Below are 118,309 nucleotides of genomic sequence, written 5' to 3' on the forward strand. Positions count from 1 at the left end.
GCCGTCATAGTGGTATGTGTCAGATGGAGTACAGATTGGGCTGTTTTACCCACGGATTGTCCCGTATAAGCCGCTCAAGGAACCCCAGCGTATTCCGCCCAGCCTGTAATCTAGTCCCCGGCAAATTGGTCGGTCATAAATGGTTTATAGATATTACACGGACGATTCTGGTTTGCAGGGAATACACGAATCAAACGTTAGTCCGCTCCACAGAGGCTCAACCGTAGTTATAAGCTTGTAGTAATACGTATTAGGTAAATTAAATATCAACGTCATAATTCCCATCGACAGCAATGGATTTTTGGTAGACAAAAGTCATATTTCCTCACAAGCTGAGGGTATGGTGGTGCTGGGTCACGAATTACATGTAGATCTAGTCCAACTGGTTACAGCGTTTAGCCCGGAGGCCATAACATTTCAAATAATAAGAAACATGGTTGGTGTTCAACCATACATTTAGTTTTGTATTTGTGTGTAATATTTTTCTCACGCCTGTTAATTAGTCGTTATACTCTCCTAATTATTCCTCTTCCTAATTATCTCCTAATATGCGTGTGTGTATTACGCACGGCAGCATGAGCACGGAAACAAATGCGAGAACCGATTTCATAACATAGCCTACTATTAAACATGCGTCTGTCACATAGACCTAGTTGTGAGTCAGGAACTGAATTGTATACACAGCCGCGTATATTCTTCTGAGATGTACAGTACTGTGTATTACTTACTGGAGAATGTCGTGGCTCGGCACACGATCAGCATTCAGACACGGTAACCTTGTGTACATCTGTAGTTATAAGCGTTCTCACTTAGACGGTTTTACCACAGAACACGTTCAACATAATCTTTGACACGGGAACCTTGTACACATCTGCAGTTATAAGAGTCCTCACTAAATTTGTTACATGTTTTCTCAGTGACAAGATACGATAATATATGGTGTCAGTAAAATTCATACTGGGCTCGGATAATATGAGGATTACTGACACCATATATTTCCATATCCTATCCCTGAGTAACCATGTACCGTAACTACTTATGTCCCAGCAGATATGTCACACACAGCTGTGCTTGAATATCTTAATGTTACAACAGACATGTCACACACAAATGTGCTTGGGTATCGTATAGTCAAAACAGGCATGTCACTCACAGTTGAACTGGAATATCTTGATGTCACGCATAATTGTGCTGAGTATCTTCATCTCACAGCAGACATGTCACACACAATTGTGCTTGAATATCTTCATGCCAGAGATATGTCGCACACAACTGACCACATCACGTGACAACCTCACCTGACCCTCTATCCTCCTCTGTTGTAGTGTCCCATTGTGAGGGCGCAGTCCTGGTGCGCGCACCATCTCCCCAGGCGGCCATGGTGGGTAAAGAGCCGATAGTCGTGGAGTGCCTGTACCGATCCACTGGCAAAGAGATCATCTTAGGTGTCAATGTACACCGCCAACGGTCCTACGAGGCCACCTCCACCCTTATAGCTCAAATCCCTAACAAGGATTTTGTTAGTTTACCCCCTACCCTCGTGGACAAGTACCTAATGAACAAGGCTAACGTTAGCATCGAGAGCAAGGGAGACTTCATATCCGTCCAGATGTCCATCTTCCCGGCTGAGTGTGACGATGAGGGCACGTATGAGTGTGAGGTACAGGTGTATGGGGGACTCACCCCAAAGAGGCCAAAGATCAAGGTTCACCTGAATGGTAAGATAGCGTGCCGACGTGTATGAGTGTGAGGTACTGGTGTATGGGGGACTCACCCCAAAGAGGCTAAAGATCAAGGTTCACCTGAACGGTAAGATAGCGTGCCAACGTGTATGAGTGTGAGGTATAGGTGTATGGGGGACTCACCCCAAAGAGGCCAAAGATCAAGGTTCACCTGAACAGTAAGATAGCGTGCCAACGTGTATGAGTGTGAGGTACAGGTGTATGGTGTGGTGTGGAGGGAGGAGGACTCACCCCCATGAGACTTAAGATGAAGGTTCATCTGAATAGTGAGGCAGGTAATTCTTTCATGGAGGGAGCATATTGCTCTTTCTCGCACCAATACCAGTGTATACATTTAAAGGCAGTTAACGGTGGTTTAAGGGAATGGTTTGTTTAAGAGAACTGTTTAGGGGAAGGATTATTTAAGAGAATAGTTGTTTAGCGGAAGGTTTGTTTAAGAGAACGGTTAATTAGGAGACGGTTTGTGTAAGGGAGCGTTTTTTTTTTATTTTTTTTTTTTAGGGAGGTTTGTTTAAGGGAACGGTTTTTTAAGGGGAGGTTTATTTAAGGGAGCTGTTGTTTTGGGGGGGAAGGTTTGTGTAAGGGAACGGTTGTATAGGGGAAGGTTAATTTAAGGGAATTGTTGTTTGGAAAGACTTGTTTGAGGGAACGGTTGTTTAGGGGAAGATATGTTTAAGGGAACGGTTGTTTAGAGGAAAATTTGTTTAAGGGAACGGTTGTTGAGGGAAAGGTTTGCTTAAGGGAACTGTTGTTTGGGGAAGGTTTATTTAAGGGAGCTGTTGTAAAGATGAAGATTTGGTTTAGGGGACGATTTTAGGGGAAGATTTGTTTAAGGGAACGGTTGTTTATGAAAGGTTTTTTTAAGGAAGCGGTTGTTGGGGGAAGGTTTGTTTCAGGGAACAAGTGTTTGGGTGAAGATCTGTTTAAGGGAACGCTTGTTTAGGCGAAGGCTTGTTTAAGGGAACGCTTGTTTAGGGGAATTTTTGCTTAAGAAAACGGTTGTTTAGGGGAAGGTTTGTTTAAGGAAACGGCTGTTTAGGGGAAGGTTTGTTTAAGGAAACGGTTGTTAGGGGAAGGTTTGTTGAAGGGAACAGCTGTTTGACACAGCTGCAAAGGGAAGTCTCTGGCCAGCGATATGGATTTTAATGTTGCGCCGCTGTGCGGTTCTCACACAAATGCCGGACCAACCATAAACAACAATAAACATACCATTCACAGCGCGCTGAACAACGCCGAGGTCACTGGGGTCACAGTGATGTCAGAACATAAATACTCTGTCCCAACCTTTGTTGCTAAGGATATTTAATACACATGCATTCTTTTCATCTAAAGTGTGTACCAACATTATTCTAACCAATACCTGAAACAATTTTATTGATGAATGTTGATTAAATAGTTGAGCGCGAGGACCCTAGTGATGGGGCGAAGTGGCAAGAAGACTACGAGCGCCGCACAGGCTCAATGGCTAAGCATGCCTGGTGGTGGCAGTGATGTAAAGCGAGCGATTGAGACCGGCACATGGACTGCAAGGAGTACACCAGATATGTTCTATAGTAAATTGATTTGCACCTGATGTCTGGTATTATTTATTTGTCAACAAGTGAAAGAAAACTCCGAGTTGTTCAGAAGCCAGTCACATATAGTTATAGCTTGGTTTGACGTTAACTTTTGAAAGTAATGAATAAGGGGATAAAACTAGTGTGAATAGTATTATCACATAGTCACAAGCTTTCGGAGAGAACTTCATTGGGTAAAGTGACAAATGACGTGTGCACGAGATCAGTTGTATGCAGTTTATCACATTAGGTTCTCTCCGTAAACCTGTGCAATGGCCGATGTTGTTCAAAGTGCTTGTGTATTGCTCATACCACCGCTCATCACTGTCCTCTCTAGAGGAGCCGTCGTCCCCGTCCCTGGAGCAGAGTCCGTACATCCTGGTGGAGAACTACCCCGTCACATTCACCTGCACAGGTGGCATGGGCAGGCCAGAGAGCAGCTTCAAGTGGTTCGTGTACAAGTCCACCCACCGGGATTTCGTCGAGGAGGTGGAAATGTCGGGCATCTCTAGTCTGGATCGGAGCACGGGTAGCTGTTCTCCTCGGGGACACAGCACCCTGGCTATCATGATCACCCGAGCGGACCAGAGAGTGAAATGTGTGGTCCAGCAGCAGACGGGCAAGGAGACGGTGGAGGTGTCCGATGAGCGGGTGCTCGATGTCCAGTGTAAGTAGTCCACCAGTACCAGCCCTGTACTTGACCACATGGTGTGTTAAAATATGGAGTCTTGTCTGCATGAAGTGATGGCCTTTTAATCTAGTTGGCATAACCTGGACAGTCAATATTACACATTACAGAAAAAATCTTCATAGTCTTCCCGCTGTAGTTCAGACTACGTAAACACCGGGTTTCACTTTTCATGCAGTTTTGCTCACTTGCTCATAGGACACTGCACGTAGACCTTCTTAGAAATCTGGCATTATCTGTTTTTGTCACGCCACATCTTGGGTACCCTAATTACATGTATACAGTAGTTTACTCGCATTGACTATTTCCATCACATGGCTTCTTGCGCTGGTGTAGGCCCTTTTTATAAATATTTTACGGAATGTGGAAGTTATGCTATAACTAAGTTTCGGACGGACAATTTGAAGAAGTTATAAGACCACGTCACTCTGTGCCAAATATTAAGACATAAACATGGTGTATTGTATCTTCCCTGTCATGACTGCCTTAACAATGGTCCCTTCCGCAGACTCCGTGACAGACACCGAGGTAGGTGTGAAGGTAAATGAGAAGTTCAAAGAAACAGCCGAGGAGATTCTTGTTCGGCAAGGTGACTCTGTTCGGCTCACATGCCAGTCACGCGGGAACCCCGAGCCCATATTCAGCTGGAGTTACCTCCCGTTACAAGGTCACACCAAAGGCAGCGGCCTGAATGTCCTAGCAGAACAACCCGACTTACTCCTGACAAACGTAACCAGCAACCACAGTGCCTCTTACGTGTGTGTGGCAACAAACTTCATTCGGGGGAAAAAACAAACAGAAACAAAAACTGTGCGCATAATTGTAAAAGGTGAGACCATATTTCATTTGATTATTTTAATGACATAAACCAAAATTTCTGGACCAGTACAGGCAAATCACTTTAAAAATTCCTTTAAGGAATCCCTGTATAACTGTTACCGCCAAACAATGTTCCTTCTCTTGAGAGAATGTCTTTAGTTTAGCAAAAAAAGTAATAAATAAATAAAATGGATATGCGTTTGTAAGCCCATTTCTCTTCAAAATTTCTTTTCGACAAAAACATATCTCGCTTGAAATGTTAGGCCCTATACATGCATATATGTATGTATGTATACATGTATGCATGTATGCATGTATGTATGCATGCCTGGGGTTTAACGTCGCACTACTTAGCAATTGTTCAGTCATATAACGACGATATATGTGTATGAAAATATATAATGTATATATGTGTGTATATGTAATATATAATGACATTCACTTTTCTTGCAGAGAAAATGTTTTCCAACACGAGGAGACTGGAAAATGAATCTGGATTCACTAATCCGGGTGAGTGTGGTGTGTTGAATGATGAATGGTCCTATCATTTTGTTGTCGGCATCCCGTAACCTTGACCAGTGACCTTGGCCGGTGTTTACCCAGCATGGACTGAGATGTTACACAGACAGTGAACGTCTGCATTCTCAGCTCCAAGGCAAAAATACACTGGACAGTTCTAGATAACCATAATATGAAGTTGTCTTCGCCAAGATGATAATCTACCAAATGTCTCAACAGTCTTGCTGACAATATAGCCTAATGTTTACATTCTGAAAAATGTTATCTCAACGAAGATCTGATAGCATATGCTCATTATTGTGCATGGATGCCCAGTCAAACCACTGATGCTTCATGTGCTTATGCGTTAACATGAATAGGCTTATTTATAGGCCTCTTTTTACAACAGGAGCATGGAATATCCAGGTGTTTCACTAAAGTGCGGCTACCACAGAAGTGTCATCTTTGATTGCTGACGTAAAAGATGGCAGCTATGTTTTGTACCCTGTAGCTGACAGCTATGTCTTGTCCCCTGTAGCTGACAGCTATGTCTTGTCCCCTGTAGCTGACAGCTATGTCTTGTCCCCTGTAGCTGACAGCTATGTCTTGTCTTCTGTAGCTGACATTTATGTCTTGCCTTCTGTAGCTAACAGCTATGTCTTGTCCTTCGCTGTAGTTGACAGACCTGTCTTGTTTGTTACCAGCTCTTCGTTACGGGATGATCGTGGGCACCGTACTGGGTTCCATGATCCTGGTACTACTCATCTCATTACTGTCTGTGATAATCTACAGAAGATGTACTCGCATGGAGGACAGGAAGTACTTGGTGCAATACCAAGGTTAGTTATCAGGCAGTGGTATTTGACACTCAGGAGTAAAATTGAGTAGTATTCTTGGTAAAATGTTCTACTTTTACTGTATTAACGTGACAACTGGCAGTATATTATTATTATTCCTAAAAATATTTCGGCAGTGCATATAGTCGCTGGTTTGACCGTTGGTGTGATCGCGTACCCAATGGTTCGTCAGCCAATCCAAACTTTGTCCAGGGTGTATCTCCAAGGGCTTTGGAGCCACAGATTATAAATAATATTGCTGTAGATTGGTGCATATTGATGGAAGAGTTTGCTATGACGTGTCCACTTTGCACGTTGCATTTATCTATAATTTATGTTCTTGTTGGCTTATAAGGTGAAGAATTTGGATTGTAAAACGTTGAGCGCCACGTTCGTCCACTTCTCATGTTAGCCATGGTAACTCAGATGTTAGCCGTGGTGAATAACATGTCCCGTACAGTGTTAGTAATTGTCATTGTGTGGATTTAGTCAGCTTAATTTAATTCTCGTGGGACTTTTATTCTCTCTAAGAAGATGTCCTCGTGAAGCGCTTTTTTCAGCATGCGGTTTTACAGCAAACCTGTGGTGTGACGACATCACATCCTGCTTGTCTTCTGTGACCATGTCGTACACTGCTGCCAAACTGTATAATTGTTGTAATGATTAGCACTCTTCTTCTCAAAATAAACTGGGGGTCTACGTGACCGGTTGGTCACATGCGCCACTGCGATCGCTGTGAGTTCAGTGAGTTCAAGTCCAGCTCATGGTGGTATATGTACGTGCATGGGAAAGGTTTTCCAGCATCCAGAGGATGGTCGTGGGTTTCTCCAAATAAAACAGTAAATAAATTCATTATGCAGTTCTTTCAGTTTCAATCGTAGATTCAAAAACTTTTGTTTGTTTCAGGAGTGAAGGCGTGACACGCCATCAAGCCATCAATCTTGTCATCCTAGAGTCTCATCACGTGCCAAATCTCACAGCATTATGTGTTTCCATGGGAACTTCAGCATCTATATTCTATTTTAAAAAAGACATATGTACAGACCCATTATCATTGGTCTTTTTGTATATTTCTATGATGGACTGTCATTGGCTTCAGTATTATAAAAGAATCCATGCATTTAATATAAATTTCCCGCCAGCTGACAAAGATCAAAGAAGAGTGCGCTGAGAAATAATCGAGGTGAGTGTATCTTATGAGCCTTTGTGACTTCTGGTATCTAAGTTGTATGCATGTTGGCTAATTATGTCGTGTTGGTTAATTATGTCGTGTGGGCTAATTATGTCGTGTTGGTTAATTATGTCATGTGGGCTAATTATGTCGTGTTGGTTAATTATGTCGTGTTGGCTAATTATGTCGTGTGGGCTAATTATGTCGTGTTGGCTAATTATGTCGTGTGGGCTAATTATGTCGTGTTGGCTAATTATGTCGTGTGGGTTAATTATGTCGTGTGGGTTAATTATGTCGTATTGGCTAATTATGTCGTGTTGGTTAATTATGTCATGTTGGCTAATTATGTCGTGTTGGTTAATTATGTCGTGTTGGTTAATTATGTCGTGTTGGTTGACTATGTCGTGTTGGTTTATTATGTCTTGTTGGCTAATTATGTCGTGTTGGCTAATTATGTCGTGTTGGTTAATTATGTCGTGTTGGCTAACTATGCCGTGTTGGTTAATTATGTCGTGTGGGCTAATTATGTCGTGTGGGCTAATTATGTCGTGTGTTTGTAACATTCATACAAACCATCCTTACCCGAAGGTAATGATTATACAGTTGTCGAAAATACCGCTTACATCTATACACCGTCCTAGAATTAATTCATCATAAACAAAGGCTAAAAATGTTTCTCTGCGAGGTTCAGTATTTGTCAGTTTCATTTTCATGTGTGGTTTATCTCTCTGCTTTCCAGATTTGGAGAGAAGGGAGCGTGGTGCATGCATTTACAGTTACGGATGCGAGTTACGACGGACTACCTGTGATTAAGGTGCGCCTAAATTTGTGTAACGATCACCCGGCATACAGAAACAGGCGCCTGGCATGAATGACGGCGGGCTACCTGTGATTAACGTAGGCCTAAATTTGTGTTAAGATGGATTGGCACACAGAACTGCAGGTGCCCGGCGTCATTGATGGCGGACTGTTACTGTGATTAACGCTGGCCTAAGTCTGGGTAACAATCACCCGGCATACAGTAACAGGTGCCCGGCATGAATGACGGTGGACTGTCTGTGATTAACGCTGGCTTAAGTTTGTGTGACGATCACCCGGCAGACAGTAAGAGGTGCCTGGCGTGAATGCCGGTGGACTGTCTGTGATTAACGCTGGTCTAAGTCTGTGTGGCGATCACCCGGCATACAGTAAGAGGTGCCTGGCGTGAATGCCGGTGGACTGTCTGTGATTAACGCTGGCCTAAGTCTGTGTGACGTTCACCCGGCATACAGTAAGAGGTGCCTGGCGTATGCCCGTGGACTGTCTGTGATTAACGCTGGCCTAAGTCTGTGTGACGATCACCCGGCATACAGCAAGAGGTGCCTGGCGTGAATGCCGGTGGACTGTCTGTGATTAACGCTGGCCTAAGTCTGTGTGACGATCACCCGGCATACAGCAAGAGGTGCCTGGCGTATGCCGGTGGACTGTCTGTGATTAACGCTGGCCTAAGTTTGTGTGACGATCACCCGGCATACAGTAAGAGGTGCCTGGCGTGAATGCCGGTGGACTGTCTGTGATTAACGCTGGCCTAAGTCTGTGTGACGATCACCCGGCATACAGTAAGAGGTGCCTGGCGTGAATGCCGGTGGACTGTCTGTGATTAACGCTGGCCTAAGTCTGTGTGACGGTCACCCGGCATACATTAACAGGTGCCTGGTGTGAATGCCGGTGGACTGTCTGTGATTAACGCTGGCCTAAGTCTGTGTGACGATCACCCGGCATACAGTAAGAGGTGCCTGGCGTGAATGCCGGTGGACTGTCTGTGATTAACGCTGGCCTAAGTCTGTGTGACGGTCACCCGGCATACATTAACAGGTGCCTGGTGTGAATGCCGGTGGACTGTCTGTGATTAACGCTGGCCTAAGTCTGTGTGACGGTCACCCGGCATACATTAACAGGTGCCTGGTGTGAATGCCGGTGGACTGTCTGTGATTAACGCTGGCCTAAGTCTGTGTGACGGTCACCCGGCATACAGTAAGAGGTGCCTGGCGTGAATGCCGGTGGACTGTCTGTGATTAACGCTGGCTGAAGTCTGTGTGACGATCACCCGGCATACAGTAAGAGGTGCCTGGCGTGAATGCCGGTGGACTGTCTGTGATTAACGCTGGCCTAAGTCTGTGTGACGATCACCCGGCATACAGCAAGAGGTGCCTGGCGTGAATGCCGGTGGACTGTCTGTGATTAACACTGGCCTAAGTCTGTGTGACGATCACCCGGCCTACAGTAAGAGGTGCCTGGCGTGAATGCAGGTGGACTGTCTGTGATTAACGCTGGCCTAAGTTTGTGTGACGATCACCCGGCATACAGCAAGAGGTACCTGGCGTGAATGCCGGTGGACCGTCTGTGATTAACGCTGGCCTAAGTCTGTGTGACGATCACCCGGCATACAGCAACAGGTCCGTTGGGAGACGAGGGATGCACATGACACAGGAAGCCGACTGACAGCCAGTATGCGGAACATCTTCACGTTACTGAATGCGTGGGATCAGATATGTTTGGAATTACATCTACGTACTGGTGTTAAATGATTTGTGTGAGTCAGAGATTTAGAGACAATATATTCACGTAAGCATGTCTATAAAGAGAATGTGATTTTGTCAGTAGTAAAATTGGCGTGAGAACTTTTTATATGGTAATGTTTATTGGATCTTTCATCGGCTTCGGTCCAATCAAGGTCACTATGTATCCAGGCTAACATGTGTAAAGTTTCTACGAATAGACCACCGTTTGAATGTGGCGTTGATGCGCACCACCTACAAACGTTTTCTTGTTGCCAATTTATGTACATAGTTGTATGTACTATCAACTAAGATGTGTCTCTGTGCTAAATTTTGAAATTGTTTCTCTTATTTGCTTAGAAAATTGAGTTGTACATGTTTTATCCTAATCAGAAGGCGTCTATTTGTTTTTTATTGGAATCAAAGTGAGTCGTGTCGTGTTCTTGCGATGCTATAAATAGTCTAGTCCTGGTTTTCTCGTATAGACCTACTCCAGTCATGCACGCCAATTGCGGCAACTACACCAGGTTGTTCCGACGGCTTCAGAAAGTGATTGTGGCTTTTATCTTAAAATTGTAATCCAAATTTAAGTCTTAAACCTACGCAACAGATGGATAAAATCTTCACCGCTGATTGTACCCTGTGATAGTACAATTTCAGCGAAGTTTTATATATATATTTTTTTTATCGCTGCGAGTTTAAGTCCAGCTCATGCTGACCTCTCTGGTCGTACTTTGGAAGGTCTGTCAGCAACAGCAGATGTCCGTGGTGTCACCCGAGATCCGCTCGGCATCTTCTCACCATAATGCTGTCCGCCGTCGTGCGTGAAATATTCTTCAGTTGGCCTTTGACGTAAACATCCGATCAAATAAATAAACGAATGAGTAAAATGCGTTACCAATTTAATGTCATGGAAAAAGCCAGCGACATATCTAAGCCCCAGTGTAAGGCCATACAGCACATTCCCGAATTACTTCCGGCGGGGTAGGTTCCCTATCTAATTCTGGGATCTTAGCCACAAACCGGTTCCTCCTCTTGTATGGTCCTTCATTTACAACTAAGTCAATGAACTTACACATACATACTAATCGGGGACTAATCCGATTGATCTTGGCGTTCATGGTTTCCTTGAGAACGACGGAAAATCATTACACCAACATCTATATTTTGGGTTGTTTTACAAAATTATTTTCAGCTTACAATTTGAGTGGTCGATTTTCTGAAGTCATTCGCTTGTTTCACGCCTTACTCCAAACGTTTTCCCTTGCAATACCGGTCGCCACTTGAAGTGAAGCAAACGGGTGTGCCCGGTGTAAAGCAATACCTCACATTGTGGTTTCAACCACGAGACAAGCTTGGATTGCATACTGGTGAATGTCAACGAGAGGATCTCTCCTCTGGAACACTGGAGTCCCAAGCCTTCTACCATTTGTCCCTGTCCTGTGAATCTCGTGTGTGGGTGCTCGTAGAGTGGATAGCAGTTTTACACCAGCATTGTAATGTATTCACGATCTAGCTTTACACACATTACCGCTGTGCTGATTTGGGAGGGGGGAAATGCGCCAAAGAACTGACCAACCAACCATCACGTGTGGATCCTGTTTTGTCTAAAATTCATCATTCAATCTCCGTCATCAAAAGTATTGACCAAAAAACTGGTTAGCATCTATCAATGACAACACCACCTTTCGGGATGGTGTGTGAAACAAAATGGTGTGTGTGTGCGTACAAAAATATACATAAATTAATAAATACACAAACCAGGGTATGTTTTGTCTAACACTTTATATATTTCATATGTATACATACACTGACCAAAGTGATTTTTGGCAGTAAAGCTCAATGAACAAAATACTTTCCTCTCAATGTCAGGTGTTGTAACCTGGTTTGTGAGGGTAGTCGATAACGCCCAGATAACAGGAATTATACATACCACACAAATCTGCTGAATGTCAGGTGTGGTAATCAGATTTGTGAGGCTAGCCGATAACCCCCAGATAACACTGGTTTATTTATGTGTGTTAGCTGGATAAACATTTTCTTTACCCACATCATATCCTAGTATGAACTTGTTCCCAGCACTATGATCGCCAACTGACAGCAACATTTAAATGAGAACGATGTATACCTGTATAATACATATCGATGAAGGGGGCACTTGCTGTATGAACAGTACAGTTACAGGATGCTTTACTGTGTGCTGTACACGAATGGAGCTACTACAAATCCTTCAACAGGATGACCGCAACAAAATATCTTACTATAGAAATTTCAATGTCATATTTACAAGTCATAAATATAAAAGTCCAATTCTGAAGGGGTATTTTACACAACTCTGACATCCTCTCTGTCTTTCACTGCCCTTTCTGTACAATGTTGATGGGTGACAGATTTGTCTATGTACAGCATGCAGACTTTTTCTTGCCCTATCTACTGACACGTGATGCACCATTCTTAACAGCTTTATATTCTTGACCTCGTGGAATAAAGTCTCTTAATAATTCTTGCCTACTTAAGATTCGTTTTTCAACACTTAACATGCTAACATTTGCGAACAGATCACTATTACCAGAATCTGCCCCTGGGTGTATTCCTATTTCTCAAAGCTTTAGCCTAACACCTGGGAAAATCTGCTACATAAACTTAGAGGCTACTTTGACCTAATTAGTAAAACTTCAATATTTTCAAAGATTTCTTTTAAGAATTAAATTCCATGACCTATGAGAGAACTTCAACACAATTTTATGATTTCTTAATTAAGTTCTACCCTTTAAGGTGTTTTAATATTTTAATAAAATGGATTCCTGATGTTTTAACTTGACACAGCTAACCAGGTAACACAGGTAACCAGGCTAATGCATGCATCGCTCGACTCCAGTTTCTGTGTTATGATTACAGAATGAAACCCCAAGTTTGGGACAAGGCAATTAGGTAGCTGAGCTAGGGGCAGATAACTCTGGTTGGGAGTCCAGCCTAAAGACCTCTAGCGACAATATTTGCATAGACTAGTTGTATCATTGAATCAGAACAGAATGACTGGTATAATGCCCCCTGCAGGAGAGTCTTCATGTACATATTAAATAAAGCATCTGTATGACGATTTCACTGCTGGGCTGGATAATTTACGCTCCCATTCTAAGCTGCTGGACAGCAGACTGAAGAGTAGGTCAGCTCTAGACAGGCACAGAGGCCAGTCAGCCTTGTCTTCAATAGATAAATTACAAATGAACCAACCCACATCATATATTCCCTTCATTTGCATTTCTCTGATAGATTTTTTTAAACAGATCATTATTAAACATAGCCTTCAGACGATTTCATATTTATCAACATAGAAAATAACTTCTGATGAAAACTTGGCAGGCTGGTCATCATCTACATGCTTGACCCCTAAAATCTGAAAAGAAAACAAAATTGATACGTGGTGAGTATAGATATATCACTACCATATTACATTTAACCTAATTGTGTACACATTATATTACCGTGGTTACACAATTCAGTCGCACTGAAGTCATGTACATGTATTGTTTTCTCTGCAAACCCATGAGGTCCCAGGTTCAAATCATCTTGTCCTGGATCAGTCACCGTGTTCAGCTGAACGAATGACAGGACCTAACTTCACTTCAGCATTACTGCAACCATACTGTGGCGAGTTTTAATTGAATGTATGAATGACTATGGCTTTCTCATGTACCTGATGAAGAGTGATGCTTTAGTGAAAGGACTATGGCTTTCTCAGACACCTGATGAAGAGTGATGGTTTAGTGTGAGCACTATGGCTTTCTCATGTACCTGATGAAGAGTGATGGTTTAGTGTGAGGACTATGGCTTTCTCATGTACCTGATGAAGAGTGATGCTTTAGTGTAAGGACTATGGCTTTCTCAGACACCTGATGAAGAGTGATGGTTTAGTGTGAGCACTATGGCTTTCTCATGTACCTGATGAAGAGTGATGGTTTAGTGTGAGCACTATGGCTTTCTCAGGCACCTGATGAAGAGTGATGGTTTAGTGTAAGAACTATGGCTTTCTCAAGGCACCTGATGAAGAGTGATGGTTTAGTGTAAGGACTATGGCTTTCTCAGGCACCTGATGAAGAGTGATGGTTTAGTGTAAGGACTATGGCTTTCTCATGTACCTGATTAAGAGTGATGGTTTAGTGTGAGCACTATGGCTTTCTCATGTACCTGATTAAGAGTGATGGTTTAGTGTGAGCACTATGGCTTTCTCATGTACCTGATGAGGAGTGATGGTTTAGTGTAAGGACTATGGCTTTCTCAGACACCTGATGAAGAGTGATGGTTTAGTGTGAGCACTATGGCTTTCTCATGTACCTGATGAAGAGTGATGGTTTAGTGTGAGGACTATGGCTTTCTCAGGCACCTGATTAAGAGTGATGGTTTAGTGTGAGCACTATGGCTTTCTCATGTACCTGATGAAGAGTGATGGTTTAGTGTGAGGACTATGGCTTTCTCATGTACCTGATTAAGAGTGATGGTTTAGTGTGAGCACTATGGCTTTCTCATGTACCTGATGAGGAGTGATGGTTTAGTGTAAGGACTATGGCTTTCTCATGTACCTGATGAAGAGTGATGGTTTAGTGTAAGGACTATGGCTTTCTTAGGCACCAGATGAAGAGTGATGGTTTAGTGTGAGCACTATGGCTTTCTCAAGGCACCAGATGAAGAGTGATGGTTTAGTGTGAGCACTATGGCTTTCTCATGTACCTGATGAAGAGTGATGGTTTAGTGTAAGGACTATGGCTTTCTTAGGCACCAGATGAAGAGTGATGGTTTAGTGTGAGGACTATGGCTTTCTCATGTACCTGATTAAGAGTGATGGTTTAGTGTGAGCACTATGGCTTTCTCATGTACCTGATGAGGAGTGATGGTTTAGTGTAAGGACTATGGCTTTCTCATGTACCTGATGAAGAGTGATGGTTTAGTGTAAGGACTATGGCTTTCTTAGGCACCAGATGAAGAGTGATGGTTTAGTGTGAGCACTATGGCTTTCTCAAGGCACCAGATGAAGAGTGATGGTTTAGTGTAAGGACTATGGCTTTCTTAGGCACCAGATGAAGAGTGATGGTTTAGTGTAAGGACTATGGCTTTCTCAGGCACCTGATGAGGAGTGATGGTTTAGTGTAAGGACTATGGCTTTCTTAGGCACCAGATGAAGAGTGATGGTTTAGTGTGAGCACTATGGCTTTCTCAAGGCACCAGATGAAGAGTGATGGTTTAGTGTGAGCACTATGGCTTTCTCATGTACCTGATTAAGAGTGATGGTTTAGTGTAAGGACTATGGCTTTCTCATGTACCTGATTAAGAGTGATGGTTTAGTGTAAGGACTATGGCTTTCTCAGGCACCTGATGAAGAGTGATGGTTTAGTGTGAGCACTATGGCTTTCTCATGTACCTGATTAAGAGTGATGGTTTAGTGTAAGGACTATGGCTTTCTCATGTACCTGATGAAGAGTGATGGTTTAGTGTAAGGACTATGGCTTTCTCAGGCACCTGATGAAGAGTGATGGTTTAGTGTGAGCACTATGGCTTTCTCAAGGCACCAGATGAAGAGTGATGGTTTAGTGTAAGGACTATGGCTTTCTCAGGCACCTGATGAAGAGTGATGGTTTAGTGTGAGCACTATGGCTTTCTCAAGGCACCTGATGAAGAGTGATGGTTTAGTGTAAGGACTATGGCTTTCTCAGGCACCTGATGAAGAGTGATGGTTTAGTGTGAGCACTATGGCTTTCTCGGGCACCTGATGAAGAGTGATGGTTTAGTGTGAGCACTATGGCTTTCTCATGTACCTGATGAAGAGTGATGGTTTAGTGTGAGGACTATGGCTTTCTCAGGCACCTGATGAAGAGTGATGGTTTAGTGTGAGCACTATGGCTTTCTCGGGCACCTGATGAAGAGTGATGGTCTAGTGTAAGGACTATGGCTTTCTCAGGCTCCTGATGAAGCAAGAGTGATGGTTTAGTGTAAGGACTATGGCTTTCTTAGGCACCAGATGAAGAGTGATGGTTTAGTGTAAGGACTATGGCTTTCTCAGGCACCAGATGAAGAGTGATGCTTTAGTGTAAGGACTATGGCTTTCTCAGGCACCTGATGAAGAGTGATGGTTTAGTGTGAGGACTATGGCTTTCTCAGGCACCTGATGAAGAGTGATGGTTTAGTGTGAGGGCTATGGCTTTCTCAGGCACCTGATGAAGAGTGATGGTTTAGTGTAAGGACTATGGCTTTCTTAGGCACCTGATGAAGAGTGATGGTTTAGTGTAAGGACTATGGCTTTCTCAGGCACCTGATGAAGAGTGATGGTTTAGTGTAAGGACTATGGCTTTCTCAGGCACCTGATGAAGAGTGATGGTTTAGTGTGATCACTATGGCTTTCTCCAGGCACTAACTTGACAATTGTCAGAGATGTCAACCATCCCTGAGTAAAGCGTTAAATATCAACCAAAAATATAAATGACTGATACACAACTTAGTTGATACAGCTGTATTTATTTATTTATTTTATTTATTTGACTGGTGTTTTACGCCGTACTCAAGAATATTTCACTTATACAACAGCATCCAGCATTATGGTGGGTGGAAACTGGGCAGAGCCCGGGGGAGAAACCTGCAACAGTCCGCTGGTTGCTGCCAGACCTTCCCACATACGGGTACAGCTGTAAGCACAAGTACTGACCAACGATTCAACAGACAACCAGTTCTGGCAGATACGGCTGTTGTCTGACAGATTAGTCAAGTGGGAAACTGGAGTAGGGTCACACAAACTGCTGGTGTGGAGCTTGAGCAAAGCCAACTTATTCAAACCCACTTAATGGAAGAAAAGGACAACTGTACACACCTCTAGATCACAGTAGGATTTTTTTGAGACAAAGCTGACAGACACAGGGAAGAAATCATCTGGGTGGCCAGGCATACTGAATTCCATACTGCCGGATTTGTTGGAGGAGTCAATGACGGGGTGTGTCCACTCCAGAATGTTCTTACGGCTGTTGTGGTGGTATTCTCCCTCACACTCCCCAACAACAGGTGCTCCTACACCTGACCTACAACACGCACACACCAACACACGTAAGTCATTGGGAAACTATGCTTTACAAATTTATAGCTCTCATCGTTTTCACTGAAATTACCTAACTAAAATTATTTTTTTGACTATTTCAAACATACACAAAAAACAAAAGCAGATTTAGAATCATGAGCCTGAAATACACAGGCATTCATCATAGTTACATAAAAATTTATGAATTCATGTATTTGACCAATGCTGTTTTAAGGGAAATTTTTATTTTTAGTGTCTTTTTCAGATTTTATGTGACTAGTTAAATTATTGCTCTACATGGATATCTAATTTTAGGACCCATCCACTGATCCAAGAGTGTTTCAAGATTTTACTCGAAATCCAATCTTGCCAAGCTAAGAAACTAGAACAATATTTCAAGGAAAAACAGTAAATTTACAAAAATCACTGCCCACAAACGAATAATACTCTGAGCAAGAACAATAAGCTCCCTGCCTTCAGCTGGGAAGCAGGAAGCCTAATAACCTGTGCGGGATTGGAAAAGGATAGTCTTGTGAGGGTCATGTTCTGCTAAAACACAATGAAGAAAACACTCCACAGAGAAAAAGATAACGGCAGGCCAGGCCAGCCGTATCACCTGTCGCTGGTAAACATTTACAGAAGGAGTCTTATGAGTATTTTCTGGACTGAGAATGGTGAATGAGACTTTCACACCTGAGCTGTACCTGAAATCGCGAGGTAGTTCAGATTTCCCTCACACACAGTGGTTACCTCAAGTAGATATATCTACAGCCATATAGACAGCCATGTAGAAAAGCTAGAGGTATACCTATATGGTTAAACAGGGTCTGCCATCTGCTAGGTAGACAGCCTTGTAGAAAAGCTAGAGGTATACCTAAACGGTTAAACAACTAGCAGTGTACCAATGACGAGAGGGTAGACACAGTTACAGCGAGACAGAGTTGCTAGCAGTTTACCACTGACGAGAGGGTAGGCACAGTTACAGCGAGACAGAGTTGCTAGCAGTTTACCACTGACGAGAGGGTAGACACAGTTACAGCGAGACAGAGTTGCTAGCAGTTTACCACTGACGAGAGGGTAGACACAGTTACAGCGAGACAGAGTTGCTAGCAGTTTACCACTGACGAGAGGGTAGACACAGTTTACTCACGGTGTAGGTATTGTGATGACCACATCATTCAGCTCCAAGTCCTCATTCTCCAGCTCATACTCAATGTTTACATCACACCCACTTCCTGCCTCTGACGGCCAGCAGTTTACTGAAAGTGGCAACAAACATGACCTCATTTAATACAAATGTACCACAGAATGGACCTACATCCAATAGGCTATGGGGCAAACTTTGCAATATCACCACATTTATTACAAATCTATAACAGGATGGTGCCACATCAAATAGGTTATGGGACAAAATCACTAAAACTGACATTCGCTGCCTCAGAGAAACATCGAAGCCATTAAAACAAACCACCAATATGAAGGGAGGTAACTCTGCATTAACTGGCTCCGTTAATGATCTTGCCCGAAAATCATAACATTGTCATAGACTGAGCCTCAATTCAAAGTATCATTCCTGACCTTAGTTCTGAACTTAAATCTGAATTTTCAATTTTATCATGAAAGTCTAAGACAACTGTTAGTATAGCAATTCCTCAAAAAAATCAAAGTTTTATCATATAAAAACATTTTGAAGTTAAGACAAGATTTGTGATCACATTTTGTGATCTTGGAGTCATACTTTCTGAGGAACAGGCTAAACTAATGCCAGATTCTCTTCTTCTGAGCTTCAGTGCACATTGACTGAGTATGTCACACACATGGAGACAGTTTAAACTCACTTGAGAGAGGCATGAAGCTTTCGTCTTGTGTCTGAAACCTCCACTTCAGGACACCAATGTCTTGATTTAAGGGGAATGGCTTATCTGGGTTCTTAAGTCCTATCACAGAGGAACTGCCAAACAATTTTTTGTCTATGTTTGGATGAGTCTGCAATGGAAACATACAATTACGTGAACAAAGAAAATAAGGTACTAACCGGATGTCTCATGATCCCCCAAAGCCACTTTGTTCTAACTACAGCTCACTATATACAGATATATGAATATCAAGTACACCTCTCTCCACTTGCCTTATAGGACAGCCAGATTACACATCACAGATAGGAGACACTCACTCACCTGAAGCTGGATACCCTTTGTGTCATTGTTACTGAGCCCTATGCGCACTCTGGCCATCTTGTCCTCTGAAATCTTCAAGGTTATCAGCCCGTGCACCTCTAGGTTCTGAAGGCCGCCATCTCGTCCAGCTGACACGCTGATCTTCTCCTCCACCCGGATGTGTATGCTAACAGAGGACAAACAACAACACTCAACGTAACACAACCTACTTTTCATTATTATTACAAATGCATTAAAACAAGGTGATAAAGCTCATCAAAAGGGGAGTGCAAATGCTGAGTGGAAAACTACAATCTCACAAGACAGAATTCAAATTAGTTTCCCCAGGGAGCTAAATGGTGAGTCCATTTCAACCAAAAGCTCAAAGATATAATTCCCCATTACCACAGCTTTGTAATGTTTGATGTTAAAATGAAGTGTAAGAGAAACTGTACATGGCAGCCTACCTGTCCTGATTGACCTGTGGTGTGGATGCTTTAGCGACTGCACTGGGCATTGAGGACTTAGCCGATACCACTTCTGTAACACACAGCAGACAAAGGCATAAGTCACAGTAGACCAACAGCCTCTTGTGCTCACTTCACACATAGAACAGCCAAATACTTCACCTACTACCCACAGATGTGTAAACACAAATCAAATACATCAACACAGCCAAAGAGTTTACTTTAATCATGATACAAGCACTTGTAGTTCATAATGATTAGGCTGACCTTAGGCAACCATCACATGAAGAATTCTTAACAAATACTTAATTGAAAGGGTGGAGGATATAACAGTCACAAGGAAAAGATAAGTAAACCAAATTCTGAAGAGAAAGCAGCCTACTTTGACCCTCTGACTCCAGCTGTTTGAGGAAAACGTCTTCATCTTTCTTCTTGGGAAACAACTGCATGCCTTTCTTGGGACCAGTGGATTTACTGTCAGAAATCAATATCACAAAAATTAGCATCTTATCTGCTTTGTTCATTGAACCTCCTCAAAAACATTGTTATGACCGTATCACAGTTAGGTCACTTTAGGTCATTCAGAAAATAAATCTTGATTCCTTTTTGACACAAAACTATTCTTTCTTTAACAACAGAAGAAAGTCTCAACAACAGTTTCATTCAGACATTTTTAAACTCCTCTACACTTTCCATGTATCTTGACAGGGTAATACTTTGTACTAGATAGACGGAGTATTAGGACTGGGACCTGGGGTAACACTTGCTGTATGTACTAATGCCAGCTGGGCCAGATCCATGACTGACAACTCTGGGTTTTTACACACACCTGGGTGCTGAGTATGAGGCCTTGGTTGGTTCTGGCAGAGAAGACTCGATGATGGCTGAGTCTGATCTGCCCCCCACAGAGCTGTTGCCAAACCCTCGGTAGTTAGAGCCAGATCCGCCATGTCGTGACATCTCCCTTCTCTGCTGCTGGAGCTCTTTAGCCTTACGCTTCATGTTCTCCTTCGCTTCTTTCTCTTGTGTCTGAATAAAAAAAAAAAAAAATAAAATCAAAAAAGGGGAGTGATTACAAAAATTTGTTGTTTGGTCTGAGAATAATGGAAAACAAACGAAAGTGCTTCATTAGTGAAAATCCAAAATTTTAAGCTTAAAATACTTATGATAAGCAAGCAAAGGCCCCTGCTCAATACTGCCGAAAGCCACGCTTCTTTACATGGGATACACCATATCATGGAAGAATTTTCTGGCAAATCTTAAGAATGGCTTCAATGCCAGTAAAACCATTCAGTTCGTGTTCTGAGCATCTACACTGAAAAGAGCCCTGATGGGTCCACTGACCTGTCTAACTGCCAGGAACACTTTCTCTTCATGAGAGTCCATTTCAGTGAAGGTCTTGATCTGTGCAAGGTTAACATTTTCCCTGTACCCAAGGGCCACGATCTCATCAAAGGCGAATATTAGAGGGAATGACTGGTCCACGATGTCAGACTCATCCAGATTCCTGCAGTATTCGGGAATCTGTAGCGGTACAAATACATATTGTAAATCTAATCATATCTCCCATCACTGTAACAATAAATCAAGATTACAGGAAACCAAACTTTTCAGAATTAGAAAGTCCACAGCATATTTAAAATTTGAAAGATATGGCTTAAATGCTTTTAAAAAGTTAAATAAAAGTTCAATCAGAATCCTGCCACCTACACATTTCTTGGGCAGATTGCAATGCTTGACACATTTCTAGTGCAGACTACAACGTCATACACATATCTAGGGCAGACTACAACACCTGACACATATCTAGGGTAGACTACAACGTCATACACATATCTAGGGCAGACTACAACACCTGACACATATCTAGGGTAGACTACAACGTCATACACATATCTAGGGCAGACTACAACACCTGACACATATCTAGGGTAGACTACAACGTCATACACATATCTAGGGCAGACTACAACGCTTGACACATTTCTAGGGTAGACTACAATGCTTGATTACGCTTGACACATCTCTAGTGCAGACTACAACGCCTGACACATATCTAGGGCGGACTGCAACACCTGACACATATCTAGGGCAGACTACAACGTCATACACATATCTAGGGCAGACTACAACGTCATACACATATCTAGGGCAGACTACAACGTCATACACATATCTAGGGCAGACTACAACGTCATACACATATCTAGGGCAGACTACAACGCTTGACACATTTCTAGGGTAGACTACAATGCTTGACAACGCTTGACACATTTCTAGTGCAGACTACAACGCCTGACACATATCTAGGGCAGACTGCAACACCTGACACATATCTAGGGCAGACTACAACGCTTGACACATATCTAGGGCAGACTACAACACCTGACACATATCTAGGGTAGACTACAACGTCATACACATATCTAGGGCAGACTACAACACCTGACACATATCTAGGGTAGACTACAACGTCATACACATATCTAGGGCAGACTACAACGCTTGACACATTTCTAGGGTAGACTACAATGCTTGACAACGCTTGACACATCTCTAGTGCAGACTACAACGCCTGACACCTATCTAGGGCAGACTGCAACACCTGACACATATCTAGGGCAGACTACAACGTCATACACATATCTAGGGCAGACTACAACGTCATACACATATCTAGGGCAGACTACAACGCTTGACACATTTCTAGGGTAGACTACAACGCCTGACATATCTAGGGCAGACTACAACGCTTGACACATTTCTAGGGTAGACTACAACGCTTGACACATATCTAGGGTAGACAACACCTGACACATATCTAGGGCAGACATCAAGGCTTAACACATATCTAGGGCAGACTACAACACCTGATATTTCTAGGGCAAACTACAACACCTGACACGTATCTAGGGCAGACTACAATGCTTGACACATATCTAGGGCAGACATCAACACCTGACACATATCTAGGACAGACATCAATGCTTGACACATCTCTAGGGCAGACATCAACACCTGACACTTATCTAGGACAGACATCAACGCCTGACACATTTCTAGGGCAAACTACAACACCTTACACATATCTAGGGCAGACATCAACGCCTGACACATATCTAGGGCAAACAACAACACCTGACACACATTTAGGGAGACATCAACGCTTGACACATATCTAGGGCAGACAACACCTGACACATATCTAGGGCAGACATCAACGCTTGACACATATCTAGGGCAGACATCAACACCTGACACATATCTAGGGCAGACATCAACACTTGACACATATCTAGGGCAGACATCAACACCTGACACATATCTAGGGCAGACATCAACACCTGACACATACATGGGCAGACATCAACGCTTGACACATATCTAGGGCAGACATCAACACCTGACACATATCTAGGGCAGACATCAACACCTGACACATATCTAGGGCAGACATCAACACCTGATACATATCTAGGGCAAACTACAACACCTGACACATATCTAGGGCAGACATCAACGCTTGACACATATCTAGGGCAGACATCAACACCTGACACATATCTAGGGCAGACATCAACACTTGACACATATCTAGGGCAGACATCAACACCTGATATATATCTAGGGCAAACTACAACACCTGACACGTATCTAGGGCAAACATCAACGCTTGATACATTTCTAGGGCAAACTACAACGCCTAACACAGATCAAGGGCAGACATCAATGCCTGACACATATCTAGGGCAGACATCAATGCTTGACACATTTATTAAATACTCTGGATTAAGTTTATAACCTTATCCCATGAAACGAAAATAATATCTTTTTTAAAAAAAATGTTTCCAAGTCAAATACATACACAACTCAGTTTGAAACCCATGTGTGATTAATGATACACGTGATATCATCAATAGTTTTATGAGAAAAGCTATCTTTAGAACAACTTAAAAATGTCTACAATCACAACAAAAATATTTCAGCTTGTGAGTCCAACAAATGTTGCAAGGCACAAGAAGTGCTTAGATCTTACTCACCACACGTGCAAAGAGCCGGAGCGTTTCTAAATCTTCTAAGATGTTGCTAGCTTTTGTGGTGATTAATAGCATGTAGAGTTTCTCAATGGGCTGATACACATATCTAACACTTTCTGTCTCGACAAATGTGTGTTGTTTGCCAGTGCCCATCAGTTTGGGAAATGCTGCCAGGAGTCCTTCTATCCTGGCCCTGCTCATCTCCACGAACTGACGGGAAATGATAGCTGTCAAAGAAAAACACAGACTGCAGCTTAGTCTTTATGCTATACCTGTAAGAACTTCATAACATACAAACAAATGCAATTCTCACATGACTTGTTTATGGAAACATGCATTTCAACTGACAGACAATTACTGAAATGTAGGTATTTAAAAAAGGTATCTGTGCAAGCCTCAAAAACTTGTTATAAATTCTTTTATATGACAAGCACTTGTAAAAACTGAATGATGACTTTATGCCATATCAAAACTATTCCAGTTCATCACCAAAACCCCAGGAACCAGGGGCATATAGTGTGAGAATGGTAACTTCCAAAATGAAAATGTATGTATGTGATTTAATTTCCAGCACGTTCATGTTGGATGCTTGCCCTGAAGGTCATATGTATGCATGTATGTACATGTAGTTTACCACTTACCTTTCCCTGCTTTGTTGCATATTGCTGCAGCAAGCAAAACCTGAAGAGAGAAGAAAAAGATTTATAAAGCAACATAACAAGACACGCATCAGATGTACATCTGTAAGGTGTTCCCCCTTTCAAGCACATCCAATCATGTGTAGATATACAAATGCAGAATCCATGTCACTTCTTCATCCTTAATTTAATAACAATCTTTGGTCTAACATTCCATGACTTCTTCTTGTCAAATCCAGTAACTTGAATGCTATGCATGCTGCTACAAGTTGTCCTCATGGCCTTACCATACATGAAAAGTGAAAATATTTTCCTCATTTATCCTTTTACCTTGCGGTATCTTACAACTGGCTTCCCTTTCAGGGCCATCAAATCGGTAGCCAGTTCTGGGAACAGAATTATCAGTCTCCAAGATGGCAGCCAACCACTCTATTAGTTATATGACAACCTTCCAGGGGTATACGGATAGATATTAGACTGAGGTTGGTAATATTTTTCCAAGGAGAAAAAGGAGGAAAAATATTTACAAATGAACACAAGTATCTACTGGTATACTCCTGGAACTTCATCACATAACGAATTTATGATCATAAAGAGCATTTTTGAGACATAAAACTGAGAAAAACTGGTACTAACTAGGCCAGGCCAACTGCTTACCCAGAGTTGTCTCCCTTTGTAATTTTCTTTGGGCAATGAAATAAAATCTTTAAATTTTTATAGTCCGTTTATTGAAGTTCAGTGCCTTCTGACTTCGAAAGAGGTTGTAATCATTGTCATTTTCTATTAATATTATTGTTCCATGACTGTATCGTACAGTTATTGAAGGTCACAGCTATCATATGTTTGGGTTGGTGGCAGTGGAGCTACGACATCATAGTCACTAATCAGCTGATTTAGGTCAGAAATTAAATGAAACTCGCGAAGAAGACAACAGGATACTGTGATGGATGTTATTCTGGCAATTCTGATTTAAAAAAGAGAAGATACTGATTTGGATAATGATGTCGGTGGCACAGCACTCAGTAGGGGAAATCTCTGCACTCAACACTCAGTCTTTGCCCATGTCAAATTCTCTCATTCACGACCAACGTGGTGCCGTTGTGATCACCCGGCATCAAGATTTATTTTCTGAATGACCGGGACGAAATCGATTGATTTGTGTCGGGAGACGGTAGCTTCTGGACAGTGATTTAACTACATGTAAGAATGACGAAGACATTCAAAACATAAAGGTTTATGTACTCTTATTTTTTTCAGGCTACATACCAAGGCAAAAGCGCCCTAGGCTTTTCATAATGGTAGGAACAAAAATTACTGCAGCATGCTCATTAGATTTTTTTTTTGTATTTCCGGAATAACACTTGCCCATTTTCCCATATTCCTGTCATTAGAGCGAGACTTGTTTAAGCAAAGTTGCCTCCCTTTTTCTTTACAGTTTGTATCTGCATGTATCGCCTTGACCACGAGGATATATAAAAACTGATGTACCCCCGGAGTACCATCATATTCGTTCTGGTATGTTTGGCATTTGATGAAATCAATGGAATTTTCTCTGAATGGTGATAATGTCACATATCCGCATACACACTTCTTTTCATCATTTGGGAGGTCAACATGAAAATGTGGTACCAATTTCATGCCCACTATAGTGAGAGAAATACAGGCATAACCTTACAGGTACAATTTGCCTCTTAGCGATGGACTTATCCCAGCAATCCCAGCAGTGAGTGTCGTCAGAGGGCTACATGTTCTGACGACACACTCGTCAACCAATGATGAGCATAAATGTGCTAATCCACTTTTTATGCTGAAATCAGCTATTGCTGTTAGCAGTATGAAGTACTGAGTGTTGTAGCCCTGGATGTCAGCAAGTTCCAACTTCTCTGCTCACTTCATAAAGATGGCCGCCAATCAAATACCCTATCGGGGTTCCTGGGACACGTGCCCATTGTTTGCAATCGCACAGCGCGGGAAACGGCCGCCACTTTGACCAATTGGATTCGCTGAATGAGCTCGCTGAAATATGGGTCGATATTTACCTCTGGGATGATCAACTGCTTGGATTGTAAAAGTCAGGTGGCCTCAGACCTTAAAACATTGTAAAGGAGTAACTGGACAGGACGGGGAGGTTAGTAGGCTAAATGACTGTTATCATCCAGGGCTATGGGTGCTGTAGGTCTTTCATGTCTGAATTCTGAGATTATTCTTGTAAAATACAAACTACAACAGCACATCGAATACATTAAACGCTTATCAGTGTCTGCATCATCAATAAAAACGTTTGATCAAAATCGTATGGTAGTGATGTTACAAGCCAAATCAATTCGAAGAACTCAACATCGCTATCAATGGCATCTCAATGTTTAGAAATAAAGTCCTGATGAATGCAAGAATTGTAAGAAAATGACAACAGGAACAGTTCTATTGGGAACAAAACTCAAAGCGATCAAGGCATGCTGGTGTCATTCGTAATCTGTCAAATTTACTATCTAATATTTTCATGAAGACATTTCAATCTAGTTTGCAAACAGACTGCCTCTTTAGAAAGCTTTGCTTTATAATGAGAAACGAATATACCAAAGCTATCGAAACAAAAAAAATCAAAATGTTAGACAAACCATGCTGAGGGTGTTTGGTCAAGCAGAGACCAGGCAGTGGAAATAAACGTGGCTATTTCAGCAAGTACGATTTCCTTCCAAGATGGCACAAGCCACGTCGATGCCGGTGTATCCTTGCGCCTTGCACTACACGTGCATTTAAATAGTGTTTATAGTTAAACGTTGCATTTCGAACAATTCTAGACATCAACAATAAAATTTAGCTACACAAATCAAACTGTATAATGTTTTTATATATTAAAAAATCATTTTCTTTCGGACTACTTATTATAGAGTGATCAGGTTTCCGGAAGTGGTGATGTTGTAAATAACCCTGAGCTGGAAAATTAGAATTGCTTTAACATCCTGACCAAAAAAAAAAGGAAGCATTTTATTTTAACTCTTAAATGAGATATAATTATCAGGTTAGTGTTTTCATGTTTTCTGCCGACACATCTTCCCAACCATTCTTCCGGACGAGAAATGGCGGAAGTGGCCACAAAACAGGTGCGAGCTTACACAAAGTATGTCACCGTTGATGACAAACAGCTATTGTTCTTATCGTATATTGGCTAGTCCTTGATTGCACTTATCTTCCAAAAAATCAGAATTATCTGTGATTATGACAACAAGTACCGGTTGTAATTCCAGTGCAATGTTGTGATCTGTGTTCATGCATCATTAACGGCAAACTTGTGTGAATGTGACAAGTGTGAAGTGATACGAGAAGCTTATGTAGTTACGATGCGGGTATCACCGGTGACTCAGGCAGAGACAAGAGAACCGGCGTCCGGATAGCATGAGAGCTAAAGCAACACATTTACTGACTCTGGAGGAACAAATGGCACAGTGAATTCAACAGAGCTCAACATCATTGTCCTTATGCTTTGTGGCGCAGATACCGGTACAGCGGTCGTGCATGCATGACGGAAACAGTTTTAATTAAAAATACGTGTATATGCATGATGATATGTATGTGTATAAAAGGCAATGGATCCATAGGTTCTCTGCCCAGATTATTGACTGTGATGTTGACACGCATTTAAAAAATGCATTAGCCACCATGGGGTTTCTTTGAAAAATGAGTAAAAGTGAGAAATTGACAAAATACAAGTCTGTCAATGACATAGGGTCCAAAATTCCAAACATGGTCAGAAGAAGGGGCTAAACTGAGTACTTTGATATCAGACAGCAACTAGTTCTATACACTCTGACTCTGTGTTTTATAGCTCTGACTTGACATACATGTGTAAGTCATAGTGCAATGTCTTATTCCTGACTGAAAACTCTCAACAACAGGCCAGGGCATCGCTTATAACACCATAGATTTGGTACTGGGGTAAAGTCAAATAGCTGAGGCATTGGCATATGTTGTTGTTGTGGAGAGTTAGCTAGTTTTTACCCAGGAATGAAAAACATGATGATGTGTGTTACACATAAGTTCTGGAGAATAGGACTGGATGGACTGGATGGGAATATTATGTGTGCGAAGTATGGCTTCAAACCAACATCAGAGGACATTTCATTGGCTAATCTGAGGCAGTTGCCTAAACAATTTGTCAAGGCTTTATAGACAAAAATTACCTTTCAGATAACTCCTCATAATAATCATTACCTTTTCCTCTGTCAGTTTACCACAATCACATAGTCCATTAGCTCTAGATTGGCTACAAACAAAGCCCTATTTGCAAGTAAAGACTTACCCTCCACTCCTATTACCACACGTTACTTCGTAATATGTTACCTGAACAGATGAAATCTAGCAGACCCTGATATGAAGTAAACACCAATCTCACAAGAACCATAGTAATGTGTTACATGTACATGTGAAATATAGCTGCACTGGTATGAAGTAAACACCATTCTCACAAGAAGCATAAGCTAACAAGGACTTAAAAAAAGAGCCTGTGAGTGTATCATCTCAGCTTATGGTATATGTTCTAAAACTTGAATTTTATGTTCATCCCCACTTCGCCTAAACACGATCAGCCTCTGTAAAGCTGGGATCCATTGATACATGTGATCAGCATGTAAGGCTGGGATCCATTGATACATGTGATCAGCATGTAAGGCTGGGATCCATTGATACATGTGATCAGCATGTAAGGCTGGGATCTATTGATACATGTGATCAGCATTTAAGGCTGGGATCCATTGATACATGTGATCAGCATGTAAGACTGGGATCCGTTATTACATGTGATCAGCATGTAAGGCTGGGATCCGTTGATACATGTGATCAGCATGTAAGGCTGGGAGCCGTTGATACATGTGATCAGCATGTAAGGCTGGGATCCATTGATACATGTGATCAGCATGTAAGGCTGGGATCCATTGATACATGTGATCAGCATGTAAGGCTGTAAGCTGAGTACTATTAGAACAAATAAACAGCCTAATTTATTTTGAAATAGAATCTTCATAATCCAAGAAAGCTTCACCTTGTCCTTTGGGGATCATCTCATTGGCCAACGTATTGTAGTGTAAAAGAGTTGATATCTTTAGTAGATGTCTGTATCAATGTTTCTTCTCATGTCAGCAGGTATTTAGTGAAAGGTACAAAAATACAGGTGAATGGTTTACTCTGTCCTGAACAATTGTTGTCATCGACTGGATGAATTGAATATGTGGACTAGAATAAGTCTGTCAGGGTGACCTTGTTACCTGACATAGTAACTGTTCATGGGGTGTGCCTGATTTGATGTGGAACAGTGAGAGAAATGAACAGTGTTGATCGATTGCTGTGTGTAATGGTCATATGACATGACCATGTGCAGGCACTTGTGTGTAACAGTCATACGGCATGGCCATGTACAGGCACTTGTGTGTAATGGTCATACAACATGACCATGTACAGGCACTTGTGTGTGACAGTCATACGACATGACCATGTACAGGCACTTGTGTGTGACAGTCATATGGCATGGCCATGTACAAGCACTTGTGTGTGACAGTCATGCGACATGACCATGTACAGGCACTTGTGTGTGACAGTCATACGACATGACCATGTACAAGCACTTGTGTGTGACAGTCATGCGACATGACCATGTACAGGCACTTGTGTGTGACAGTCATATGGCATGGCCATGTACAGGCACTTGTGTATAACAACCATATGACAAGACCATGTGCAGGCACCTGTGTGTAATAGTCATACGGCATGAACATGTACAGGCACTTGTGTGTAACAGTCATACAACATGACCATATACAGGCACTTGTGTATAACAACCATATAACAAGACCATGTGCAGGCACTTGTGTGTAACAGTCATACAACATGGACATGTACAGGCACTTGTGTGTAACAGTCATAAGATATGACTATGTACAGGCACTTGTGTTTTACAGTCATTCGACATAACCATGTACAGGCACTTGTGTGTAACAGCCATATGACGTGCAGGCACATGTGTGTACATGTAACAGTCATACGACGTGCAGACACTTGTGTGTAACAGTCATATGACGTGGACGTGGGCAGGCACTTGTGTGTAACAGTCATGATGGAAGTCACTGGCTTGATAATTAGTGTAGTGACTCTTCAGGCAACAGTCACATGCTCCACTAGGACGGAGAATTTGTGGGCCATGTGTCAGATTTACAACAACATGATAAACTTCCAGCCTCTGACACTTAGATTGCCACTTGACCTGCTTTGTCAGTCACTGGTACTATGTGCAGGTGGCCGCAGTACATGGACCTGGGCTTAGCTGGTGCCTGGTCGTTCTGGTGGTCGTGATGGTGGTCATGATGGTGGTCATGATGGTGACAGGCTGTGACAGGGATTGTCGTAGAATGGTACAATGACCAGTGCTGTGGCACACCTGACCCGAACTCTTCTGTGTGGTTTGGTAGCTGATGGAAACAGGTAGAAACCTTTTGGACATATTGATACAGTGTCAGGTCAGCGTTAGAAACATGTGGACACATTGATACAGTGCCAGGTCAGTGGACACATTCATTCAGTGCCATGTCAGTGTTAGAAACCTGTGAACACATTGATACGGTGTCAGGTCAGTGTTAGAAACCTGTGGACACATTGATACAGTGCCAGGTCAGTGTTAGAAACCTGTGAACACATTGATACAGTGTCAGGTCAGTGTTAGAAACCTGTGGACACATTGATACAGTGTCAGGTCAGCGTTAGAAACCTGTGGACACATTGATACAGTGTCAGGTCAGTGTTAGAAACCTGTGGACACATTGATACAGTGTCAGGTCAGTGTTAGAAACCTGTGGACACATTGATACAGTGTCAGGTCAGTGTTAGAAACCATGGACACATTGATACAGTGTCAGGTCAGTGTTAGAAACTTGTGGACACATTGATACAGTGTCAGGTCAGTGTTAGAAACCCATGGACACATTGATACAGTGTCAGGTCAGTGTTAGAAACTTGTGGACACATTGATACAGTGTCAGGTCAGTGTTAGAATCCCATGGACACATTGATACAGTGTCAGGTCAGTGTTAGAAACCTGTGGACACATTGATACAGTGTCAGGTCAGTGTTAGAAACTTGTGGACACATTGATACAGTGTCAGGTCAGTGTTAGAAACCTGTGGACACATTGATACAGTGTCAGGTCAGCGTTAGAAACCTGTGGACACATTCATACAGTGTCAGGTCAGTGTTAGAAACCTGTGGACACATTGATACAGTGTCAGGTCAGTGTTAGAAACGTGTGGACACATTGATACAGTGTCAGGTCAGTGTTAGAAACCTGTGGACACATTGATACAGTGTCAGGTCAGTGTTAGAAACGTGTGGACGCATTGATACAGTGTCAGGTCAGTGTTAGAAACCTGTGGACACATTGATACAGTGCCAGGTCAGTGTTAGAAACCTTTTGGACACATTGATACAGTGTCAGGTCAGTGTTAGAAACCTGTGGACACATTGATACAGTGTCAGGTCAGTGCTAGAAACCTGTGGACACATTGATACAGTGTCAGGTCAGTGTTAGAAACTTGTGGACACATTGATACAGTGTCAGGTCAGTGTTAGAAACCTGTGGACACATTGATACAGTGTCGGGACAAATTCATAAAGTTTTTGTTGCTTGTTGTATATATACTCTAGTGCCAATTGTTGATGTAAACATGAAGTTGGAGGCACATAGCTGTACCTGCGTGGACAACGACATGTTTGTGAGATGGGAATGAGCTGTTTAGCAGATGCTGGTGGATGTCTCTGCCCATTGCATGGTGTGTATGAAGGTTAAACCATGCTAATTATGAGCTGACTCTCTGGCACTAATGAGGAATAATTATGCTGAGATCTGCTGTAGAATATGGGTTAACTTAACAGCTTGGGTAAGTACTGCTCGGGATAGGCAAGGGCCCATGGCACAGACTGCCTGTAGGAGTGTAGCTCACTGTAGCACTTCCATGTACAACCCCCTCTCAGCTTCAGCACTTAGACTTTTTTTTTGTGGCTGTCAGAAATATTTCAGAGCTGTATGTTGGAAAAGTAGTAGAGCAGCAGTTAGTGAGATATTACTCCCAGTTGCCTTTACCCGTTGCTAGTTATGGGGCGGGTGCCTGTACGGGGGGAGATGATCAGTGGGGGCCAGGTAGGTGAGGGGCGTGCACTCAGGGGAAGCCATCTCTTTCCTGTCAGGTATAATGTGTGATAGCAATCTGATACTGATTTACTTGTTATAAGTATACATTATTAAGGTAATTCATATGTGAACACTGTGAGAGCTCTAGTGTAAGAACCAAGTTAGCTGATAGCTCCAGGAATGCTTGGTGGCATTGTCATCATGTGTATCTAAGGTTAGACATGGGTCTTACTGATGCTGGCTGGTTAACTCTGCACTCAGTACCATATGACGTGGTATATTGGTCCATCCAGTGTGTAGATTTCTCAGCTTAAACTGCTAGTGGAGCTTAGGTGACAGTAAGTGGTGGATGAATTTCCATATGTCCATGGTGCGCATATCCACGTGGGAAAGTTCATCAGTAAATTGATGAAAAGATCCTGTTGTTTTTCCTGTGCTCTCGTATTCCCTTCACCTGTAGACCTTACTGCTATCATATACATGTCAGTGAACCATGATTGCTGATGGCATTAAGTAGCAATAAGAAAAATAAATATGGGTGCAGTGTGACCGATATGTGTATGCTGTGCTGTGTCATTTGAGATTGCTGAATGAGTTAGCCATGAGACTAGTCATAAATAACACTTTAGAACCTTGGCACTATAGATGCCTCAGTTAATGCTTGGCTTAAGAGAAATAAGCCATGTACTGCGAAGACCAGTGTTAGTATATCACTGGGTGGGGCATTTGTGGTCCAAATACCACCGACTCAGGAGTGTGAGTTCAGGTCCAGCTCATGTCTCCAATGATATATGGTACGGTATGCCAGCAACCTACAGATGGCTGAAATATTGCCATATTGAAATATTCTTGAGTGTGGTGTAAAACCCCAATCAGATATAAATAAATCATGCTTTGTTTGCCAGTCTGATGATGTGTTTTTTGTAGCAGGGAGCGTTAGGCGGTCACTAGAACAGCAGCGGACAGGTGGAGGTGAAGTGGTCACCGCTATGTAACACGTGTCCCCAGGAAGTGACCATGAGGCCTTCCAGCTGATCCGCTACCCAGTAGACCTGAAGGCAAGCCTATGAAGGTGTCATGGCGTCCGGTGGAAGGTAAGTGACCTTTGTTAACCTGTAACGTGACCATGTGATTACAACCTGAGTATGCCTTTGGGCGTAGTGTCCAAAGTAAGGTGATTACAACCTGAGTATGCCTTTGGGCGTAGTGTCCAAAGTAAGGTGATTACAACCTGAGTATGCCTTTGGGCGTAGTGTCCAAAGTAATGTGATTACAACCTGAGTATGCCTTTGGGTTTAGTGTCCAAAGTAAGGTGATTACAACCTGAGTATGCCTTTGGGCATAGTGTCCAATGTAATGTGATTACAACCTGAGTATGCCTTTGGGTTGAGTGTCCAAAGTAAGGTGATTACAACCCAATTTGTGTTTGGGCATAGTGTCCAAAGTAATGTGATTACAACCTGAGTATGCCTTTGGGTTTAGTATCCAAAGTAAGATGATTACAACTTGAGTATGCCTTTGGGTTTAGTGTCCAAAGTAAGATGATTACAACCTGAGTATGCCTTTGGGCGTAGTGTCCAAAGTAATGTGGTTACAACCTGAGTATGCCTTTGGGTTTAGTATCCAAAGTAAGGTGATTACAACCCGAGTATGCCTTTGGGCGTAGTGTCCAAAGTAAGGTGATTACAACCCGAGTATGTGTTTGGACGTAGTGTCCAAAGTAAGGTGATTACAACCTGAGTATGCCTTTGGGCGTAGTGTCCAAAGTAATGTAATTACAACCTGAGTATGCCTTTGGGTTTAGTGTCCAAAGTAAGGTGATTACAACCCGAGTATGCCTTTGGGTGTAGTGTCCAAAGTAATGTGATTACAACCAGAGTATGCCTTTGGGTTTAGTATCCAAAGTAAGGTGATTACAACCCGAGTATGCCTTTGGGCGTAGTGTCCAAAGTAATGTGATTACAACTTGAGTATGCCTTTGAGTTCAGTGTCCAAAGTAAGATGATTACAACTTGAGTATGCCTTTGGGCGTAGTGTCCAAAGTAATGTGATTACAACTTGAGTATGCCTTTGGGCGTAGTGTCCAAAGTAATGTGATTACAACCCGAGTATGCCTTTGGGCGTAGTGTCCAAAGTAATGTGATTACAACCTGAGTATGCCTTTGGGCGTAGTGTCCAAAGTAATGTGATTACAACCTGAGTATGCCTTTGGGCGTAGTGTCCAAAGTAATGTGATTACAACCCGAGTATGCCTTTGGGTTTAGTGTCCAAAGTAAGGTGATTACAGCCTGAGTATGTCTTTGGGCGTGGTGTTCAAAGTAAGGTGATTACAACCTGAGTATGCCTTTGGGCCTAGTGTCCAAAGTAAGATGATTACAACTTGAGTATGCCTTTGGGCGTAGTGTCCAAAGTAATGTGATTACAACCCGAGTATGTGTTTGGGCGTAGTGTCCAAAGTAATGTGATTACAACCTGAGTATGCCTTTGGGCGTAGTGTCCAAAGTAATGTGATTACAACCCGAGTATGTGTTTGGGCGTAGTGTCCAAAGTGAGGTCTGTGGTGAAGTTATATCCTCTTGTCACATTGACAAGTTTGGAAAAGATTGATAGAAATTATCATACAACCATGAGATTCATTGGGTAAATTGTGCTTTGCATTTGTTATATGGTTAAAATTTGGGACCAAATTGTGATCAGAGTTTTTCATTCCTAACCCTAAACTATGTATGTATGTGTAACCATGGTGTTCATTAGTCCCAGAATTAGACAATCTTAAGATTCTGTTGTGGTTCACAGCTGATGATTGTTTGCCTTGCCAAAAGTTTTGGAAAAAAACTTAATTTTTTGCTTGAGACAGCTCATAATTTCAGGACCCAGTTTAAGGTTGAGGGGAGGAGCAGTGATACCATTATAATGTGAGTCAAGGTTAATTTGTTGGCCATCTCTGTGTCATGTTATTTGGGGTAAGAGGTTTGTGTATGCGTGTGTTGTTCTGAGGGTAAGAGGTTTGTGTATGCGTGTGTTGTTCTGAGGGTGAGAGGTTTGTGTATGCGTGTGTTGTTCTGAGGGTGAGAGGTTTGTGTATGTGTGTGTTGTTCTGAGGGTGAGAGGTTTGTGTATGTGTGTGTTGTTCTGAGGGTAAGAGGTTTGTGTATGTGTGTGTTGTTCTGAGGGTGAGAGGTTTGTGTATGTGTGTGTTGTTCTGAGGGTAAGAGGTTTGTGTATGTGTGTGTTGTTCTGAGGGTGAGAGGTTTGTGTATGTGTGTGTTGTTCTGAGGGTAAGAGGTTTGTGTATGTGTGTGTTGTTCTGAGGGTGAGAGGTTTGTGTATGTGTGTGTTGTTCTGAGGGTAAGAGGTTTGTGTATGTGTGTGTTGTTCTGAGGGTAAGAGGTTTGTGTATGCGTGTGTTGTTCTGAGGGTGAGAGGTTTGTGTATGTGTGTGTTGTTCTGAGGGTAAGAGGTTTGTGTATGCGTGTGTTGTTCTGAGGGTGAGAGGTTTGTGTACGTGTGTGTTGTTCTGAGGGTGAGAGGTTTGTGTATGTGTGTATTGTTCTGAGGGTGAGAGGTTTGTGTATGTGTGTGTTGTTCTGAGGGTAAGGGGTTTGTGTATGTGTGTGTTGTTCTGAGGGTAAGAGGTTTGTGTATGTGTGTGTTGTTCTGAGGGTGAGAGGTTTGTGTGTGCGTGTGTTGTTCTGAGGGTGAGAGGTTTGTGTATGTGTGTGTTGTTCTGAGGGTAAGAGGTTTGTGTATGTGTGTGTTGTTCTGAGGGTAAGAGGTTTGTGTATGTGTGTGTTGTTCTGAGGGTAAGAGGTTTGTGTATGCGTGTGTTGTTCTGAGGGTGAGAGGTTTGTGTATGTGTGTGTTGTTCTGAGGGTAAGAGGTTTGTGTATGCGTGTGTTGTTCTGAGGGTGAGAGGTTTGTGTATGCGTGTGTTGTTCTGAGGGTGAGAGGTTTGTGTATGCGTGTGTTGTTCTGAGGGTGAGAGGTTTGTGTATGCGTGTGTTGTTCTGAGGGTAAGAGGTTTGTGTATGTGTGTGTTGTTCTGAGGGTGAGAGGTTTGTGTATGTGTGTGTTGTTCTGAGGGTAAGAGGTTTGTGTATGCGTGTGTTGTTCTTAGGGTGAGAGGTTTGTGTATGTGTGTGTTGTTCTGAGGGTAAGAGGTTTGTGTATGCGTGTGTTGTTCTTAGGGTGAGAGGTTTGTGTATGTGTGTGTTGTTCTGAGGGTAAGGGGTTTGTGTATGCGTGTGTTGTTCTGAGGGTGAGAGGTTTGTGTATGTGTGTGTTGTTCTGAGGGTGAGAGGTTTGTGTATGCGTGTGTTGTTCTGAGGGTAAGAGGTTTGTGTATGCGTGTGTTGTTCTGAGGGTGAGAGGTTTGTGTATGTGTGTGTTGTTCTGAGGGTGAGAGGTTTGTGTATGCGTGTGTTGTTCTGAGGGTGAGAGGTTTGTGTATGCGTGTGTTGTTCTGAGGGTAAGAGGTTTGTGTATGCGTGTGTTGTTCTGAGGGTGAGAGGTTTGTGTATGTGTGTGTTGTTCTGAGGGTAAGAGGTTTGTGTATGTGTGTGTTGTTCTGAGGGTGAGAGGTTTGTGTATGTGTGTGTTGTTCTGAGGGTGAGAGGTTTGTATATGCGTGTGTTGTTCTGAGGGTAAGAGGTTTGTGTATGCGTGTGTTGTTCTGAGGGTGAGGGGTTTGTGTATGCGTGTGTTGTTCTGAGGGTAAGAGGTTTGTGTATGCGTGTGTTCTGAGGGTAAGAGGTTTGTGTATGCGTGTGTTGTTCTGAGGGTAAGAGGTTTGTGTATGCGTGTGTTGTTCTGAGGGTAAGAGGTTTGTGTATGCGTGTGTTGTTCTGAGGGTAAGAGGTTTGTGTGTGCGTGTTGTTCTGAGGGTGAGAGGTTTGTGTATGCGTGTGTTGTTCTGAGGGTGAGAGGTTTGTGTATGTGTGTGTTGTTCTGAGGGTGAGGGGTTTGTGTATGCGTGTGTTGTTCTGAGGGTGAGAGGTTTGTGTATGTGTGTGTTGTTCTGAGGGTGAGAGGTTTGTGTATGCGTGTGTTGTTCTGAGGGTAAGAGGTTTGTGTATGTGTGTGTTGTTCTGAGGGTGAGAGGTTTGTGTATGCGTGTGTTGTTCTGAGGGTGAGAGGTTTGTGTATGTGTGTGTTGTTCTGAGGGTGAGGGGTTTGTGTATGTGTGTGTTGTTCTGAGGGTAAGAGGTTTGTGTATGTGTGTGTTGTTCTGAGGGTGAGAGGTTTGTGTATGCGTGTGTTGTTCTGAGGGTAAGAGGTTTGTGTATGCGTGTGTTGTTCTGAGGGTGAGAGGTTTGTGTATGTGTGTGTTGTTCTGAGGGTAAGAGGTTTGTGTATGTGTGTGTTGTTCTGAGGGTGAGAGGTTTGTGTATTCGTGTGTTGTTCTGAGGGTAAGGGGTTTGTGTATGTGTGTGTTGTTCTGAGGGTAAGAGGTTTGTGTATGTGTGTGTTGTTCTGAGGGTAAGAGGTTTGTGTATGTGTGTGTTGTTCTGAGGGTAAGGGGTTTGTGTATGCGTGTGTTGTTCTGAGGGTAAGAGGTTTGTGTATGCGTGTGTTGTTCTGAGGGTAAGAGGTTTGTGTATGTGTGTGTTGTTCTGAGGGTGAGAGGTTTGTGTATGTGTGTGTTGTTCTGAGGGTAAGGGGTTTGTGTATGCGTGTGTTGTTCTGAGGGTGAGAGGTTTGTGTATGTGTGTGTTGTTCTGAGGGTGAGAGGTTTGTGTATGTGTGTGTTGTTCTGAGGGTGAGAGGTTTGTGTATGTGTGTGTTGTTCTGAGGGTGAGAGGTTTGTGTATGTGTGTGTTGTTCTGAGGGTAAGAGGTTTTTGTGTGCGTGTGTTGTTCTGAGGGTAAGAGGTTTGTGTATGTGTGTGTTGTTCTGAGGGTAAGAGGTTTGTGTATGTGTGTGTTGTTCTGAGGGTAAGAGGTTTGTGTATGTGTGTGTTGTTCTGAGGGTAAGAGGTTTGTGTATGCGTGTGTTGTTCTGAGGGTAAGAGGTTTGTGTATGTGTGTGTTGTTCTGAGGGTAAGGGGTTTGTGTATTTGTGTGTTGTTCTGAGGGTAAGAGGTTTGTGTATGCGCGTGTTGTTCTGAGGGTAAGAGGTTTGTGTATGTGTGTGTTGTTCTGAGGGTAAGAGGTTTGTGTGTGCGTGTGTTGTTCTGAGGGTAAGAGGTTTGTGTATGCGTGTGTTGTTCAGAGTGAGGTCAGACTAGTGGTTGGCTCAGAGAGGTGTGTAGATTGTTATGTGTGGCAAGTTATAGTAATCAGAGTGTGTAGGGAGGTGTGTGAATCACCAGAGTTAGCCCACCTGGCCGTTAACTCCTCACTCAGCTCTCCACTTGGGAAAATGTCCAGACAGGCAGGTGAAGCAGGCACATAGCTAAGGAACTAAGCAAGTTACATGTAGGTGGTGTCCAGCTTGACTGGACGGTGTTTTGTCAGCTGATTGTACCATACAGAGTTATGTCCCCTTGTGCATAGGTAACTTGTAGGGCCTGCACTGGACCTCTGTTATGTCTGTTGAAAAAATTGTTACCATGTTGTGCTGTGGTAGTTATAGATATATTCTTCTGCTACATTTGTTTTTAAGGTGTTAAATAGCACATACAGTTGAGATTTTGCTTGAAAGGCTAGCACTGTGTGAAAGGCTTTAATTCTTCATAATATATTATGGTATGGAAGGACTACTTCAGTGACCTGTTAGAGTGTACCCTTTTTAAGTTTGGAGAACTGAAATTAAATCTGGGACACGGTCTTACCACGTACTTTAAAAATGGTACTTTTTGCTGCCTGGCTTAGCACTGAAAGGTTAGAGTAAGGAAATAGGATTGGATGGTCAGGTGTCAGTATAATGTTAGTGGGTGGGGTGTCCATGTCTGGTCTTTGTTAGGTATGACTGACACAAGACCCCACGTATACATACATTATGACTGACACAAAACCCCATGCATACATACATTATGACTCACAGAAAACACCATGCATACATACATTATGACTGAAACAAAACCCCATGCATACATAAATTATGACTGACACAAAACCCCACGCATACATACATTATGACTGACACAAAACCCCATGCATACATACATTATGACTGACACAAAACCCCATGCATACATACATTATGACTGACACAAAACCCCATGCATACATACATTATGACTCACACAAAACCCCATGCATACATACATTATGACTGACACAAAACCCCAAGCATACATACATTATGACTGACACAAAACCCCATGCATACATAAATTATGACTGACACAAAACCCCACGCATACATACATTATGACTGACACAAAACCCCATGCATACATACATGTACATTATGACTCACAGAAAACACCACGCATACATACATTATGCGTCGTGCATATGTGGGTGCTATTTCATATACCATTTTAAATCTTATTTATGAGGTTCTAGTGAGTTTCAATGCGTTTAATATGGCAGGCATGTGATGTGTTTAATATGGTGGGCATGTGATGCGTTTACTATGGCGGGCATGTGATGCATTAAATATGGTGAGCATGTGATGCGTTTAATATGGCAGGCATGTGATGCGTTAAATATGGTGAGCATGTGATGCATTTAACATGGCAGGCATGTGATGCGTTTAACATGGCGGGCATGTGATGCGTTTAATATGGCGGGCATGCGATGCGTTAAATATGGTGAGCATGTGATGCGTTTAATATGGTAGGCATGTGATGCGTTAAATATGGTGAGCATGTGATGCGTTTAATATGGCAGGCATGTGATGCGTTTAATATGGCGGGCATGTGATGCGTTTAATATGGCAGGCATGTGATGCGTTTACTATGGCGAGCATGTGATGCGTTTAATATGGCGGGCATGTGATGCGTTTACTATGGCGGGCATGTGATTTGTATCGGTGATTTGTATTAATTTGCTTTTCTTTTTCTTCTTGTTGAGGCTGTCCTTTATTTGTGTTTCAATGTGTTATTAAGTTGTACAGTTTGTATGAGGTTTCAGGATCAGATCCACAAGTTGTGCAGTTTGTATGAGGTTTCAGGATCAGATCCACGAGTTGTCCTTTTGTATGAGGTTTCAGGATTAGATCCACAAGTTGTGCAATTTGTATGAGGTTTCAGGATCAGATCCACAAGTTGTACAGTTTGTATGAGGTTTCAGGATCAGATCCACGAGTTGTGCAGTTTGTATGAGGTTACAGGATCAGATCCACAAGTTGTACAGTTTGTATGAGGTTTCAGGATCAGATCCACGAGTTGTGCAGTTTGTATGAGGTTTCAGGATCAGATCCACAAGTTGTACTGTTAGTATGATGTTTCAGGATCAGATCCACAAGTTGTGCAGTTTGTATGAGGTTTCAGGATCAGATCCATGTAGGACCTGTCATAAATGTGGGGTTAATATGAGGTCACAGTAAGGAGTTTTAGCTGAATTGAAAGTTGTTGAACTCATTATTTGGGTAACTCAATCGGTTCTTTAATAGAACACAGGGGTAATAGTTTCTTAAAACATCACATGATTGTTGATGGGTAGGAACCGAGAAGTTACGTGTTTAATTCTCATGCAAATTGTCGTTGATTGTGCGGTAACAGTGCTATTCACAACAAACATGTGATGTAGTCGAGTTCCAGATACTTGAAGCTGCGCACTACGTCTGCATCCAGGACACTGCACATGGTTAGAATACCTGCACATGCTTTTGAAGGTGTGCTAAATATACATGTGCTATATACCATCTGTGCACAACATTACAAGTATGCCTAGAGCTGTTATAGTTGTTAATTTCAGTGTGTGTGTTGAGAATGTGTGTGTTTGATGTGTGGCTGTTCAGGGTACTTGTTCCCTGATGTACTGGTATGGGTGTTGAGAGGGTGCAGCCTGTCAGGGAGCGGGGTGGGAGGAAGCTACAAGCCCTTGTACAGCAATCTCTCACATGGAATAACTCAGACAGGCATCTTTGTGTAAAGCTCTAAGAAATTGAATTCTTCTTCCGCATAATTGATTCATGTGATTTCCATGGTTACTCAGAGCAAATTTTTATTTTTTGGCCCTGCATATTACAGCAGCTAACTTTATCCATGGCTCACATTTGGCTATTTTGGCTGCCCTGTTTTACAGCCATATCTAACATGTGGGTTGGTATTTACCCTTTTTACTGCACAGTGGGTGTTTTAGGCAAAGGCTAGGCCATCTGTGTGTTCACATATATATGCAGACTCATGATTAGATCATAAAACCTTGTCCTGTCCAAAACAGTTAGCACTCCCTTAACTATCTCCACACAGATGAGTGGATCATGTTGTTATACTGATTCATGAAATGTTTGGAGAGCCTTTAATCCCATAAATATGTAATAACTTGCGCTTGGCCAGTTTTGAAGCTTTAGTGTTTTGCTTGTAAATGTGAACAGATGGAAAAGTGTTGCTACCTGGGGCCTTAAACATCTTGGGTAAATGTCTGTGAAGTTTGTTAGTTTATTATTTATTTATTTATTTACTTATTTATTTCATTGTTGTTTATGCCATACTCAAGGATATTTCACTTATATGAAGGCGACCAGCAATATGGTGGGAGGAAAGTTAAGTCTGTTAAATACGGTCTTATATTTATATGGACAGAATGAAATGATATATGGACATTGAGTACCCTATTAGTGGTGTATGTACTGAGTGCCCATTTAGTGGTATATATATTGAGTACCTATTTAATGGTATATGTATTGAGGGCCCAGTCAGTGGTATATGCATTGAGTGCCCATTTAGTGGTATATGTACTGAGTGCCCATTTAGTGGTATATGTATTCAGTGCCCATTTAGTGGTGTATGCATTGAGGGCCCAGTTAGTGGTGTATGTATTGAGTGCCCATTTAGTGGTATATGTATTGAGTACCCATTTAGTGGTGTATGCATTGAGGGCCCAGTTAGTGGTGTATGTATTGAGTACCCATTTAGTGGTGTATGCATTGAGGGCCCAGTTAGTGGTGTATGTATTGAGTACCCATTTAGTGGTATATGTATTGAGGGCCCAGGTAGTGGTATATGCATTGAGGACCCATTTAGTGGTGTATTAAGTGCCCATTTGGAGGTGGATGAATTGTTTGACCATTTAGTGGTGTATGCATTGAATACCAATTTAATGGTATATGTATTGAGTGCCCATTTAGTGGTATGTGTATTGAGTGCCTATTTAGTGGTATATGCATTGAGTAGTGTATGGATGGAGGGCCCATTTAGTGGTGTATGGATTGAGGGCCTATTTAGTGGTGTTATGGATTGAGGGCCCATTTAGTGGTGTATGGATTGAGGGCCTATTTAGTGGTGTTATGGATTGAGGGCCCATTTAGTGGTGCATTTTTAGTTGTGTATGAATTGAGGTCCCATTTAGTGGTGTATGCTTTGAGGGCCCTTTTAGTGGCACATTGAGTGCCCATTTAGTGGTGTATGAATTGATGATTTCTCCCAGTAAACATTCTTCTTCAGCTCCAATTGAAATTTGGAATTTGAAAGTAATTTTCCAATTTTTATATCCTTTGCTTGCAGTACACACTTTGTGTAGTCACATGGTTGTGCTATGTTTTTTGAAGAATCCAAGGGGGTTCCAAGGGTATTATTCAGTGTAGACTGATAAAATTATACTTTTTGTGAAGTCCTGGGGTTGGTCAACCCTACCAGTGTTTTTCTCTCTCCAATGTCAAATTATAAAGATGCATTAATTGCACTGTCATATGTGAGAAGGTTGAGGAAGTGAATATTATTTAGGAGTGCACAGCTGTGTCTGAGTCAGTGTCTGGGTTAAGTCAGTGTCTGGGTTAAGTCAGTGTCTGAGTTAAGTCAGTCTCTGGGTTAAGTCAGTGTCTGGGTTAAGCCAGTGTCTGGGTTAAGTCTGGGTTAAGTCAGTGTCTGGGTTAAGTGTGGTTTAAGTCAGTGTCTGGGTTAAGCCAGTGAGTTAAATCAGTGTCTAGGTTAAGTCAGTCTCTGGGTTAAGTCAATGTCTGGGTTAAGTCAGTGTCTGGGTTAAGTCTGGGTTAAGTCAGTCTCTGGGTTAAGTCTTGGTTAAGTCAGTGTCTAGGTTAAGTCAGTGTCTGAGTTAAGTCAGTAGTGAACTACTCTGATCTCTGCTGTGGAGAAGGCTCTGTCAATACCATTAACACATGATAACCTGGTACAAAACTATATTTAATCATATGGTGACTTGGGTATGGCTCAAGAATGCGTGCAGGATTATTTATCACAAGTAGTGTAATAAATTATGCACAGCACCCACCAGCCAGCAGATGTGCAGGACTACTGCAAACCTGTGACCAGCTACCAGGAGTCTCCTGTTTCTGTGGCACATTCACTGTTTGTGATGTGTTTATTCTTAAATGCATGTATGAATGAGGGTTTGTTAACTTGTTATTACATTTGTGTGACTGATATTGTCAGGCCTGTTTTACTGGCTATGGCAATGTTATTCAGATGTATCATGGTCATGTGACTGTATGAAGTCAGAGATTTGATACCTCAGGGGCCATAATACCATAGCAGAGGTTATAATTATCACATATACACAAGACTGAAATCAAAATACCATAGCAGAGGTTACAATTATCACATATACACAAGACTGAAATCAAAATACCATAGCAGAGGTTACAGTTATCACATATACACAAGACTGAAATCAAAATACCATAGCAGAGGTTACAATTATCACATATACACAAGACTGAAATCAAAATACCATAGCAGAGGTTACAATTATCACATATACACAAGACTGAAATCAAAATACCATAGCAGAGGTTATAATTATCACATATACACAAGACTGAAATCAAAATACCATAGCAGAGGTTATAATTATCACATATACACAAGACTGAAATCAAAATACCATAGCAGAGGTTACAGTTACCACATATACACAAGACTGAAATCAAAATACCATAGCAGAGGTTATAATTATCACATATACACAAGACTGAAATCAAAATAACAGCAATAAGTGTCCATACACTGCATAAAGGGCAGTTCTGATGTTTAGCTTTCAAACTTGGCAAACTGTTTGTCTAGTCTAGTTTGACAGGAGTTTGAGGGCCTGATAATAATGTACAAGTATCATGTTTCTGAGGTTGTTGGCTTTCCCTAACAGCCTAATGGGGAGCCCATTGTTCTGCTCATGTTTTACCCCCCATATAAATAAGTGTGGCTGTCATGCTGATTGTTCTGGGGCATGGGCCATGTGGCTGGTGTATGAGTGCTAGCTGCTGAGAGAGATGCCAGTCTACAAGGTTTGAAGAGAGGATCTACCACAGTAGAGTAATGACCAGGTAAACAGCTGGTAATGGTCAGTCCTGTACAGAGTGGAGGCTGTCCATGCTGACCATGTGGCCAAGTCACTGGCATGTTTTCTTTCTGGCCACTGACCACTGCTTGACCCCTTGGGTGAAGATGAGCTGAAGGAGGGTAAGGGTAAGAGGCAGGCAAGGGCTATTAGCACTGGAGCAGTCAGCTGGTCATAGTAACCCATGGGATAGTTTCTCTAACCCAGTGTTAAGCACTTCAGGATGCCTGGTCAGTCAGGAAGTGGGTAAGGCCTCCCTCATATGGGACTGCCCATCCAAATCATCCTGTCTGACCATGTACTGATTCTGACCAGATTGGGCTAGCTTGAGGATGTGTAGGTGTTATGCTCCCCCTATGGTTAGCTATACAGCAGACTGGAGGTTGGACCTAGCACACCTGGCTGTTTTGGTATGTGGGCATGAAGTGCTGGTAGTAGTGAAGGCTGCTGGTATTACACAGGGTTACTGAGTCACACACCTCCCTCTCTCCCTCCCTCAGCCAATTGGACAGCAGCCAGGGAGAGAGCCAGGACCTCCTGGTCAAGCAGATTCCGTACTGCACAGCTCCAGTAGCTGGGAGGTAGGTGGCTATAGCACCACTGTAAAAACTCCCCACATTTGAGTCCATACCCAGGCCAAGCAGCACTTGACATCCACAGAAATACAGTCTTCTCTTACTGTGTACAGTGATGGGCTAATGAGAGCCTAGTGTGTGACAGACAACACATTCATCTCTTGGTCTGACTTACATCTGCTGCAGCAGGCAGCATTGGCGGTGGTGAGCGCCAGTCTGGACTCTAGCACCAGCAGGCAGCAGCAGCAGTGGTGAGCAGATAGTGCGTCTTCGGCTGTCACACTCTGATGTGGCCCTGCTGAACACCAGAGATGGATATCAGGCTTTGTGCTAGCTGACTGTTGTCTTACTGGATTTAGGTCATTGTGCTGCCTTGTTGCACCCCCCCCCCCCCCCCTCTTTTTCTCTTTCTTTCTCTCTCTCTCTCTCACTCTCTCAGTGTAATCACTGGACCATGTCTGATCTCACACCACCAGTATACTTGTACACAGTCTCTGATCAGACAGCTGGCTAGTCCCTCACCTCCCTGACATCTCACACTTCGCAGGAGACAGACTGTTTACAGCTTCTACAATCACAAGCATAGTTTGAGATGATGTGGCATAAGGAATTCCATCTTACCGTTTTTCTGCTGGAATTTGGTGATTGGAGGATCCATTATCGCTCCTGAGAAAGGCATTATGCAGTTTATTCATGAGGAGGGCCATCACTACGATTGTGCCGTTATCTATCTGTTCCATGCCTGTGTTTTGTGAACAGCTGTGAGGAAGTACCCACCTCATAGCTATCAATTTTGGCCATCCTTGTTTTAATAGCTGTGCTGTAATCGTTGGTGTAGGCAGTGTGACCCAGAAATGGCAGTAGGAGGCAGTGTGGTGGTGTTCATAAGTTGTGACCACTCTGTCTGATCCCCTCCCTTGGCCTGGCTAGCAAGTCCCTGGCTTACTAACCCACCCCCTGAGCCTCAGGGATGTAAGGTTGTAGGATGAAGGAGAGGAAGACGCCAGTGTTTATGTCCAAACCCTGCCCCTCCTCTGCCAGGTTACTCTACCATAAACAGAAATCGTTGGATCAGCTAGACTCTGAACTCCTCAGCAGATTTGTCACTCATATCAGCAGGTACGTGTTAGCAGGATGTTTTATCACTGACCGTACTGTATTTGCTAATATGTACACATGTTCTGTTTAGCATTGCTCTGATTCTTAAAAAATATTCTTATTTTCTTGATCATTTATACTGTTTTACGTCACACTGGAATAAGTTCCATGTGTTAAAGGCTGGCAAAAAGGTGTGGTTTGTTTGTTGTTTTGTGTGTATTAATTGTGTTAATATTGTTTGATTTGATATTCAGTGGCAGGGAGAAAAATCTTCTGTATACTCTGTATGTTACTCTTAGTGGTTAGCTGTGGCACTGTCATGCTGACATCTATGGTAACACACTGGTCATACTCTTACATACTCACCTGACTGAGACAGGTGATGCACAGCTCACCAGGTGATGATACACACTCACCTGTTTTACAGGTGATACACAGCTCACCAGATGATGATACACACTCGCATGTCTTACACAGGTGATACACAGCTCACCAGGTGATGATACACACTCACCTGACACAGGTGATACACAGCTCACCAGGTGATGATACACACTCACCTGACACAGGTGATACACAGCTCACCAGGTGATGATACACACTCAACTGACATAGGTGATACTCAGCTCACCAGGTGATGATACACACTCACCTGTTTTACAGGTGATACACAGCTCACCAGATGATGATACACACTCGCCTGTCTTACACAGGTGAAACACAGCTCACCAGGTGATGATACACACTCACCTGACACAGGTGATACACAGCTCACCAAGTGATGATACACACTCACCTGACACAGGTGAAACACAGCTTACCAGGTGATTTTACACACTCACCTGTCTTACACACGTGATACACAGCTCACCAGGTGATGATACACACTCATCTGGATGACACACGTGATACACAGCTCACCAGGTGATGATACACACTCACCTGTTTTACAGGTGATACACAGCTCACCAGGTGATAATACACACTCATCTGGATGACACGTGATGTACAGCTCACCAGGTGAATATACACTTACACAGGTGATACACAGCTCACCAGGTGATGATACACGCTTACCTGTCTTACACAGGTGATAAACAACTCACCAGGTGAATATTCGATGATACACACTCACCTGTCTTGCACCTCTCGCCAGGTGATGATACACACTCACCTGTCTTCCAGAGCTCACTAGGTAATGATACATACTGGTTGTCTGATTGATTGGGGCGTGGAATTGTGTGCTAGGGATAGTTTTATACACACTACACTGGCATTTTCCTTATACTTCTGAGCAGTAGAATTCAACAGGTCAACTCGACAATCACTCTGGTTAATTGAGCATACCCCAAGCATACATACATACATACATGATTGTATAGCACATGTATATTAACTAGTGGAGTACTTGTCATCTATATTCTAAGCTTATTCTTGGCAGTACAACAGTTTCACACATGAAACCTTATTAGCCTAGTTTCCTACAGGAGGCTCTGGCTCGTTAAGTAATTACAGCTGGCACATGTTCTACATATTGGTACATATACTGTGTGTGGACTGTCAGAACTGTGCACAACTGGTAGTGCACTGCTTTGAGGGGTTATGTACATGTATTCTCAGCAGCACAACTGTTGGATTGACTGACCCACCATTAACCTCCACACAGAAGGTAAGGGTAATTACAGCTGGCACAAGGTCTACACATTCATGTAGGTACACCGGACAGTGAACTGGTGCTAGGCATCGTGTAGGTGTGTATGTGTGTGTACTATGGTGGCTTCTGTGAATGAACATTGTACAGTCAGAGCCATGTACCTACTGGTATCTCCCATCCACATTGCCCCCTCCCCCCCCCCCCCTCACTTCTGCCCTGCCCCTGTGTAACCCTGATGGGATGCAATGCCCTTTACCCTGGTCTGGTAATACTTAATGAGCTCAATTAGGCTCTCTCTGCTTCTTCATCTACTATATAAGGTCATGGGCTGGCCACAAGCCAATCTTAGTAACAGCCTTGTATATTTAGCTGAGCATGCATTCCCCCCTCAGTCATACATTTTCATATATAGTGGGGGGAAACGGAAGAAAAAAAAAACAGCTGGAGTGGCAATGTAATGCGACCAATCTTGATGCATTCATTATGAGATGTGCGGGGGTTGTGGTTGGGGTGTGGAGCTTGCTCATGTAGTAATGTAGTAGCTAGCAACGGGGCACAGAGGCAAATCATCCAAGATGTTTCTGTCTGGATTTTACTCCTATCTTCGTAGCAGGAAGACATCAGTGTTTACAGATAATCTTTAACTTAAGTAAATATTGTATGTTATTTCATAGTTTTGACTCCCACACGTAAGATGCCTCCTTGTTACAGGGTGGTACTGTATGGAATACTGCAGAGTTCAATTTGTGGAAAAACTGTTTTAGTCTGCCTCACGGCGATGTATATCCTGCATGAAGTTTGTTGGTGTTGAAGGAGGGCAGGGTGTGGGAGGGGGAGACTTCCCCACTGCATCGCTACATTTACTGTTGTTCACTTTATCATCCTGTTTAAGAGGCTAATTCTCTGCCCAGTTTCCTCCCACCATAATGTTCTGCTCGGTCTTTTCCCACCATAATGCTCTGCTCCGTCTCCTCCCACCATAATGCTCTGCCTTGTTTCCTCCCACCATAATGTGCTGCCTGGTTTCCTCCCACCATAATGCTCTGCTCTATCTCCTCCCACCATAATGTTCTGCTCGGTCTTTTCCCACCATAATGTTCTGCTCCGTCTCCTCCCACCATAGTGCTCTGCCTCGTTTCCTCCCACCATAATGCGCTGCCTCGTTTCCTCCCACCATAATGCTCTGCTCTGTCTTCTCCCATCATAATGTTCTGCCCCGTCTCCTCCCACCATAGTGCTCTGCCTCATTTCCTCCCACCATAATTCTCTGCCCGGTTTCCTCCCACCATAATGTTCTGCTCCGTCTTTTCCCACCATAATGTTCTGCTCCGTCTCCTCCCACCATAGTGTTCTGCCTGGTTTCCTCCCACCATAATGCGCTGCCTGGTTTCCTCCCACCATAATGCTCTGCTAGGTCTCTTCCCACCATAATGCTCTGCCTGCATTCCTCCAACCATAATGCTCTGACCAGTTTCCTAATACCATAATGCTCTGACCGGTTTCCTAACACCATAATGCTGACCGCCTGCTAAAACACCAGTCATACGAATAAACAAAGAAGAGGTTAATTGCTGAACAATAGTTAAACTCCCCATGATCATAGTTCAGTTCAGGCTCAGTTCAGCTCAATTAGAATGATATTCCTGTAATTTTGTTGACTTCCCTGTTCTCCAGTTACCAGTTGGTTCTAGGAACCTTTTGTTGGGTTATTGTGAGAGCCTTAATTATAATCCAGTGGGTTGAGTGAGTGAGTGAAATTGTAGATCAGCATTGTTGTGCACAGTACTGGAGGAATAGTGTAAAGCCAGAGCAGTGGAGGAAATAGAATGTGCCACTGGTAGTGTCAACTGGTTGATTACCATCCCGTTCACTTGATCACCTGGATGTGAAATTAATGTGGCATTTTGGTTAAATTCAAGTGCTTGGTCCATAATAAAACCAGTGGGGAACATTTCCTGCAGGAAACACGGTGTCCCATGGTGTGTGTATTCTGTGACAAGCCAGTCTGTAGTTGTGGTCGTAAATCAAAAAGTTATGTCACAATTACAGCAGTGTAACATCAGAGAATGATTGCTTGGGACTAGGGTGCGTATGAGGGATTGTGTTCACACAGTGGCACTATGGCAGGACATTGGCTTAAACATAATGAATATAAAATTCTTCTGACTTTGTCGTGAAAATTTGATTCAGCAGATCTAATTAATTAGTAAATTGAAACATTTTAGTGAGAGGCCGTTTTTAATTTCCCGCCCATGTAAGCGTGTTTGTGTGAGTATAATACACCTGACTGACCTAGTTACACCTGTGACTGACTGAAGGTCCGTGGCACCACAAAAAGTGTCTACAGGTAATTGTGTACAGGACTAATTGCCACAAGCTTATTATGGAGAAGTTGATCTGACAGAGTAGCCTATTTCTATCCAGGTGTTAACAGACTGGTATCATGTAAAGCCTCTCCTTGGAAGCATAGGTTAAGAGCCACTATGTGAGAAATACGCTGGTTAGATCCAGGTGATAAGCTAGTAAAGTGACACCTCAACCCAAATATACCTCCTATTTGTTTTGCACATCCCCCATGGCAGAGGGAAATGTCTGTATTTGTTTGACAATAGAGTTTAGTAGATCAGTGTTGTACAGGCATCCTCTGTCTGCAGTGTTACAGGAGTTACTAGATCAGTGTTGTACAGGCATGCTCTGTCTGCAGTGTTACAGGAGTTAGTAGATCAGTGTTGTACAGGCATCTTCTGTCTGCAGTGTTACAGGAGTTAGTAGATCAGTGTTGTACAGGCATCTTCTGTCTGCAGTGTTACAGGAGTTAGTAGATCAGTGTTGTACAGGTATCTTCTGTCTGCAGTGTTACAGGAGTTAGTAGATCAGTGTTGTACAGGCATCCTCTGTCTGCAGTGTTACAGGAGTTAGTAGATCAGTGTTGTACAGGCATCTTCTGTCTGCAGTGTTACAGGAGTTACTAGATCAGTGTTGTACAGGCATCCTGTGTCTGCAGTGTTACAGGAGTTATTAGATCAGTGTTGTACAGGCATCCTCTGTCTGCAGTGTTACAGGAGTTACTAGATCAGTGTTGTACAGGCATCTTCTGTCTGCAGTGTTACAGGAGTTAGTAGATCAGTGTTGTACAGGCATCTTCTGTCTGCAGTGTTACAGGAGTTACTAGATCAGTGTTGTACAGGCATCCTGTGTCTGCAGTGTTACAGGAGTTAGTAGATCAGTGTTGTACAGGTATCTTCTGTCTGCAGTGTTACAGGAGTTACTAGATCAATGTTGTACAGGCATCCTCTGTCTGCAGTGTTACAGGAGTTAGTAGATCAGTGTTGTACAGGTATCTTCTGTCTGCAGTGTTACAGGAGTTAGTAGATCAGTGTTGTACAGGTATCTTCTGTCTGCAGTGTTACGGTGTACACATACATACCAGGCAGGCAGCCAGGCCCCTTACAGGAATATGTTTGTATTTATACTGCACTAGATTATAAGATTAAGGTACAACAGGTAATCCTGTCATGTTGTGAGATTGTATTAGATACTGAGTTTATTAGATACTGAATATCAGTCCTGGCTAATGCCAGCAGTTGTACCCTTGGTTGCAGTAAATTTAATTCCTGACAACAGGTGTAGTAAATTATGACATCATTTAAGTTTCACGATAGTAGAAAAATGAGCGGTATTTCCATACATCATTCAGGCGCAGATCTGTTGCCGTAAGACTGCCTAGAAATATGTGCACTCCAGTCTCTGTATTATTATTATGGGCACTTCCATCAGAAACACTAAAGCACTAACACTTTGTAAAAGATAAACATTATTTAGTGTCAGAAGAAAAATGAATAATTATAAAAAAAGTATGTGAAGGGGATTTTATGAACACTGGCGAAGCTCTTCTGGTGCCATCAAGATTGTCAGACTACTTCGACAAAGTTTCAGAAAGAAATGACCTGGATGTTAAGTTACACATAAATACATTCAACTGTTGTTTCAGATCATTGCCTTAAAAATGAAAAACTACAGGTGAACAGGGAAGTAGGTTAGATGTTTTGGTGACTACGAGGACTACCCTGTGTGTATGTCATACCCTAGTGTTTAGGTACAGGTATATTGTAAGTATAGGTAGTTTTTAAAGTCTCTGGCATTATCCTGCTATCATACCTGTTACACAAAAACATCAATTCTCAAAAAAAAGGTTCATATGTCAATTTCATGAAGTGGGTTAAGGTGAATATATCTTGCTCTGTATTTGGACTGATGACCAATTTGTGCTGTACATTGTACGTATAAACATAGGTAAATATAGGCCAGACCAATACAGGAAGATAACAGCTGATGTGAGATGTCCAGTTATGGATCACTGCTCATCATACCTGATAGAAATCCCAGGGACAGGTGTAATTGCTGTGATGAGTTCTCACCTGTGTAAGTACTGCTAACAGCTTACAGGCGTGTTGTGTGACTGGACTTGTTCCTCTGTCCCTTTGGTGCTATGAGTCTTGGGTGGGAGGAGTACAGCATGTAATGTCAAGGTCAGGCTTGGACCAGGGGTTAGGGAAAGCCCAGGAAAACTGTAGTGGTGATTGAGAAGTTGATTGTAGAGCTGAGAACCAGGAGCTATGGTGCTGAGATACAGCTGCTCCGTTAGTGAGGAAAGCTATCTCTTATTGCTCCTACCCCTAGTCACTTACAGGACTTAAATGCAAGACCATGTTGGCCTAATTGTTTAAGTGTTTTCTGTAATGAAATGTTCAGTGTAGGGCTATAGGAAAATGCCTATGCTTATGAACAGTGGTCTGCATTTTTTCCTGGCTTATTGTGGGTGTCCGTTAACCAACCGGTGGGCAGAATTCTGCCACAGGTATACATATGTAACTCCTGCAGCTTGTCTAGAACATTGTTTGAATTCCAAATTCCATGGTGTATTGTCTGAAGCGAAGTCAGTCAGTTCACTAAGGTGGTGTAACCTATAGACATGCCCATCATGTGGAAATCACAGAGAACATTCTTTGTGTGTTGGCCCTATGATTTTAGCTATGACTACAGACTGAGCTTTTAAACGTGGAGGACGTTTTGGTGCTAAGAATAAAGCACTTTGACATATCTAGTAAATAATTAAATAAAGATAATTAAAGTCTTCTGTTTTGCTCAGAATCCTTGTTTTGTGTCCAATTATCCATGATTTGTGATTTTTTAGTACAGGTTAAAATTACATGATGTGCCTAACTGAGTAGATTCACAGCTTTATGCCTGAGCAGAACATATCACACACATTTCATTCATAGCACATGTACACTCTGTGTTAACCTATTTACTACACTTTAGTTTGAATTAATTCTGATCCCTGAGTATAGTTTATATTACATGTGTAATTTATTCTTCTGTATGTTCTTATGTTCATCATGTGACATGATTATTTGGGGTCTGCACACTGCACAGAGTGTGTCTGGGACATTTGGCAATTTTCCATACTGCCTCATGTGTCTTGGTGGTCTGCACAGGCACAGTGTGTGTGTGTGGGACATTTAGCAATTGTCCATACTGCCTCATGTGTCTTGGTGGTCTGCACAGGCACAGTGTGTGTCTGGGACATTTAGCAATTGTCCATACTGCCTCATGTGTCTTGGTGGTCTGCACAGGCACAGAGTGTGTCTGGGACATTTGGCAATTGTCCATACTGCCTCATGTGTCTTGGTGGTCTGCACACTGCACAGAGTGTGTCTGGGACATTTGGCAATTGTCCATACTGCCTCATGTGTCTTGGTGGTCTGCACACTACACAGAGTGTGTCTGGGACATTTGGCAATTTTCCATACTGCCTCATGTGTCTTGGTGGTCTGCACAGGCACAGTGTGTGTCTGGGACATTTGGCAGTTTTGATTGAGCCTTACACAAGTGACATGTTTTCTTTTTGGAACAAAGATTAAGTTCTCTTCAATATACATGTATATGGCATCCTGTGCACTTCTATGGCTGCTGAAGCTGCTCTGTGTGGGTTGAAGCATCACTCAGTGTAGAGAAACGGGATGTTCACTGGCGCTATCTCCTGTTGATATTTCAAAATTTTGCTGTTAACTGAGATAAGCTCTCAATAAACAGGGAAATGGTAACTGTGTCTTCTGGGAGGGTCACCTCGCAGAGATGTACATGTAGATGAGGCAGGCTGGCTGGTGGTGGTAGTGGCCGTGCAGGGGCTGATAGCTCTCTGCTGCTACAGTTATCTGTATACATATACACATGGATGTACTGAGGTAATGGTGGGCTCAGGCTGTTCCCCACCCTGGGGACTAGACGTACATATATTTGTGATCCCAGACTGATGTCCAGCTCTCAGGATGTGGGCATGTCAGGGAGGTAGCTCTCAAGGGCTCCACTTCACCCTGGGGATTAGGTGTATCTATATATATATATATATATATTAGGTGTGACAATATATGGTGGCCGTGTGTGTTTGTCTCCCTACCACTGTTGTGCGCATATGTCCATCACATGTTGGTGCATTCATAACTAACATGCCAGAGGTTGGTGGTTTATCCTGGGTGATTTCCTCCACCCATAAAATTGACAAGTGACAAGATTTTCATTATGAGGTTAACCAGCAGAAGTAAATAAGTAGACCTTGCTTCAGTCATTATCTGTCGTCATATTCCTGGTGAGAAATAAGTAGACATTGCTTCGGTCATTGTCTGTTGTCATATTCCTGGTGAGAAATAAGTAGACCTTGCTTCAGTCATTGTCTGTTGTCATAATCCTGGTGTGAAAAAGGTAGACATTACTTCAGTCATTGTCTGTTGTCATATTCCTGGAGTTAAAAAATTAGACGTTACTTCAGTCATTGTCTGTTGTCATATTCGGGGTGTGAAATAAGCAGACATTACTTTGGTCATTATCCGTTGTCATAATCCTGGTGTGAAATAAGTAGACATTACTTCGGTCATTATCTGTTGTCATAATTCTGGTGTGAAAGAAGTAGACATTACTTCAGTCATTGTCTGTTGTCATATTTGGGGTGTGAAATAAGCAGACATTACTTTGGTCATTATCCGTTGTCATAATTCTGGTGTGAAAAAGTAGACATTACTTCAGTCATTATCTGTTGTCATATTCGTGGTGTGAAATAAGTAGACATTGCTTCGGTCATTGTCTGTTGTCATATTCGTGGTGTGAAATAAGTAGACATTACTTCGGTCATTGTCTGTTGTCATATTCGTGGTGTGAAAATAAGTAGACATTGCTTCGGTCATTGTCTGTTGTCATATTCCCGATTTGCTATTAATTGGTGTTTGTAATTTGGAAACATGTTAATATATTTGTTGGATGTGTAATGTTGAAAAGAAATCTATGAGTGTACATAATTGGCTGTTTGAAGGTGGTTAAATTTCCTGTATAGACATAATTTCAAAATAAAGTGTGCATATGAGATGACTGACCCAATTTCATTTAGTGTACACACTGGGTCAGTAATACATTGTTTTGTTGTGACCAAATTTCATGTACTGTACACACTGGGTCAGTAATACATTGCTCCGTTGTGACCAAATTTCATGTACTGTACACACTGGGTCAGTAATACGTTGTTCTGTTGTGACCAAATTTCATGTACTGTACACACTGGGTCAGTAATACATTGTTCTGTTGTGACCAAATTTCATGTACTGTACACACTGGGTCAGTAATACATTGTTCTGTTGTGACCAAATTTCATGTACTGTACACACTGGGTCAGTAATACATTGTTCTGTTGTGACCAAATTTCATGTACTGTACACAGGTCAGTAATACGTTGCTCTGTTGTGAAACTGAATAGCAACTCTGGCCTATGACTGTACGGACATGTGTATGTGTAGGCCACCAGTCGTGGTAATCACAGAATACCAACCTCAGTATGCACATGAGCTGTAAATTGGGACAGTCAGTTAGGGCAGATAATTAACATCAGTTTCATCACATTTGCATTAAGATTTTAAGCTTGAGCTGATAAAGCTGGCATCTTTTCTGGTGCTGCATGGTACGGACTCTGGAGTTTGGCTATTCTGGCTGTAGCTCCAGCTGCTACAGCTTTGTTACCTCCTGAGACAGATAACAGTAGGGGACAAAGGGGATCCCCCTGTGGTATCCCACTCTGGCCTCCACACACAGTCCTCATACAAACACTAGTACCTTGTCTTACTTTATTACGTAGGCAAATATAGATGTGTCTAAGAACATCATTGTGTTCCTGTTTCTACTGATTTGTTAAGTACTTGTTGTTAGGACGTATTGTTAAATAATGATGGGTAGTTTTAGTCCTACCTGTGAAATATCTATCCACTACAGTGTACTCATTGTGAAATGAGTTAGCTCAGGTGACACAATGTGGTGAGGGTGTGTTCACAACAGTCCACTGCTTTATTTCACTGTGAAAAGCATTGCATTCTTTTTGTTTGGTGTACTGTCTAAACAGGTGACATTCAAGTGGTAATTAAGAACTAGGTTTTTTTGTAGAACAATGTGGAAATTTTCTGCTGTCCTTCAGCTAATGCCTTACATTTATTCAAGAATCTAAAAAATGTTCTTACCTGTGTGTTTTTTAAAGGTAATTATATTAATATGGGGTATGAAAAGATGAAAAAACATGTAATGCATTGGAAAGGTCAGATGTCTTATTACAATATTTTCATTTGTTACTCCTAATTGCACCTTAATTTGCTATTTTTTTTTTTTTTTACCCTTCTACGTCTCTCATTATAGGCCCCATTGTTACTCAGGTTCGTCTGTTAATCAGTATAGAGGACAAAATGATCCAATGTAAAAATTGATGTTACAGGAAGATGTATTGTTGTATTCTTGAGGTAACCATGGTGACGTATTTGTTGAGAGATGAATAGAGCGTAGTCTTTGTGCTCCATCTCACCTGGCCCGTGGGCCCTGGGGTAGGGTCTCCCAGGCACGTGCTTGTTATGTCTTATAATAGGAGGGTTTTCTGTAGGACGTGTGGCCAGGATTCATGTCCATAAGGTTTAACACACTCCAGCCCAATAAAACATCATACAGACAAAACAGACAAGTTTATGAATTCTCACAGACGTTTATGATGGCTGCATTTAGTGCCCATTGTAAATTGTAATTCTCCTGCTGAAAGGTGACTGTGGACAGTTGTCATGGCAGGTTGTTTCTGGTCACTGTAAGGAAGTCTGGTATAATGCTTTCTCCTTTGTGAGTGAGGGAGAGAGGGAGGGAGGAAGTGAAGCAGTGTCTACAGCCATAGCTAGGGCAGAGCCTGTGAGCCACAGAGAGGGAGGGGATCCTGTGGGGGCCACAAAGACCAGACAGACTCTTACCTTCAGGCTGTTATGGTCTGCTGAAAAGCACAGTGGCTGCCTCTGGACTAGTGTGTCATTAGTAACTGTCAGCTGACCATCAGACACTGACAACAGGGAAACAGTGGAGGGTCAGTGACTGACAGAGGGACTGGGGGAACTAAGAGCTGACAGCAGGCCTGACTGAGTCACAGTCCATCTGTGGGACCCCAGCGCTGACCACAGCAAGTGATGGGGGTCCACTTCAATGGAGACCGCAAGACCATCCCGATCAAGAAGACAAGACCTGCCAGTGACTGTATCAGGTAAATGGTAAACAGTGATGGGTAATCCGTTCTGTGACTCATAATGGTGTACTGCTGATAGCTTAGGTCAATACAATGCCTTACTGCTGGTCTCTGGTCCTAACAACATCAACAAAGGGGTGCTAGATTACACAATGGACCTGGGCTCACTCAAGACCAGAGCCTCTCTTATTCTTGATGTGATAGTGGACGGAGGGCCAATATTTCTGCCTTGTCTTCCTTGTGCCTGGTAAGTTCTTAGGGGTATTCCTTCATTAAAGAGAAGGCAACCTTATTGATTGTGATTACCTCATCGCTGCTGTTACAACAACAACACTGTAGGCTGTGGTCAGGGCTGTCATTGCTGGTCGACTGAGTCATTGTTTTCAGCAGAGATTTGGTTAGGGAAGCAAGGGCTGTTCGTAGTGCTAGTGACGATTTCTGTTTCAGTGACAATGTTCAATGGCTACCAGTGGCTCACTGGCAAAAGTGAGTTGTTGCAGTGGACAAAGATAATGCACAGACATCATCCATTCCTTTTATAGGGTGAGGTATTGCCTGGGTAAGGTGCACATGTGTCAGTCTGATACCACATGTAACTGATCGTTGGGTGCGCATCTGTCAGTCTGATACCGCATGTAACTGAGTGTTAGGTGTGCATGTGTCAGTCTTATACCACATGTAACTGAGGGTTAGGTGCACATGTGTCAGTCTGATACCACATGTAACTGATCGTTGGGTGCACATGTGTCAGTCTGATACCACATGTAACTGAGGATTAGGTGCGCATCTGTCAGTCTGATACCGCATGTAACTGAGTGTTAGGTGTGCATGTGTCAGTCTTATACCACATGTAACTGAGGGTTAGGTGCACATGTGTCAGTCTGATACCACATGTAACTGAGGATTAGGTGCGCATGTGTCAGTCTGATACTACATGTAAGTGAGGGTTAGATGCACGTGTCAGTCTGATACCACATGTAACTGAGGATTAGGTGCACATCTGTCAGTCTGATACCACATGTAACTTAGTGTTAGGTGCACGTGTCAGTCTGATACCACATGTAAGTGAGGGTTAGGTCCACATGCGTAAGTCTGATACCACATGCAAGTGAGGGTTGGGTGGGCATGTGTCAGTCTGATACCACATGTAACTGAGGGTTAGGTGCACATGTGTCAGTCTGATACCACGTAACTGAGGATTAGGTGCGCATCTGTCAGTTTGATACCACATGTAACTGAGTGTTATTTGCGCATGTGTCAGTCTGATACCACATGTAACTGAAGGTTAGGTGCGCATGTGTCAGCGATATACCACATGTAACTGAGGGTTAGGTGCACATGTATCAGTTTGATACCATATGTAACTGCTGTAACAACCTGGTATATTGAGGCAGGTTTAAAGAGATTTCCCTCACGTAGACCATTGTGCGAATATAGGTTACTGTGCCTGTGTCCCATTAGTGAGTAGTCGGTATGAATAGCGGATAAAAGGCTGTGTGTACAATTGTGTATGTATATGAGGGTTACTCTCCCAGGTGGGTCGTTGTACATGTCATACTGTGGTTGTGCCGAGTGACCTTATCAGCTATATAATCTCTGCATCAATAGTCTGCTTATCATCCAGTTAGGGATGCCTTTTGCTGTGTTAGTCAGGCTAAGGAATAGCCTGGGAACACCTACATGCTACCCCCTGAGTATCCACTGGCTATACAGTACAGTCTGGTATACAGTTGTCAAAAAGCAAATGTTGTTACTCATGACTTGAGAACCATGCTATCTAGGATCTGCCTTCAGGTGACACATCAGTGGCCTTCAGTTTACCCCAGCTTTGTCACACAGGTGACACATCTGTGAAAACAGTGTGACAGTGCTCTGTAGCTATCAGTTTACCCCAGCTTTGTCACACAGGTGACACATCTGTGAAAACAGTGTGACAGTGCTCTGTAGCTATCAGTTTACCCCAGCTTTGTCACACAGGTGACACATCTGTGAAAACAGTGTGACAGTGCTCTGTAGCTATCAGTTTACCCCAGCTCTGTCACACAGGTGACACATCTGTGAAAACTGTGTGACAGTGCTCTGTAGCTATCAGTTTACCCCAGCTCTGTCACACAGGTGACACATCTGTGAAAACAGTGTGACAGTGCTCTGTAGCTATCAGTTTACCCCAGCTCTGTCACACAGGTGACACATCTGTGAAAACAGTGTGACAGTGCTCTGTAGCTATCAGTTTACCCCCCAGCTCTGTCATAAAGGTGACACATCTGTGAAAACAGTGTGACAGTGCTCTGTAGCTATCAGTTTACCCCAGCTCTGTCACACAGGTGGGACATCTGTGACAACTGTGTCACACAGCATTCTTTAACTTTTTCTGTTTACACAGGTGACACATCTATGAAAACTGTATCACAGCATGTGGAAGTAAGGTGTTACCATGAGGTAGTAGGGTCTTATCTTGAGGTAGTGACATGTTAGCATGGGGTAGTATGATCTTAGCGTGAGGTAGTAACATGTTAGCGTGGGGTAGTATGATCTTAGTGTGAGGTAGTAACATGTTAGCGTGGGGTAGTATGATCTTAGCGTGAGGTAGTAACATGTTAGCGTGGGGTAGCATGATTTTAGTGTGAGGTAGTAACATGTTAGCGTGGGGTAGCATGATCTTAGTGTGAGGTAGTATGGTTTTTAGTATGGTATTAGCTTGAGGTAGTAAAATGTTAGCACAAGGTATAAAGGTGTTACCGTGAGATAGCAAAGTGCTATTGTGAGATGATAAGAATTCGGTGTGAGGTAATAAGGTCCTAGCATGAGGTATATTTAAGGTCTAACGTTGTACATAGCAATTTTTCAGCCACATGAAGATAAGAAGTCATTATGTGTGTATTATGTGTACATTTTTGTGTCTGCTTGTTGCATGGTTGTCCATTCTGCCAGTGCTGCTGTTACATTCACATTATACTGACACCAGGCCAACCAGTCACTCCACCCAGTCACATTATACTGACACCAGGCCAACCAGTCACTCCACCCAGTCACATTATACTGACACCAGGCCAACCGGCCACCCCACCCAGTCACATTATACTGACACCAGACCAACCAGTCACTCCACCCAGTCACATTATACTGACACCAGGCCAACCGGCCACCCCACCCAGTCACATTATACTGACACCAGGCCAACCAGCCACCCCACCCAGTCACATTATACTGACACCAGACCAACCAGTCACTCCACCCAGTCACATTATACTGACACCAGGCCAACCGGCCACCCCACCCAGTCACATTATACTGACACCAGGCCAACCAGCCACCCCACCCAGTCACATTATACTGACACCAGACCAACCAGCCACCCCACCCAGTCACATTATACTGACACCAGGCCAACCGGTCACCCCACCTAGTCACATTATACTGACACCAGACCAACCAGTCACTCCACCCAGTCACATTATACTGACACCAGACCAACCGGTCACCCCACCCAGTCACATTATACTGGCACCAGGCCAACCAGTCACTCCACCCAGTCACATTATACTGACACCAGGCCAACCGGCCACCCCACCCAGTCACATTATACTGACACCAGACCAACCGGTCACCCCACCTAGTCACATCATACTGACACCAGACCAACCAGCCACCCCACCCAGTCACATTATACTGACACCAGGCCAACCGCCCACCTCGCCCAGTCACATTATACTGACACCAGACCAACCAGCCACCCCACCCAGTCACATCATACTGACACCAGGCCAACCGGCCACCCCACCCAGTCACATTATACTGACACCAGACCAACCGGTCACCCCACCCAGTCACATCATACTGACACCAGACCAACCAGCCACCCCACCCAGTCACATAATACTGACACCAGGCCAACCGCCCACCCCACCCAGTCACATCATACTGACACCAGACCAACCAGCCACCCCACCCAGTCACATCATACTGACACCAGGCCAACCGGCCACCCCACCCAGTCACATTATACTGACACCAGACCAACCGGTCACCCCACCCAGTCACATCATACTGACACCAGACCAACCAGCCACCCCACCCAGTCACATTATACTGACACCAAGCCAACCGCCCACCTCGCCCAGTCACATTATACTGACACCAGGCTAACCAGTCACCCCACCCAGTCACATTATACTGACAGCAGGCCAACCGGTCACCCCACCCAGTCACATCATACTGACACCAGACCAACCAACCACCCCACCCAGTCACATTATACGGACACCAGGTCAACCGCCCACCTCGCCCAGTCACATTATACTGACACCAGGCTAACCAGTCACCCCTCCCAGTCACATTATACTGACAGCAGGCCAACCGGTCACCCCACCCAGTCACATCATACTGACACCAGACCAACCAGTCCTGTGTCCTTGCTCTAACCTTTCAGTGCTGAGCGCCAAGCCGGGCAGCAGCAGTATCGTGAGATAGTAAGGTGTTGGCGAGAGGTAGTAAGGTGTCGGCTTGTCAGCATGGGGTAGTATAGTGCAAGCGTTTGTAGCAAGGTACTATTGTGAAGTCGTAAAATGTAAACAGGAAATGGTGCATTGGTCAACTTCACATATACATAGATCCATCCAGAATTACATGCAATAAGTCAGAAATTAACAAAATGGACGCTCTTATGTATAAAGGTAATACTTACATGTGCTTAATGTCTACAGCTTAGACCTCCTTTTTGGCTCCGGGAAAAGCAAATTTGTGTTCAGTGGTTAGACGTTTTTAATTCATATTAGTGATAGCATAAAGAAAAGCCATGAATGCATGTACAAGTGGATTAAACACTGTACCCATGATCTGTAGCAGGGATAAATAGCAGGGACAATCGTGGCTTCTGATGATGTGCTAGTATGTAATACTCCTCCCATGTCCTGGTCTTCAGCAATAAACTCTCCTGGTTAATTGGCATGTTGTTTTATGGCTAGAGTTTAGTGGCCATTCCAGGATATCCCGGCTGGTTATTGCCTCCTGCTGGCCTTATAGATAAAATCTTTATATAGGTGTAGAATTAAGGCAAGGGGAGTGAAGAAAGTATAAGAGCTGTAGATGGTCTGAGTAATTTCTTATTATTACATGCCAACACGCAGTAAAATGCCTGTACATGACTGGGTTCTGCCAACAAGTAACAAGCATAAAATGACAGTAAAAGAATGTGATGGTATTGCTGGTTATGTTCTAGGTGGGGCATGATCTGTGTCATTCTCTGTCATCGGATCATCACATTGCAGTAACTCACTGTCATCAGATCATCACATTGCAGTAGCTCACTGTCATCAGATCATCACATTGCAGTAGCTCACTGTCATCAGATCATCACATTGCAGTAGCTCACTGTCATCAGATCATCACATTGCAGTAGCTCACTGTCGTCACCTATCAGTAGCTCACTGTCATCAGATCATCACATTGCAGTAGCTCACTGTCATCAGATCATCACATTGCAGTAGCTCACTGTCATCAGATCATCACATTGCAGTAGCTCACTGTCGTCACCTATCAGTAGCTCACTGTCATCAGATCATCACATTGCAGTAGCTCACTCGTCACCTATCAGTAGCTCACTGTCATCAGATCATCACATTGCAGTAGCTCACTGTCGTCACCTATCAGTAGCTCACTGTCATCGGATCATCACATTGCAGTAGCTCATTGTCATCGGGTCATCACCTATCAGTAGGTCACTGTCTGATTAAATGTTATTATGAGCAGTAGGGCGTTCCACTGGTTGTCAGCTTTGTGCTGTCCGTAATAGGACTTATAATGGTTATAATTATCTTGGTAATTTAAAGGCTCTCACGGTGTTAGTACAGCATATGATTTACAAGGACTGATTATGCTACATAGGTGTGATACTAGTTTTGCTTCTGCCATATATGCTGAAGTTGTTGAGATTGATTACAGTTTGAAAAATCAGGTGTCATCGCCTCCTGGGCCGATGAAGATCACAGGTAGATAATGTCTGTTTGTTGAGGGGTGCATAAAACGCCAGTGACAGACTGAGCAGAGGCTTCTAATATGGCCTATCCACACTGGTCTGGGCTTGCACAGTGGATAATTAAGTTACTGCTAATGGCTGTTTTAATTATTTCTAGTCAGACTTTAGTCAGCTCCATCAGCCTCTGAACATGTCTCTAATGTACAAGGTGTTCATATTATTGTGTTAATGCAGCCTGGGTGTGAGGAGGGTGTGATTGCCAGGAGTCCGGCTAATTCCTGTGGGGAGAATGTCACCAGTGTCTTGGGGACAAATGAGAACAGCTAGTCATTGACTAGTGGACAGTCTCGCTGACCAATCTCTCCTCTACCATCAGTCATAGTCTCACACTAATACCCTATTAGCTGACTGGGTTACAGTAACATGAGCATGTCGAAACTTCCGCTGTTCTTGACTGAATTAAGTATGTACATGTATGCGCTGGCATGCATATCCTGACTGGTCTTTCAGTATCTTTGTTTTGTCTGTGATTTGTTCCTGGATATGCGCCGGCACGTATGTCCAGACTGGTCTTTCAGTATTTTAGTTTTGTCTGTGATTTGTTCCTGGATATGCGCTGGCATGTATGTCCAGACTGGTCTTTCAGTATCTTAGTTTTGTCTGTGATTTGTTCCTGGATATGCGCTGGCATGTATGTCCAGACTGGTCTTTCAGTATTTTAGTTTTGTCTGTGATTTGTTCCTGGATATGCGCTGGCATGTATGTCCAGACTGGTCTTTCAGTATCTTAGTTTTGTCTGTGATTTGTTGCTGGATATGCGCTGGCATGTATGTCCAGACTGGTCTTTCAGTATCTTAGTTTTGTCTGTGATTTGTTGCTGGATATGCGCCGGCATGCATATCCTGACTGGTCTTTCAGTATCTTAGTTTTTTCTGTGATTTGTTGCTGGATATGCGCCGGCACGTATGTCCAGACTGGTCTTTCAGTATCTTAGTTTTGTCTGTGATTTGTTCCTGGATAATTTCAGTATGGCAGTGGCACCAATGAAATAAATAACGCGATGATAATTCTCAGTTGAACACCAGAGCAATCGTGTTTTCGATCAGATTTTTAGAATAGCTAATACTGTATGTTCCTCAGAACATACGTGTACATAACAGACTTCTATGCCACAAGTTCATCCTTTCTATTCTCCCTCAAACCTATCCCTTAAAAAAAATGACTGAATATTTGTTAATAATAATTTTTGAATGAGTCCATGTGAGTTATATCAGCTAATTAAGGTTGATGAGTGTCACAGTTTTCCTCAGCATGGGGGTTTGTACATATAAGATTAACCACTAAACCTCTGTGATGCTGTGTGAAAGTGGAGGTACAAACGTGTGAATGTCCATCTTTTCATGCATCATTAACAATCATTAACAAACTTAGACTTCAGGCACGTCCTGGCTGTTCAATTTGATGGTGATTGGATCTTGGTGTTATTAAATGACCGTCAGATCCTGGCTCTTCACTTTCATGGTGAATGGATCTTGGTGTTATTAAATAACCATCAGGTCCTGGCTCTTCACTTCGATGGTGAATGGATCTTGGTGCTATTAAATAACCATCAGGTCTTGGCTCTTCACTTCGATGGTGAATGGATCTTGGTGTTATTAAATAACCATCAGGTCCTGGCTGTTCACTTCGATGGTGAATGGATCTTGGTGTTATTAAATAACTATCAGGTCCTGGCTGTTCACTTCGATGGTGAATGGATCTTGGTGTTATTAAATAACCATCAGGTCCTGGCTGTTCACTTCGATGGTGAACGGATCTTGGTGTTATCAAATAACCATCAGGTCCTGGCTCTTCACTTTGATGGTGATTGGATCTTGGTGTTATTAAATAACCATCAGGTCCTGGCTCTTCACTTTGATGGTGATTGGATCTTGATGTTATTATAACCATCAAAAGTGGAAGTTTGGAGGAATCCGATAAACCACAAGAGAACACCACGTTTTGAAGCGCAGCGTGAGAGTTGCCATTAAATGCTAAGCTTGCCACAGGGAGCCACATAAGGTGGACTGGTGTGAAATGTGTGTGTGTGTGTGTGTGTGGAGGCAGAATTGGGAACATGTCAGCACCAATGTGCATCTGGGGAACCAGGCTCATTAGGCTTCAGGAAGTGAGCCCTTAAGAGTGGGTCACAGTTAAGTGTAATTAAGTGGAATAATCATACAGTCCAGAGAGACAGTGGGGCTTTTACAGTCCAGAGGGACGGTGGGGCTTTTACAGTCCAGAGAGACGGTGGGGCTTTTACAGTCCAGAGAGACGGTGGGGCTTTTACAGTCCAGAGAGACGGTGGGGCTTTTATAGTCAAGAGAGACGGTGGGGCTTTTACAGTCCAGAGGGACGGTGGGGCTTTTACAGTCCAGAGAGACGGTGGGGCTTTTATAGTCAAGAGAGACGGTGGGGCTTTTACAGTCCAGAGGGACGGTGGGGCTTTTACAGTCCAGAGAGACGGTGGGGCTTTTACAGTCCAGAGAGACGGTGGGGCTTTTACAGTCCAGAGAGACGGTGGGGCTTTTACAGTCCAGAGAGACGGTGGGGCTTTTACAGTCCAGAGGGAGGGTGGGGCTTTTACAGTCCAGAGAGACGGTGGGGCTTTTACAGTCCAGAGAGACGGTGGGGCTTTTACATGAATGCTGTTCCACACATTCCACGGACAGTTCCCTGTTACTACAGGAATTGCTATTCTGTTAAAAGACTAGCTGGTTGAATGAAGTTTGCGGCCTGAGTCTTTTAGCACCACACAGAGCTATTTACATTTGCCTGTGTGAACAGTTGAATGAGTGTTATGCGTGGTACATTTGACAACTACTGATGCAGAAAACTCTCTCTGAAGAGTCTTCTCAATGACCCACCATTCTGTGTGATATTTGAAATTGCTGAAAACCAGAGCACCCTCAGTACTGTATGCTGTATATGTATGTGTGGGCTTTTAAGCCTTATTACAAGGAGTCATTAGGTGTGTGTACACATACTGTGCCTTGTTGTAGCATGCTGTCTTTGCTGACAGATTGCTGCTATCACCTAAGCGTCATGCTGAAATCACCATATGGTGTCACCCCACCCAATCACATTATACTGACACTGGACCAACCAGTCCTGTTTCCATGGTCTAACCTAACATATGACTGTAAATGCATGTACTGATTATACTGTTTTTAAGCTAAACATGCCTGGTTAGTTTTGATTCCCTTCACGCCACTGTTCATGCATGTGTGACGGGAATGTTAGGTTTTGTTTTATATTATATATATTTGTGAAATATATTTTAACAATTTCCCCCCCCCCCCCCCAAATTTGTATTTGCACTATAATCATGTATTGTCACCATTGTTAAAAACATATAGTGTTTTCTTGATGAATAAGTACACTGGCAGACCATGAAAATTGTTAGTATGTCATGTATGTTCAGGTATGGTGACAGATGTAATACTGTTTGCCGATGTGTGCTGATTGACAGTGTGATGGGAGAGCGTATGAATGCAGCAGCTAGAGTGTGCAGGTATTTGGAGAATGTTAAGTGGCCTGGCTGCAGTGACAATGCATCCACAGCTTAGTGACCTGGCTGCAGTGACAATACATGCACACCTCAGTGACCTGGCTGCAGTGACAATACCTGCACGCCTCAGTGGCCTGGCTGTAGTGACAATATATGCGCATCTCAGTGACCTGGCTGCAGTGACAATACATGCACACCTCAGTGGCCTGGCTGCAGTGACAATACCTGCACGCCTCAGTGGCCTGGCTGTAGTGACAATATATGCACACCTCAGTGACCTGGCTGCAGTGACAATACATGCACACCCCAGTGGCTGGCTGTAGTGACAATACATGCACATCTCAGTGACCTGGCTGGACAATGCATGCACATCTCAGTGACCTGGCTGCAGTGACAATATATGCACACCCCAGTGGCTGGCTGCAGTGACAATACCTGCACGCCTCAGTGGCCTGGCTGTAGTGACAATACATGCACATCTCAGTGACCTGGCTGTAGTGACAATACATGCACATCTCAGTGGCCTGGCTGCAGTGACAATACATGCACATCTCAGTGACCTGGCTGTAGTGACAATATATGCACATCTCAGTGACCTGGCTGTAGTGACAATACATGCACATCTCAGTGACCTGGCTGCAGTGACAATATATGCACACCCCAGTGGCTGGCTGCAGTGACAATACATGCACATCTCAGTGACCTGGCTGTAGTGACAATACATGCACATCTCAGTGACCTGGCTGCAGTGACAATACAGGCACACCTCAGTGACCTGGCTGCAGTGACAATATATGCACACCCCAGTGGCTGGCTGCAGTGACAATACATGCACATCTCAGTGACCTGGCTACAGTGACAATACATGCACACCTCAGTGGCCTGGCTGCAGTGACAATACCTGCACACCTCAGTGGCCTGGCTATAGTGACAATATATGCACACCTCAGTGACCTGGCTGTAGTGACAATACATGCACATCTCAGTGACCTGGCTGCAGTGACAATACATGCACACCTCAGTGGCCTGGCTGCAGTGACAATACAGGCACACCTCCATGGCCTGGCTGTAGTGACAGTATATGCACACCTCAGTGACCTGGCTGCAGTGACAATATATGCACACCTCAGTGGCTGGCTGCAGTGACAATACATGCACACCTCAGTGACCTGGCTGTAGTGACAATATATGCCCACCTCAGTGACCTGGCTGTAGTGACAATATGTGCACACCTCAGTGGCCTGGCTGTAGTGACAATATATGCACACCCCAGTGACCTGGCTGTAGTGACAATATATGCCCACCTCAGTGACCTGGCTGTAGTGACAATATGTGCACACCTCAGTGACCTGGCTGTAGTGACAATATGTGCACACCTCAGTGGCCTGGCTGTAGTGACAATATATGCACACCTCAGTGGCTGGCTGCAGTGACAATACATGCACACCTCAGTGACCTGGCTGTAGTGACAATATATGCCCACCTCAGTGACCTGACTGTAGTGACAATATGTGCACACCTCAGTGGCCTGGCTGTAGTGACAATATATGCACACCCCAGTGACCTGGCTGCAGTGACAATATATGCACACCTCATTGACCTGGCTGCAGTGACAATACATGCACACCTCAGTGGCTGCCTGCATTGGCAATACAGGCACACCTCATTGACCTGGCTGTAGTAACAGTACATCCACACCTCAGTGGCCTGGCTGTAGTGACAATTTATGCACACCTCAGTGACCTGGCTGTGGTGACAATATATGCACACCTCAGTGACCTGGCTGTGGTGACAGTATGTGCACACCTCAGTGACCTGCTGGGACCATCGGAAGCTACTGATACATGTGCATAGGTGGAGAATCTTACACCCCTCCCCGCCCCCCCCCCATCATGATAGATGGCCTCCTCCATGGATTTTACATCCCTCACAATATTTATAACCCACAGCTTAGAAAGCCACCACTTCACAGCAGTTGTTGGATGTTTTTTGCCAGCTCAAGCACAAATGCGCATGGTGATGCATATTGATAAGCTCGCCTTAAAATAGCTGAGCTCTGTGGCCAGCCTTGAGTGGATAAGCTTATGTTCTCTCTCATCATGTGCAGTCTAACTTCAGAGTCAGTGTGTAGCGCAAGTGTACTGAGTATGTAATTCGAGCAGCAAATGTGCATCTGCTGATGTACTGTTGTTATTTTCTGCTGGTTACCTTATGTCATCAATAATTTATGTACATTTAGGGATATAAATGTTAAGACTGTTCCTCTTCCAATGATCAAGATTTTTACATCACTACATGATAGTAGTTTGTTTACCTTGAATTATGTGATGCTGTTGGTACAGATGAGCACTTAATGCTGAGGTAACGTCTATACCTGTACGTTACTACTGGTATGTCAATCTCAGTATTTCCATAACCGCCACTGATACAAATGAGCACTGAATGTTAAGGTAACATCTATACTGGTATGTCACTGAATGTTAAGGTAACATCTATACTGGTATGTCAATCTCAGTATTTCCATAACCGTCACTGATACAGATGAGGACTCAGTGTTCAGGTAACGTCTATATTGGTATGTCACTCTCATTATTTCCATAACCGTCACTGATACAGATGAGCACGTAAGGTAACATCTGTACTGGTATGTCAATCTCAGTATTTCCATAACCGTCACTGATACAGATGAGCACTGAATGTTAAGGTAACGTCTATACCGGTATGTCAATCTCAGTATTTCCATTATCGTGACTGATACAGATGAGCACTGAATGTTAAGGTAACGTCTATACTGGTATGTCAATCTCAGTATTTCCATAACCGTGACTGATACAGATGAGCACTGAATGTTAAGGTAACATCTATACTGGTATGTCAATCTCAGTATTTCCATAACCGTGACTGATACAGATGAGCACTGAATGTTAAGGTAACGTCTATACTGGTATGTCAATCTCAGTATTTCCATTACCGTCACTGATACAGATGAGCACTGAATGTTAAGGTAACGTCTATACTGGTATGTCACTGAATGTTAAGGTAACATCTATACCGGTATGTCAATCTCAGTATTTCCATAACCGTCACTGATACAGATGAGCACTGAATGTTAAGGTAACGTCTATACTGGTATGTCAATCTCAGTATTTCCATTATCGTGACTGATACAGATGAGCACTGAATGTTAAGGTAACGTCTATACTGGTATGTCAATCTCAGTATTTCCATAACCGTGACTGATACAGATGAGCACTGAATGTTAAGGTAACATCTATACTGGTATGTCAATCTCAGTATTTCCATAACCGTCACTGAAACAGATGAGCACTGAATGTTAAGGTAACGTCTATACTGGTATGTCACTGAATGTTAAGGTAACGTCTATACTGGTATGTCAATCTCAGTATTTCCATAACCGTCACTGATACAGATGAGCACTGATGTTAAGGTAACATCTATACTGGTATGTCAATCTCAGTATTTCCATTACCGTCACTGATACAGATGAGCACTGAATGTTAAGGTAACGTCTATACTGGTATGTCAATCTCAGTATTTCCATAACCGTCACTGATACAGATGAGCACTGAATGTTAAGGTAACGTCTATACTGGTATGTCAATCTCAGTATTTCCATTACCGTCACTGATACAGATGAGAACTGAATATTAAGTTAACATCTATACTGGTACGTCACCCTCAGTATTTCCATTACCGTCACTGATACAGATGAGTACTGAATGTTAAGGTAACGTCTATACTGGTATGTCACTGAATGTTAAGGTAACGTCTATACTGGTATGTCGCCCTCAGTATTTCCATTACCGTCACTGATACAGATGAGCACTGATGTTAAGGTAATGTCTATACTGGTATGTCACTGAATGTTAAGGTAACGTCTATACTGGTATGTCACCCTCAGTATTTCCATTACCGTCACTGATACAGATGAGCACTGATGTTAAGGTAACATCTATAGTGTAAATCAATCTCAGTACTTCCATAACTGTCACTGATACTGGAGTTCTAACAGCATTCATTTGCTGCCAATGAACCACTTGATATGATGTAGACCTGTCTTTCTCAGATATTCTTTGGTTCCCAAGGATTCACATTGGTTAGCGACATGTTTGGGTTGGTCAGTTTTGTGAAGGTCCTTAAAAGAGGTCTGTGTGTTGAGGTTCACACCTCATGGACCAATGTTTGTTTGATAACTGTCCCCAGAGGCTTTGGTCCCACGTCAGTAGACTGGTACTGTATGGTGATGAAACCTGTAGGATTTCATTGTAATTGAGAGCTGTTGGTCTGTGTGTTGAGGTTCTCACCTCCTGGACCAATGTTTGTCTGATAACTGTCCCCAGAGGCTTTGGTCCCACGTCAGTAGACTGGTACTGTATGGTGATGAAACCTGTAGGATTTCATTGTAATTGAGAGCTGTTGGTCTGTGTGTTGAGGTTCTCACCTCATGGACCAATGTTTGTCTGATAACTGTCCCCAGAGGCTTTGGTCCCACATCAGTAGACTGGTACTGTATGGTGATGAAACCTGTAGGATTTCATTGTAATTGAGAGCTGTTGGTCTGTGTGTTGAGGTTCTCACCTCCTGGACCAATCTTTGTCTGATAACTGTCCTCAGAGGCTTTGGTCCCAGGTCAGTAGACTGGTACTGTATGGTGATGAAACCTGTAGGATTTCATTGTAATTGAGAGCTGTTGGTCTGTGTGTTGAGGTTCTCACCTCATGGACCAATGTTTGTCTGATAACTGTCCTCAGAGGCTTTGGTCCCAGGTCAGTAGACTGGTACTGTATGGTGATGAAACCTGTAGGATTTCATTGTAATTGAGAGCTGTTGGTCTGTGTGTTGAGGTTCTCACCTCATGGACCAATGTTTGTCTGATAACTGTCCCCAGAGGCTTTGGTCCCACATCAGTAGACTGGTACTGTATGGTGATGAAACCTGTAGGATTTCATTGTAATTGAGAGCTGTTGGTCTGTGTGTTGAGGTTCTCACCTCATGGACCAATGTTTGTCTGATAACTGTCCTCAGAGGCTTTGGTCCCAGGTCAGTAGACTGGTACTGTATGGTGATGAAACCTGTAGGATTTCATTGTAATTGAGAGCTGTTGGTCTGTGTGTTGAGGTTCTCACCTCATGGACCAATGTTTGTCTGATAACTGTCCCCAGAGGCTTTGGTCCCACATCAGTAGACTGGTACTATATGGTGATGAAACCTGTAGGATTTCATTGTAATTGAGAGCTGTTGGTCTGTGTGTTGAGGTTCTCACCTCATGGACCAATGTTTGTCTGATAACGGTCCCCAGAGGCTTTGGTCCCACGTCAGTAGACTGGTACTATATGGTGATGAAACCTGTAGGATTTCATTGTAATTGAGAGCTGTTGGTCTGTGTGTTGAGGTTCTCACCTCATGGACCAATGTTTGTCTGATAACTGTCCCCAGAGGCTTTGGTCCCAGGTCAGTAGACTGGTACTATATGGTGATGAAACCTGTAGGATTTCATTGTAATTGAGAGCTGTTGGTCTGTGTGTTGAGGTTCTCACCTCATGGACCAATGTTTGTCTGATAACTGTCCCCAGAGGCTTTGGTCCCATGTCAGTAGACTGGTACTGTATGGTGATGAAACCTGTAGGATTTCATTGTAATGGAGAGCTGTTGGTCTGTGTGTTGAGGTTGACACCTCATGGACCAATGTTTGTCTGATAACTGTCCCCAGAGGCTTTGGTCCCACGTCAGTAGACTGGTACTATATGGTGATGAAACCTGTAGGATTTCATTGTAATTGAGAGCTGTTGGCCTGTGTGTTGAGGTTCTCACCTCATGGACCAATCTTTGTCTGATAACTGTCCTCAGAGGCTTTGGTCCTGTGTCGGGATATACTACATAGTGGAGAATCGAACTTCACAGAGCACATGCGGACTGCAATTTGTCTCGACCTAATGAGCATATTGTATCTGTCGTGATTCCCTCTGGTCCAGTCAGACCTTCTTTTTCTGCTTGATCAGAATGTGCGAGTCAGAAGTTATCATGACTGTTATACTGAAGTTGCGTCTAAACTATTTGTTACAGCTCAATCACATCACCTTCCTGTCCATCCCACACCACTCTCTCATATCCTATCAGATCTTTCTCTCATCACAGCCTAATGTTATGGCCATTCACCCAGTTCAGTAGTCAACTGGCCCACTTTGTTGTATCCACAGTTGATGAAGTGCAATGTACTCAGCGTGGAGCTCAAGTTATTGACAAATTGCTGTGGTGTACAAAGGCTTTTGTCACCACAAGACATCAGCACCTTGTCTTGTGGTATGGTGTATATATTTATTTGATTTTTTAAGGCCTAGCGCTTGTATTGTGTATAATAATTTCTCTAAGTTATGAAGCCTCCCCTTGAGCGGGGTGTGTTCTCCATGGGTACATGTAGCCAGCTCTGTTTATTCTGAACTCAGTCTGTTGTAAGGTGTTACATAACCTAGCTGTACCTGATAATGGAGGAGAAGTTTTGCTGACAGACATGACTGAGGTCCCTATGACCACAGGTTCTGGCTACATGCCATTATTAGGTGATGGTATAATATTCCCCTGAAAACAACTGTGAGCGGTGCTAATGTAGATATCTGGCCTGCTTATTGCCCCGAGTGGCAGACATTGACAGAAGTGCAGAGAGTGGCGTAGACCTGGTAGAAGGCGGCTGTCAGCTCCACAGGGGTGGGGGGGAGGGGGGTAGTGAAATCCATATTCACTGATCAAATCAAATGTACTGTGTTTACGGGAAATAAACTGCCTGATGTTGAATATCAGGATCGTATGGGTACTATTTATAATGTTAAAATGATTCTAAAGTTTAAACAATTTGCAGCTTGCTTTATACATTTTACCAGTTTTGAATATGTGCATGGACGAGGCTTATATTTGTGAACTGTTATTATGTGATCTATTCTAGAATACGGAATAGCAAGAAATTTGATTGGATTTGGGCTGTTGGATTTTTTTACTAAACAATGTTTGGTATAGCTTGTTATAAGCCTGTTTAAGCAGATATAGCTGGTGTCTGCTTCACCGTGTTAGGATGGTTAAGCCTAAAACTGTTGTCTAGTCAACATTAACAGGATGGTTGTGAAGCACTGAATGGATGGAGCTGGTGTCTGCTTCACCGTGTTAGGACGGTTAAGCCTAAAACTGTTGTCTAGTCAACATTTACAGGATGGTTGTGAAGCACTGAATGGATGGAGCTGGTGTCTGCTTCACCGTGTTAGGATGGTTAAGATTAAAACGGATGTCTAGTCCACATTTACAGGATGGTTCAGCTTGAAATTGTAATTTAAGAAAGTGCTCTTCCCTGAGGCCCTCTGTGTAACAAAACACAAATAAGCATAGACAGATTATACATTCCATGAAAATGAAGGAAGTCAATAATACTTTACTATAAAAATCAAAAATTATATCAGTGCCTGGTATGTGGGAAGGTCTTCAACAACCTGCGGATGGTTGTGGGTTTTCCCTGGGGTCTGCTTGGTTTTTTCCCACCATAATACCAGTCAATAAGTGAAATATTCTTGAGTACGGCGTAAAACACCAATCAAATAAAAATGAATTAGTGTCTGAAATAATGTTTCAAATCTGTTAATGAAAAAAATGGCAGGTGATAGGTGATATTTGACTGTTGATTGTTGTCTTAATTTGTGTTACACAGTCCAATAAATCCGATTACCCATAACTGCTCAGCTGTACAATGGAAGAAATGTGCCCCTGGCTGTAGGGTGGTTATTTTCATGGTTAGACTAGGGGTTTATAATTTGGTCATGTGCAGGTTTTGAAAGGTTAAAATGGGGTCAAATTAATCAAAAAATTGATCTGGCATGTTTAAGCAAAGATAAGTTCCTTTGATATTTTATTCAGTGTACATGAGTGTTTAAGGAAAGATGAAAAGCACAACCTTTGCTATGTGATGGGAGGTAGCTTTAGTTCTCTTATAGGACTCCTTCCCCTAGATTTATGTGTTTGAAGACAGAATTGGAATCTGTTTGTTTGGATGCGTCTATATGGATAAGTACAGCAACATGCCGTATGTGTAGGGTTTAAACTTTAACTAGTGCCATGGCATTGTCTAGAGCTGATTGTGGATGATCAGTGATTTATAGCAACATCAGAGGGCCTGGTCATAAGCCGCGTCTTTAGTTGCTGGAAGCCACACTCTGCATTCTAAGATTCCCTGTTTGTTTTTAATCATTTTATTGGGATCTTGTTCCCTATAGTCTGTATGGTCAGCTTAGGAAACTGTGAATAACCTTCAACGCACCCTCCTCCCCTTCCCCTCTCCCCAAACCTTTCCTGGCAATACCAGAGCAATGGCTCTAGCCAAAATTGATTTGGGAATGGCCAGGCTGGGCAGACACTGTATCTGCTTGGTGCTTTCTGTGACTAAGACAGCCTGCTGGTACTGGAATTCCCATTTCTTTCACTCAGAGAATATTAATACAGGGTGGTATAGATGAGGTTATCCCCTCATCCCATATAACGTCCAATCTTACACGTACACATTCTCCAATATCTGGCCCTAAAGCTCATGTTTCCGACTGCCACTCAGGCTCCCAACAAATCTCCTTAATTAAACACATCAATATGGTTTGCTGATGCTTAGAAGATATCATATCTGCTGTTCAGAATGAGTGCTTTCTTTGTACTGAGATTTGTTGTGGAAATTAGACAAATTTGCTTTTGGTGATCTCTGTGGACATCCAATTTCTCACAGTATGATTGTAGGATTGTTTCTGTTGTACAGTAGTGTTCAGCTTTCATGTTCAGCTTTCATGTTCAGCCTCTATGCTCAGCTTTCAGAACTGTTCAGCATGTCCTGTTCATAACTGTCTACTCACAGGCCTGTGTAAATAGGAACATTAGGAGGGAAAACAAAGGCTATCAATGTTACATAACCAACCACCTGGTAAGAGGAGACATAGTGTGTGAGGTGTGCTGTGATGTGTATCTGTACTGGAGAGACATGCAGAAGTACATGTACACAGGAATGTGGATATGCCATTGTGCTGCTCTTACTGATGTGCTCTTACTGATGTACTCTTGTGTAAATCAGATGACTCAGACCATTGAGATCACTCATTGATTTCAACATGGATGTGTGTGTGTGTGTTGTTGTGGGGGGGGGGGGGGCACGGTTGGGGTTGGTGGTGGTGTTGATAAGGTCTCTATCTCCCTGACTAGAGGTGTTAGGTCTAAGCTGATCAGTGATGTGTCATTGTGTGGTACTTGTGGAAGGAAATCAAGCCGCTATAATTAACTCAACCTGTGTTAATATAACTGTAACAATCAGATGAGTGTACTTGATAGCCCTAGGATACTTAGAGCTTGTGTTGTACATGTTTCGTCTTGCCATGTGATGCCTACACCTTTTTGCCAAGCCTTTGACATAATAATTGCAACTTTTTTGTTTTCTTGTAAACATTGTGTGTATTGTGTTAATTAATAAGTGGTGGTGTTTTATTTCTTTGTACAGTCGTGTATAATGTAAAAGCCTGACAATTGAGTATACTGTTGAGCTCTGTATGATTCACCTTGCTGACCTCTTCTGAAGTCCACGTGTTTCCCCAGGTGCCTGCTGTAACACTGACTATTACTGGTTTGTTCTCCTGCAGACAGCACCGGGCCATGGTGGGCCCGAGCACCCCAGACCAGCAGACACCCACTGGCCCATCTCTCCCCCACTAAACCCTGTAAAGCCTGAACACAATGCTTAATGTTCAGAACCTATATGGCACCCCGCAGATCCCGCGAAAGCGCCCATGTCTGCGCCCACGGAGAATGACACTTATTGATCTAAGGTAACGTGCCTGGCTAGCTCCCCAGTTTGGTTGTGACTGTGCCTGGCATGTGCCTAATAAGATTCTGACTGATGCTAGCCCATTGAGGGGTAGATTGGTACACGGTTAATTATGCTCCCAAATTCGAGCCCTTCCAGCATGACTTGTTTCTAGTCTAAAACCAATTCCCTGCTTGATTCTGCACGTTGTACGTTCAGCCCCGATCGTCCAGTGTCTCGTGAATATAGGGCTACTTCTGTACATGAGGCGGTGTGGACTAACTCACGGGGCCAACTGTGCACTGTCTTGTCTTGGAATCTACAACAGTCCCTTACTCTGTGTGTGTGCCTGGTTTATTGGCTGATTGAGACAATTTCCCCCATTTCCTTCTTACATACCTGTAAGGAGTTATTGTAATCATATTATCTTTGCTGTTTGTCAATGTTTGTACATTTCTACTAACAGAAGTGACCTTGTTCAGTAGCATGTTAATAGCCTGTGGAGACTTTATCCCTGTGTGATATGAGCAGTGTGAATCAGAGCACATTCACGTGTGACGTCAGCTCATTAAGCATTGGAATGTCATCTTACAGCTGAAGCTCCGTGGCTCAGTTGGTTAGCGCGCTGACACAGCGTAATGACCTAGAAGCCTCTCACCAATGCAGTTGCTGTGAGTTCAAGTTCAGCTCATGCTGGCTTCCTCTCCAGGTGTATGTGGGAAGGTCTCCCAGCAACGTGTAGATGGTTGTGGGTTCCCCCGGGCACTGCTGGGCTTCCTCCCACCATAATGCTGGCCGCCGTCTTTTAACTGGAATAGTCTTGAGTACGGCGTAAAAAGCCAATCAGATAAATACGTGTAAAGAAATCTTACAGCTGAGGCTGTCTCATGTTTACCTTCCTTAAGCCACAATTTTCAGCTCGCTTCGGGTGAAAAAATGGAGTCTTTGGAAGACTTCTCATAACATCTTGCATTGTTGTATAAAGGTGGATTTCTGACATTTTTTGCATGATCAGTGAGTTTGCATGTTTTCCAGCTTTGTGTTGAAGTTCTTTACGTATATTTTGTTTAGTTGCGCACAGTTGAAATTCCATTTTTGTTTTTAAAAGATGAATACTGTAAACTAAGTAGATGCATGATTTGTAGAAAGTATACAGCTTTTGGAGTTTGTGATTATATGATGCATTATATGAGGCCTTGTGAGTCAGTTGGTGATGAAGATGTCGTAGCTGTTGGCCTTGTGAGTCAGTTGGTGATGAAGATGTCGTAGCTGTTGGCCTTCTGAGTCAGTTGATGATGAAGATGTCGTAGCTGTTGGCCTTGTGAGTCAGTTGGTGATGAAGATGTCGTAGCTGTTGGCCTTCTGAGTCAGTTGATGATGAAGATGTAGTAGCTGTTGGCCTTGTGAGTCAGTTGATGGTGAAGATGTCGTAGCTGTTGGCCTTGTGAGTCAGTTGGTGATGAAGATGTCGTAGCTGTTGGCCTTGTGAGTCAGTTGGTGATGAAGATGTCGTAGCTGTTGGCCTTCTGAGTCAGTTGGTGATGAAGATGTCGTAGCTGTTGGCCTTGTGAGTCAGTTGGTGATGAAGATGTCGTAGCTTTTGGTTTTCTGAGTCAGTTGGTGATGAAGATGTCATAGGCTTTTGGCCTTCTGAGTCAGTTGGTGATGAAGATGTCGTAGCTTTTGGCTTTCTGAGTCAGTTGATGATGAAGATGTCTTAGCTGTTGGCCTTGTGAGCCAGTTGGTGATGAAGATGTCGTAGCTTTTGGCCTTCTGAGTCAGTTGGTGATGAAGATGGTCGTAGCTTTTGGCCTTGTGAGTCAGTTGGTGATGAAGATGTCGTAGCTATTAGCCTTGTGAGCCAGTTGGTGATGAAGATGTCTTAGCTTTTGGCCTTCTGAGTCAGTTGGTGATGAAGATGTCGTAGCTTTTGGCCTTCTGAGTCAGTTGGTGATGAAGATGTCGTAGCTTTTGGCCTGCTGAGTCAGTTGGTGATGAAGATGTCATAGCTATTAGCCTTGTGAGCCAGTTGGTGATGAAGATGTCGTAGCTGTTGGCCTTTTGAGTCAGTTGGTGATGAAGATGTCGAAGCCATTGGAAATGATTATACAACAGCTTGTTGAACTACTGACAATTCCAGACTATCCTGTGTTTCTGTTTTGAAGATCTCTTACTCAGAGTTAACTCAGAGGTATTCTAGTTGGGAGAGTGGGGGGGGGGGGGGGGGGGAATTATGAGCATGAAGTCAGCTATAAACAACTCAAAGTTGTGCCTCACTGGAACTTTACACAAAAACTGCTCAAGATACACAAACATTATGTGTACATATGCTCCACAGCATGGTCACTTTCATAGTTTTATCCAACTGTTTTTTTTTCTGAAGGAGAATGCAGTTGGGTGAAGTCACGTTTAGCTTGTTGTTAGTTATAACGAGAGAGGTTTTAACATGCTCTGACGACCGCACACCTATGTAGGCTGTCATGCTCGACATTCCAGGTTACATTAAAATGATAGGGTATACCTCCAGTCAACCATGAAAGGCCATCAGGACACACTTACCAGTCAGGAAGATGTTTACTTTTGTGCAGTGGTTCACAAGCAAACCAAAATAAACATATTCAGTGGGACTTACTAATTGAAGAGAATGTGATAACAAGGGAGGTAACTCAGGAATCTTCTTCCAGCTAAAAGTGATCTTGTGTTCAGCGAGACATACACATCTACTTCATTAGGATTGGGGTCTAAACATTGTTAATGGCCTTCTGGAATTCACAGTTTCATGTGACTTTAAGGACAGTGAATAGAAGGAAGTCTACTGCTTCTGGCCTGGATTTCCCTTGTGGTTGATCACAGTAAGCCTAACGTTTGCATAATGATCAGCAGTATTAGGGCCTCCTCAACATCATACTGTAGCATCGAGCCCATGGCTCTTGAGCATTCAGACATGTAACATGTCACTTTGTGATGATATCTGGGCCTGATAGGGGCCTGCAACATGCCAGTCCAATGTGGTCAGTCTGATGTAGGGTTTGGCAGATGTTTGTTGTACACACAGCACTCTATGGCTTCTCAGATCTATAGTTATGAGCACATGGAACACATTCTTGTTGGAAATCGGCCACGTTTTGGCAATGAGCACATTCTTGTTGGAAATCGGCCACGTTTTGGCAATGAGCTCATTCTTGTTGGAAATCGGCCACGTTTTGGCAATGAGCACATTCTTGTTTGAAATTTTAGTATTTAGCCCTGAACAGGTATCTTAGCCCTGAACAGGTATCACAGCGATAGTTCAGCTGTTTAGTTATTGTTATGCATACAATGGATGTTTTTTTTCTTTTGTATATTTTATATATTGTACTGATATTAATTAACTGATGATGAAGTGCCATGAGGACCCCAGACTTCTTCACAGGAATCTAGTCTTTGTTTTCTTGGTAGCCTGCCGTGTTAAGTCCAGCACTTCCCTTTGTTTTCTCGGCAGCCTGCAGTGTGAAATCCAGCACCTCCCTTTGTTTTCTTAGTAACCTGCCTTGTGAAGTCCAGCGCTTCCTAGTCCTGAATGATGTGTACACCTGAGTTATGTGTGTGTCACAGCCTGCAGATCCACTGTTTTCATAGGATCCTCACATTCACATAGTTGATGGATGGTTCATGTGGCCCAGGGCTATGTACCAGTCATGAAAACAGTTGTAAAAACACTGCAACAGTTGTGTGTGGTTATCACTGCTGATGGTACATACTTGTCTATGTTCATCTGTAAGGCATGCAGTGAAATTAGTTCAACTAAGCCTTTACATGAAATGAAAAAAAATACTTGAATTAATAGAGTGTATAGATAGAAAAACTTGTTATTTTTTATCTAGATTGATACATGTTAGTTTAATATGTAACCTAAGCAGGGATACATGTATGTCTATCTTTATTTCTATCCCTTACTTTCATGGACTGTTGTTGTTGTCATGGTAATGTGAACGCTCTGACCCTGATTGCAGTCTGTTAGGTGTATCAGTGTGTGTGTGTATGGGTGAAGTCAGCATGAGGTGTCAACAGTGCTGGAGGTAATACCTCACAGGGGCATCTTTCTCTTACAGGTGTAATAAGACAGTGCTGGAGGTAGCACCTCACCGGGGCATCTTTCTCTTACAGGTGTAATGAGACAGTGCTGGAGGTAACACCTCACAAGGTTATCTGTCTCTTACAGTTGTAATAAGACAGTGCTGGGGGTAACACCTCACAGGGTGATCTATCTCTTACAGGTGTAATAAGACAGTGCTGGGGGTAGCACCTCACCGGGGCATCTTTCTGTTACAAGTGTAATAAGACGGTGCTGGAGGTAGCACCTTACAGGGGCATCTTTCTCTCACAGGTGTAATAAGACAGTGCTGGAGGTAACACCTCACAGGGTGATCTGTCTCTCACAGGTGTAATAAGACAGTGCTGGGGGTAACACCTCACAGGGTGATCTGTATCTTACAGGTGTAATAAGACAGTGCTGGGGGTAACACCTCACAGGGTGATCTGTCTCTTACAGGTGTAATAAGACAGTGCTGGGGGTAACACCTCACAGGGTGATCTGTCTTTTAATAAGACAGGTGTGATAAGACAGGTTCTGATCAGGATGACGGTACATGTAGCTGTGTGGTAAAATCAGAGGAGCTGAACCATTTAAAATAGACAGGATAGTCTCTGTAAGGTAGTATATGTAAAGTAACCATCAAGAGTACAAATTAAGTCTGTATTGAAGTTGAGAACTGACCTTGTTTACTGGATTTGAACCTCCCATAATAGTGTAATGTTTCAGTTGCATCTTTCAGATGACCCCCAACTCTATATCAGATTAAGTATATTTAATGCAGGTATAATTAAGTTGTCTGTGAGTGTGTGGGTGGCAGTCTGCCTGGCTCACTCTATGCATGTTGTATGTCAATAGAGCTGGGTGTTCTCCAAGATGAGAAAGCTAGAGTTACCTGAAGTGAGTGAGCATTAGGCGATAGCATTTTAAGGTTTTGCTAGAAAATTGTGAAGACATTATTGAGCAAGATGATTTGTTTTGTGTTGACAGGAGCACGAGGGCAGACAGTGAAGATGACCTACGGCACAGGAAGTCAGCTGCAGGCTCCACCAAGTGCGACCTTGGCTCAAGCCAAGGATTCTCCAAGGTCAGTATTGCTTTCTTACTATACACCTACCTGACCACTTCTAGTGTTATTATGTTGTCAACGACGTCCCTGACCGAATGGCTTCCTCACAGACCTTTGTGTTAAATCTCTCTGTGGCATGCCTGGCCGAATGGCCTCCTAACAGACCTTTGTGTTAAATCTCTCTACAGCATGCCTTGCTGAATGGCCTCCTAACAGACCTTTGTGTTAAATCTCTCTACAGCATGCCTGGCTGAATGGCTTCCTAACAGACCTTTGTGTTAAATCTCTCTGTGGCATGCCTGGCCGAATGGCCTCCTAACAGACCTTTGTGTGACATCTCTCTGTGGCATGCCTGGCCAAATGGCCTCCTAACAGACCTTTGTGTTAAATCTCTCTGTGACATGCCTGACCGAATGGCCTCCTAACAGACCTTTGTGTTAAATCTCTCTGTGGTGTGCCTGGCTGAATGGCTTCCTCACAGACCTTTGTGCTAAATCTCTCTGTGGCATACCTGGCTGAATGGCTTCCTAACAGACCTTTGTGTTAAATCTCTCTGTGGTGTGCCTGGCTGAATGGCCTCCTAACAGACCTTTGTGTTAAATCTCTGTGTGGCATGCCTGGCCAAATGGCCTCCTAACAGACCTTTGTGTTAAATCTCTCTGTGGCCTCTGTGGCCGATTGGCTTCCTAACAGACCTTTGTGCTAAATCTCTGTGTGGCATGCCTGGCTGAATGGCTTCCTAACAGACCTTTGTGTTAAATCTCTCTGTGGTGTGCCTGGCTGAATGGCCTCCTAACAGACCTTTGTGTTAAATCTCTGTGTGGCATGCCTGGCTGAATGGCCTCCTAACAGACCTTTGTGTTAAATCTCTGTGTGGCCTCTGTGGCCGATTGGCTTCCTAACAGACCTTTGTGTGAAATCTCTCTGTGGCATGCCTGGCTGAATGGCTTCCTAACAGACCTTTGTGTTAAATCTCTCTATAGCCTCTCTGGACGATTAGCTTCCTAACGGACCTTTGTGTTAAATCTCTCTATGGCCTCTGTGGCCGATTGGCTTCCTAACAGACCTTTGTGTGAAATCTCTCTGTGGCATGCCTGGCTGAATGGCGTCCTAACAGACCTTTGTGTTAAATCTCTCTATGGCTTCTCTCGACGATTAGCTTCCTAACAGACCTTTGTGTGACATCTCTCTGTGGTGTGCCTGGCCGAATGGCTTCCTAACAGACCTTTGTGTTAAATCTCTCTGTGGCGTGCCTGGCTGAATGGCTTCCTAACAGACTTTTTTTTATTAAATCCTGCTATGACGTCTTGATGTCACAGTTACTGTCACTGTGAATGGCATGAAAAGTAATGTTGTCAGTAGAATGGATGATCTGACAGAGTTTTCTGGATTGGAGTTTTTAACTTATTTCTAGCATGCCTGTACAAAGAGAGGTATTCTGAGGTAGTGGTTGGGGGGGGGGGGGGGGATGGGGAAGGGGAAGTGTCAGTGTTGGTGCCCGGTTAAGCTTTTTATTGCTTTAGCTCCTGTATAATGGGCTCTCATGTGTGGATTGAAGGTTAAGCTTTTTTTTAGCTCTCTAATCTAAGGTATGGTGTGTAAATGTACCTTGTCAGATGGAATATTGGGCTGTTAAACATGAATGGATGGTCAAGTGTTTTTGTTTAGCTGCTTATCCCAAGGTGTGGTGTGTAAATGTAGATACTTGGATGGAAGGTTAAGTTGTTTTAGCCCCTATGTTATGGGCACTCATACATGGATTGATGGTCAAGCTTTTTTTGTTTAGCTGCTTATCCCAATGTGTGGTGTGTAAATGTAGATACTTGGATGGAAGGTTAAGTTGTTTTAGCCCCTATGTTATGGGCACTCATACATGGATTGATGGTCAAGCTTTTTTTTAAGCTGCTTAGCCCAAGGTGTGGTGTGTAAATGTAGATACTTGGATGGAAGGTTAAGTTGTTTTCGCCCCTATGTTATGGGCACTCATACATGGATTGAGGTTAAGCTTTTTATTATGGCAATAGAAATTGTGAGTCTTTTTTTGTATATTTTTGCTCCCTTCAGTGAATTTGGGGTGGAGGCTGAAGGAGGGGATGAGTCTGCTGGAATCACGCTGTCTGTCCTTCTGTAGACACAGTTTTGTCTGTGCATCTCCTCCCAAACTACTGCGCTGATTTTGATGAAAAGCCATACTTACCCTCATTTACGACTTAATCGTTAATGTGCTTTTCCATGTGTTCAGATTTTGTTGATGCAGCTCTTCCCATAGTACTGAACTGAACAGTGCAATGATGGATTTTCATGTACTCTCCTGCTACATGATTTAAACAGTTTCTCTGAAAGTGTATAACTTCTATATCATTTAAACATCTACATGCTTAATAATAATGACAGTCTGATTATTATTTTAATTTTCATATTTACCTCCATTCAGGTACCTGACGTAATAATTCATATCATGCATACAGCTAAATGGGCAAGCTGAAGACAGAGTTCATAAGCGTGATGTTGAACTTACAGTTCAGTATTTCACACGTATAATATCTGTCAATATCTGTAAATTTGTGAATTTCTGCAGTTAATCAGGCGAGCTACCAGTGTTCTCTGACTGCCTTGTTAATTACAATTTTTGACTGGATGTAGGATAAATATGTTTTGGCTTGTGTGGCTCTGTATGGAGTGGTCCCACAGGCTGACTGCCTCCCGGACTACCAGGACTCGTCCATGCAAATAAGCTATGTGTATACCATATCAGACTTAATACTGAGATACATTTGTGTTCTCCAAGGTCAGTGTAGAATTGGACATTTCAAGGTCAGTGTAGAATTGGACTCTCCAAGGTCAATGTAGAATTGGACTCTTTAAGGTCAGTGTAGACATGGATTCTCCATTGTCAGTGTAGACATGGACTCTCCAAGGTTGGTGTAGACATCAATTCTCCAAGGTCAGTATAGAATTGGACTCTCCAAGGTCAGTGTAGACATGAACTCTCCATTGTCAGTGTAAACATGGACTCTCCAAGGTTGGTGTAGACATCAATTCTCCAAGGCCAGTGTAGAATTGGACTCTCCAAGGTCAGTGTAGATATGGACTCTCCAAGGTCAGTGTAGACATGGGTTCTCCATTGTCAGTGTAGATATGGACTCTCCAAGGTCAGTGTAGACATCAATTCTCCAAGGTCAGTGTAGACATCAATTCTCCAAGGTCAGTGTAGACATGGACTCTCCAAGGTCAGTGTAGACATCAATTCTCCATTGTCAGTGTAGAATTGGACTCTGCAAGGTCATTATAGACATAGATTCTCGAAGTCAGTGTAGATATGGATTCTCCAAGGTCGGTGTTGATATGGATTCTTCAAGGTCAGTGTGGGAAGGTCTGCCATCAACCTGCAGATGGTCATGGGTTTCACCCGGGCTCTGCTCGGTTTCCTCCCACCATAATGCTGGCCGCCATCGTATAAGTGAAATATTCTTGAATACGGCGTAAAACACCAATCAGATAAATAAATAAATCCAAGATCAGTGTTGATATGGATTCTCTAAGGATAGTTTAGATATGGGTTGTTCAGCAATAAGGAAGGGTTTCTATCATAAAAGTGAAATATTTTCATTCCATGGATGCAAGCGTGGCTTATCAAGGTTGTATTAAAACATGGATTCTCTGATGAGAGTGGATGTAAACATGGCTTATCAAGGTTGTATTAAAACATGGATTCTCTGATGAGAGTGGATGTAAACATGGCTTATCAAGGTTGTATTAAAACATGGATTTTCTGATGAGAGTGGATGTAAACATGGCTTATCAAGGTTGTATTAAAACATGGATTCTCTGATGAGGGTGGATGTAAACATGGCATATCAAGGTTGTATTAAAACATGGATTCTCTAATGAGGGTGGGGATTGGGGGCTTATCAAGGTTGTATTAAAACATGGATTCTCTGATGAGAGTGGATGTAAACATGGCTTATCAAGGTTGTATTAAAACATGGATTCTCTGATGAGGGTGGGGAATATGGGCTTATCAAGGTTGTATTGAAACATGGATTCTCTGATGAGGGTGGGGAATGTGGGCTTATCAAGGTTGTATTAAAACATGGATTCTCTGATGAGGGTGGATGTAAACATGGCTTATCAAGGTTGTATTGAAACATGGATTCTCTGATGAGGGTGGATGTAAACATGGCTTATCAAGGTTGTATTAAAACATGGATTCTCTGATGAGGGTGGGGATTGGGGGCGTATCAAGGTTGTATTAAAACATGGATTCTCTGACGAGTGTGGATGTAAACATGGCTTATCAAGGTTGTATTAAAACATGGATTTTCCTTTGAGGGTGGGGATTGGGGGCTTATCGAGGGTGAATTAAAATATGGATTCTCTGAGTGTGGGGAATATGGGGTTATCCAGGGTGAATTAAAACATGCGTTTGTCTAAGGGAATGGATCTTATTCAGGATGAATTGAAACATGGGCTCTCTAATGGAAGTGAGGAGTTTGGCTTATCTACTACGAGTAGGGGGAAACTTTTTCCATGAGGAATCAAAGTTCTTGTAGAAATTCAGACCACAAGCACATAAAGGGGATTGTAAGGAAGCCAATAGTGAAGGGAAATCAAAGGAAATGGTAAGTTTCCATAAACATTTTCTGGTTGCAGATTGTGAGGGAAATGAGGGAAGCACTGGAGTATTGTGTATTGACTTGTTACCATTAAGGAAATGAAAGCGGTGAGATGATGTCAGCTGTTTGACCCTAGCCAGACAAGCAGGAAATGCAGCAGTGGACGGCCTGTACTTACAGGCTGATGTTCGTAGCTGGCATATTTCCTGTGTGACAGCCTGTAGAGTATTAACATAGTTTGATGTAAGATCATGTCCCAGACGACATGTGGTGCTGCTTAGCTCTAGTCCCCAGATTCTGCAGCGAGAGATGAAGAGAAAATTGACCTAAGTAGACCTGGACCAGACTTTAGCATGCACCTATACCTGTTAATACCACGTTGTCCCCTAGTCTGTGGGCACATGGGAGAGACGTTGTGTGGGGCTAGGTCTACAATGAGTTCTTGGGCATGCAGTGCCCATCCTCCCAACCCAACACCCTCTCTCTCCCCCCCCCCCCCCATCCCAAAAACACCTCCCCTCCCCCATCTCAACACCCCGCCTCCCAACACCCCCCAGCACCCCTCCTCCCTGCACCCCCTCCCTGCACCCCCTCCCTGCACCCCTCCTCTCAACACCCCCAGCACCCTTCCTCCCCATATCCCAAAACCCCCAGAAACTTCCACCCCGCATCCCAACACTCCCCCTCCCCGCATCCCAACTCCCTATCCCAGCACCCCCTCCTCCCTGCATCCCCCCCCATCCCAGCACCCTACCCTCCTCACTTGTATCAGCAGACTACAACCAAGTACACATATACATATAGGTTTGAGCGCTCTTTATGTAATATCCATAAGCTCTGCACACCAAATGCTCCAAACTTCCTAAACATTCTGAGGACAGTGGTGTGAAAATAGGATGACATTGGATCAGCTTTGATTTATTCCCAGCCATGTATCCATAACAGTTTCTTCTGTTTTAAACTTTTAGAGAACTTTCAGTTCCCTTATTTTCTTTCATAAAACAGGTGATACTATTCAGAAAGTTATAGAAATTTTTGTCTTGCTGGTATTATTTGATCTTGCTTCTTCTTTGATTTATTGTGCTGTAGAAAAAAGCCTAATACTGATTAAAATGAACACAGTGAGGAGCTGAACAGTTACCAGGAAGAAAACTGATCATGCTTAATTCATAGCGATGCATTTTAAAAGCCCTGTGGAAATACAAAGTTTATATGTTATACATATACACATAGAAAGCAATTTGGCATGTGTCTGTTGCTGAGTTATGGGAGTTCTCCAACTTACCTGTCCAGATGCATCTTGGAGTTGAGACTGACTTGAATATTCTGACAAAAAACGGAGTGTCCTTGTAAAGCTGAGCTTGGGACACTGTTCTACTTGTTTACTTGGGGGAGAATCTGACACCATAATGACTCTGTTAGTGTTAAAATTCAACTTTTAAAATCAGACAACTGTGAATTATGTGCTTTTTTATGAGTAAAGAAGGCTAGATGTCTAGTTGGGTGTTTTATTACGTAAAGCTACTCAAGCCCCTGCCAAAGCCCTGATTAATCATAAAAAATAGGCTCTTATAATGTAAACAGCATTAATTATAACTGACATGTGTATGGTGAAGGTTGCTGGAGCGTACTGGGAAACCAGCAGCAGTAGGTCTATAGCAGGTTGCTGGAGCATACTGGGAAACCAGTTGCAATAGGCCTATAGCAGGTTGCTGGAGTGACTGGGAAACCAGCTGCAGTAGGTCTATAGCAGGTTGCTGGAGCGTACTGAGAAAAGAGCTGCAGTAGGTCTATAGCAGGTTGCTGGAGCGTTCTGGGAAACCAGCTGCAGTAGGTCTGTAGCAGGTTGCTGGAGCGTACTGGGAAACCAGCTGCAGTAGGTCTATAGCAGGTTGCTGGAGCGTACTGGGAAACCAGCTGCAGTGGGCCTATAGCAGGTTGCTGGAGTGTACTGGGAAACCAGCTGCAGTAGGTCAATAGCAGGTTGTAGGAGCGTACCGGGAAACCAGCTGCAGTAGGCCTATAACAAGTTGCTGGAGTTTACTGGGAAACCAGCTGTAGTAGGTCTATAGCTGGTTGCTGGAGCATACTGGGAAAACAGCTGCAGTAGGCCTATAGCTGGTTGCTGGAGCGTACTTGGAAACCACCTGCAGTAGGCCTATAGCTGGTTGCTGGAGCATACTGGGAAAACAGCTGCAGTAGGCCTATAACAGGTTGCTGGAGTTTACTGGGAAACCACCTGCAGTAGGCCTATAGCTGGTTGCTGGAGCATACTGGGAAAACAGCTGCAGTAGGTCTATAGCAGGTTGCTGTGATGTCATCAAGGGTCAGTCCAAACCATAATCAGCTGCTGTAACACAACCTAACAGGATGTGTTCTTCTACTCACAAGCTCTGTAGTGTCAAACCTCAGCTAAAGAAAAAACAAGCTCAAATTAAATTTGCTTCTAAGTTTCCAATTTCGTTTACATCATGTTCCAGTGGAAGCTGGATCCACTCTGGTGGCTAGGGTTGTTTGCTGGTTAGGATTTAGACATGTTAGAAGTCAAGGCGAAGCCATATTAAAGCGTTAAAGTAGTTAGAGAAATCAACAGTCTGGCAAAGTATTTCAGGATCCTCAGAGCTTTGGTTAATATAAGGAATAGACGTCCATCTGGACTATTTACCCGGAACTACACAGTTTAGGATTTGATGTTGGTAGATACGGGGTTGTTTATATAGTGTGGTCACTTTTGGATTTATTATTTTGGGGCACGTAGCTGTTTGCTGTTTCACCCCTCAAGTTGTGCCTGAAAACCAAGACGGAGGGTGAATTGGATGTGTTGAGAAACAGTACCTTGAAGATCATGTGTTTGGTGGTTGTGCTAATTTTGGAGCCTGGTTATCATACTTGCTGATTTTGGTAGGTGTTAACATTGTATTCTTAGTTTATGCTGATTTGGGTAGGTATTTACATTGTATTCTTAATTTATGCTGATTTGGGTAGGTGTTTGCTTTGCATTCTTAGTTTATTCTGATTTTGGAAGGAGTTTGCTTTGTATTTTTAGTTTAAGTTGATTTTGGAAGGAGTTTGCTTTGCATTCTTAGTTTATTCTGATTTGGAAGGAGTTTGCTTTGCATTCTTAGTTTATTCTGATTTTGGAAGGAGTTTGCTTTGTATTTTTAGTTTAAGCTGATTTTGGAAGGTGTTTGCTTTGTATTTTTAGTTTAAGCTGATTTTGGAAGGTGTTTGCTTTGTATTTTTAGTATATGCTGATTTGTGTACGTGTTTGTTGGTATTCTTAGTTTATTGAGAGATAAGTGTATGTTGATGTATGCTATGGTGGTTTTCCTAACACTTATGTTGATGTTGTATTTTCAGCATGGCATCCTGCCCATATATGACAGTACAGACAGCCTGGATTCTCGACACAGCTTTACCACCATGAGGCTGCGCCACAGATCCAGGTATACTATTTTTACCTCCCTTTATCTGGCAGAGATGAACGTGATTAACTCATATTTAACCGAGGCACTCACTAAGGATGTCAGAAAACTTACTTGCCATATTTGTCTGACACTTTTACAAACCATTTCTTACCACGGCTGATTTCCCAAGTTGAGCCTGAGAGAGATATACAGAGCTGATAGTACTCCACACATCCTGTTAGTCTGAGGGTAATCGAGGTTTACATAAGACAGGTGAGGCATCTCTAGGGGTGGGGAAGGTAGGATTGTGGATTTTCGTACATCTGAGAGCAGTGCTTCTATCACATGCGCTGTCATTTGTGCCTATCAGAATAAACCTGCCTGCTACATCTGTCTAACTTACCTGTTCTAAGGAGTACTCTGTTATTATTCAGAGCCATATTGTACATGTTGGTACATACACTGTACACTAACATGAAACCCCAAGCATTCATACAAGATTCATGTCGAAGTAAAACCCCTGATCCATGTCAACTTAAAACCCCATGATCCATGTTGACTTAAAACCCTAAACATTCATACAAGATTCATGTTGACGTAAAACCCCATGATCCATTTTGACTTAAAACCCCAAACATTCATACAAGATTCATGTCGAAGTAAAACCCCTGATCCATGTCAACTTAAAACCCCATGATCCATGTTGACTTAAAACCCCAAACATTCATACAAGATCCATGTCAACTTAAAACCCCATGATCCATGTTGACTTAAAACCCCAAACATTCATACAAGATTCATGTCGACTTAAAACCCCATGATCCATGTTGACTTAAAACCCCAAACATTCATACAAGATTCATGTCGAAGTAAAACCCCATGATCCATGTTGACTTAAAACCCCATGATCCATGTTGACTTAAAACCCCAAACATTCATACAAGATTCATGTCGAAGTAAAACCCCATGATCCATGTTGACTTAAACCCCAAGCATACATGTACATAAATGATCCATGTTGATGATAAAAACTCCATTGCTAAGGTGGAATTCTACAAATACTGAAATAAAACAAGTTTCTATCCAGTGTGTATAACAGCGAGGTTTGGTCTCACACCAGATGTGCATGGAGTGCTAACACCACACCCAGGCTATAGTTACGGGCTGTTAAAATCATGGATGTGTGACTTCAGGCCCACCATATTATGATGTCATATACCTTCATTGGTTTCTAATTATCTATATATCCCTGCCTCATCTACTCTTGGGACACTTGGGTGTAATAGTGATCAGCATTAATATTATTGGTATTTCATGTAGTGTTACATTGTATGCTAAAGATCACTTGTCTTCTACCAGAGTCAGCAATTTCTGTACATGTATGTCACACGTGGGAATGCTCCACAGTTATTTGCCAGTGACTGGTGGTTTACTCCAGCCGTACCAGGGGTGCAGTACTCTTCTTAAACTCAGGTCAAATAAATACATAAATGTACTTTGCTCTGTGATGAGTCTTAACTTAATGACATTAACATTGTGTAATGAAGTTAAACTCCTTTAATAAACATTACCTCTTTGACACTGTGGAATGTAATACATTAAGTAGGTCTGTGAAAGGCCATTCTGTTTGTTTACTTGGCTCCCAGATCATGTTTCAGTATCAGAAGATTTGAGTTTAGTCACATGTGTTTTGTAAGGCTGGATTATATCATCAGCACCTTGTGTGGCCTCATGGTAGTGGCAGGAATTTCACCCCTTACTCTATTTGTTGTAGCCTGTTTGATGGAACCACTCGATTTCCCAAGCTCGCAGAGTGCGCTCACTTTCATTATGACTATGTGGAGCTGCCTTCAGTTAAGGTAGGTATTTTCCTCATGGGTACCATCTGGTTGGACAGGAGGTTCCCCTAGCCTACTCTGCTCTGGTATCAAAGTCTAGGCCTGTTCTAACTACTTACCCCGCCTGGCTGTCTGCACCAGGAAATCCGCCCTCCATTTATAGCGCATAATTGACATGCTTAAAAGCTGTGGTTATTAGGGGAATAATTTGTCCTTGTTTAGTTGCTGTGGGTAAGCAGTGGAAATATCCCCCCTCTCTGCTGTAAATCAGGTTTTCCTTTTCCTTTTTGTTTCATTATAATACCAACTCAAAAGGTAGAAAGTGCCCACTTATGAGTCAGTAACACACACCAAAGAAATCTGAAATGATAATAAGCGATGGTTAGACAGTCTATAGACTATTGTTTTAAATTAAAAAAAAAAATAAAACTATGACCAATGAAATCTATTTCTCCAACTACTTTTGTTTACAATATTTAGAACTTTTTGACCATAAATCAAATAATGTCTTGATGGATCATATTGATAACATTTGATGACAGTTATGTGACGTTTTTTTTTGTGACTTTTATGTGCTCTGTAAAGCTTGCTTTGAAGTGTTCTAAGGTGTTATGTACATTTTCTTGAGGTCTCCCACTCAGAGGAGAAAAACCATTGACACCTAAAATGACTTATAAAGCCTTCCATAGAATGCAAATGTTTGACTGTGTTTAATTCATTAGAAAATTTCCAATATAAGTGACGTCAGCTTCAGACATGGTTTTGCAGAGTCAGCAGCCTTTCCTTTTGTTTATTTTTGTCCATCACCACAAAGGGAGTGAGGGGGCATGGAACATCTGTCTGTGTGTGCCTCTGTCTGTCTGTGTGTGCCTCTGTCTGTCTGTATGGACCTCTGTCTGTCTGTGCCTCTGTCTGTCTGCTTGTGCCTCTGTCTGTCTTTCTGTCCCTCTGTCTGTCTCTGTCCCTCTGTCTGTCTCTCTGTCTGTCTATGTGCCTCTGTATGTCTCTGTCTGTCTATATGCCTCTGTCTGTCTCTCTCTCTGTCTGTCTCTCTGTCCCTCCCATCTGATTTTAGGAACAATGTTTTTAGAGCAGTTTTTAGCTAATCATGCTCCTATTATGCAGTGGCTAGTGATAAGTGAGAAGCTGTACAAGCTGGTTTTCATCATGCAACATAATCCAGTATGGCTTGGATTTTATGGCTTTCCTATCATTTTGTATTCTGCATGTGTGTTGATGTCTTTTCTTTCATTTCTAAATATCTTTTCCCTTAGTTTTGCATTGCCTTGATGATTTGGTTTTTCCAAAGGTGTGTATTGGAGGAGAGCTGGATGAGAATTACCGCCACAACGAGGAGGAGGGAGCGAAGGGGCCTGCGGACCAGTACTTTACGTTACGTGTGGCGTCAGGACACCGCATCTGGAACATACGCCGCACCTATGACAACTTCCGTCAGCTCGACAGACAGCTCCACAAGTGTATCTACGATCGCAAGTTTTCACATTTGCCAGAGCTGCAACGGGAATGGGGCCAGACCCAGAACAACAGGGAGGTATGTCCACTCTGTTAGTCTCTGTTATTTACCCTGCCATTGTTAGGGAATTCGGGCCAGAAATGAATCTTGTACCTCAGGCATGGAGGTGTGCCTTTGTGTGGTAGGGTATAGAGAAGTGGAGTAGGGGATGGAAGATGAGTCTGAGGACATTTGTGGGCACAGTTACTATAGTAGGGTGTAGGGACTTTGATGGCTTGGGTGCTACTGTTGTAAGGTCAAGGCCCTGTTATAAAGCCAGGTTGTAGTGTCTACTGCCACATGTCTCTGTCTGAGCCAGTCTTGTGTTCCCCCAGGATACCAGTCTTCAGTCCCTACTATCATGTCTCAGCTAAACCCACATATACTAGCTCTTGATCCCTACCAACATTCTTCAATAACTAAGGCCTCTGGTAACTCCAGTATATCCGGGTCCTTCCACCCTAACAGACTCACTGCCCTCAACTCCCCTCCCCTCCCCTCCCCTCCCAAGTCATTGCTTACTCAACTGATGTAGAATTCAATTTTCTCTCTCTGTAACAGTTTCCTAGAGCCTCAGATACATCTGTTATCTTCTCCATCTGTACACCCTGACATATTTATACAGGGGCTGGATATCAGCTTTCTGCCTCCAGGAAACTGCCTTTTATATGCCAGCCCAGCCTGTGTGAGGACTCCTTAATGCTGTGAGTAGTGAGCAACCCCTACCTCACAGACCCACACAGCTGACCCCTTCTCCCACCTCCCAGCCCTGTCAAATTAGCACCACTGCTACATGTATAGACACATACATGTATACTGCATGTGTGGGTCAGGACAACACATATCCAAGAATAGGTCTGTAGGTATAGTTCAGAACTCTTCATCACATTGCATTTTGCTGTGGCAAAGATAAACTGATGGTGACCACATTTCCCCTTGGGGTGTGGACACAAGCTGCACAGCGCTGGCTGTGCAGGGCCCATCAAAGCCGGATCACATGCTGAGTTCACAGTCCAGTGCTGGCTACTCCATGTACATGTATGTCTTGTAAATTCCAGTTGTAGTACCCCAAATGTACAGTCAGGACCCCAGGGTTTGGCCTCTTGCTCCCATCCCCAACCTGGGGCCTCACTGGGTGCTGAACCAGTCTCAGATCAGGGGTTCAGGGCATCAGGGATTGGTACACCCAAACCAATGACTGCATGTGTTGTTGTTCTGAACACGGCATTCTTCTGCAGATTGTTCCAGCAGATCCATTCCTAGTATTTGGGAAAGTTCTTACAGATACTGAGCTAACACTTGGAGCACTTCGTCCAAGAAGTCATTTCCACCAGAGTAGGTCCTTCTTATCTTTGGAAGATACAGTGTTTCTGAAGTAACCTTAACCTGCATGGTTTGGTGGGGGGGGGGGGGGGGGGAGAGGGGGCAAGGGATGTTAGCCCCTGGGACATACAGTGGATTACACACTCTACTCCAAAGCTCAGCAGCTCTCCTGGTGCTGCCAGGACACATACCTGTAGCCTACCGCTATTATTGTCTGATAAGAGCAACCATCACCTGAGGTTTCATCAAGGTAACAAAACAGGACCCAGAAAGAGAAGATGGAATTCAACTATTTGCCACCAATGAAGATATGTGTGGACTCTTCATTGTGGAAGTTGATATTGAGTGTTCAATCTGTGATGATCAAATGACACATGGATTGATTTGCTGTATGTACATGTAAATGTAACACTGGGTGATCTAATGCTCTACAGCCATGCCTGGAAATCTGTGGAATTTTAGCCTTTAGTCTGCTGTGAAACCTTTTTTATTTACTACCTCATACTCTTTGCTTTTATACATGGTCATCACAAGTTTCTCAGCTTTTCACTTTTTCCTGTCAGCCTTCACCTGGTATTGACTGTGAGCTGTGGGATTGTAGGTTTTTCTTCAGTTTAGTGGCCAAATTCCTCAGGGTTAGAGTGGGTTCATGTACAGGGAGCTTTCTGCTAATAATTGTAAACTTATGTAAACACTAGTACTGCTGAGTTCTATAAACTGTATTTATGGCCCAGCTGTTGGGGTAGAGCAGGGAGAAATGTATCAGGTGTAGGAATACTCTGTACACACACTGTTTTACAGTAGATGGTACAGGAATTTGTCTTCACCATCTCATTGTACTGAAGACCCTTCTAGGCGATCATACATTTGTACAAAACACAGTCATACATGTACATTTGTATCATGATATCCAGATTTGTGGTGGATCACTGTCAGCACACAATCCAGTATTTGTGGTGGATCACTGTCAGCACACAATCCAGTATTTGTGGTGGATCACTGTCAGCACACAATCCAGTATTTGTGGTGGATCACTGTCAACACACAATCCAGTATTTGTGGTGGATCACTGTCAACACACAATCCAGTATTTGTGGTGGATCACTGTCAGCACACAATCCAGTATTTGTGGTGGATCACTGTCAACACACAATCCAGTATTTGTGGTGGATCACTGTCAACACACAATCCTGTATTTGTGGTGGATCACTGTCAACACACAATCCAGTATTTGTGGTGGATCACTGTCAGCACACAATCCAGTATTTGTGGTGGATCACTGTCAACACACAATCCAGTATTTGTGGTGGATCACTGTCAGCACACAATCCAGTATTTGTGGTGGATCACTGTCAACACACAATCCAGTATTTGTGGTGGATCACTGTCAGCACACAATCCAGTATTTGTGGTGGATCACTGTCAACACACAATCCAGTATTTGTGGTGGATCACTGTCAACACACAATCCAGTATTTGTGGTGGATCACTGTCAGCACACAATCCAGTATTTGTGGTGGATCACTGTCAGCACACAATCCAGTATTTGTGGTGGATCACTGTCAGCACACAATCCAGTATTTGTGGTGGATCACTGTCAGCACACAATCCAGTATTTGTGGTGGATCACTGTCAGCACACAATCCAGTATTTGTGGTGGATCACTGTCAACAAACAATCCAGTATTTGTGGTGGATCACTGTCAGCACACAATCCAGTATTTGTGGTGGATCACTGTCAGCACACAATCCAGTATTTGTGGTGGATCACTGTCAACACACAATCCAGTATTTTGTGGTGGATCACTGTCAGCACACAATCCAGTATTTGTGGTGGATCACTGTCAGCACACAATCCAGTATTTGTGGTGGATCACTGTCAGCACACAATCCAGTATTTGTGGTGGATCACGGTCAACAAACAATCCAGTATTTGTGGTGGATCACTGACAACACACAATCCAGTATTTGTGGTGGATCACTGTCAACACACAATCAGTATTTGTGGTGGATCACCGACAACACACAATCCAGTATTTGTGGTGATCACTGACAACACACAGTCCAGTATTTGTGGTGGATCACTGTCAACAAACAATCCAGTATTTGTGGCAGATCACTGTCAGCACACATCCTGTATTTGTGGTGGATCACTGTCAACACACAGTCCAGTATTGTGTGTGGATCACTGTCAACAAACAATCCAGTATTTGTGGTGGATCACTGTCAACAAACAATCCAGTATTTGTGGCAGATCACTGTCAGCACACAATCCTGTATTTGTGGTGGATCACTGTCCAACACACAGTCCAGTATTTGTGGTGGATCACTGACAACACACAATCCAGTATTCATGGCGGATACCTGTCAACACACAATCCAATATTTGTGGTGGATCTCTGTCAACACGTAGTCGAGTATTTGTGGTGGATCACTGTCAACAAACAATCAGTATTTGTGGCAGATCACTGTCAGCACACAATCCTTTATTGTGGTTGGATCACTGTCAACACACAATCCAGTATTTGTGGTGGATCACTGACAACACACAATCCAGTATTTGTGGCGGATACCTGTCAACACACAATCCAGTATTTGTGGTGGATCTCTGTCAACACACAATCCAGTATTCGTGGCGGATACCTGTCAAAACACACTCCAGTATTGTGGTGGATCACTGTCAGCACACAATCCAGTATTTGTGGAGATCTCTTTCAACAGTAGTCAGTATTTGAGTAATGATGCTTGCAGCAGCCTGCTGAATGCTGCCAGGCTTTGTTATGAAGTGAGCTCCGGTTGACAGAATTAGCCAGCTTCAGGGACTTTTTAGAAAAGACTACACACCTCATAGGGCTTCTGTGGCTTGGCTTTATTTTTGCTTGATGCTTCCATGTTGGATGGGAACGGTTTAGGATGCTTACGGTACAGACTCAGCCCAGGTTTGGCAGGCCAGCCCACGTGGGCCTGGTATAAGTCACAGGAAGTTACAGCCACTGAATGACTGATAGCACTTGGGCCGACTGCAGTAGGATGTAATCTTACTGTGATATGGAGACTGGAGTCCTTAGATAGGCAGGGATAATCCTGGGTAAGGGGACAAAGCAGCCAGGTGGAGTAGGGGCTGTAGTACTGTATCTCAGCCCTGTGAAGTGACAGGGCTTAGGTGCTGGGTTTGTAGGGTGGTGTTAGTCTGTCAGCCAGTGGTACCCTTCCTGTGCCAGACAGCATGGGGCTTACCCTGTACTCCAGGCATAGAGTTGTAAGTCAGCAGTCGTGGAGATCTATATGTACATAATACATGTGGCTATGAGTCATCAGTCCATGACTGTAGATGTCTACATGTAACATGTCAGTCGTGACTTTAGATGTCTACATGTAGCATGTCAGTCGTGGCTATAGATATCTACATGTAGCATTGTCAGTCATGGATATAGATGGTCTACAGATAACATATAAGGTGTGTGAACACAGATACATGTGTGTGCAGCTAGAGGCAAAGAGCTTTAAGTCATCAGTAGCCAGGTATTACATAACAACAGTCTAAATCACGGCTCTCTGGACATATACGTGTGTAAAGTGTATATTTGTGTAATGATGGTTTATGTGTGAAAACGTGTGTATTTGTGTAATGATGGTTTATGTGCGTCAACATGTGTATTTGTGTAATGATGGTTTATGTGTGTAAACATGTGTATTTGTGTAATGATGGTTTATATTTGTAAACGTGTATATTTGTGTAATGATGGTTTATGTGTGTAAACGTGTATATTTGTGTAATTATGATTTATGCGTGTAAACGTTTAGATTTGTGTAATGATGGTTTATGTGTGTAAAGTGTAGATTTGTGTAATATTGTTTATGGTGTGTAAACGTGTAGATTTGTGTAATGATGGTTTATGTGTGTCAACGTGTATATTTGTGTAATGATGGTTTATGTGTGTAAACGTGTAGATTGTGTGTGTAATGATAGTTTATGTGTGTCAACGTGTAGATTTGTCTAATGATGGTTATGTGTGTAAACGTTTGTATTTGTGTAATGATGGTTTTTATGTGTGTAAACGTGTATATTTGTGTAATGATGGTTTATTTGTGTCAACGTGTATATTTGTGTAATTATGGTTTATGTGTGTAAACGTTTAGATTTGTGTAATGATGGTTTATGTGTGTAAATGTGTAGATTTGTGTAATAATGGTTTATGTGCGTCAACATGTATATTTGTGTAATGATGGTTTATGTGTGTAAACATGTAGATTTGTGTAATGATAGTTTATGTGTGTCAACGTGTATATTTGTGTAATGATGGTTTATGTGTGTCAACGTGTATATTTGTGTAATTATGGTTTATGTGTGTAAACATGTAGATTTGTGTAATGATGGTTTATGTGCGTCAACATGTATATTTGTGTAATGATGGTTTATGTGCGTCAACATGTATATTTGTGTAATGATGGTTTATGTGTGTAAACATGTAGATTTGTGTAATGATAGTTTATGTGTGTCAACGTGTATATTTGTGTAATGATGGTTTATGTGTGTAAACATGTATATTTGTGTAATGATGGTTTATGTGCGTCAACGTGTATATTTGTGTAATGATAGTTTATGTGTGTCAACGTGTATATTTGTGTAATGATGGTTTATGTGTGTCAACGTGTATATTTGTGTAATGATAGTTTATGTGTCAACGTGTATATTTGTGTAAAGATGGTTTATGTGTGTAAACATGTATATTTGTGTAATGATGGTTTATGTGCGTCAACATGTATATTTGTGTAATGATGGTTTATGTGTGTCAATGTGTATATTTGTGTAATGATAGTTTATGTGTGTAAACGTGTATATTTGTGTAATGATGGTTTATGTGTGTAAACATGTGTATTTGTGTAATGATGGTTTATGTGTGTAAATGTGTAGATTTGTGTAATGATGGTTTATGTGTGTAAACGTGTAGATTTGTGTAATGATGGTTTATGTGCGTCAACGTGTATATTTGTGTAATGATGGTTTATGTGCGTCAACATGTATATTTGTGTAATGATAGTTTATGTGTGTCAACGTGTATATTTGTGTAATGATGGTTTATGTGTGTAAACATGTATATTTGTGTAATGATGGTTTATGTGTGTCAACATGTATATTTGTGTAATGATAGTTTATGTGTGTCAACGTGTATATTTGTGTAATGATGGTTTATGTGTGTAAACATGTATATTTGTGTAATGATGGTTTATGTGCGTCAACATGTATATTTGTGTAATGGTGGTTTATGTGCGTCAACATGTATATTTGTGTAATGATGGTTTATGTGCGTCAACATGTATATTTGTGTAATGATGGTTTATGTGCGTCAACATGTGTGTATAAGTAATAGTATAATAATAATTCTTTTATTTCAGACAGAAGTACATATGAGATTTATTATAGAGATATGAAAAAAATTTATGGAAAAAAAATATTCATGAGTTTGCATGCCAGATTTTTCAAAAGACTGCAATTTGGAATTACATGTATGCCAATTTGTTTTTGAACAGAGTGGATTATTCTACAGGTGCTGTCAGTGCTGGGAGATTCATTAGCAAATTGATAGCATATCTGGAACAACACATGACTACCCCATTAGTACAGATTACAATGTAGTAGGAAGTGTTTATACTTGCTGGTGACATTTTGGTATGTTTACTTTCAGTTTCTCCATGGGCTGTTGTCACAGTACCTGGAACGATTATCCTCTATTGCTGGGTCTATGATCAACTGTGGACCAATTCTCAACTGGTTTGAGGTGAGTCAGTCCAAACTGTTAGTAGTAGCCTGCCTTCTGCTCAAAAACAGGCCATCCTCATTCCTCTCCTCTCTTGCCTTCTCCTCACAACTAACCTGCCTCCTTCCTCTTCTCTTTTCCTTCCTTTCCTCTTCTCTCTCCTGTCTTTTCATCTCTTCTCTCCTGCCTTCTCACAAGCCAGCCTCATTCCTCCCATTTCTTATGCCTTCTTCTCTCTCCTCTCCTCTCTCTCCTGCCTTCTCCTCACATCAAGTCAGCCTCATTCCTCCCCTCTCTCCTTCTCACAAGTCAGCCTTATTCTTGTCTCACCCGTCTTGTCCTCTCTCTGCTCTCTCCTGCCTTCTCCTCACAACAAGCTAATCTCCTTCCTCTCCTGTCTCCTGCATTCTCCTCACAACAAGCCAGTCTCCTTCCTCTCCTCTCTCCCACCTTCTCTCCTTTTGCCTGCCTTCTCCTCACAACAAGCTAATCTCCTTCCTCTCCTGTCTCCTCCATTCTCCTCTCCTCTCTCCAGCTTTTTCCTCACAACAAGTAATAGTTTGCCTGAGACAATATGGTTGCATGTGATAATATCAAATTCCTCGGTTGGATATTGACTAGATGCAAGTAGGAGAGTACAGGTCTGCTGGAGTGCTGACTTTGTAAACAACGTGTGAAGTATGGCAAGTGTTTTGTAGAGCTAGTCTGGTGGCTATTCAAAACTTCCCCAGATATTTATGTTAGGGTCGGAGTAAACAGGTACAGTGCTGGAGTTAGGATTTGGTAACTCCAGTGTATTGTTCACCGCATGGTGTAGATCTGTACTGATTACGTTCCACCATTCAGGAACAGGGTCCACTACATCATACAAAAGTCACCGTAAGATTACCCGACTACCAGACCACTGTTACCGTAGTCATAGTTGTTGGTACATTGTATACATGTAGCTATGGTCGCTGCCATGATAAGTGTCTTAACCTGATGGAGTTTGAAATGTTGGGTGTTGATTGTGGATGATTTGAGAGTTACAGCTCTGCTGAGTGGTTTGACTGACCATTGATGATGTTGTTATTGTAGTTGGATAATCGCGGTAACCATTTACTAGCTGTTGACGACTCGGGCATTAATACTCCTGCAATCGCAGCTGCACATGCTGTCAAGCGCTACACTGCTCAAGCTGCTGATGAAATTTCTCTTGAGGTAAGGCAAACAATAAGAATCTGCTCTGATAGACACAGTATTATATTCTTTTATCCATGGTTCAGTATTTTAACGTACAACAATGGAAGGTCCTGCCATATTTCAAGTACATTGTCTTGTGGCAATGTCTGATGAATAAAATCAATTTTTAACAGACATAGGCTGACAGTACATCACATAGTGTGTGTAGATAGTTTGAATCAGGTATGATCGTTGACATCTGATTGTTTCAGGTGTGATTGTTGATGTCTGATTGTTTAAGGTGTGATTGTTGACGTCTGATTGTTCACAGTGTGATTGTTCACTTCAGATTGTTCATGGTGTGATTGTTCTTTTCTGATTGTTCACGGTTTGATTGTTCACGTCTGATTGTTCATATCTGATTGTTTAAGGTTTGATTGTTCACATCTGATTGTTTACGGTGTGATTGTTGACATCTCACTGTTTCAGGTGTGATTGTTGATGTCTGATTGTTCACAGTGTGATTGTTGATGTCTGATTGTTCACAGTGTGATTGTTGATGTCTGATTGTTCACAGTGTGATTGTTGATGTCTGATTGTTCACAGTGTGATTGTTCACGTCTGATTCTTTCAGGTGGGGGACATTGTGTCTGTGATTGACATGCCACCTCCTGAAGACACTATATGGTGGCGAGGAAAACGTGGATTTGAGGTAAATACAAATCATCAAGTCAATGATGCTACACCAGAATACAAGTTAGAATTTGGGGCAAGATCATTAGCTCTTTGAGAATGGGGCCTATGATGATTCTCTCATCGGGCTGTAGAAGGGGAAGTTTGAAATTCCCTTTATTAACATATTGTATGATGCATTAATATGAATGGTTTCAAGAGTTATTTGTTGTAATGGTAATGTTTGTTGTGTATAGGTTGGATTTTTCCCGAGCGAGTGCGTAGAAGTAATAGGGGATAAAGTACCTCAGTCAATGGCCTCCCGTATCCCGGACCCCCCACAGAAAGCTGGTGAGTGTTGTGCTAAGTTTTGTCTGTGCACAGTGAACAGAACATCACAGTAACAGCACCTGGTGAGTGTTTTGCTAAGTCTTGTCTGTGTACAATGAACAGAACATCACAGTAACAGCACCTGGTGATTGTTGTGCTAAGTCTTGTCTGTGTACAGTGAACAGAACATCACAGTAACAGCACCTGGTGAGTGTTGTGCTAAGTTTTGTCTGTGTACAGTGAACAGAACATCACAGTAACAGCACCTGGTGAGTGTTTTGCTAGGTCTTGTCTGTGCACAGTGAACAGAATATCACAGTAACAGCACCTGGTGAGTGTTTTGCTAAGCCTTGTCTGTGTACAATGAACAGAACATCACAGTAACAGTACCTGGTGAGTGTTGTGCTAAGTCTTGTCTGTGCACAGTGAACAGAACATCACAGTAACAGTACCTGGTGAGTGTTGTGCTAAGTTTTGTCTGTGTACAATGAACAGAACATCACAGTAACAGCACCTGGTGTTATGCTAAGTCTTGTCTGTGTACAGTGAACAGAACATCACAGTAACAGCACCTGGTGAGTGTTTTGCTAAGTCTTGTCTGTGTACAGTGAACAGAACATCACAGTAACAGTACCTGGTGAGTGTTTTGCTAAGTCTTGTCTGTGTACAGTGAACAGAACATCACAGTAACAGTACCTGGTGAGTGTTTTGCTAGGTCTTGTCTGTGTACAATGAACAGAACATCACAGTAACAGTACCTGGTGAGTGTTGTGCTAAGTTTTGCCTGTGTACACTGAACAGAACATCACAGTAACAGCACCTGGTGAGTGTTGTGCTAAGTTTTGTCTGTGCACAGTGAACAGAACATCACAGTAACAGTACCTGGTGAGTGTTTTGCTAAGTCTTGTCTGTGTACAGTGAACAGAACATCACAGTAACAGTACCCGGTGGGTGTTTTGCTAGGTCTTGTCTGTGTACAATGAACAGAACATCACAGTAACAGTACCTGGTGAGTGTTGTGCTAAGTTTTGTCTGTGTACAATGAACAGAACATCACAGTAACAGTACCTGGTGAGTGTTGTGCTAAGTTTTGTCTGTGTACACTGAACAGAACATCACAGTAACAGCACCTGGTGAGTGTTGTGCTAAGTTTTGTCTGTGCACAGTGAACAGAACATCACAGTAACAGTACCTGGTGAGTGTTTTGCTAAGTCTTGTCTGTGTACAGTGAACAGAACATCACAGTAACAGTACCTGGTGAGTGTTTTGCTAGGTCTTGTCTGTGTACAATGAACAGAACATCACAGTAACAGCACCTGGTGAGTGTTGTGCTAAGTTTTGTCTGTGTACAATGAACAGAACATCACAGTAACAGCACCTGGTGTTATGCTAAGTCTTGTCTGTGTACAATGAACAGAACATCACAGTAACAGTACCTGGTGAGTGTTTTGCTAAGTCTTGTCTGTGTACAGTGAACAGAACATCACAGTAACAGTACCTGGTGAGTGTTTTGCTAAGTCTTGTCTGTGTACAGTGAACAGAACATCACAGTAACAGTACCTGGTGAGTGTTTTGCTAGGTCTTGTCTGTGTACAATGAACAGAACATGATAGTAAGAGTGCCTGGGGTATTCAGAAGTTTAGCAGTCGTAAACCAAGGTGATAAATGAGAGTGTGAATGGTTTTGTTTCACAGTATACATGTAAGTATATTCTTGAGTGTAAAACACCAGTCAGATAAATAACTGAATAAATAAATCTAAGTCCCTGCGCATGTCAAAGAGTGGCTCAACCCTGTCTTTAGCAGAACAAGAAATTTATTTTGATGACACAAACAGTTGTCTAAAATTAAGCATTTGGTAAGATTCCAATGATTTAAACTCTTTTCTTTCAGTCTTACGCAAACATGGGAAACTGATCACTTTTTTTCGAACGTTCTTCTCAAATCGTCCTTCTCGGAATGAGCTGAAGCAGAGTGGCATTGTGAAGGAGCGTGTCTTTAGCTGTGATCTGGGAGAGCACCTACTGAACTCTGGTCATGACGGTAAGCTAATCCCTGTACTTGGTGTGTGGACCAGTGAGCCGGTCCTCATCCACATACTTGGTGTGTGGACCAGTGAGCGGGTCCTCATCCACATACCTGGTGTGTGGACCTGTGAGCCAGTCCTCATCCAAATACTTGGTGTGTGGACCAGTGAGCCGGTCCTCATCCACATACTTGGTGTGTGGACCAGTGAGCCACTCTTCATCCACATACCTGGTGTGTGGACCAGTGAGCCACTCTTCATCCACATACTTGGTGTGTGGACCAGTGAGCCACTCTTCATCCACATACTTGGTGTGTGGACCAGTGAGCCAGTCCTCATCCACATACTTGGTGTGTGGACCAGTGAGCCAGTCCTCATCCACATACTTGGTGTGTGGACCAGTGAGCTGGTCCTCATCCCTATACCTGGTGTGTGGACCAGTGAGCCAGTCCTCATCCACATACCTGGTGTGTGGACAAGTGAGCCAGTCCTCATCCACATACCTGGTGTGTGGACCAGTGAGCCAGTCCTGATCCACATACCTGGTGTGTGGACCAGTGAGCCAGTCCTGATCCACATACCTGGTGTGTGGACCCGTGAGCCAGTCCTCATCCACATACCTGGTGTGTGGACCCGTGAGCCACTCTTCATCCACATACCTGGTGTGTGGACCAGTGAGCCAGTCCTCATCCACATACCTGGTGTGTGGACCAGTGAGCCAGTCCTCATCCACATACCTGGTGTGTGGACCCGTGAGCCACTCTTCATCCCATACCTGGTGTGTGGACCCGTGAGCCAGTCCTCATCCACATACCTGGTGTGTGGACCAGTGAGCGGGTCCTCATCCACATACCTGGTGTGTGGACCAGTGAGCGGGTCCTCATCCACATACCTGGTGTGTGGACCAGTGAGCGGGTCCTCATCCACATACCTGGTGTGTGGACCAGTGAGCCACTCTTCATCCACATACTTGGTGTGTGGACCAGTGAGCGGGTCCTCATCCACATACCTGGTGTGTGGACCAGTGAGCCAGTCCTCATCCACATACCTGGTGTGTGGACCAGTGAGCGGGTCCTCATCCACATACCTGGTGTGTGGACCCGTGAGCTGGTCCTCATCCACATACTTGGTGTGTGGGACCAGTGAGCCAGTCTTGGTCCACATACCTGGTGCGTGGCTGGGCATGAGTTTTTGTTTTTCTCTCTTCCCTGGTTTCTGTAGCTAATTTTCCCCACTATGTCAGGATACCCTGGACCACATCCCGAGGTTAACACGGGGTTAAAGCTGAGTGTTTGTACAGTACTGACTGTTGTGGGGTGGTGTAGCTGAGCAGTTTTTAACTGTAGCTTTCACAGCTGTTGCATGGATCACTCTCCCCTCAAACCCTCCACCATCTCCTTTCCTTACACAATCCCCCTCCCCCCCCCCACCCCCACCCACCTGAAATTTTGCCTATCTTCCCTCCCACTAACTGCTAGTTCTATGTCTTATATCTTGAGTACTAGTATCAGTACTGTTGACATTGCAGAAAGTCCTGAAGGTGGTGTTTTTCTCTTCGCCGTCTCCTTCCACATTACCTGATCTGTAAGCTCATGTGTCACATTTCCCTTATCTAGTGAGACCTCTTGGGATGCAGGCTGCGGTTTTCCTTTCAGAGGCTAGGAAAAAGAAGGTGGGGGTTCAAAACCAGCATTAGATAGGGAATTTGTAGATTTCACTGTTCTCACTGTTCGTGGAATTTTGGCCACAACAAGTACCAATGGACTCTTAAAGGGATACAGAATAGTGTATGATTGGCTGGTGTGAGAGATAGGCATGTCCAGGCTGTGCTGGCCTGAGCTGAAGTTTTTGTAAGATGTATTTATTCAAGCGTGAACAAAGCTTCAGGGTTTAACCTACGAAATCTTATCTCCACTGTCAGTAAATCAGCATTTTGTGTCCCTTTGGTGACCACTTGCCTTTCACTGATATGATGAGTATATCCATCATGTCACATGTGGGAAAGTTTGTCACAAGCTTGCCAGAGTTTGTTGGTTTACTCCGGCCTCTCCACCCGTAAAACTGACTGCCATCATCAAAGATATAAAGACGTATTGATCATCTGGTATGCTTTTGTGTACATTTCACCTGTGTTCTTGTTGCAGTTCCTCTGGTATTGAAGTGTTGTACTGATGTGATAGAGAATCATGGTATAGTAGATGGCATATACAGACTCTCTGGGATCGCTTCTAATATACAAAAACTCAGGTAAGTCATTACATGTTGTTGTTTTTTTTTAACTCTTGCTATAAAGGGAGAAAACTATCCCAGTTCTCATCGCCATTGTGTTTCACTGACTACAAATCATCGTCTCTTTTTATTGAGTATGAAAGTGCACAGATCATCACGTAGACTTTTAAGCAGTATGACTAAGTTTTTACATGTAGCTGTGACTTGATTGTGTTCTAAAGTAGGTCACTTTAGAAATTTTGATTTATTTGTCCAACCTGGGTTCAGTGTGGGAGTTTTATATGTTTATATGGATGGGTTTTTTTTACAGGCTTGCTTTTGATGAGGACCGAGCTCCAGATCTGACCTCAGAGACTTATTTACAAGACATTCACAGTATTAGCTCATTGCTCAAAATGTACTTCCGGGAATTGCCTAACCCACTCCTAACTTACCAGCTCTATGACAAGTTTGCTGTGAGTACAAAAACTTTACCAAAAGTATTCTGTGACAGACAAAAGATTATGAAAGATGCTTACTGGTAAATCAGTTCAAAAGGAAAAACGTCATTCTGGTGTATATTTAATAATTTAAAATAAAATACATACATTTCTATTCATAAAATAATCTAATTGTATTTTGAAGATTAAGCTTTTATTATTATTATATTATTTCTATGGTGTTAGGAGGCTGTCAAAGATGAAGATAACAAACTGTTGAAGATTCACGATGTTGTTCAGCAGTTACCTCCCCCTCATTACAGGTAAGCATATCAAACAGTCAGGTTTGAAATGTGACCCCATTACAGACATGTAGTGTAATAAGACTGGCAGTATTCCTGTATAACGTGTGTAACACGTAGAAACTTGTGTATTTCTGGTCACTTTTTCAAGTTCATTGAGTAACACATAATATTGGTATTTGAGTTGATTGAGGATGGCTAATTCCTGATATCATAACCAGCTTTCATAGTGAACAGGTAAACAGGCCATTGCTGATTTAAGGTCCTAAACCTTGCCTTATAAGAATGTGACAGCGTAAGCTACATGTACATGTATGTATTTGTTACTTGATGGTCACTAAACCTGAGTGATTGCTCTTGGCCACCTGACCTTGTCTGATCCTCTTCCTCTTTAGGACAACTCAGTACCTGATGCGGCACCTGGCCAGGGTGGCTGCACACGGTCACCTCACCGGCATGCATTCCAAAAATCTGGCCATTGTCTGGGCGCCAAATCTACTCAGGTGAGTTACTGGTTTTCTGTAGGGGTGTTATCTCATACTACTGTAGTATCATCTGAGCACCTAACCTCAGGTGAGTCACTGTGCTCAGGTGTTTCCTCTAGGAGGTGTTATCGCATATGGCTGTAACATCATCTGAGCACCTAACCTCAGGTGAGTCACTGTGCTCAGGTGTTTCCTCTAGGAGGTGTTATCTCATACGGCTTTAACATCATCTGAGCACCTAACCTCAGGTGAGTCACTGTGCTCAGGTGTTTCCTGTAGGAGGTGTTATCGCATACGGCTGTAACATCATCTGAGCACCTAACCTCAGGTGAGTCACTGTGCTCAGGTGTTTCCTCTAGGAGGTGTTATCTCATACTACTGTAGTATCATCTGAGCACCTAACCTCAGGTGAGTCACTGTGCTCAGGTGTTTCCTCTAGGAGGTGTTATCGCATACGGCTGTAACATCATCTGAGCACCTAACCTCAGGTGAGTCACTGTGCTCAGGTGTTTCCTGTAGGAGGTGTTATCGCATACGGCTGTAACATCATCTGAGCACCTAACCTCAGGTGAGTCACTGTGCTCAGGTGTTTCCTCTAGGAGGTTGTTATTGCATACGGCTGTAACATCATCTGAGCACCTAACCTCAGGTGAGTCACTGTGCTCAGGTGTTTCCTCTAGGAGGTGTTATCTCATACTACTGTAGTATCATCTGAGCACCTAACCTCAGGTGAGTCACTGTGCTCAGGTGTTTCCTCTAGGAGGTGTCATCGCATACGGCTGTAACATCATCCGGGCACCTAACCTTCTCTGGTGTGTCATTGTACTCAGGTGTCAGATCTGCCAGCAACCTGTGGATGGTCGAGTTTCCTCTCACCATCATGTTGGCCACCGTCGTATAAGTGATATATTCCGGAGTAGGACATTAAACACCAATCAAATAAATAAAATCAAGTTGATAGCATGTGTTTGTTTACAGGTCTAAGGAGCTGGAGATCGGGGGTGGGGCAGCGGCACTGCAGGGAGTTGGGATACAGGCCGTGGTCACAGAGTTTCTCATTTGTTATGCTGATCTCATCTTTAGTGACAGAATTCCTGCCTATTCCTCTCCGGATGCTAACCGTACGTACAAACCACAGCACAAACCACGCTTGTAAAGGTGACGTCGCTGTGTGTTGTTTCAAACTGGTCTGTTAAAGACAATTCTGCTGCAAGATTATTTCTGTAAGTACATGCAAGATTACTATTAAATGTGGCAGCAAAATGGTATTATCTGAGGTGACTTATCTGCTAGAGAATTCAACCTGCGGATGGTCATGAGTTTCCCCCGGGCTCTGCTTGGCTCCCTTTCACCATAATGCATCATAAAGTGAGTAGGACCTAAAACACCAATCAAATAGATAAATAAATCAACAGAATACAGGTATAACACATGTTTATTCTCTCTTTAGGGAGCCAGAAAAAGCCCCGCCCTAAGTCATTAGCTATTTCCACACCCACACGTCTGCTGAGTTTAGAAGAGGCCAGAGAGCGCGCCCTGACCACCACATTGCACCCCCAGTCACAGAAGTTTATTGATGTTGGTGGAGGACCAGAGAATCTACCCTCAAAATACCATACTGTGTTAGACCTTCCTGGGTACAAGTAAGTGCACCGATTATCTCCCCTTAGGCAGGCTGACATAACTGCTGTATAATTATGATAGAAGTGTTTATTTCTGGAACAAATTAGTCAGTTGTGATTACCTCCATGAATAATGGCAGACTGAGTGCTTATACTTGTATGCTTATTTTTGGACTGATGACTATTGCAGAAAAAAAGCCAAAGACACAAAAGAGCCTGTGAAACAGAAGAAATCTCCAGTTGGAGGCTGGAAGTCGTTTTTCTCCAAATCTCGCTCCTCAAGTCTCAAGGTGGGCAAAGGGAGGAAATCCAGTGTCCCAGGTAAGGAACCATCCTTATCGAATGCAGTAACACATAAGTTGGCTGACATGATGATCCTGGCAAGATGTTAAGGCGAAGGAGCTAATGCGACTACATGGAATATTTGCACAAAGAATAAATCACAGCTTGTTGGGTTACATGGAGAAGTTGATACTTCTCATGTAGTTAGTGGTAATTGTGGTTAGGTTTGAAATTGATACTTCCCACACAGTGGTAATTGTGGCTAGGTTTGAAATTGATAATTGTGGTTAGGTTTGAAATTGATACTTCTCATACAGCAGTAATTGTGGTTAGGTTTGAAATTGATACTTCTCATACGGTGGTAATTGTGGCTAGGTTTGAAATTGATAATTGTGGCTAGGTTTGAAATTGATACTTCTTGTACAGTCAGTGGTAATTGTGGTTAGGTTTGAAATCAATACTTCTCATACAGTGGTAATTGTGGTTAGGTTTGAAATTGATAATTGTGGCTAGGTTTGAAATTGATACTTCTTGTACAGTCAGTGGTAATTGTGACTAGGTTTGAAATTGATACTTCTCATAGAGTGAGTGGTATTTGTGGCTAGGTTTGAAATTAATAATTGTGGCTAGGGTTGAAATTTATACTTCTTGTACAGTCAGTGGTAATTGTGGCTAGGGTTGAAATCGATACTTCTTGTACAGTAAGTGGTAATTGTGGCTAGGGTTGAAATTGGTACTTCTTGTACAGTCAGTGGTAGTTGTGGTTAGGTTTGAAATTGATACTTGTACAGTCAGTGGTAATTGTGGCTAGTGTTGAAATTGATACTTCTCATAGAGTGAGTGGTAATTGTGGCTAGGTTTGAAATTGATAATTGTGGCTAGGGTTGAAATTGATACTTCTTGTACCGTGAGTGGTAATTGTGTCTAGGGTTGAAGTTGATACTTCTTGTACAGTCAGTGGTAATTGTGGCTAGGTTTGAAACTGATACTTCTCATAGAGTGAGTGGTAATTGTGGTTAGGTTTGAAATTGATAATTTTAGCTATGTTGGAATTTGATACTTCTCCTAGAGGTAAGTGGTAACAGGTTAGTTTTGAACATAATGTTTATCATACAGTGAGCGATAAGTGTGGTTAATGGAAACTAAAGAGGCATTGGTTCTGTATAGGTACGTATGTTTGTTAGTTCTGCATAGTTACGTGTTTTTGTTAGCTCTGCATAGTTGTGTGTTTGTTAGTTCTGTATAGTTACGTGTGCTTGTTAGTTCTGTATAGTTACGTATGTTTGTTAGTCCTGTATAGTTACGTATGTTTGTTAGTTCTGCATACTTACGTGTGTTTGTTAGTTCTGCATAGTTGTGTGTTTGTTAATTCTGTACAGTTTTACGTGTTTGTTACTTTTGCATAGTTGTGTGTGTTTGTTTGTTTTGTATAGTTGTGTGTGTGTTAGTTCTGCTTAGTTACATGTGTTTGTTAGTTCTGTGTAGTTACGTGTGTTTGTTAGTTCTACATAGGTACATATGTTTGTTAGTTCTGCTTAGTTGCATGTGTTTGTTTGTTCTGCGTAGTTAAGTGTGTTTGATAGTTCTGCTTAGTTACATGTGTTTGTTAGTTCTGGATGGTTACATGTGTTTGTTAGTTCTGCTTAGTTACGTGTGTTTGTTAGTTCTGCTTAGTTACGTGTGTTTGTTAGTTCTGCTTAGTTACGCGTGTTTGTTAGTTCTGGATGGTTACATGTGTTTTTTAGTTCTGCGTAGTTACGTGTGTTTCTTAGTTCTGTGTGTTTGTTTGTTCTGCGTAGTTACGCGTGTTAGTTCTGCTGAGTTACGCGTTTGTTAGTTCTGAATGGTTACATGTGTTTGTTAGTTCTGCATAGTTACGTGTGTTTGCTAGTTCTGCTTAGTTACGCGTGTTTGTTAGTTCTGAATGGTTACATGTGTTTGTTAATTCTGCTTAGTTACGTGTGTTTGTTTGTTCTGCTTAGTTACATATGCTTGTTAGTTCTACTTAGTTGCATATGTTTGATTATTCTGCACTGTTACATGTTTTTTGTTAGTTCGGCTTAGTTACATGTGTTTGTTTCTCCTGAACAGATCCACTGACTTTAGGAGAACAGAAAGCCATAACAGAGGAAGATGTGCACAACTGGAAGAGGCGTAGGTTACGCACAGCAAAGAGCGTGGAGTCTCTCACCTCAAACAGGGGATCACGATTCTTCGATTTTGGATCATTTGACAGCTCTATGTCAGGTACAGACACAAAATGTGTTCACTGATTTGTGTATTAAACACATATGGCCGGTGTAAATCTGACTGTCTAATCCAGGTCATCACAATGATGTTGTGATTGAAAATCAACCCATATATTAAAAATCATCAAATATAAATTAAAGTTAGCGATGTATTAAAAGTTATTAGTGTATTTAAGTTAACAAAACATGTGTATTAAAGATTTGCATGTGTCAAAAGTTTCTATTGTGTCAAAAGTTTCTATTGCACCACAGATTTTTGTTGCATCAAAGCCTAAGTTTGTATCAAAAACTGCAGTCGTTATGTTGACAGACGTTGTCCCCCATACCTTTGATACAGTGTTAGTAGCTAAGTGACCAGTTGGAAGTACATTTCATACATGTATCTCCTTATGAGTAGTTTTGGAATAAAATAACCATGTTCTGTGTTGTTGGCAGGCCCTGCCTCTCAGAACTTACCACGTAAGAGAAGCTCAAGCTCCAGCAGTAGAAGCCGCAGCCAGTCATTGGACAGGAATATGTTTGGCTCCTCCTCCTCCAGGGAAACTGTCAAGGAGATGGCCATAGATATTGGACCAATTCCAAAGACAGGTAGGGCTCTCGCATCATACGTCTGCCTAATTTGTCTGAATCTGTGGATTCTACCACTTTCACTTTGTGTCAGTAAGAGGTCAGTGATGCTTAGGGACTGTTTGCACTGTTTTTGAGTATGGCATTAAATAAGAATGAAACAAATAAGTAAACAACCAAATAAATAAATAAATAAATACTTGCCTTGTCCACCTGCAGTTTCTGCCTGATTACATTTTGTACTTTCGCCGTATGCAGTGTAACCTGAGAGGTGAGGTTTCCTGGTTCTTATGCTGAACCAAAGATTTTGTTAGTTTGGTGAATATGAAATGGTTCTTTCGTGAATGAATTTATTGGAAGATAAGATGGCATATTTCACGCCAATGGGCGTCCATTAAGAAAGGAAAGTAATTTTGTTCTCATATATTGGTTTTGTTTGTTTCAGGCTCCCCAAAGGTCGGTGTAGACAAGGAAAACACCTCACCTGGGGAGTGCAAACTGGAAAAGAAAACTTCATTTATTCGTGGAGACTCTACCAGGCGAGCTGTGTTCCATCGCAAGACAGCATCAGCTCCTTCCAATCAGCTGCAGCTAGAGGATTCTCCCCCTCCTACAGAGGCAAAACGCTCCAGCCAGCAGTCTGCCGAGTCGTCCTCAGTGCGAAGGAAAAAATCTGACAAAAACAAAGGACCGGTAGAGTCTCATCTGGAGATCTCTGTGCCTGTTGGGGAAGTGACAATCACCCGTGAAATGGCCGATAAGTTTGTTCTCAGGGTGGACAGTAAGGAGATATTCAGGCCTCCTGACCAGGCTGATAAACCTGTGGAGGGACGAGCTCCAACAAAGGGAGACAAATCAGGGAAAGGTGGCAAAGGAAAGAAGAAAACAAAAGGAGATAAGGGTTCTGCTGATGCTGTGTGTACTGTGGATCTGGCAGAGAGCCCAAGTGTGAGGAGGAAACAGAGTGAGGAATCTCGAGAGACTGGTGTGATGCGACGAAGTGAGCAGAGCATGGAACTGGAGGAGGCAAATAGGCTGCCACCATCGTACTTTTCCCGTTATCATGACTATGCTGAAATTCTGGAGGACCAACAAGACACAGGAGTGATGCAAGAGGCAAGGGTTTCGAAGGAACATGAGCAAGGTGAACAATACCCACCCGACACAAGGCAGGAGAAAGAACCTTCCGAGAAACAGCTTGAAGATATTTATAATGTGGCCGAAAGTGAACATGTGTCTGATGACATGAACAATTCTGTAGACAAATTAATGTCCGATGTGGAAAAATTTGAACAGTCAATCCATGAACGGCCAGTGGAATATTCTAACCCACGGATGTCCAAGTCCCTGAGCATTCCGTCTGATATTCAGCGGTCTCTGGACAATGTAAATCTGGACAGTCAAAGTGATTTGATGTCCTCTGTGACAATCAGTGAACTGTCACGCTCAGTTGACAGCTTTAACCTGGGCCTTAGTGACACAGAGGGAGAGGGCTCTCTGTGGAGGAGCACCTCCCTGGGTGGGGACCAGGAGTCTCCTTTGGGCAGAACTTTGAGGGAAATTAATGCCCAGATTGACAAGGCGTTTCAGGCTGACCCAAGCACACCTAATGAACAGTTGTACATGTATCCTGTGGACGAGAACCTATGTTTTACCATCCCAGACGTGCCAACGCTGGACACAACCACAATGTTAGAACAGCCCTTGTATGCAGAGTACGATGATGAAGACACAGCAACTCCAACCAATGAAACTCACTTTGAATTTGATAATGTACCACGGTCATCATATTCCACAGTAGACCAGGCAACTGTCAGCTTAGCACAGCCACCTGCTCCACAATACACCTCTGTGGAGTCACTGTCACGTCGTAGTCCTGCCCATTCTCCCACTCTCCACCACAAAGAGGGCCGTCTGGGGGCTCAGGATTACCGTGAGTCTACGGTAAAGGGCCCCACTGCAGCAGTAGGCCATACAGAGGGTATGACCCTTTCTGTGCCAGGGGTCAGCCTGAGCTATGATGTAGTTCAGGTTCCTTCTGCTGACATCACAGATGTAGTTCAGGCTCCTTCTGCTGACATCACACATGTAGTTCAGGCTCCTTGTGCCGACATCACTGATATAGTTGAGGCTTCTGCTGACACTACAGAACAAGATAAATCCCAAGTCAGCTCGCTGGAAAGTGCTAAACGTCAGCTGGACGCAGACTTTGGAGAGATCCACTCACGAATGCGCGAAAGTCAATTAACGGAGGGCGAGTATGTGCAGCTAGAGGATGAGGATTATGTCAGGTTGCAACAGGATGCCCAATTCAGTGGGGTGGACACTCAGACAGCTAGTCAGTCTGGTCAGGCAGTACCCAAAAGAGGGCTCACAAAGGCTGATCAGTCTTCCTCCAGGCAGGCAGGTGACAGAAAACTGCCTCCTCAGCAACAGCACAAGGATGGCTCACCTAGTGCAGAATTTTCACTACCTCTTTCTGTGTCAGACGAGAAGTTCTGGCAGAACACAGAATTCCCAGGGTTGTCTCCCCTTTCGGATGTTATTGATGCATACTGTTGTAATTTAAAAACTGAAGGTAAAGCGTGTGAAATTCATGAAAAACGTCAGTCCTCTGGCTCTTCTGATCAGACGAGTCCAGAAAGGTATCCTGAGTTTGACACGCCTCTACGGATTGATGAAGAACCTGTTGTAGAGAGTTCCTCTTTGAAGGAAAGTGGGGTAGAATCGGGAAGAGATTCAAGGACACATTCTCCTCCCCTGGTGCACATCCAGCTTCCAAGGGAGGTATCTCCTGTGGCTGAGTTACATCAGGAGGAAGAGGAAGAAAATGTAGGGGATGTGCAAGTGTCGTACCAGATAGACTTTCGTAAGTCTGGGGGTTTTGATATCCTCACTGATGAGGAAAGTGCCCCTGGGTATCAAGAGATAAGCACCGAGTGTTATATAGCAACATCCCCAGAGGTGACTGTGTCAGGTCCCCCCTCTCCCTCGCAGACCGACTCCTCACGCCAAATGTCCACCAGTCACAGTGAGGTTGTTGAAGAACGGAAACGAATACAAAAGCGGGAAAAGAGTAATGAGAGTGTAGTGCAATCTGACTCCTCAGCAGATGGCCTGTCTCCAGAGGAGTGGTACTCCAAGATGTTACAGCACAGTCTGGGTCAGTCCTCAGAGTCAAGTGTTGAAGGCCTTGAGGCCATATGGGCAGCTCAGCATGACAGCTCCCCAACAGGCTCCAGCAGTGGTTCCAGCAAACGCCCCTACGACACCATGGTAGAGGAGCAGAAGTATGTGGACAGTCTGGTGGCTCAGCGTGCCTTCGGATTCCCAGCTGCTGCCGAGGTGGTCACCTCCCCTGTTAAGAAGCTGAAAGATGGCAGCCATGAAGAGGTGAGGGAGATTGTCATTGAGGAACCTCAACCATCTTCCGGTCAGCAGCAGGCTGGGTGTGTAGTGTGTCCTGAGCCTCCGGTTCACAGATCTCCAGAACACCATTCCAGGGTCGCCAGCAACACCCAGAGCAGCCAGGTGGCTCCCCCGAAACATGACGAGCTAATCGCAGTGAGACAGAAGGTCACCAAGACCAAGACCAGTAAGCCTGTGGAAAAGCCCAGTCGAGACATGGGATCCTCTGAGATCATCTCTGTTCATGAAGTCACATCTGATCTGGGAAATGCCAAGCTGATTGTTGAGCGCAGAGCCATTGACAAGAAAAGAGTACAAACTGTTCATGCAACAAAGGTGGAACAGCCATTGAAGCAACACGCAGAATCACTGGACAGTTTGAGTAACATTGGCATTGGGCAGAGCGAGTTAAAAATATCCAAGAGCCATGAATATCTGATGGAACGCCGTGACCACACAGATGTGTCCCCACGAATGACTACTTCTGCATGTGAGCTGCCGACAGGGGTGACAGAGCAAAACTCACCTGACACCATGTCCACCTCACTCACCTCCTCTACGGACACCTTTGTCTCTGGAAACTCTGACTCAGACTTCACAGATTTCTACATGGACCACCATGGTGGTGCCCTGTCCATGACAGGTTCAGGCTATCTGGTCCAGTCCACCCCTGAGGATGCATTTGCTGTTCAGAAAGCAGCTTCACTGCCCAATGTTGGAAGCTGGTCTCCCCCTGTGGACTCCGACACCCTACCTCTGCAGAGGGGGGCACTCAGCAGCTCTCGCTCAGGCAAGCTAAAGAGTCTCAAAGAACTTTTTGAGCCCAGTTCCGCTGAGAATGCCACAGCCAGTCTGCGTCAGGGTGCCGATGGTGTGCACTCGAGCCCTCACCCGACATACACTGACCAGGGTGTGGAGTATCAGTGGGCGCGTCACGCACGAGGACAGTCACCAAGAAGTGTTACCTTTAAAGACGACCCGCTCCCACCTGAATCAGACCCGGTCAAGTGGCAGGTGTCAGCTCTGTACCAGAGGCATGACCAGAACTATCCTCCTGAGAAGTCACAAGCTGTCAGACAAAAGTGGCAGAACTCAGAGGCAAACAGTTCGGGACATGTGGAACATGGGGCAGAATTCCCTAAAGCCCGTGTCAGGATTGTGGATCCACCCAAGTCCCCATCAGGCAAACCTCCTGCCCACAGGAACCCTAACATTCGGACGAGAACCCACAGCGACTCAGCGTTAGAGGAATCTGGGCTTGCAGAGGACGAAGTGAGTGGGGACTACGGCGGGGACATGAGCACTGGTAGCTTAGACCGTGACCAGTGTAAGAAATCTAACCTTCAGAGGAAAGGAAGTATACGCGAGTTAGTAGCAGTGTTTGAGAACAAAGGAGATGTAACTGCTGAGACACGTTCAAACAGTCGCGGATCCCTTCCCACTGACTTGTCCACAAGTAGGGAAAGTTTGGATCGTGTGTTAAGTGGAGCTAAGTCGGGGGATGTTCGGACTGCCTCAAGTGACCCCCAGCGGGGGAGATCCCCAGCTCCCACAGACTCTGCCTCTGTCAGGCATCAGTCTGTACGACTCGGACCCAAACCATTTTACGGCAGCAAGTCTTAGCGCCATAATTCTTGACAGCGTGGTGGACAAATTTAGATCACATCTCATACTTGACAGCATAATGGACACATATAGATCACATCTCACACTTGACAGCATAGTGGACACATACAGATCACATCTCATACTTGACGGCGTAGTGGACACATACAGATCACATCTCATACTTGACAGCGTAGTGGACACATACAGATCACATCTCATACTTGACAGCGTAGTGGACACATACAGATCACATCTCACACTTGACGGCATAGTGGACACATACAGATCACATCTCACACTTGACAGCGTAGTGGACACATACAGATCTTATCTCATACTTGAGGGCATAGTGGACACATACAGATCACATCTCAT

At 43.1% G+C, this 118,309-nt stretch overlaps 3 protein-coding genes across 3 annotated transcripts; 2 read left to right on the forward strand and 1 right to left on the reverse strand.

Annotated features, from left to right (window-relative positions):
• The first annotated feature begins 1,798 nt into the window (after positions 1-1,798).
• Positions 1,799-7,409, forward strand: LOC135462162 (cell adhesion molecule 1-like). Its single transcript, XM_064739539.1, has 6 exons — positions 1,799-1,809; positions 3,636-3,965; positions 4,495-4,815; positions 5,259-5,315; positions 6,008-6,142; positions 7,046-7,409. The coding sequence occupies exons 2-6, from the start codon at positions 3,719-3,721 to the stop codon at positions 7,057-7,059; spliced, it is 774 nt and encodes a 257-aa protein (XP_064595609.1). The 5' UTR covers positions 1,799-1,809; positions 3,636-3,718; the 3' UTR covers positions 7,060-7,409.
• A 4,206-nt stretch (positions 7,410-11,615) lies between these two features.
• LOC135462161 (coatomer subunit delta-like) lies at positions 11,616-26,920 on the reverse strand. The gene is made up of 12 exons (XM_064739538.1): positions 26,821-26,920; positions 24,206-24,245; positions 23,568-23,791; positions 20,872-21,051; positions 20,357-20,556; positions 19,910-20,001; positions 19,528-19,600; positions 19,082-19,247; positions 18,743-18,890; positions 18,055-18,163; positions 16,704-16,908; positions 11,616-13,244 (listed from the first exon to the last, which is right to left on the reverse strand). Exons 1-12 carry the CDS (start codon positions 26,821-26,823, stop codon positions 13,155-13,157), a joined length of 1,530 nt encoding a protein of 509 aa, XP_064595608.1. The 5' UTR covers positions 26,824-26,920; the 3' UTR covers positions 11,616-13,154.
• An 18,833-nt stretch (positions 26,921-45,753) lies between these two features.
• Positions 45,754-117,952, forward strand: LOC135465995 (uncharacterized). Its single transcript, XM_064743383.1, has 20 exons — positions 45,754-46,410; positions 82,042-82,138; positions 90,097-90,182; positions 91,918-92,002; positions 93,291-93,533; positions 100,504-100,596; positions 101,653-101,775; positions 102,371-102,448; positions 102,666-102,759; positions 104,631-104,780; positions 106,908-107,010; positions 107,303-107,447; positions 107,658-107,734; positions 108,109-108,216; positions 109,177-109,319; positions 109,649-109,841; positions 110,011-110,141; positions 112,194-112,349; positions 112,787-112,939; positions 113,364-117,952. Exons 1-20 carry the CDS (start codon positions 46,277-46,279, stop codon positions 117,947-117,949), a joined length of 6,978 nt encoding a protein of 2,325 aa, XP_064599453.1. The 5' UTR covers positions 45,754-46,276; the 3' UTR covers positions 117,950-117,952.
• Positions 117,953-118,309: the final 357 nt, after the last annotated feature.

The sequence above is a fragment of the Liolophura sinensis genome, chromosome 1 (genome assembly GCF_032854445.1).
Source record: "Liolophura sinensis isolate JHLJ2023 chromosome 1, CUHK_Ljap_v2, whole genome shotgun sequence".
Taxonomy (NCBI): domain Eukaryota; kingdom Metazoa; phylum Mollusca; class Polyplacophora; order Chitonida; family Chitonidae; genus Liolophura; species Liolophura sinensis.

Coding starts and splice junctions, on each gene's coding strand:
- LOC135462162 (XM_064739539.1), top strand. CDS start 3,719: ATGGGCAGGCCAGAGAGCAGCTTCAAGTGGTTCGTGTACAAGTCCACC. Junction 4,816..5,258: donor TGTGCGCATAATTGTAAAAG/GTGAGACCATAT, acceptor CTTTTCTTGCAG/AGAAAATGTTTTCCAACACG. Junction 5,316..6,007: donor ATCTGGATTCACTAATCCGG/GTGAGTGTGGTG, acceptor GTTTGTTACCAG/CTCTTCGTTACGGGATGATC.
- LOC135462161 (XM_064739538.1), bottom strand. Junction 20,557..20,871: donor TGTTCCTGGCAGTTAGACAG/GTCAGTGGACCC, acceptor TTTTTTATTCAG/ACACAAGAGAAAGAAGCGAA. Junction 20,002..20,356: donor GCCTCATACTCAGCACCCAG/GTGTGTGTAAAA, acceptor GATTTCTGACAG/TAAATCCACTGGTCCCAAGA.
- LOC135465995 (XM_064743383.1), top strand. CDS start 46,277: ATGAAGGAGAGGAAGACGCCAGTGTTTATGTCCAAACCCTGCCCCTCC. Junction 107,011..107,302: donor TCTAATATACAAAAACTCAG/GTAAGTCATTAC, acceptor TTTTTTTTACAG/GCTTGCTTTTGATGAGGACC. Junction 112,350..112,786: donor ATTTGACAGCTCTATGTCAG/GTACAGACACAA, acceptor TGTTGTTGGCAG/GCCCTGCCTCTCAGAACTTA.